The sequence below is a fragment of the Nylanderia fulva genome, unplaced genomic scaffold, assembly GCF_048542155.1.
Source record: "Nylanderia fulva isolate GAGA-0341 unplaced genomic scaffold, ASM4854215v1 Scaffold78, whole genome shotgun sequence".
NCBI lineage: Eukaryota > Metazoa > Arthropoda > Insecta > Hymenoptera > Formicidae > Nylanderia > Nylanderia fulva.
Genome location: NW_028190894.1, coordinates 55,193 through 199,371, shown reverse-complemented (window position 1 = coordinate 199,371; position 144,179 = coordinate 55,193). Strand labels below are relative to the sequence as shown.

The 144,179-nt window shown below is 33.9% G+C and overlaps 7 protein-coding genes, 1 long non-coding RNA gene and 1 pseudogene across 18 annotated transcripts; 4 read left to right on the top strand and 5 right to left on the bottom strand.

The window, feature by feature from the left end:
* Positions 1–1,463: 1,463 nt before the first annotated feature.
* On the bottom strand, positions 1,464–7,473 carry tra2 (transformer 2). Of its 2 annotated transcripts, none has more exons than XM_085489045.1 (5): positions 7,311–7,473; positions 4,899–5,396; positions 3,802–4,016; positions 3,600–3,697; positions 1,464–2,750 (listed from the first exon to the last, which is right to left on the bottom strand). In XM_085489045.1, exons 1-5 carry the CDS (start codon positions 7,323–7,325, stop codon positions 2,740–2,742), a joined length of 837 nt encoding a protein of 278 aa, XP_085345171.1. In that variant the 5' UTR covers positions 7,326–7,473; the 3' UTR covers positions 1,464–2,739. The 2 variants fall into 2 exon arrangements, with proteins under 2 accessions (XP_085345171.1, XP_029159713.2); XM_029303880.2 differs by having other exon boundaries at positions 1,464–2,137.
* Positions 7,474–9,636: 2,163 nt separating this feature from the next.
* LOC146720096 (uncharacterized) lies at positions 9,637–11,811 on the top strand. The gene is made up of 3 exons (XM_085489067.1): positions 9,637–9,849; positions 10,220–10,501; positions 10,956–11,811. The coding sequence occupies exons 2-3, from the start codon at positions 10,303–10,305 to the stop codon at positions 11,090–11,092; spliced, it is 336 nt and encodes a 111-aa protein (XP_085345193.1). The 5' UTR covers positions 9,637–9,849; positions 10,220–10,302; the 3' UTR covers positions 11,093–11,811.
* Positions 9,697–11,199, bottom strand: LOC114931720 (uncharacterized). Of its 2 annotated transcripts, XR_003819734.2 has the most exons (4): positions 10,853–11,199; positions 10,259–10,707; positions 10,057–10,177; positions 9,697–9,893 (listed from the first exon to the last, which is right to left on the bottom strand). It is a non-coding gene; the product is annotated as an uncharacterized LOC114931720 (long non-coding RNA). The 2 variants fall into 2 exon arrangements; XR_003819733.2 differs by having other exon boundaries at positions 10,057–10,707.
* Taf3 (TBP-associated factor 3) lies at positions 11,614–35,588 on the top strand. Of its 8 annotated transcripts, none has more exons than XM_085489066.1 (11): positions 11,614–11,810; positions 12,437–12,609; positions 12,789–13,031; positions 13,311–14,512; positions 20,352–20,975; positions 22,355–22,552; positions 22,675–22,775; positions 23,132–23,379; positions 30,640–30,734; positions 31,747–31,847; positions 33,195–35,588. In XM_085489066.1, exons 2-11 carry the CDS (start codon positions 12,444–12,446, stop codon positions 33,328–33,330), a joined length of 3,114 nt encoding a protein of 1,037 aa, XP_085345192.1. In that variant the 5' UTR covers positions 11,614–11,810; positions 12,437–12,443; the 3' UTR covers positions 33,331–35,588. The 8 variants fall into 8 exon arrangements, with proteins under 8 accessions (XP_085345192.1, XP_085345189.1, XP_085345190.1 ...); XM_085489063.1 differs by having other exon boundaries at positions 13,305–14,512; positions 22,648–22,775; positions 23,132–23,244; XM_085489064.1 differs by lacking the exon at positions 30,640–30,734 and having other exon boundaries at positions 13,305–14,512; positions 20,352–20,759; positions 22,648–22,775; positions 23,132–23,462.
* Positions 35,589–35,688: 100 nt separating this feature from the next.
* Not11 (CCR4-NOT transcription complex subunit 11) lies at positions 35,689–37,955 on the bottom strand. Of its 2 annotated transcripts, none has more exons than XM_029303847.2 (2): positions 37,682–37,955; positions 35,689–37,347 (listed from the first exon to the last, which is right to left on the bottom strand). In XM_029303847.2, exons 1-2 carry the CDS (start codon positions 37,703–37,705, stop codon positions 35,983–35,985), a joined length of 1,389 nt encoding a protein of 462 aa, XP_029159680.1. In that variant the 5' UTR covers positions 37,706–37,955; the 3' UTR covers positions 35,689–35,982. The 2 variants fall into 2 exon arrangements, with proteins under 2 accessions (XP_029159680.1, XP_029159681.1); XM_029303848.2 differs by having other exon boundaries at positions 35,690–37,352; positions 37,682–37,954.
* A 1,766-nt stretch (positions 37,956–39,721) lies between these two features.
* Positions 39,722–44,259, top strand: LOC146720095 (uncharacterized). Its single transcript, XM_085489050.1, is given in 4 exon segments — positions 39,722–39,943; positions 40,157–41,072; positions 41,202–41,815; positions 44,239–44,259. Coding segments are annotated over 4 exon segments (1,773 nt in total).
* Positions 44,260–68,528: 24,269 nt separating this feature from the next.
* LOC114931733 (uncharacterized) lies at positions 68,529–73,673 on the bottom strand. The gene has a single exon (XM_029303887.2). The coding sequence runs from the start codon at positions 73,671–73,673 to the stop codon at positions 68,529–68,531; it is 5,145 nt and encodes a 1,714-aa protein (XP_029159720.2).
* A 5,631-nt stretch (positions 73,674–79,304) lies between these two features.
* Positions 79,305–119,937, top strand: LOC146720093 (uncharacterized). Its single transcript, XM_085489055.1, has 3 exons — positions 79,305–79,451; positions 118,428–118,739; positions 119,304–119,937. The coding sequence occupies exons 2-3, from the start codon at positions 118,442–118,444 to the stop codon at positions 119,453–119,455; spliced, it is 450 nt and encodes a 149-aa protein (XP_085345181.1). The 5' UTR covers positions 79,305–79,451; positions 118,428–118,441; the 3' UTR covers positions 119,456–119,937.
* Positions 105,855–111,709, bottom strand: LOC146720094 (uncharacterized; annotated as a pseudogene).
* Positions 119,938–144,179: the final 24,242 nt, after the last annotated feature.

The window sequence follows — 144,179 nt, the reverse complement described above, 5'->3', positions numbered from 1 at the left end:
ATTCCCGGCCGATAGGCGTCTCTACCATGTCGCCTGTCGACCCTTAAGTCTTAAAACTCTCATTGTAGACCCAAGCTAAAGCCCATCTACATCTATCGTAAAGTCTGTTCTACAATTGCGTAAACGTAGTTGTAAGTGGTTGTACGGTGTCGTTAAGAGCAGTTTCAAACTGTTAGACGCTCAACGCTCATTTTTAACGTCAAATCTGGTCACGAGGTAGATTGACTTTCACTGGATTGACTGAAATGAGCGTCGAATGTCAAAGCTAAACATAGTTTAGCTTTTATCTCTCGACGCGGGAATTTAAAAATCTACCATGTGACCAGATTTGACGCTAAAAATGAGCGTCGAGCGTCTGCATGAAATTGTACCTTTATTATATTTATATCAAACAGCAATCATTGCGAAGCTTAATAGTTTGACAGTTGTTCAAAATAATATATATGAAATCAAAGTACATAAAATCAATGGCGCGCGCTTGTTTTGTCTAGTAATTATAAAAGAACGATATAGTTAACTATAGTAATGCTAATAGTAAAATTATTTAACGAAAATTTGATTATACTTAAAAAAATATACTTATTTTTCTCGCTTTAAATTAAATTAAAATTTTATGGAATGATTTATAACACATTGGGATCTACGAATTCGAGGATTTTTGTTTTTATTGAAAGCTGGTTTTATTATTATATATTTTAGATCAGGTTGATATATATATATATATATATATATATATATATATACACACACGGATTTCTAGATATTTTATATATATCATACTTCTACATAAGATTAAAATCTATAAATTTGTAAAGAGACGATAATGCAGAATTATTGAAATAGATTAATCTAGAACTAGAATTCCTTTTACCATAAATGTAAAAATGATTATAGTGTCCCATAAGAAAATTGCTAAAACTATATAATCAGTGTCATTTTTTAATGCATGCAGTAGAGAAAACAAAATTGTGTTGAAAAGAGGAAATTGCAGTTTTTAATGAATATAAATAAAATGTTTGTATACCAGTTTATTTTACTAATAAAAAGTAATGAAAAAAGTGCTAATAATCACATAATCTAATGATAAATATTTTTAACAGTGCCAGATTTAATAGTAGTTATTTAAAAAATAAAAAATGCCGTTAGAAAAAGTTTTTACGAATTTTCGTAAAAGAACAGAAGTTTGTACAAATTCAAATGGTGCACACTGAAAATATTTATCATTAGCTTATATATGTGATTATTAGCACTTTGTTTCAATAAAATAAACTGGTATACAAACATTTTTATATCCATTAAAAACTGCACTTTCCTCTTTTGAACACAATTTCGTTTCCTCAATAACTGCATGCATTAAAAAATAATAAAATTTAGTTAGGATTCTTGACAATGTGAGCAATTTCCTATTGGACAACTTGTATCACACAGATCATAATGTAATAAAAAGAAAAGGGATTAGTCGGTCATGGTAGAAAAACATTTATTGATGAAATATGATAGTCTGATTATTATTGGATAGTTATTGGATAGATAAAATTCATAATAGAACGATGTTTTCCTGGAGAGGTCTTAGGATGGTGGAGGGAGGACATGGTAGAGGCACACAATTTTTTATTTTTATTTTCAATATATATATATATATATATATACACACACACATATACATATATATATTTCTTTGATGCGAATAAAATGGCGTATAGCAACCAAACCAACTGATAAAGAATATGATCGGTATAAAGGTTTGGGAGCACCTTACGTTCATCCCTATATGAAATATATATTTCGATGCTTCTTGAATATTTTCGGAAACACGTTCTCGGCCCTGTTTCACCCCCAACCAAACGATTTCGTTTCCGTCCCGGTCGGGGGCTCTGACGATCAACTCGACTTGTCTTCGGACTTGCATTACTGAGCGCTTGAAGTTCTCTTCTAAGCTTGAGACTTCTCAGCCGGAAATGAATTGCAGATCATATTCTTTGTCACAAGCAACCGAGAAAACCTTCAGATTCTTGACAATGTGAGCAAGATAAACGTGTCTTCGGATATCTTGTCTTCAATTTTTCAAAACTCATTTTTTCAGAGCGAGAGAAACTTCAAACTTCCCTCTATCATCCAATACCTCTTGATTCAAAACCTTATAAACAAACAAACAGGTTAGAGAACTTATTTTTATTTGAGGTTCATTATTATTTTTTTTTGTTTTTTTTCGTTTCGTTTTCTTGCTTTTTTTGGTGGAAAGAATATCGCCATACTTTTTATCAAATTCAGCTCAACAGCTGGAATACAACTGTAAGCTAGCAATCGAGAAAACATCGAGCACTCAATCATATTCCAGCGTTCTCATTATAGCCATTATTTTTACATAATTTAAACCTTATCTTCATATAATACTATTCGGAAGAAATATCAACTTATGAAAATAAGGTTTCGTGTATCTATTCCAACCTTACTGATTTTTATGCAGATAATATGCTATGTTTTTTTCATTTTACTATTTATATTTTGCACTTTGTCAACGTGAAATGTCAAAATTGATGTTTATATAATTATTGCAATTTAAATGTTGCATAACTGAATTTATCTAGGATGCAGAAATTTGGTAAGGTAAGAATAGCAATTATTAACATATTTTTTTAATATAAATTCTTTTTTGACCCGTTGTTAGAAGAGAAATATTTGGGTCAAAGTCAAGGGCTCTCCCAAAACACCTGGCCTCTCGCATCACACTCGTGTCACTTAATACCGACCTGAAATTCATTAAGCAACAAAAAACCATGATTTTGTTACGCAAGTTGCGGATTGCTGCTTAATTACTACCGTACGATTTATTGAATGCATTTCTCTGACACGCATCCGTCTGCCATTTTTTCTCGCTAACTTCAAGATTGACTTTGCAATCCAATTAATGTTATCGGGTCGAATTAGAAATATAAGCAGTCTGCAAAAATATGAATCCAAACGTAACATTGCAGCATGAGTATTTTTTATTCTGCAATTCTTAATTTAATAAAAACGCTCATCAAAAAGGATTATCAATATCTTCTGTTTTGAGAATTATAAAATATGCCGATACATTTAATACTATCAGTTTGAACTACCTCCTTTGTGTTTTGCATAATAAATATTTTAAGTTTGCATAAGTCTGTAAAATTACATGATTTTTGTTCCTTAAAATTACATGATTTTTCGCCGAGTTCCGGCGATTTAAAAATAGCATAATTTTTAGGATGAAAAGTTTCCTATATTTTTTTAAATAGTGTATAAATATTATAAAATATAATTATGAAAATATTTATTGTTATGGAATTATTTATTATAAAATTTTCATCAGCACAAAATGTATGTAAAATTATGTGTATATAACATAAAGCATAAATAAAATCAATTTAATAATTAATTAAATATTTAGCTAAGAATAAATATATGTTACATGATAGTGCTAGTGCCAGATATCAATTTTTTTAAATTTTATATAAAAGTTCTATATTCTAAAATATGGTGTTGCATATGTTTTAACATATATTTCAATATTATAATGAAACGTATCAATGCAGACTGCTTATATTACAATACTAACTAAAGGAAATTGTACTTACGTGGTGAATAAGAACGTGATCTGGAACGATCGTAGCGAGAACGTCGGCGGCTGTAATATGGGCTGGGAGAGCGACGGTAGCTTCCTCTATAACTGATTCTAGTTTCCAATGCGAGCAAAGAAAGAAAAGAACAATATGTGAGAATTTATAATTATTTCTTTAAATCGTAAAAAAATTTGAATTATTGGTTACTCTCGCTTACTCTCTACGTCTAGGTCCATCCCATCCTCTATCGTGCAGATGCGTAGGTTTTCCCATGTATATTCCTGGTGTCGGGGTGTGAGCACGCTGTGTGATAGAGAAATCTACCCTTATTCTTCTTCCATCAATTTCCATGCCTGTACATTGGTCCTTAGCCACTTTGGCGTCCTCTGACGATTCGAAATATACAAAACAAAATCCTCGACTTCTTCCAGTCTGTAGAACAAATGTGATTTAAACGCAATTATATTATTGTTAAACTCTTAATATATTATTGTTATCATTAACTTTCACCAAGTTGTAATAATTTTTAATTTATATGTACAGGGTGTCCCACAGGAAATTGCTGAAACTAATCAGCTGTCATTTTTTAATGCATTCATTATTGAGAAAACAAAAATTGTGTTGGAAAGATGAATGTCTACAGTTTTTCATAAATATAAATAAAATGATTGCATATCAATTTATTTTATTGAAAAAAAGTAATGAAAAAAGTGCTAATACAAAAGATTTCAAGAGAGAAAAAAGTTGATAATCTTGAATTTTAACTATTGTAAGATAATTTTTCAAGGTCATTTAAAAATTAATCTAATTTTTTTTATAAATATAACAGGATATTTCAAGAGGAATGTCAGTGTTCTAGGACATGATTGTACACATTTTAAACAAAGTTTACATAAACATGTGTTCTATTTTTGACAATATATACAGGGTATCTGAAACCACCCACACATGTCAAATATTTTGAAAACTAAGCACGACAGATAAAAATGTTTTAAACAAAAGTTGTAGGGTTTTAACAATAATATAAGAAATGGTGATACATATTTGACCTTAACAGCAGTTATGAAAGAAGTCTCAAGATCAACTATTTAAAAAAATAATTTTCATTTCAAAAACATGTTAAAGTGAATGGAGGTATTTTCAGAAAAAATATTTCAGACAAAAATTATTCCAATTAATTGGTAGAAGATGATATAATAAAAATGCATGTTTCCATTTAAGATTTTAAAGTTAACCTTGAGACTTCTTTCAGAACTGCTGTCAAAGTCAAATATGTATGTATTGTGGATATAAATAAATAATTGTATACTTTACCTTAGCATCAATAACGACCTGTACTCGTTCGACGGGGCCGTATTTCGAAAATATATGATGAATTTGTTGCTCAGTAGTGAAAATCGACAGTCCGAAAACGCCTAAGCACCGAGAAGGGCAGGGATTGTCACGATTGCCGACGTGACGTCGCCTGGAGGACATCGGGCTCCTGGAGTGCGATCGATATACATGCCGGTCACGAGAGTACCGCGACCGTGAATACGAGCGCGATCTGCTGCGAGAATAGCGGCTGCTACGATACGGCGAGCGACTCCGGCTGCGGCTGCTTCCGCGATGACCGACATTTGTGTACTTGCTACCGCGGTAGGATTTGCGACCGCGCGACACCGAGCGACTACGCGATCTCGAGTACTTGACCTCTCTATGCGACTCCTTCCGTTCTCGTGATTTGCGCGATCGCGAGTGCGATCGCGAATCCCTCAAGCCGCCGTCCGCGGTTCGCGGCCTTCGTGGACTCGCGCTGCGACTGCCGCTTCTCTGTAAAAATTACAAACTATTGTTATTGTCTTTTTTTATTACGTATTTATAGGGTTAAGTTAATGATTTTTTTAACTAATTGTAAGTTAAGTTAAAGTTAGTTGCTTATAAAATCAACAAAAAATTAACTCGGTTAAAGCACTGACGTGATTAAAGTTAAGAATAAATTAACTAAAGTTAAATCAAAATTTGATTTTTAAAAAATATTTATATTAAATTAGAAATGTTTAATTCTTTTAAAATTTATAATAACAAATAACAAAGAAATTTTAATTATTGTCGTTTTTTTATTACGTATTTACAGGGTTGGGTAAATTAATGATTTTTTTAAAACTAATTGTAAGTTAAAATTAGTTGCTTATAAAATTAATAAAAAATATTTATATTAAAAATTAAGATAAAAAATTTCAATGGTAAAATTTATTAGAAAAAAAGTGTAAAGACTGAATAGAAAAAATTCTAAAAAATTAAAGTAAAATTATAAGTATAAATAAGAGAAAATTAATAAATTTCTACATTTAAAATATAAATCTAAGAACTTAAAAAATTAGTTTACTTATTTAAAAATAAATTAGTTAAGTAAAATTAATTGAGTTTATATCTAATAAGATAAAGTTATAAATATAAACTTATATAACTTAAATTATTAAATTTTATATAAATTAGTTATAAGTCAAAATTAAAATATATAGATTAAAAAATAATAATTATTAGGAAAGAAATATTTGATAGAATTTTATTTCATATAGAAAATGATTATAAAATTAAAATGAATATATACAAGTAGAAAAATTTTTAAGAATGATATATATAAATTGAAAATTATTATTGACGATGATAGTGAGATAATAAAAGTAAAGATTTTAAATTCTTCTAAAATAATATAAAGTAATGTAAATTTCTCATTTCTGTTTTAAAGAAAATGTTGCATCATCTATTTGGAACAAAAAATTCACAGAAATATGTAATTTTCAAAATTGTTTGGAGCACTAATAAGTGTCATTATTAATAATTTATTGTGTATAAGTCCCTATTATTGTAGTATTGTATGTATATTTTATATAATAATAATTAAGATAGTTATACATTACACTTTATATATATCATATATTGTCTGAAAAGTACACGCAAGATGTAAAATTTTCAAAGATAATATTAATAATCACATATGATATAATAGATAATTTAGGACACCAGATTGAATGTAAACAGCAGATTGATGATGTTCTTTTATATTGCGAGATAACATGAAAACTTTCTTATTGTTAGATTGGCTGTGTTCAGCACAAAAAGCAGTTTTGCAACTGTTATAAAACTTTTTCTGCAGAAACAAAAGTGCTTTTTCTGCTGAACGCAACCATTAATTTTTTAATTTTGAAAAAATGCATACTCTGTTATTTTCAACATATGTATATATAAATATATATATGTGTGTATATGTGTGTGCTTGTATGTGTATAAATATTTAGTTTAAATGCTTTTAAAGTTATCATGTCAGAATTTTTTTCATATTACAATTTTATCAACAATAACAATGACATTGTATTCTACATAATTTCTTAAACATCAGAGTGACATAAATTAATCGGTTAATTGCTGGAAATGCTTCAATATCAATATTTATAACCTTATAACATTTTCTCTTAATATTTTATTATTACATATTATTGTCATGTGGCGCATTGGAAATTCGATATATTGGAATTATATTTACTGCAAAACGTCTTGGAATTAATTTGGAAGACAAAAAAAGGAGTTACATTGATTATTACGCATTCGCGTGAAATTGATAATGGCTATAAAACCACATTGCTGGATCGATATAATGGCTGCATCGAAATTGTTCGTGCCGTCATTTGTCACCATTCGTGCAACAAAAATTTCCCGTAAGTTCACAAAAAATATTGCACTCACCTCGATGTCGCTCATCGTTTATCTTCTCTGTGTCCCTTAAATCAAAGAAAGACGGAGTGAAAGACTCTCGAGCAAGCAACACTCCGTGTCGTCGATTCACGATAAATATGGCGTATCTCTCGACAGGAAACGCCGGGCTTCCAGATGTACACAAATGAACGCACCAACATCCGGCAGCGTTGCCATGGATATAGAAATGGCGATTTACGATTCCTTAAGGTCATGCGCACAATGAAAATAGTATATTGTGTATCAAGTGCGGAAAGTTGACAATTGGTCACGAGTGCGGGGGATGGACGCACGAGCCGAAGGCGAGTGCAACCATCCTACACAAGTGAACAATTGTCAATCCGCACGTGATGCACATACTATTTTGTATTACAAGTGCAGGCAAAGTGGCTTTGTGCGCGTTTTCTGTGCACGAGGTGGCCGATCGCACGCCATCATCTTGCGGCTAAAGCCGTGGGTAATGTTTTGCCCACGGCTTTAGCCGTGGACAATGACTTTGAACACGGCTATTCCCGCACCGTGTCGCCGTTAGATGGCGTCGTGGGAAATCGGCCGCTTTCCGCACAGAAAACACGCACACAAAGTGCCACTTTGCCTGCACGTGTAATACAAAAAATATTAGAAATAAATACTGAAAATATTAAGAATCTAAAAAAATACAATTCAGATTTTTATTATATTTTACTACATTATATATTATATTATTTTTTATAATATATTAATTTTATATTTTATATACTTTCATTTTTATATATTTTTAATATAATTTTTTATATTTTATATTTTTATATATATTATTACCATCAATTGTAATTACAAATATGTTTTTAAATAAAAATCAAAATTTCCTTGTTAATTGTTATTATAACTTGTATTTTCATTGTTATTATAAATTTTAAAAGAATTAACAAACAAAATACTAATTTAATGTAAATTTTATTTTTAAAAATTAATTTTTGATTTAACTTCAGTTAATTTAAATCTTAACTTTAACTGAGTTAAGCCCGTATCAGACTATGGATTAGAATTGAGATTGAATTGAAATATAACTAATCAGAATCAAGAAAACTAATCTCAAGCTTGTAAACTTTGCTCTAATTGGTGAAATTTCAATCATCCCAATCCTAATTCGTAGTGATACGGGCTTTAGACCGAATCTACAATAGGTGTAGTAAGTTCGAAAGTCGGTTCTATAATACATCGTATGTCGGAACGTAAGCGATTGTCCAATAAGAAAATTTCTTTTTCAAAAACAAAATTTCCTTATTGGACAATCGCTTACGTTCTGACATCCAACTGCAACATACGACTTATTATAGACTAGGCCTAAGCCTTAAGAGCCTTCTACAATGGAGTATCGTAGGTGGTAGTCGTAAGAAATTGACCTATCACAATCGATTATTTTTGAAATAATCGACTGTGGTTTGTCAATTTCTTACGACTACAGCCTACGACAAACCATTGTAGAAGGCCCTTAAACCTACGTTTACATCTGCGATTTACGACTGCGACTTATGTCACTGTTACGTCGTATTGTGCTAAGACCCTAAATCATTTTTTTGTATTCTATATATCTTTGAATAACGCGCTTTTATACTATCAAAAACATGGCGGATAGTTACGTGACTGAGGGACACGAACATCAAAGGTTCGTCCAAAATAAGTCGCAGTCGTAAATCGCAGATGTAAACGTAGGTTTAAGGGCCTTCTACAATGAAGTGTCGTAGGCTGTAGTCGTAAGAAATTGACCTATCACAATCGATTATTTTTTGGTCTGGGTACTTATTACGGTTCTTTGGGTGAGTTTGCTCACGAGGTAAAAATCACAAAAGTGAGAGATTCACTAGGTTGTCTACGCTTCTATTGGTCAAAATCTAGTGAATCTCTCATTTTTGTGATTTTTATCTCGTGAGCAAACTCACCCAAATAACCGTAATAGGTACCCTAGGGGTCGATTGTGTAATTTTTTCTAAAGTAAAAATGTGAAAAGTGAAAAATTTCTTCCAATCACACATCGATTTTATCTTAAAATCAATGCGTGATTGGTGGAAATTTTTCACTTTTCACGTTTTTACTTTAGAAAAAGTTACACAATCGACCCCCTGAGAATCGATTGTCTACTTGTGTCGATTTTTCTCATTTTTCGCACATTCATTTCACGTGAAGAAATACACGCGATTGGCTATGAGCAAGGTGAAAATACGATATCCCTAGATTCACGGGAGCACAAACCATAGTGAATATTCCGTAAAGCGTATATGCATATATGTTTTCTACTTCATAAAAATTACGCACTCAATGCACCAATGAGTACGATTTTACGTAAAGCAATAAAAATTGAGAAAATTTAACTAAATATAATATAAAGCATTTGGTATTTGTTGAGCATTGATTGTCCAGTTTATATAAAGTAGAAAACACTATAAGAACATTTTAATAAAATAGGAAAGATGAAGGAAAATATTTGATAAATTAACAACTTGTAAATGTGGTGGAATTGCTGTCTTTCTCTTTTTAATTGGCATAAAAGGTATCAATTCTTCTAGTAGCTCCATAGTTGCAGCTTTATTTAACCTAAAATATATAAAAATTACATTAAAGATATATAAAATTATATCATAACAAGTAAAGAGATTATAATTTAAAATATAGATAAATATTTAATGTATATATATATATGCAAATTATAATTTAACATATACTGCAAATGAAATTTATAATACAAATTTATTTATACCTGTATAGTTTGACAAATGTAGTCTCTGGTGTATCAAACGGATCTAAAGAATCTCTTAATTGCCTCCTTATAATATTTTGATATTTTATTTGTTGTCTTTTATTATCATTATCGTCGTTTTCTATTATCATAGCAATAAAATAATTCACGTAACTTTCTCGAGGTATGTGTGATATAGAGGATATTAAACAACACTACGCACGATTTTGACGTTATTCGACACAGAATTTCTTGCCGAACAGTTTCATGCGAGTTAGTTCGTATTTTCACTATGATGAAAGTTACCCAATCAAGCAAGAGCTCACTTTTGTCATTTTCAATATAAGGGTGCATTCGTTTATGCAGCGATTAGCGCATCCACTGCGTCTATTATCTGCGAGTCACGTGACATCATTATCGAACGATCACCTGCGTGAATTGACTGCTCAGATTGTAATTGGAGTGCGTAAGTAAAGAAATTTTAAATAAATATGAATTATTATTTGAATAAATATAATAAAATTTTTAAATAGGTTGAAGGTTCTGACATATGACGTGTGCACATAACATTTTCAGATAGTGATGACGGTAGGATTGAAATGTTGCTGAATGTAGACTTCTCAGATTTTTCCAAACTAACTGGGGACGAAGTAGCTTGATAGCTAGGAATGACTGTAACAGAATTGCATCTTTATACAAAGCACATTTTTTTTAAACAGATTACTTTAAATTTATATTCTTGATAAAAGTGCATTTTTAAGTTAATTGGATCGTAAATATAAATTAACAAACTTCATAATTTTATTGTATTACTTACCTTGCATTACTTTTAGTTTTGTAGGATCTATTTGGAGGAGTTATTCTCCACCTTCTTTGTTCTGAACTTTCATAACATAACTCATAATTGAAATAATTTTCAGGCAACGTTTCCAAGTTCAATTGGCTTAACAATGGAGAAGACTACATTCGTTTACGCAGTAGTCCGCAGTACTGCGAGCAAAGCATCCTGAGCAGGACCTCCGAGATGGCTGCGCAGATAGGCAGCAGCTCTGCTTAAACGAACAACAAACTGCGCTGCAGTCGGTTGCGCAGGTGGAGTAAACGAACGACATCTGCGGCATTCTGCGGCAGTCACTGCATAAACGAATGCACCCTAAGGTTTGTTCGCGTCGCATGCTCCAACTTGCTCCTTTTTATTTCAATGCGCTCGTATTGGTCTAATTCGAGGAGCGCACCAATACGAGCGCATTGGAGTAAGAAGGAGCATGTTGGGGCATGCGACGCGAACAAACCTATACTAATATACAATCGATCTCCTGAGTATCGATTCTGTAACTTTTTTTAAAGTAAAAATGTGAAAAGTGAAAAATTCTCGCCAATCACGCATTGATTTTAAAATGAAATTGATGTGCGATTGGCGGAAATTTTTCACTTTCACGTTTTCACTTTAGAAAAAGTTATAGAATCGATACCCTGTATGTAAGACCGTGATTTCGACGCTACTGTCGTAACTAGTTATACCTAAACTGTGGCTTGTGTCGCCTGCTGACCCTTAACACCATCTACATTTTTGCATCAACCGTGATATAGAAATGGCGGCATGCGAGCTGTAAAGTTTGCGTTGCATCGTTGGGATTTGGTGTGCGTAAGAAAAAATGGAAATCTTCGTACTATATTTAGCCCCGACTGAAGTTACATCGATCGCATTAACAATGTGAAATTAAATTTTGGTTAAAGATTGAAAAAATATTCTTTCGCTGTCGTATCGTATCCAGGTGAGTCAACACTGTCTATCGCCTTCTGATACTTTTTTTCGATCTTGTTGCAAAATAAATGGATTTCCAGCTTGATTTTGTCAGTTTTTGGCCGAATAAATACAATTTAGACAGTTAAAATTCTGTAAGAATATATTGGTTATTCTATTATGTGAGAAATTTCACAATTTTATGAAAAATTTATGTAATATTGTAATTCAATATTGTATATATATATATCTATATATATATATATTATAAAATGAATATATATATATATATATTTGTATGCATGTATGTATGGATGTATGTACATATATATATATAATGAAATACACAAATGAAATCCATATTATCCATATAACATAATTAAGCAAAAACTTTATTTAACATAATATTCAATTCAATATATTAATATCAATATTAAATTTATATACAATATATTTATTGTATGTATGGATATATACATATATGTATATAAACTTTTAAATACAATTATGTGTATATTTTTTGTTATTGTTTGCTTTATATATTTGTTATCATTTATATAATTAATATACTAACATATAGTTTATAAAATAATATATTGTTATAAAAAAAAACTACAAAAATAATTCAATTATTAATATTTTTAATAATTTTTGTAGGAAGAAAATGTCAGCTGAATACAGTCGGAGCATTTTAAAAATTGTTGTTGCTCAGATCTGTCAGATGATAGGGTGGCATTCTATTAATTCTACGCCACTAGAATTTATGGTAGATCTTATGCAAGAATATATGTTACGTGTTTCAAAGCTGACACATCAATATGCAGAAGTTTGTGAGTTGTGATGATTTTGACAATATGTTTTTGTATACCAATGTTTTTGTATAGTACTAAAAAGTTTTTTTTACTTATATACAGTATTCTTAAAATTTTATTAATATCAAACATTTTTAATAAATTAATTTTTTTATATTTGTACAGATATTTTGAACTTTTATTTTTTTACTTTATAGTAGGAAGGACAGAGCCAAATCTTGATGACTTAGGATTAACATTTCAACATATGAATATCGATATACAGGAATTAGTTGAATATGTTAAGAATGTAGATTCTGTATCGTGTCCTATACAGATACCACAATTTCCAGTTCGGCGTGAAAGTCATTTGAATTTTTTAAAACCAGGCAGTCGTGAAGTTGTCACTAGATCAGTGCATATACATGAACATTTACCAGCTATGTATCCAGATACTGAGGGTACGATAATAAATTATATTTTCTACATTGACACTGTGTTTAATATAATTACATTAATTATATAAGATGTTTTCAAAATATTACAAAAAAATGAATAGTTAGAAATTATAATAAAACAATTTATGTTAACTATAATTAAATAATCATAAATAAGCACTTATCTGATAAGAAATTCTACTAAATCTATGTTCAAGTATTTTGGAAACCCTGTATATTAATAGTACATAACAATTATAATAAATATTTATATTACAATAACATAATAAAAAAAAGTTACAGAGGAATATATACCGGAGAAGAATGAAAGTCTAATAAATGGTACAGCAACGGAGCTGACATCTAGCAGTGCCACATCATCAAATAATTCGAATAACACGTCGCCACACAGAATGTCTCCACAAGTAATTTTCAAACGGCCCGGTGATCCGGTGTCTTTCGACAGCTCCATAGCGAAGCGGGCGAAAATTTTGGAGGAGGGCAGACCTTTGCGCGAGATAAGCAGCGTTATGATGACTACTTCCGGTTATTTATCACCTGCGCGAGAAGGGAAGCTACCTGAAGCGAGAACGCCTCATCAGGTGCGATCGGAGTCGCCGCAACCGAGCTCTTATCCAATGGTACCACCTGAATTGAAGTGCGAGAAGAAGCCGAAAAAGATCGTGAAGAAAGGCCCGGAGAACCGTAAACTCGATAAGGAGAACAAGAAGAAAAAAGGCGTGAAGGAATTGTTCAATCCGGATAAAACGGATGAGAGTAAGATAAAGAAGCTGGTCGGTATGAAGGAGCTAGCTAAGTTGAAACCGTTGAAGCCGGGCGGTGGCAAAGCGCAATCCACTATGCTGCAAGAGATCAGCAGACCATCTACGCCGAAGATCGCGTCGCCAAAATCAGCCATCGCTGGCAGTTCGAAGCCGGTGAAAACCACTCAGCCGAAGGCCAAGAGTGATAAAGTGATAGATTTAATAGACAATTCTCCCGCTGCCGAGAAGAAAGAGGATACCATTGACAAATTGCCGTCGGAGCCGGATAAACAGAAGCTGAACATATTCAAAAAGATAACAAAGCCGCGCGAGGAGAAGGACAAAGATAAGGAGACGTCGGAGCCGCATAAGTATAAGGATACCCTCGATTCGCGCGAAAACTCGCCGGAGTTGATAATAGACGTCGAGAATACAGAGAAGCATACGACGCATCGTAACGACGCGGACGCGAAGGGAGGACGCGAGGAGAAGAGAACGTCGCACACGCCAGATGTGCACGTGCAACCGGACGCCGATATGGCGGACGTGCAGAGTTCGGAGTCGGACGTTTATATATTCGACGATGCCGACATTTCGCCGCCAGGTACGCCCAGCACGCCGAAAACTCCGGAATTGAGTGTGCCCACTGTACCGGAACAAAAGCGAAAGAAGAAAGAGAAGAGTGGCAAAAAGAAGGAATCCAAATTGAAGAGTCCGAAACAGTGCGTCAGCCCAAAGAAGGTAGGATATATGTATCTTGCGTTCATCATTTTTACCCGCTTAAAGGGATCCTTCAGTAAACGGTGAACTCTGATAAAATGGCATCCATATTTTGAAATTAACCTTGAATGGTCACTTGAAGGTCACTTTCAATTTCTTTATTATGAACCCCTATTTTTTATTATATATTCTTGTAGCTTATCTCAAGAGCTTTCCAAAACACTATAAAGTTTGAAAATAATTTTTTGACACAAAATGTAAACTGTCTTATAAAATATTCAGTTTTTGATAATCTTACTTTAATATTTTTATGCATTGAATAATAAGATCAATCAATTGATATTTAAAAAAACAAAAGTTCAAAAGAAAATTAATTTGCAACATGCAGCTGCATACTTTTTCTTAAAAGCAACTATGTGTTTTCTTTACATCAATTGATTGGTCTCATTATTCCATGCATAAAAGTATTAACGAATAATTAACGAAAACTATATACAGTGAGAATCAGAAATAAGTAGTCAGTATTAAAATGTCATAAATTAAACATTTATTTAATAATATGACACTAGTAATAATGTATAACGCATATATTTTAAAGATACCATAAAATAGATAAAATATTTTAACATTAATTAATAAAATACTTTAACATTAATTAATAAAATACTTTAAATTAACAAAAATATTACATTTTATCTTACTGCAGTTTATTTCTATAATTTTATCACTTTTCATAAATAAGTAGTCAAATGATGAAAAGAGTCAAAAGTTCTATAACATAAATACAAAAGGTTTATAACATAATTAATTTATAATTAATACGTTAATAACGTGTTGGACCTCCCTTTGCTTTTATCACAGCCTCTAAACGTACGCGGCATAGAATCAAGTAATGTTTCTAAAATATTTTTCTTGATCTTACTTCATTCTTCAAAGCTGCTCTGTATTCTTCAAAGTTGTTAATTCATCCCATAAATGCTCTATGGGATTGAGATCTGGACTTTGAGGAGGCCATTCAAGAACATTAATATTGTCCTCATCGAGAAATCGTTTAACGATACATGAGGTGTGCTTTTCGGACCAGTGTCAAGTTGAAATATAAATTCATTTTCAAGGCCCATATTTTGAGCAGAAATTCTAAGATTTTTTTGTAAGATATTGCGACAATAAAACCCATTCATCTTACCACTGATTTTCAAATTACCGAATCTTGCAAACAAAAAGCATCCCCACAACATTACGTATTTTGAGTGCTTCACTGTTCTAATAGTCATTTGCATTAAAAGCTGTATTTTTTCGTCTTCATATTTTCTGCTGTCTTTTGGAGCCGTAAAGTTCAAATTTGGATTCATCTTTCCAAATTATACAAGCCCAGAATTCAGGTGGTATAACAGATTATTAAATAATATATTTATAATATATAATATTAATAACAGAGAGAAAGAAATAGAGAAAAAGAGAGAGAAGAGAAAGAGAGGAAACATAAAAATTATAGACATCAAAGAATTGGAAAAAAGGAGATTAAGAAAGAGGAAATGAGAAAGGGAGGTGAAGCTTTATATAATAGCTGTAATTTTTCCAAATTTTAGGGCCCAATGTACGAATCATTATGTTAGATAATAACACGTTATTTTGCAATATATTTTATTATCAAACTGAGGACCATTTCAAAAACGTATTCTCATATTCTAAAGCCCGCGCTTTCATTTTTTAATTAGTTTTAGTCATTTAATGTGATAATTAGTTTTTCCAAATTTTAGGACACAATGTACGATTCATCATGTTAGGTATTGACACGTCATATTTCAATATTTTTTTTTATTAATCTAAACACCATTTTAAGGACGTATTCCCATATATTGAAGCCCTTTCTTTCATTTTTTAATTTTTTTTCGGTCATTTAAAGCGATATTTAATTTTAGGATTCAATGTACGCGCGAATCATTATGTTAGGTATTGACATTTCATTTTGCATATTTTTTATTATTAAACTGAAACTTTATTATTAAACTGACATTGAAACAACGTATTCTCCTATTTTGAAGCCCGCTCTTTCATTTTTTAATTAATTTTAGTCATATAAAACGATGATTAATTTTTCCAAATTAGAACCCAGTATATGAATTATGTTAGGTATTGATACAACATATTTAAATATTTTATATTATGAATTTGAGGACCATTTAAAGAACGTATAACCATATTTTACTGTCCCTTTTTTCATTTTTTAATTAGTTTTCATTCAGTTAATTCATTTAAAGCGATAATTAAGATTAAAATAATAATTTAAAAAAATTGAAATGATAATTAAAATTAAATTACGTATTCCCAGAGAATTACTGCAGTGACTTCTCTTTTTTTAAATAATAAAATATTAAATACTAATATTAGGAAAAATAAATCTAATCTGTGGAGAAATAATATTAATATTACGAAAAATAATACTGATTTTAGGAAAAACATAACAAATGATATAAAAAATAAAATTAATATCAGAAAAAATAATACTAATTTTAGGAAAAATGTATTTTTGGCAAGTTTTAAAGTATTAAAAGCTAATATAAAACTAAGAAATTGGCGCACACCTAGCGCGCGCTTTTATTTTAAATTTAAACGCAATTTTAATTTTTCAAAAACTATTTATTGTTACTCTAAGTCCATAAATTTTAATATATTGGAATACTTTTTTTTATATGAATAGACTATTAGAAGATTGGTTTTGAATTTGGCGATATTTGATGAAAAGGTTCATTTTTAATAAAATTTTGAGTATCTTGACAAAAGTCTGTAGTTGTTTTAATTTTTGTAAATTCCAAGATATCAATATAAATATTTTTATATAATTATATAGATTATCGAGGAAAGCGCGCGCTGCGTACTAGTCTCCTTTTGTAAAAAAGCATGTTAAATCGATTCTCGCATGTATTGTTGCCGCTTTTCCGCGTTGCTAATTGGTTGTCTCAATTCGCATCGTGTGTTATATTCATATCAAACAGCTGTTATTGTGAAAGTTAATAGTTTGACAGTTGTTCAAAATAATATATATCAAATCAAAGCACATAAAATCATTGTCGCGCGCGAAGCGCGCGCTTGTGTTGTCTAGTGCACTAAAAAATTGGGATTTATAATAAAGAAATTGAAAATGACCTTTACGTGACCTTCAAATGACTATTCAAAGTCAAATCAATGGCACCTTATGTCTTCCTTCGATCCAAACAACTTTTGTTTGAAACGTTTTTTCGTATCCTTCATATTTGTCGAGATATTTGAGTGTCGAAGTTAAAATGGGACACCCTGTATATTTAAGAACAATTTTAATCTAGATTTAGAGAATAACAGTAGGGGTTTTTTTCTTCAATTCCAGGAACCTTGTTTTTATGATGAGTTGATAGTTCGTTTGCAATTTGAGATGCCATATTGAGATCAAAATAGATGAGGAAAACTATAATTTTTCTTTATAATTATTTCTTGTTTTTCATATGAAATCGGAGTTTCCTAAAATCATCGATGTATGTATTGCAATCGTAGAAAAGCATTTTTAACTCTGTCAAATTAAGGCTCTTGGCTCCTCGCCGACCATGTTGGAATTGTGATGTCAAAAGCGAGAAAATACTAAAAAGTCTTAGATGCTATTTCGACCTTGAAAACTATTATTTTCCCTTTATAATCAATTAACTGTAATATGAGGCCCAACCCCCTTTCTAAAAAAGGCATGTTATTGACATTGTTGTCGCTTTTTTGCAATGCTGATTGGCTGTCTCGATTTGCCGTTGCTATGCGTTAGATTCATAGCAGTTGTTGAGAGAGTTAACAGTTTGACAGTTGTCAAAATAAAATTTATATATTTTATATAAATATATTAAGGGGATCCCTCAGGAAATGACGAACACCGACAAAATAACCACACATATCCAAAACATATGCACGTATACACAACGCACGCACACATACGTATAAATCGTATTTCTAATTACAAATTTTTATTAGACTTCTAATCTAAGTTTAGAGGATAACAGTGCTTTCTTTCGTGTCCTCTAATCCTAGGGAATGTGCATTTTTCGTACAAAGAGCATGTTTTATATAAAGCACATTATGATGAGGTTGACAGTTCGTCTGCACGATCAAACAGTTTGATCTAAATAGTGAGTATATAAGGAGCTTGAAATCGGCACGATAACATAGTTATTTCGTTTTCATACTATCATGTTATTATATCATGTCATATTCTAAGATCGAATTTTTGTTTTTTAAAAAAGTTGTGATTTACTTTGTTTTAAGAACATAGGTATGTTTGCGTATTAACGTGTGAAAGTTTCTATATATTTTATTATTTTTATTTTTCTAATAATTATTAATATTAATAATTATAAATATTATATTATAGCACTTGATAAGGGCCGAAACCCACGGCCGAAACGTTGTGAATATTCAATAAAATTACTTATTTGCCAGAGTTGATCGATTGAATTATTATCATTTTTTAATTATCATTTGGTGACTTTATAGTTTTATATCGTTTAAAATTATGTAATACATAATAAAAATTCAGGAATTAAAATTATGTTTCTTTTTAAAAAGGGTATTCTCGCAAGTATTGTTGCCGCTTTTCTGCAGTGATGATTGTTTGTCTCGTGTCGCTTTGTTGTTAAATTGAAAGTATCAAGCAACTGTCATCGCGAAGATTAACAATTTGACAGTTAGAAAATAAAAAGAAAAACAATATCAATGGCGCGCGCAAAGTGCGTGCTTGTATTGTCTAGTCATTTAAAAACGGCATAAAAATTTTCAGCGTATGCTTTCTCACCTCTGACGACACAATTCAACATGGTCACGGCGAGCGAAAATAATAATTTTGTGCAACCGGCGCGCGAAAAGTCGCCCTTTACGCACATGATGGGATTTTAGAAAGGGCTCCCTTTCCACGCACCGGTCACACAAAATATCGTAGCCAACATGTGCGGGTCATAAATCGGCCGATCGTGCGGATTGTCACACTCGGCTTCACCTCGTGCGCCAAACTTTCGTACTCTCGGCCGATTTACGATCCCCCGCACTTGTTAGCTAATATACTATTGTTACGTGAATATAAAATATCAAATACTTCTACAGGGTGTCCTGTTTTGGAAAGTATATAAAATATGTTTTAAAAAAACAATGTTTTGAATAAAAATTATTTGGTTTTGAAACAAGTTGATAATCTTGAATTTTAATCTATAATATTTTAATTTAATAATTTTAACGTTATTTAAAGCTCAACCTAATTTTTATAAATCAAACTATCTTTTTTTTGGAAATTGATTCTTCGCAATATTTGGCACAAAAATTTCTAAATTGTAAGTCAAATTAAAGCACACATAAAATATCTCTAAACATTCTGGCTATTTTGTAATTTTTTTATGTCGAATATTATTAGGAATCAATTTATGTGAAAAATTTAGGATGACTTCAAAACTAAATTGACCTTTTCAAATGACCTTGATTAAAAATTAAAATTCAAGATTATCACGATTATCAACTTTTTTCCTTTTCAAACAATTTTTATTTAAAATAATGAGTTTGTTCTTTTCAGCTGAATTGGCTGTCCAAATTCAGAATTTATTTTTTTTACTCCACATTAGAAAGGGATAATAAATCTTAATTCTCATAACTTTTCCCGGACCTAATGGACAAATAATTGTTATTTTCTATTTCTAGAAGATCCCAAAAACAATTTTCAATTATTGATTTAGATTCCTTTCACTTTTGGGCTAAAAATGGTTTATTTTTAACATCCTCCTTTGATTGCGTGCTCATATCTTTTATTACACATCCCTAAGTTCCAATATTAATACATGTTTTGCTGGTGACCACCATTTTGCAGGCGAAGCTTCAGAACGATGCGGCGGAATTGGACATACCGGATCGGCCGAAGACACCGCAGGCACCTGAGCCATTGCTACACAGAGAACCGCCTGCTCTTCCTCCACTTCCGTATCCCTTCTTTCCGTTTCCCTCGGCGCCAGGCTTGATACCTCCGATGTTCGCGCGATTTCCGTTGCCGTTGGGTCGCGGCGGACCGGGTCATCCTCATCCGGCGATGCCCAATTTGCCGTTACCGCCGCGCTTTCTCAACCCACCCATAAAACCTCTGGAGGACTTTGCATTGCCGAAAATAAAATCGGCGAACGAGCGTGAAAAGTTACCGATACTTCCTCCGGTTGAGTTAACGTCCTCGTCGTCGTCGGTCGTGCAAGGCGAAAGTGAAAGGGCGGATAACAGCAAAGAAAAGGTGGATAACAAACTTGCGAAAATGTTTAAGCCAAACAAAGAACCGCTCTTTACGAAGGTGCCCGAGAGGGTGCCGCCCGTGGGCATTTCACCGCCTATAGCGCCTGCATCTGTCGCACCAATCACGCTTCCCACACCATCGGTACCCGTCGCGCAAATACCGCCGTCGAAAAATCCTAAAACTGAAAAATCCGAGAAGAACGATGTGGTTAATTCGGTACGAAATTATATTCGAGATATCCATATTTTGGTTTGCATTTTATCGTTTAATGACAGAGTGTATACTCACTGGAAAAACCTAGAAAACCTGGAATTCTCAGGAAAGAAGGATGTTCAAAAAAGTCGATTTTCCGACTATCGATGGAACCTAAAATTTGAGTTTTATGGGTATCTATGAACCATATAAGATGTAAAAATGATGGCCTTTTTTCCTAGAGACCTGGAGAAAGTATTGAAAATCTATCAAAACTATTGAAAATAGTGTTAATCGATCTATCTGAAGACAACTAAAATTGATGACATGGATGAATTTTCAATCAAATCAAGTTCTGGTTAAACACTTATCACATAGTTTTTGAGATCAATAATGTTTTAATATCGGGATCGCAAAATTCAAGATTGCGGATCCAATATGGTGGATCAGTATTGAGAAACACTAGATGCCAGGATGTAGTTACTTCCGAATAAACGATCTGATTTCACATTCCTGGCATCTAGTGTTCCTTAATACTGATCCACTATATTGAATCCGCAATCTTGAATTTTGCGATCTTAATATTAAAACATTATTGATCTGGAAAACTATTTGATAAGTGTTTAATCAGAAGTTGGTTTGATTGAAAATTTATCCATGTCATCGACTTTAGTTGTCTTCAGATCGATCGAATGACGCTATTTTCAATAGTTTTGATAGATTTTCAATACTTTCCCCAGGTCTCTAGGAAAAAAGGCCATCATTTTTACATCTTATATGGTTCATAGATTCTCATGGAACTCGAATTTTAGGTTCCATCGATAGTCGGGAAATCGACCTTTTTTAACATCCTCCTTTGTTCTACCTTGAACAATCCTGGAATTTTCATGGAATTTGATTTGAACTCAAGGAATTTTTTAAAAAAATTGCCTCATTGTGATTTTAAAATATAGTTTTAAAGAATAAAAAATTTATTTTACATAAAGTATATATTAAAATATTTTTTATTATAATATAATACAATATTACATTATTATATTAAAAAAATACTTCATTTATGTTAAAAAATTATGTATAACAGATAATTATTTCAAAATTGTATTCTAAATATTATTTAAAATACTTTAATTTTACCTGGAATTTTGAACAAAAGTGCTTAGAAAATCATGAAATCACCGGGGAATTTATTTCTAAGATTTGAGTATACACCCTGAATGATATTTTTTTTAAGGAAAAGTATTTCGAGAAAAAAGCAATTTTGCGTTTGTGTGAATGATAAAAATGCATCTCCCTTCATGTCTATCTGTCATGTATATTTATATTGTAGTTTTAAGTTGTACTCTGGTAGCTTTTGTTGTTTCATTATTTTTGCTTGTAGTAAATTTTATATATAAAATTTGCAGAAATCTAAAGAACACAAGAAAGAAAAGAAAGACAAATTGAAGAAGAAGAAAGATAAGAAAGAGAAACACAAAGATAAAGGCGAGAAAGTGAAAGAGAAGAAGGAAAAGGCTGAGAAACGCGAAAAGCTAGAAAAGATTAAGGAAAAGAAAGAGAAAAAAGAAAAGAAAAAGGAAAAGGATTCAAATAAGAAAAATATGGTATTTATCTCTTTTGACTAATAATAAAATAATAATAATAATATATAATGATAATAATACTAAATTACAATAATTTATTAATACATAATAAATAGCAACAATTTATTATGTATGTGTTACAGAGGGAGGATAAAAATCCAGAAGCTGTACCAAAAATAACATTAAAATTAGGTACAGCTTCTCCTAGACCAGCAACACCAGATAATGCCCCTATGAAGAAAATGTGAGGCATTAATTATATTTTTATTAACAATTTATGTTATAATTTCGACTTTTTTTGTAATTTTTATCTTTTTTATTATTTCTTTTTATTATATACAAAAGTTCGTCTATAAATATTTTTTATTTACTTATTGAAAACTTATAGAAGTTTCTGTGTCAAACAATTTTTGTATATTTTATAATTCAGCAAAATTTTGATAAAATTTTGTTTTTTATAATGGCTCCTGCGTCCTCGTCGCGGTCATGTTAGATTGTGACGTCAGAGGTGAGGTCAGAATTTCAACATGATTGCTGAGGAGTCAGGAACCTTAATTTTTTCCGATATATATTGATTATCTACTTTTGTATTTTGCACAGAACTATTAAACCACTTGTGAAAAAACCCGATGAAGAAGTGAAACGGGAACCAAGTCCGGAATTGGCGAAAATATCGGCACTGGTAACACGACCGCCAAAGCAGAAGTCAGCAAGTAAGAAAACAGAGGAGGGAATATTAGATGCAAGTCCTGCTCTTCCTACAGAGTCTTTCTCTGCCAATCTTACTAGCGTGTCACTTGCATCAATTCCTCGAGCAAAGAAATCTAATTTTCCAAGTCTATCTCAAAGTGAGCCAATACTTTCTCAGTTTGACAATCCTCCTAAAGTCCTGAAACCTCTAATATCGCCACAACAACCACCATATTATTTTGTAAGTATCATTTTGTCATGATATTTACACTAAGGGGAATCATTTAAATTATTTAAATTCGCATTATGACTCTAAAAAATTCTAGAACCTTGATATTCATAAATATTTTATGACAAAAATTATAAACAAATTGAATACGTCATCTAGGCAGGAAATGATTTGCACAGATTATTAATTATTGATTTGGAAGCACTATTCAATATCAAACAAAAAAAATATACATTCCTGCCCAATTTTAGAATTGCATACCAGAAAAACTACATTATTTTTTCTAATTTAAATTATATAATATATTAAAAATTTTTTAAAAATTTAAATAATTTAATATCTGACATAAAATAAACGTATGTTAAAAAAAATAGATCAACGTAAAATATGTACAGTAAAATCTTACAAATTAAATTTTTATGACATAAAATCAATCAATTTAGGGGGAATTTACCTTAAATTATATTGCAAATATTTTATTGATATATTTTATATACAATGAGAAACCCAGCCCATCAACATTGTTTCAAATGCAAGCCTGTCCAAAATTTCCTATTTATTTTATTTTATGCTATCTACGCATTTAGGATTTGTGGTGACGGTCTCATGTCTCCTCTTTTTTTCTTTAAGCTACGCTTTTAGTATATGTTGTTATGTTGTAAACTATAAATGTAGTACACATTCTCTCTTACAACTATACTTAGATTTATTACTATATATTTTTTACAATTATTTTGCAATTATTTTAATCGATTTTTTAAATGTTAATATTCGTATTTCTATATCTCTTTCTATATATACAAAGTATCCTATTTTATTTTTGAAATCAAATCAAGGTCAAATATATCTCGATGTCCTGTAATTTTAGAAAAATTATTTCAGACAAAAATTATATGATTTCTAGAGGAACATAAAGATTTGATCTTGAATAGTCATTTGAAGGTCACGTAAAGGTTACCTTCAATTTTTTAAATAAACCTCTTATTTTTCATTGTGGCGGTAACTTTCAAGTTTATAACTTGAAAAATATTTAATGAAAATATAATTATAGTGTTTCGGAAAGCTCTCAAGATAAGTTACAAGAATATGTAATAAAAAATGGAGGTTTATAATAAAGAAATTGTGGAAGTGACCTTCATATAACTTTCAAACGACTATCCAAGGTCAAATCTTTGCCATTATCTTATGTTCCCTTAATTCCCAAATTCGTACAACTTTTGTCGGAAACATTCTTTTCTAAAATTACCTAATAACAAGATATTTGTCTGTCAAAAATAAAATGAAACACTGTGTATACCAATCTTGAGTCTTAAATATTCTTTATTTTTACACAAATTGAGTCTTAAGTATTTGTTTTAGCATTTATTTAGTTTTTCTTTTCTTTCCTGCAAAATTTATAACATACAAAAAGGTTTTCAGAAAAGATTTTAAATAATTAGTTTTAATAATTTATTAGTTAAATAATAAAAAAAAATTATGTAATATTAAATTTGTTTCAAGCGGAAAAAAATTATATATTTCTTTTATAAGAATAAATTCCTTGATAAAATTTTAAGAACACATATACACAAGATGTTCCATTTTGAGGGTCCTAGGTTTTCGCCGCGACCATGTTAGATTGTGACGTCAGAGGCAAGAGTGAAATTTGTCAATTTAAAAAAAATTTTTTAATCTGCTTTTTCCCGGATGATTCAGACTCGTTTGTAGTTGTTTGTATCGATAATAATAGCTACAAAAAACTATAAATCAGTCTTAACCACCAGGAAAAATCAGATTTGAAAAATTTTTTCAATAAAGTTCACTTTTTAACCATTATTTAAATCTTTGTAATTTACAAACCGTGTAACTACAAACAAAACGAAAAACACTATAAACAACTGCAAGCAATTCTAAAAGAGACTGAAGAAATTATTATTACTACAAACAATTATACATGAAATGTTATCATTTTCTGTATTAAAAAATTAATTTTTTAAAAGTCAAGTGCTAGATTAACATAACTGAAAATATGACATATGATATAGAAAAAACCATATATTACTGAAAATTCTTAGATGCAATTTTTAAATAAAAAGATATTTTGATGAAACACTTTCAGATGACTTTAGCACACTTTTAAAATACCTCGAAAAACTATTCTTTTTTAGCATACGTTTTCTCGCCTATGACGTCACAATTACAACATAATAGGAGAAGCTATAGGAGCCTTGATAGAAGAAACAACACTGTATATCTTAAATTTGATAAAGTATAAAAAATATTTCTTATCAGATAAAAGTTTTAAGATTTAAGGGGATCCTAAACATCCTTGAGAAGTCAGTTGTTTTTTCCTTTCTTATCGACAAAATATGAGGTTAGATAAACTATAATCTAAATTAGAATTTATAATTCTGTAATCAAGATATATGAGACTATACAGATTGATAAATCTTTTTCCTGTACAAATTAAAGTATTAATATTAACAAAGGAGGAAGCGTTCTAATTTCAGGTAAAAAACAATCTGTATAACTAATAAAAAGATTTATAGTTTATCTAACCTCACATTTTGTCGATAAAAAAGGAAAAAACAACAGACTTCTCAAAGACGTTTAGGATCCCCTTAAGGAACAATAAAGGATATGCTGATTTTCATTTATTATACATATAGCTTTTGAAAGTTTGAAGGTCATTAATTTCTTAAATATAAATATTTTTTATTACACAAAATCTTTTTATCTCTTAATCTCAAAAAATTTTGTTTAAAATTGTTTTTATTTAGTCAATATTTTTCTACATTTCAACTTACAAAAAATAATGAATTGTATTTTGGACTACGTCCTTTTGACGTAGATGACGTCATTAGACGTCAAAGTGACGTCATTTTGACATCTGATGACATCAGTTTGCTACTTGGGATGATATAGATTGGGTGCGTTCCGTTATGCACTGCAAGTACTGGCACTATGACGTCATGCAAGTGTACTGTTGACAGCGTTCCTTTTTAATTTTGTGCACTTTGAAGCTACTGCAAAATAGTAAAACGGAACGCACTACAGTACGCTTTCAGCAGACTTTTAACTAACCTTTTTCGCTAATAATCATCGAGTGAAAAATTGGTGAAATGGATAATACCATTATTGCATTAATTACATATAATTTAATCGAGAATATATATGATTCGAGTGAGTCATCAAGTGAAAGCGATTTGGAAATGGAATTAATAAATGAAATGAGACGACAAATTAAAATACCTAGAATAAAATGTAAAAATTACGTTAAAAATATTGTATCATTATATTCAGATATGGAATTTAAAAGTTAGTTCCATCGTACACATGGAGGTAGCCATCTTGATTACTGCGAGTGCTTTACCTCGCCGGTTGCAGTAATCGCAACAGGAAATAACGTCAAAATTAATGACGTCATATACTCATGATAGTACTTTCGCAGTGCACTGCTATCTATATCGGAACGCTATTGGTAGTACTGTCAGTACTTGCAGTGCATAACGGAACGCACCCATTGTATGTTGAAGATATATGATTTCTAAAAAAAAAATAAATAACTAAGTGACCTTTTTAAATAACCAAGTGACCTTTTTAAATAACCTTCAAAAGGTAATAAAAAATGAATATAGCATCTTTTTTTCTTCTTTAAAATCTGAAACTTTAATCTTTCTTATATGAAATGAAAAAGAGATATACAACTGTTTCCATTAAAATAAAACAACTTGTATATACACTACTGAAAAAAGTAGATAACAATTTTCCTATTCTAAAAATTAAGTTATTTTTAAAACGCTGAAACTCGACAAAGACTATCATTATAGACTAAAAATTAAAAATACATTTTGTTATCAATCAATCAAAATTACACTCAATCAATTACAATCAAAAATAAAAAGTTTTTGGGGTAGTCGATTAAAATTGAATATCCTGTGCACATAGGTACATATATACAGGATGTCCAAATTTATGATTATACTTTTTTGGACATCCTGTATATATATATATATATATATATATAAAATCTCTTCTGAAGAGCATCCAAATTTTTTGAATTTGCTATTTATATAATTGCTGCACATATGCAAATGTAAACATTTCCTCATTTGCAATTATCTTTCTTAAACATATAAACAATTCTTCATTGAATATGTAATATTTGAAAGAGAAAATTAATTTAATCATATGCATTTTAAGAAAGCATCATTAATCCTCGTCATTTTATCATCATTTATTTATTACATTAATATTTAAACTGTATGGCTTATATGCAACATACTATACGTTTTATACTTGTCTCTTCTTATTATTACAAATTTAAATAATTAATATATACACTGGTCAAAAAAAATTATCGCAACACGTAATTAATATCAAAATTTTGCGTAAATTGAAATAAGCGTATCTCCATGAAAAATTATAGTATGTGAAAAAATGTTTTTTTGTTTTAAAGGGTGAAGTCTCTATTTAAGAAACTTTCGTTTGATTTTGATTTTATCCTTTCCCCTTCTCTCCATTTCTTTAAAAAGTAAGGTGTTTTTTTTTTCAAAAAATTGCAAAATTTGACGAACTCTACGGAGTGAAATAAATATTTTTCGCAAATCTTCAATGTTTTTCCAAATTTTCGTAAAATATGGGTTTTTTCCTACAAATTAAAAAAAAAACAAAGTTTATACGATTTTTTTTCGTAGAGTTACAACATATCAAAATTGCCCATACATTTTTTTCATTTACCACCAGCATTAGCGATACCCAACGCGCACCAACGCTGATCGTGCGACAAATTGTTAATGAAGATCTTCCTCACAAAATCAAACAACTAGAAGACATTTACGTGAATGTGGTTTAACATCGCGAGTTCGACATTTTTCTCTCCAAATGTATGGATCATACATTTTGTTCATACATTAGAAGAGAAAAATGTCGAACTCGCGATCTTAAACCACGTTTACATAAACGTCTTCTAATTGTTTGATCACTGATTAGCGAAGATTCTGTGAGGCAGATCATTAGCAATTTGTCGCGTAATCATCGTTGGTGCGTGTCGGGTATCGCTAATGCTGGTGATAATTGTACAAAAATGCATAGATGACTTTGATATACCATAATTCTGCTAAAAAAATCGTACGAACTTTGCTTTTTTTTTAATTTGTAGGAAAAAGTGCATATTTTACGAAAATTTAGATAAGATTTGTGAAAAAAATTTATTTTACCTTCGTAGAGTTCGTCAAATTGTGCAATTTTTTGAAAAAAAACACCTTACTAAAGAGGGAAGAGAGGGGGATAGGATAAAATCAAAATCGAATAAAAGTTTCTTAAAGTAGAGACTTCACCTTTTAAAACAAAGAAAAGTTTCCTAATACAACAATTTTTTGCTTATTTAAATTTACGCGAAATTTTGATATTAATTGTGTGTTGCGATAATTTTTTTGACCAGTGTATAATAAAATATAATAAATAAGAAACAAATATTCTAACGAATTTAATGAACAAGTATTTACTTCTGTTATAAATTAAAGTTATAAAGTTTATGGAAATAATATTACTATAAATATATGTATATCATAATTGATATCATATATTGAATATTTTATATTTTATATATCATTTGACTTTTAATATAAAAGACATATGTGTAAAATTGTTACGGTTAAATTTTACACCACTTATTTAGTACATTAATATTACAATTTTCCACGTTTTCTTATAGTAATAATATATTAATTCACTATATATATATATATATATATATATATATATATATATATATATGATATAGTTTACTAATTAATAACATATATATAGTTTAGTTTTAATATTTTTGTATATGCCACAAAAAGGAAGTAATTTTTTAATAATAGATTTGTATTATGTTAATTAATATGTGTCTCAGGCTTCTCATTAGTTTCTCTTCTCTATTTAGCAGGTGTAGTTTTGCATTAGTTGCATACGTATATATTTCTTTACAAATATTTATAAGAAATTATTAGGATGTATGTGCTATCTTTGAATTCACTATTTGTCTATTGATTACTAGTAGTATTAGAAAATATGCATATTAATTATAAATATAACTAATACCGTTTTTATGAATATGTATCTTTTATCTTCAAAATTTACTATGAAAAATTGCTTACGAGGTAATGATAATGAAAATAACACTAGTTTACAAAAGAACTTTTTTTATTATTTTAAACTAGACAAGGTATTTTTTATAGATTTTTGGATGCTAAATAAAAACGATGTCACAAGCCAATTTTTATTAGCACGTCAAGTTTTCGAAATAATTGAAATTTAATATCCAAAAATAACTCCTCGAGTAGCAAACTGACGTCATTTTGACGTCGAATGACGGGCCTTTTATCTGGGCCTTTTTGCGATATTTGAGATTTTCTTATGAAAAAACGTTATTTGGAAATTCTGATCAGACTTTCCAGATAACATTAATTTTTTTTATAAAAAAATCTTGAATATCGCTAAAAGCCATTTTTTACACATTAAACCTCAATTATTTTGAAAATCTGACGTGCTAGTAAAATTTAGTTTGCAGCCTCGTTTTCAGTATTCGAAAATTTATAAAAAATACTAGTTTAAAATAATTTTTGTCTATAAAAAAACTAGTGTTTTTTTTAATTAGAAATATATTTACGATATACAATATACAGGATGTATGAAAAGTTTCGGAGCAACAAAGTATCTAAAAAAAACTTTCATAAAAAATGTTTCTCTAACAAAAGTTGTGAAGTTTAAAAAGATCTATTTACGGACCTTGAGGAAGACCATCAAGGTCAGGACAAGGTTACCTTGAATTTTTTCAATAGAATTTCCTATTTTTTATTGCACATTCTTACAGTTTTTTTTAGACCTTTTCAAACATTACATTAAGTAATAAGCACCATTTAAAAAATTCAAGATAATCTTGTTCTGACCTTGATGGTCTTCCTCAAGGTCAATAAATGAATCTTTTTAAGTCCTGTCAACTTCAGTCTGAAATCTTTTTTTATTAAACTTTTTAAGATGTTTCGCCATTCCGGAATTTTTTATAATCTTCTATACATATACATATATAGTTAATTAGTGACATTGATAAAGGCAGCAGAAATTATAAAGTTCGGTTCATTGCATGAGATTTGCACGGTTCTTAAAAGAAATTAAGCATGAGAGACCCGTTAGGAATATAACTGAGACAGTTTTAACGGTACAGAGGTGAAAGCAGACCCAATAACTAAAAAGGACGATGCCAAAGAAGACAAAGAAAATGGCAGGAACGTGTTGCCTACAACACCAGCCACTACTGTGGTGAGTACGCTTTATACCCCCTTTTGAAGAATGTTGCAAGGCATTTTCTGTTTTCGCCGAAGCTATGAACAATTAGTTTTTTACATACTTTTATAATACGCTTACATTGTAAAATGACGTATACATACATATATCATATATCCCAAGTAGCAAACTGACGTCATTAAACATCAAAATGACGTCATTTGACGTCAAACTGATATCATTAAACGTCAAAATGACGTCGTTGATGTCAAACCCAGTCAGAAATGATCGGTCGAAAAGACGTCGAATCGATATCGATTCGACCAATTCGGCATCAATTCGATATCGATTCGACATCGATTTAATTCATTTCTAGCTGGGAAATGACGTCATGGATGTCAAAATGATGGATGGACGTCATTATACGTCAAAATGAGGTCAGTCTGCTACCTGGATGATATACGACATAGTGCAAAATCCATGAATATTGAAATAATTTGTTCTTGTGTTAGCTGTTTTACATAGGACTGATTTTTCACACGTAAAAAAGCTAGAATATGTATTTAAATAATATATACACACATATGCGATATCGAATAATGTAAAAAAAAGAAGAGACAAGTTTTCATTTCCGATCACTCATGTGCCATCATAAATCATTATTTCATCAAAATGAGTTCTCATGTATTATTTAAGACTCAAGAAATTTTGGAAAAACCTATTTTAAGATATATCAATATATATCTCATTGTTATATATTAAAAACATTTCTTTTTTTAACGAATGAGATTAATTCATAGATAGCATAACGAAATTGGTATATTGACTGAATTTCCCTGCAAAGTCACTAATTGTAAGAAACTTTGACACTAATTTATCAAAACAAATCCATACCAACATCAGAGAATGTTGATTAATAAATATTTGAACACAATTTTGTACTGTCTAGAAGAAATCTCTAGAATAAATTCATCAAAGAGATGGGTTGGGTTTAGATGAGACGCTCGCCCGGGTTCTTGTTCTGTTTATTTTGAGATGAGTGTTACAGGATCGAGGTGGTCGTCAAGTGTGGATATGCCCCGCATGCGGCAACCAGGATGATGGGTCGCCAATGATTGGCTGCGACGATTGTGACGCATGGTACCATTGGTAAATAAACTCCTTATCAGTGTTGTGCTTAAATGATTTAAAAATTAGCTAGATAAAGATTAGATAAAAATAATGTAAATTTATCTTAGATAAGATAAAGATGATCTTGTTTAAAATTCCTATTTTTTATTATATATATTGAAAAAATACTTTATTATAGTGTTTTGAAAAGTTCTTGAGATGAGTTACAAGAATATGTAATAAGAAATAAGAATTTTAATTTAAAATTTTTATATTGACTTTTAAATGACCTTCAAATTTGATCCCAAGGTCAAGATCAAGGTCACCATTGGTAAATAAATTCCTTATCAGTGTTGTACTTAGATGATTTTAAAATTAGCCAGATATAAAGATGAGACAAAAATATGTAAATTTATCTTAGACAAGATGAAGATGATCTTGTTTTAAAATTTCTATTTCTCGTTACATATATTGAAAAAATACTTTATTATAGTGTTTTGGAAAGCTCTTGAGATTAGTTACAAGAATATATAATAAAAAATAGGAATTTTAATTTAAAATTTTTATATTGACTTTCAAATGACCTTGAAATTTGACCCCAAGGTCAAGATCAAAGTCAAGCCAAAAACTGGTAGTGAAAATTTAACGATGTAATAATAGAATTGGCTGATAAATCTTTTTTCAAGAGTAGCTTGATAAACTTCTATTTGAACTTGCATTGAAACGTCTGTGATTAGCCAGTTGTAAAAATAATAGACCACGGCGAATGTTAGATTGTGACGTCAGAAGCGAGAGAGCACACGCTGAAAATTCTTAAAGCAAAGTGTGCTAAAACGATCTAAAATCAGTGTTTTATCAAAATTTTTCGAAATGGTATCTAAGAATTTTTAGCGTGTTTTCTCGCCTTTGACGTCACAATTCCAATAACATGATTGTGCAAACATAATTAATAAAGGGCGATAGTTATTTAGTAATGTTAATAGTAAAATTATCTAACAAAAATTTGACATTTAAAAAGAAAGCGTAGATCTTAAACAGTGTTGTGCTTACAATTAGATGATTTTAAAATTAGCTAGCTAAAGATGAGATAAAAATATGTATATTTATCTTAAATAAAATGAAGATGATTTTGTTTTAAATATACGTAGATAAAAGATAAAATTATATTGCGATTTATCTAGATAATTTCCAGATCATATTATTTTTAAGATGCTTATGTAAACAGTTATAAAAAATGTAAATTATAAAAGGGATATAAAAATTAATATTTTTATTTATAAATTTTTATCGCTTACTGCGTGTTCTTCTACTTAAGTATTTTTATATATTATAACTCTAATATTCTCACAATATTCTCATAATATCACAATATTCTCTGTATTGCAGGGTATGCGTTGGCATGCAGGTTCCACCAGCTGACGATGAAGATTGGTACTGTCGATTTTGTATAGCGAAAAAGCAAGAGCTTCTTCATGATAAGAAGAAAAAGAAGCGGAAGAAGAAGGTGAAAGTAACGGCCTAGTATAAGCCAACCGGGTCCAATTTCGTGAGACCCGGTGTGACAATACCATTCGCTACCAAAGTTACTAAAGCGAAGGACAGCAAAATTGGCGTTAAGAGCGTAAAACTGAAGGTGTCCAAGAGCAGCGATGTTAAGATGCAGATGAAAAGAAAAGCGATAATGACTAAAGGAAAGACTGCGAAGAGCATGGTAAAAGTAAAAACTATGAAAAAGAAATAAAACAAATTGTTACGTTATACAGTGCAATTTTAAAATAGGAATGTATTATTTTTCTGAACTATAAAATGATTCTATTCTATATTAGCTCTGTCTGTACTGCATTAATAATATATATTTTTGTCTTGATATAAAAAGATAAGATGTTAATACACAGATGTCATTAACAGAGTATAACTTTACAGTTTTTGTAGACATCTTCAGTTTTCTACTTTGTATACATATTTATGCATTTTGTCACACATACTATGTAGTTTATTATACATAGTGTGGTAAAAAATTTGTAGTATATTTTCCTAGCTCTATTTAAATCACATCAATTTCTCTCTCTCTCTCTCTCTCTCTCTCTCTCTCTCACGTTATGCTTCTGTCAGACTTAACAGAGAGGATGCTTTAAAAAAAAGGCAAAAATTATTCTTCTTTTTAATGCATATATGTTATATAAATCAATTATGTGTAAAAAAATCACATTATCGTGTGTGTGTGTGTGACACACATACACACACGATAATGTGATTTTTTTACACATAATTGATTGTGACACACACACACACACAGGGTGTTTCATAATTCGCAAACCATCTTTCATGGCAAATAGAGCGTGTTAAACTGAATAGAAGTCCTGTATCATTTTGCGATATTCGCAATAATTATTGAGTTATTAACTAAAATATCTAAACGAATGAGCGGGTAGAAAGCGATAGGCCGGACTCGGTGGGCATGTCGGATATCTTATTTGTTATATGCCGCTTAGTATCAAAAGTATCATCTTACTTTTCGGCGTCGCTACATTGCTCGCCGCTCACTGCATGACGCCGCCTCTTGATCAGATAATGTTTTCTACCCGCTTATTTGCTTAGATATTTTAATAAATAACTCAATAATTATTGTGAATATCGCAAAATGATACAGGACTTTTCTATTCAGTTTAACACGCTCTATCTGCCCATGAAACGTGGTTCGCGAATTATGGGACACCCTGTATATATACTTTTTTGGATGTAAATAAATATTAATAATGATTATGGTAAGAAATGATATACATCAATTTGCAGATTGAAATAAATAATGAAGTACTTTGATAGCGATTTATTGTATAATGCTATGTCACTTATTTACTTTTAATTTATACATTAATATAATTATATGTGAGTGTATGTTTATTACCACGATTATAGCACAATCATACTGTATTATATATATATATATATATATATATATATATATATATATATATATATATATATATATATATACTATAATTGTGTTGCATGTATAAGGTATAAAATATAGTTTAATTCTAAAACGGGATATTTCCGAAGTTTCATTCATTTTACTTTTGAAAGATGTATAAAATATGTGATATAGATATATAAAAGACGTATAAAATACGTGAAAAATCGGAGATCGAATTTTGGAAAATGTAAATCTATGAAAAAAATATGATGGTACATGATATGTGTATATAACATTTTATAAGTGTCCCTTGTTTGAGAGATGGCTTTGGATAAGAAATAAATTATTAGTTAAATTAATATAACAATAAAAGAAGCCTCTATCATAATCAATTTATATAAATTTGCATGAAAAGATTGATTTCATTTGAAACAATTAAGATTACACACACACACGAACACACAAATATGTATATTAATTATATTGAATTGAGACATTAAATTATAACATTAAAAATACTTAATTACAATTTGTTACAATTTTGTACGTATTTGCCATGTATTTGAGCATGTGTGTACATGACAAAAATTATTTATTCAATATATATCTTTTCTTACAATGCAAACTGTAAACATATATTGAAATAAAAGCTTGTCTATTGCGAAACCAATCAATATAATGAAATGTACATATATTAATAAATAGGATATTTATAGAATACACATGCAAGACAAAATTATATCAATTGTAATATTTATTATCAATTGTAATCTCCTATTTTGTACTTGTAAAATTTAAGATATGATAAAATATGATACAAATATGTAACATTTTTTAAAATTAAATAAATTAGCATTATTTACATATGCACAATACATTTATTTATTACACGATTGAACGTACGTTATGAAACACAGACACATAATATTAAATTAAAGACATTCAAATTTCACAAATATGTCAATCCTAATGTTTCATATGCATATATAATTTTTTTTTAATAGATAATTTTTTTTACATTTGAAACATTTGATATGTACCTTATCAAACATGATTTTTTATACATAAGTTTACATAAATTAACAAAAATATTTATTACTTGAGTGTCTTAATAAAATTAATATTATCATGCTATATAAAAGTATTACAATACATAAATACAATATGATATATAACTAAATAATTAACTAATAATTTGTTGACAATACACATGCTTCAAAATCTGTGCTCTGGTAATTAATAAAAATGATAATTTTTGTATTAATACATATCTATTTTGTTTTTTGTAGATGAAACATTAAGTCCACCGGTATCACCAGATTCAAGTTGTTTCAGAAGTCGGAATAACGCGGCGGCTTCTCTGATTCGACTAAATTCAATACAAAACGCTTGGACTTCGATAAACAATTCTTGCACATTTATAATCTTATTCCTTATCAGGGATTGCAGAAACACGCAGACCAATCGTACCAGTCTGCTTTGCATATAACGATCCTTAATGGTTTCGCAAGTGGATATACAATTGCTCACATACAAATGTACAAATTCCGTCGGCAGATCCACTGTAGTAGTTAATCTGTTCACGACTTCCATTGAATGGAGGGACATCTCCATGTTCACTAAAACGCTGAAGTATTCCGTGATTTGGCTAGACTGCATCAGCTTCAATAGAACCTCAATGGCGATCAGAGGATTGTTCTCAACCAGATCCGGCAATTTGCAGGGTGTAAGTCCTATATGGTAAACGAGCTTTGGGTCGTCCTCCAGCTCATTGACCAGATGCTGCTGCTGGGGCAGCGTCAGCACACCCTTGAAGGCCTTGCCCATAAGTTTACGAGCCTCAGCACCGGCGCAATTGGACACACACATGCTGCCATCATATTCGATCGTGAATTGTGTCGGTTCTGTGACATTTAACCAGGCTATCTCATTGGCGGATTGAAAGAGAGGCGGCGCCAGTCTCAAAAATTCAGGATGAAAGCTCTGTCTGCATAACGGTAGATCCCCATCAGTGAGATCCTCCATTATACTTCTTATGGTAGTGTCATCAAACTCTGTTTCTTTGGACTGATCCATATCAGGTAGAATAATAGGAATCCCACATTTGCTGATGGATGGCAACTCGGATTGATGCTCCGCCAACTGCAATTGTAAGTTAGTCAGATCAATGGACAGTACAGAGACGAAAGAGGATTCATCCACAATCTGACGTGGCGTTTTCTTTATAATGTCCTTGTGACTGTATCCCAATAGATTGACCAACAAATTCCTTTCGCAATGAGACAGATATGGTATATGACCTGTGTGATGATTGGGCAGCTTTGAAGCACCATTATTATTGTCTTCCTGTTTCAGAGTCTGCACAAACACATTAGCAAAGGGTGTGGAAGCCAACGGTTCCCCTTTGTAGAGGTCAAACAGCAGGGTCCATGCTATAACACGCTGAACATTTTTTTGCAACAAGTCAACATGCTGCAATTGCATTAGTAATACTGTTCCCACCTCCAAATGGTCCTTCTTGGGGAAGCTCTGGTGAAGCTGATTGCAGAGACTCTCCAGGCTGGTATCCAGGTTCTCTTCCTTGAGGAGGTCCAGCAGTTTATTCAATGCCATCACAGCAAACATCTTTGCTAAACGGGAAATAAACATTTGTTTGAATGTTTCCCTTGACACAGTTTAAACAACTGCCCAAGTAGCAAACTGACATCATTTTCTAATGACAACGTTATTTTAACGTAAAATGACGCCATTAAACGTAAAAAATGACATCATTAAACGTCAAACTGACATTAAATGTCAAAATGTCATTAAACGTCAAATGACGTTATTAATAGTCAAAAATGACATTATTAAACGTCAAAATAACATTAATGTCAAAATGACCTCATTAAACGTCAAAATAACGTACATTTGTCATTAGACGTAAAAAATGACGTCATTAATAGTCCAAATGACGTACCTTGCTACCTGGGTGGTTTATCATTTGATGAGACACTTATGCATCATTTCATGATGTCGTAAACGTGGAAAAACTTGCAACCGCCTCTTATGCATAAATATCTCAAGAGTGTTTACGAATAGAGAATATGCAAGTGGATGTTGTAAGATTCAAATTTGTTATGTATATGAAAGTATGTTTGATATTTTTTTTTGACTGATAAATCCACATGACCGATTCGATAACGTTTTTCAACTCTATATAGAGTTTTTAGGCCGGATCTACAACAGGGTACCTATTACGGTTCTTTGAGTGAGTTTGCTCACGAAGTAAAAATCACAAAAGTGAGAGATTTACTAGATTGTCTACGCTCCTATTGGTCGAAATCTAGTGAATCTCTCACTTTTGTGATTTTTACTTCGTGAGCAAACTCACCCAAAGAACCGTAATAGGTATCCAGGTGTAGCAAGCTCTAAGCTTTAAGAAATTCACCAATTACAGTCAAGAATGTGTGACGTCCCGCCATTGGTCGAAACCCAAAATTTTTCGCTTTTACATCATTTCTTGCGAGAACCTATATAATTAACTATTTTGAGAATGATTTAACTTAAGGTAATATTTCATGAGCAGTGAAAAGCAGCAGCAGTTTAGTAACTAATTAGTATTGTTTGGTGAATTCACAGAATTGCTGCGCTGCCCATGAAATAGGTTTCCTGCTGTTCAACAGGATGAACTTCAAACAGCAAAAACTTGCGCCGGAAGTACGTCACCGAATCTAGTTACTTTCCAGAATGCTGCTGCTTTTCACTGCTCATGAAATATTACCTTTAGAATTAGACATTTTTATTATTTATCGTTAGTAATACCGGCATAGGGAATCTTCTAGTTGTAACTAGTCTAGGGACTAGCAACGCGACCAATCCAACACAACAAGCGTATATCTATAAATTACTAGACGTCGCCATCTCTTACAATCCTAACGGTATGAACGATAAATGCGAAATATAATCAATGTGTGCAACTCTATTAATCAATGTGTGAATCCTATAATCAACATGTTTGAAATTGTATAATCTTACTTATGGAATAATTAGAATGATAAATCGTCTGAATAAATATTTTAATCACACAATGGTGAATGAATTATAAAAATTGATAAATTCTAATGACCGACTATTTGTCATAAAATATTCCATAAAATCTTTTCTTTAATTTATAAGATCACGATGCGCCTCAATTGTAATTATATTTATGGAATCTTACTATTATCAATGATTGAAACTACTCGGATTCTTGCAACTTAGTATCAGAGATGTTATTCTCCTTTTTTCAATATATTTACATAAATAAGGATTCCATGAATATAACAACATTTCATCGTAACTATATAAGAATATACCACGTTTTGAAATCATAACTATATAATTTAGCAATCATAACTTCATTTCATTATATTAAAATTGTAACAACTAGAATATAGCAGAGAATTATATAGAGAACGATTTCAGAAACGTATAGAAGCTAGTGTAAGAGAAACAGGAAACAACGCTGAAAAGGACAAGACGTCCTATCACGCGTACACAACGTGTCTCATCCTTAGGAGAAGGGAAGGAGAACAAGGATTTAGCATGGGCGAGCACGAAATTCGGGGCAGTTGCCGATAGCAAGCGATTCTGGGCGTTTTCGAGTAATATATATGAACGGAGCGATCAAGACATAGAAATATATCGGACTTAGATTTGTTCACGCTGATATACGGCAAGGCCTATATACACGCGTCGCGGATAAGCTGTGATTAATATCTCTTAATTTACATTATATAATAAACCTATTATTATTTGCACAAATAGTCAAACATTAAAACAATCCTGTTTTCACCTTTCCGCCGTCTTCCACGTTGCGCTGCTGGGCATCACATCCAGATATATATTTTAAAAATATCCTACAGATTAAAATCAGAAGTGGGATTACGGGCGGCGAATTAATTTGATCGGTGAGATCGATTGTGAGTGGTGTGTCGATCACAGTTTAAGTCGTGTGAAAACAGAAGATTACTCCAAAATGGATCGCGCTAAGCTGGAGCAACTGACATTGAAGGAACTCAAGACAGAAGCGGGCAGATATCGTCTCCCTGTTTGTGAATCGCGCGAGGAGCTAATAAATGTAATTCTGCAGCATGTCGAGTTGCATGGTACGAGCGATCTGACTCAGAGTACCGACGGATCGCACAAAAGTCGCAGAGGAAGCGAAGAAGCGAATGTTCCGATGTCAGCGACGGCAATGGTACAGCTTTTTGCGGAATTCGCGAATCACATGCGATCGCAGTAGAAGCAGCTTATGGAGCAGCAGTCACGCGCGCAGGAACAGATGATGGCGCAGCAGAAACAATTTTTGCAGCAGCTTTCTCCACTGATAGCCAACGGAAGCAGCGGAGCAGCCACAGGGTCACAAGGGTCATCTTCAGGAGGAGGATCAGCGGATTGACAACGGATGCAGGATGTGCAGCAAGGAACGGCGAGACAAACCGCAATGAATGGTTTGACGCCGGGAAACGCGGTCACATTGCTGTCCACACAGATCCCGAAATTCGCAGGCACGGAAGAAGAAAATGTGCGACTGTGGATTCAGAGGATTGACAAGGTGGCGCGGGTGCACGGTGTAGGTGAGGAGATTACGCTGTTGGCAGCCTCCACCAAGCTGGTGAAAGAGGCGAAAAAATGGTATGAGACCCGCATGGGCGAAGAGTTGGAGTCCTGGGCAGACATGAAAGATGCCTTGATCAGGATGTTCGACCGGAAAGTCCCGTATTACACGATAATGCAGAGGATCAAAGCGAGAAAGTGGAACTTTACCAAAGAATCGTTCCATCAATATGCTATCGACAAATTAGCATTGATGTATACGCTAGACTTGTCCGAGAGCGATAAAATCAATCTGCTGATCGGGGGAATCGGCAAGAGTTCGTTGCGAGCGACAGCATCAACGATCTTGGCGCCGACGGTAGACCAGTTCTTGGACAGGATGAACATGGTCACGGCAGCGTCCAACGATTGGGAGAGGAAAAGTAAGGTTTCCGCAAAACCGGAGAAAATCAAGCCAGCCACGGTGACGTGCAAGGGGTGCGGTAAAATAGGCCACACGCAGCAGGAGTGCAGAATTGGGCAGATGACCTGTTTCTTCTGCAAAGAAAAAGGGCATCGTCAAGCGAATTGTCCCAGGAAGAAGAAGAGCAGCGAGACGACAACCACGGCACCCAAGCCGGCTAAGGCAGTATCGTCGGTCGAGATGACGGAGACAGAGGAGCAGACGACCCGGAGGAACGCGTCCGAGGAGACAACGGTAGGAGCGGTCGCACTGGTTCCTCGAATTCTAGAGATAAGTACCGACACAGTTATTTTGAATGAGATTAACGGTAATAATTGTAGATTAACAGTGTTAGTAGATACCGGTAGCCCAATTTCATTTATTCAGCCTAGATTGTTTGAAGAATATTTTCATATACAGGAAGAAAATAAATTCGCGTCGATATATCGATATACAGGGTTAAATAATTTACCGATTAAAATACGAGGCGCGGTAAATACTCATGTTAAATTAGAATTATTGCCAGATATTACGTGCATGATCAAATTGCACATATTAGAAACCGCTGGTTCGACCAGAGACATTGTACTAGGTCAGGATTTTCTAGACGATAACGAAATAACGTTAGTCTATCGGCCTCAACAGAAGGCGCGTAAAAACGATTTAGAATTCGGGCTAGAATCTTTCCCGACGGCTTTATTACGAATCGAAACTTGCGCACTCACGGATGATAGGAGTGTCGTGCCGAGAGAATTTCTCACAGATTTCGGTCAAGAAGCAGAGGAAAAATTACGAGAAATAATCGGAAAAGTAAAAAACACGAGCGTTTGATTAATCGATGACGATTACACAGTAAAAGTAAATTTAAAAGATACATCCGAATACGCGTACGCACCTAGACGATTCGCACACGTGGAAAAAATTCAAATACGCGAAATTATAGACGATTTGTTAAAGCGTGATATAATTACGAGCAGTACGTCGCCGTATTGCGCGAGAATTGTGCCAGCAAGGAAAAAAAACGGCTCAATGCGACTGTGCGTCGATCTTCGGCCGTTAAATAGTCGAATTGTAAAACAAAAGTTTTCATTTCCAATAATAGAGGATTGCCTATCGAGACTCGGAGAAAAGCGTGTATTCACTCTGTTAGATTTAAAAGATGGGTTTCACCAGATAAAAGTTCAGGAGGACTGTCGAAAGTATTTCTCATTTGCTACTCCGGACGGGCAGTATGAATATAAAAGACTTCCATTCGGGTATAGCGAATCACCCGCCGAATTTCAGGAACGGTTAATTAATATTTTTCAGCCGTTAATTCGCGAAGATAAACTTATAATATATATTGACGATATAATGATTCCGTCGGATACGGTAGAAAAGAATTTGGAAATTCTCGAAGAAGTCCTATTTACACTCAAACGGTACGGTTTCGAGCTCAATTATAAAAAAAGTAAATTCCTGCAGAGAAGCGTAGAGTATCTTGGATATGTGGTATCGGGCGAGGGAATTACGCTTAGCGACCGGCATACCAAGGCGGTCCGTAATTTCCCGGAACCGCGTAACGCGCACGAGGTACAAAGATTTCTCGGGCTAACTAATTATTTTAGAAAATTTATAAAAAATTATGCGTCAATCGCGAAACCGTTATATAACCAATTAAAGAAAACGACTAAATTCAATTTCGACAAAGAATGTGTAACGGCGGTTACACTGAAAAAAATATTAACATCCTATCCTGTCTTGCGACTTTATAATCCAGCCGCAGAGACGGAATTACATACGGATGCGAGCGCACAAGGATTAGCAGCTATTTTGCTACAAAAACAAGAGAAAGGAGTTTGGGCTCCTGTAGCGTATTTTAGTCAGCTAACTAATCAAGCCGAAGCGAAATATCACTCATTTGAATTAGAAATGTTAGCGATAGTTCGAGCAATTGAACGTTACCATGTATATTTATACGGTATAAATTTTACCGTAGTTACCGACTGTAACGCGCTGGTATATGCGGTAAACAAGGCACACATTAATCCGCGGATAGCGAGATGGACTTTAGCGCTTCAAAATTATCATTTTAAAGTAGAGCATAGACCTGGGCGTCGAATGGCACATGTCGATGCATTAAGTAGACGGGTGGCTTATGTAAACGCTTTACCGATAGAACGAGAATTAGAATTTCGGCAATTACAAGATAAACGAATTCAAGAAATAGCAACCGAACTCAAATTCGCAAATAACGATAAATTCGAATTAATTGAAGGCCTTGTGTATAAGAAAGCCTCAGATAGGTCGCGATTTGTCGTGCCGGAAACAATGATCAATAATATTTTCAGAATATATCACGATAACATGGGACATTGTGGACTTGAAAAAACGTATCAAGGTGTATATGCCTCGTACTGATTTCTTTCTATGCGAAAGAAAATAAAGGATCATATCGACAATTGTATTACTTGCCTTATGGCAAATACCGCTTCACAAACACGAGAAGGACAAATACAAGAGTCGAAAATATCGACGAAACCGTGCGAGACAATACATGTTGAACATTTTGGTCCTTTGCCGGAATCGACCAAGGGGAATAAACATGTTTTGATTATTGTTGACGCGTTCACGCGATTTACTTGGTTGTTTCCAACAAAGTCAACTACAGCGAAAGAAGCGTGCGAACATTTGTCGTCCCTGTTTAATATTTTCGGGGCATCGAAAGAAATAGTTTCTGATAGGGGTACGGCTTTCACAGCAAAAGAATTTGAAAATTTAATGGAAGAATTCGGGGTTTATCACCGTAAAGTAGCAGTAGCATCGCCATGGGCAAACGGGCCTGTGGAACGAGTTAACCGATTTTTGAAAAATACATTTCAACGAGTTTTGACCGAACCAAATACATGGCAAGATCAAATAAAAACAGTTCAATACGTGATAAACAATACAAATCATTCTGCCCTTAAAAAATCGCCTTCAAAACTTTTGCTGGGATATGATCAGCAAAATCATGTAGACCGTGACCTAGCCGACTTTGTAAATAATTTGATAGAAACAGATAACGATATCGAACAAGAGCGTCTTACCAATCGAGATATAGCAATAGAAGCGACACAGAAATTGCGTACATACAATAAAGAGTATTATGATAAACGACATAAAAAACCGTCTCAATATAAAAAAGGAGAGTATATATTAGTTCGCGATTTGCAAACCAAACCAGGCGAAGCCAAGAAATTTAAAGCCAATTATAAAGGTCCGTATATGATAGCGGAAGTACTCAAAAAATAATCGTTATGTAATAAAAGATATATCGGGCTTTAATATTACAGCGAAACCGCTTAACACGATAATGTCATCGGATAAACTAAAACCATGGGTTAAACCAATTGTAAATGCGAATCAAGATAGTTGTTAATAGAATTAGTTATAAGAAATGTAAATAACATTAATGTATACCATAAGCGAAATTCAAGGAGATGATTCTCAGAATTTTATTATTGATGTTTCAGATGCAGAAAAATCCATCGTAACAAAAAGAAAAAAAAAAAAGCAACATCCGAGACGTATGTATATCAGGCTGGCCGAGCTGTAAGAGAAACAGGAAACAACGCTGAAAAGGACAAGACGTCCTATCACGCGTACACAACGTGTCTCATCCTTAGGAGAAGGGAAGGAGAACAAGGATTTAGCATGGGCACGAAATTCGGGGCAGTTGCCGATAGCAAGCGATTCTGGGCGTTTTCGAGTAATATATATGAACGGAGCGATCAAGACATAGAAATATATCGGACTTAGATTTGTTCACGCTGATATACAGCAAGGCCTATATACACGCGTTGCGGATAAGCTGTGATTAATATCTCTTAATTTACATTATATAATAAACCTATTATTATTTGCACAAATAGTCAAACATTAAAACAATCCTGTTTTCACCTTTCCGCCGTCTTCCACGTTGCGCCGCTGGGCATCACATCCAGATATATATTTTAAAAATATCCTACACTAGCAAGCGAACAATAGAACCCCAACGTGCGGCTACCGCTTGAACTTTCTTTGTCGCCCGGACCACCCCCGATCTTGACACGATAAGCAACCCCGCGCCTTTCGGGATACTAATATCTGCACGTCGTGAACCTCGAGAATCAACAAATCATAGACTTTTACGACTTATTCTCTTTTGGATTTTCTCGTCGCCTATCACTTTATATGGTCATGAGAGCTTCTCTTGACCATATTTGGTCATAAGAAGAGCTCACTCGTTGTCTTCTCAGGACCCCCAAACCACCCCTTCTTTTATAAGAAAATTTATTATGATATCTTCCTGGAAAAGCGTTTTTGTGGGAATCCTTCCACCCAAAAATTCGCACTTGACACCAAGATTTTTCGGTTTCGAGGGGTATATTAACCCTAGAAAATCTGGCCGGACGACGGCATTTTATCAGAAAAGTTACATCCTAAATTGTCACTAGCCGAGGAGTGCAGCAACAATTTCGTACCATCCTAAAATCACCATAACGATTTATAACGCGAATCTCGGAATATATATAACTTTGTCAACGACACTTAACTGCTGTAGCCCTGGGTAGATTTGTAACTTAGTACATTGTTCAAGTCACGGGTTAGCCGTCGAACTCGCTGACTTCTTAATTCTTAATCGCGCATAATTTGTAACTGGCTTAAAGACGAATAAAGAACTTCAGAGCATCGTACAACCGAGCGTTTGATTTCGCCATAAGCACCCCACGACCGAGGTCCTTGTGAGGGAGCGAAGCTGGCCAGGCACACCACAGGTCTACGAAGAGTTCGTCGTCTTAAAGGTAGGAGTCTGTTAATCACACAGATCATCCAACACTCCAGCATACATAAAAATTCGAACGAGTTTCGAAGGTCGCGCAGATTTCCTTCAATCATTATCCAATCTTCTTCCAATCATCCTATACATCAATATTAGATATTAGATTCTAACTTAGAAACAGATCTCCTGTTATTATTCTAATAATTCTTTTTATTCTCATTCTCATATTTCTATCGCCCCGAGTTCGGAATAACGCACCAAAGATCTTTTTCCCACCAACTTTCCTTCACCTCTAAGAGCGCTATTGTCTATGTCGTGCACCTCGCTGCACTGTATTATAGACATTTCCTTCACCTCTAAGAGCGCTATTGTCTATGTCGTGCACCTCGCTGCACTGTATTGTAGACATTTCCCTCACCTCTAAGAGCGCTATTGTCTATGTCGTGCACCTCGCTGCACTGTATTGTAGACATTTCCCTCACCTCTAAGAGCGCTATTGTCTAGCGCTATGTCGTGCATCTCGCTGCACTGTATTGTAGACATTTCCTTCACCTCTAAGAACGCTATTGTCTATGTCGTGCACCTCGCTGCACTGTATTGTAGACATTTCCCCTTAGAACATATATTACTGGAAGGGGAATTGCTATTGTTCTCCATGTAAAAATCTGTGTCCAAGTTGGGTGCGAGAGAGAAAGATAGCTTTTAACCTATGCTCGCAATGCGCAAACGTAGATGACGTCACGGTGACGTCACGCTCACTGCGCCATTTGAAACTGGAAATGTAATTGGTGTTTTCGCTAATTCGCGTTTGCGCATTGCAAACGGAGGTAACAATCTACCCTTCTCTTTCCTTAAAAACGTGGTTCTCTCTCGCATCCAACTTGGACACAGGCTCGATCCTTTATTCCCCTTCCTGTAATATATGTTCTAAGCATTTCCCTCACCTCTAAAAGCGCTATTGTCTATGTCGTGCACCTTGCTGCATTGTATTGTAGACGTTTCTTTCACCTCTCCCCTTCCTAATAAAATGATACTAAGAGATCAATAATTTAACAAACATTATTTTAATAAATTCCTTAGTTAATTGGAATTGGTTCAATAAATGCAATCTCTCTCAATACATCCTTCTCAATTGTACCCTTATATTAAATTGATAACCACTTTCCTACTATTCCATAACGTATTATAAATAAAAACATTAAAACAGAAGATCGCACGTCGGAATAAAAGAAAACACAGAGCAGGAAAAAAGATTCGTGCTAAACGTGCAGCATCTACTCTACGTTGTGTCAGGCGACGGTCAACAGATAATAAACCTCGCGTCAAATCCTGTGAAAAAGTTACCTTTTCTCCGGAGACTATAAAAAGATTGAAGACTTCATCTATTCAGCTAAATCTTGACAATAAGCTCGTAGCGAACAAAGGAACTCCCCCTCATACTGAGACCGAACCCTCGACCAACCAACCCCTTAATTCCTTTGAATTCTCGACTCCAGAACTACTAAGTTCAATTGATTCTTTAATAGAAGAATCACTTAATTATTTTGATCTCAGAACTAATTTCCCAGAGTTATCACCAATCTCAGACAAAGGAATTCCCCCTGACTCCGGAATAGAATCCTTTCCAAAAGAACCATCTAATACAATTAGTTCAGAACCCGATTCTTCAGAACAGTTACTAATCACGGAATTACACGAATTAGTATCGCAAGTAGAAAAAAATAATTTACCGGAACAATTTTATCCTACGAACGAAGTACAACCAATAAAAGACCAATTCTCAGAACAATTACTAATCGCAGAACTGTGTGATTTAGTGTTATAAATAGAAGAGGATACTTCTCAGAAACAAACTCACCGTAAGGATTTGATACAATCATTAAAGGATCAGTGTCCAGACAAATTACTTGAAATCGATCAATATGCTAATTATCTAGAGATTTAAATCACTCTTCAAATGTCATCAGAATTTACTATTGAAGAAAATAGGAAATTAATTAACGAAGAAATTCATACAATAATAAGTATAATTATCGCCCTACTAACAGACGTTTTAGAGGGAAATATCGATTTAGACCAACTTCTTGTCTGTTTAGATAACCTTCCCAGATCCATTGCACACGATAAACGCGAGACTTCGCGAAAACCGATAATTCGTATAATTTAAATAATCATTTAATAATAGGACCCCATGAGGGATTCTCAAGACCTTAGATTTGAGAGTTATATTATATTTTCGCTATTGAATTTATTAATTAACAATTATTTAAACGGGGAAATTACGGTCAAACAATTGATAAATTTATTAGATAGATCAAATATAGTAGGCCAACTGAACGAGCAAATAAATAAGATGTAAAAATTTTTATTAATAGTTAAATAATTAAATTAACATTCCGTTACAGAAACGATATAAATTGTAAACGTTTCGACTGCACTACAGTCTTTATCAATACATAAAAGTTAAATATTAAAATACAAAGTTAAATGTTAAAAATACAAAGTTAGTTAAATATTAAAATATAAAATTAAAACGATTCTTCGCTGTTGACCAATAGATGTGCAAGGCGATTGGTCTGAGATGCCAAGTTATGCGACATTTAAACATGCTGCGGATATAATACGCGAATTAAATCAATGTCAGAGAAAATTAAAAAATCTTTCAACTTACATTATCGTTTTAACAAGTCCTTTTTCCCGATATTTCAAGTGTGTGTTGCGAAGTCTGAATAACAAATGTCGAAATAGAGAGCGTGATGTATTTATTTATTACCAATGTTTTTTCTAAACTATGATTCAGCAAATTTTTTAAGTATGTCAAAATAACTACTGTCTAACAATTCGGTGTCTTTATTTAAATTAATTCCATTTTTCTGTTCTTTAATGTGGATCATTTCAGATATTAGCCTTTTATGGTAATTCTTTTCATGATCCATAATTTTAATATTGTCCCAGTCAAATGTATGTTGTTCGTTTAGAATGTGTTCCGTGACAACCGAGTGTTTAGCAGAGTCTAATTTAATATTATTTTTATGTTCTTTAAGTCTCGTTCCTAACTGTCTTTTTGTCTGTCCGACATATGTGGCGTCACAATCGTTGCAATTCAATTTATAAATAACATTAGAATTCGTGGAGCAATTATTTCTGTCCTTTTGAACTTTTATGAAGTCATTCAATTTTTTAATGCAACGATATCCTACCACTACGTCAGGTCTTCTTATTGCTGAAGCAACTTTCTCAGATATTGATTCTATATATGGTATGACAAAATATTTAATGTTAGTATTAGTATTATTAGTATCTGTTATATTGTTATTATTAGGCTTGTTAAATTTCTTAGTTGAGAGATTTTTTAATCTGCGTTTTATTTCTGTGAAAATTAGATCAAGAGGATAACCGTTGGATAGCAAAATGTTAATAGCTTTCTCTATATTTTTTTTGTGAAATTGCGGATGTGATAGTAATAAAGCTCTATCTACCAAGTTATAAATTGTTCCTATTTTATGACAAGTCGGATGATTTGAAAAAAATGAAAGTAATCTACCTGAGAATGTCTTTTTGTGATACCAATCTAAATAAATTTTATTATCTATTACTTTGATCATTATGTCCAAAAAGCTTATACACCGATTATCCTCTTTTTCCAATGTAAATTGTAGTCTATCGTTATAATTGTTGAATTCGTTCAAAACATATGTAATATTGTCAGCGGAAGTGCATAAAATAATGTCGTCTACATAACGGAAATAAAAAGTCATTTCGCAATTTAAATTACTAATTACCAATGTTTCCAAGTCCTGCATGACTATATCGGCAATGATCGGAGAAAGTGGGGAACCCATAGGAGTCCCATAAATTTGTTTGTAAGTTATGTTATTGAACGTGAAAAATGTAGAAGTTAATATAAATTTTATCATACCTATGAATTCATTTTTGGGAATCTTTGTGTGTGACTCTATAAAATGCCATCTATTATTGATACCGTTTAATGCAAGATTTACGGAAACATTAGTAAATAATGAAACAACGTCCAATGAAATTATTATGTCGGAATCTTGTAGTGTTTTCCCTGATAGAATGTTGCATATATCGAAACTGTTATTCACAAAACTGTCAGCTCTAGGAAGGCTATCTTTTAAAATTTTATGAAAGAAGGAAGCAATATTATATAGAGAAGTATTTATTGAGGAAACTATTCATCTAAAAGGAATATTTTCCTTGTGGATCTTGGGGAGCCCATAGGCTTTAGAAAGAAGGGAGTCGCTTGAAAATAAATAATAATATTCTTTTTTGTTGATGAAATCTTTTTTCAACCATTTTTTTAGACAATTATTGAGGTCTTTTTCTATTTTTGTTGATGGATTGTTTTTAACTATGGTATACGTAGAATCGTCTTCTAGGAGACTCTCAACTTTTTTTATATAAAATTCTTTTTCTAATGCGACTGTAATGCTGCCTTTATCTGCTCTAGTAAATAAAATATTAGGATTTTGATTGCAGAATTTAATTGTGTCTTTATGCATGTGAAGTAATTTTTCTTGTATGTCCGTTTTTTTGTCATTCTTGTTTAAAAATAATGAAAATTGTGGAATGGCAGCATTACGAATCGAAGTACGATTTCTGATCCCGTTAGAATATAAAATAGTTAGAAATATAAAATTAAACCGATAAAATATAAAATTAGACCAATCGCCTTGCACATCTATTGGTCAACAGCGAAGAATCGTTTTAATTTTATATTTTAATATTTAACTAACTTTGTATTTTTAACATTTAACTTTGTATTTTAATATTTAACTTTTATATATTGATAAAGACTGTAGTGCAGTCGAAACGTTTACAATTTATATCGTTTCTGTAACGGAATGTTAATTTAATTATTTAACTATTAATAAAAATTTTTACATCTTATTTATTTGCTCGTTCAGTTGGCCTACTATATTTAATTTGTTTAATTTTGTTAATTTATACGAGCCTTTCATTAATTAATTTTAATAAACGCTGGCCTTATAATGCGTGGGACTAATTACCCGTTCAAATACCATCGGTTTAATTCTAGTTTTATTTATAACTGTTTTGGTCTAGAAACGTTAAAACATTTTAAATCTTGGCTAAATTTTAATTATGCGATAATTAGAGCAATGTCGAAGTTGAAATTTTTAAGGGAATGTAAGAGATATTGTCTGTTTCCCAACCATTTGCGTAATTTCTGTAACAATAAATTTTTTTTCTACCACTATAAATCAAAAAATAGGATGCGTGGTTTGTTGCATAATATCAGAACTGAAATTCTTAATAAATTGTAAACAAAGAAGGGCTATAAGAGCTATTAAACATAACAAGTTTTCAGTTGATATTAAAAAATATAAAAAAACTTCATTTGAACGTAGCGAGAAATAAATAAGAAGTGATCATTTATTCGCATTTTAACGAAATAATATATACATAAGAAATACACATTAGAGCGAACGTTTCGGCTGACATTTCGAGCCTTCCTCAGCGCAATACAAATATTATATAAATTGAAATGTAATATTGAACATTAAAGACGGCAATTAACGATGTCAAGATAATAAAAAGTCAGTTTTTTGTCTCATTACATATGTTTCTAAATAAGTCATCGCGTGTGACAAGTGCAAATTTTTGATACATACTGAGATCGAGCGACAGTGCCATGTAATCACTGTGTATAGGCCTCCTGATTTATTAGTCAAGGGAGATATCTTGATTGAATCGTCATATTGAAATGTTGTTAGACATTAAATGGAGATCTAAATAAACAATATCCACCCACACAACACATGTACGTCCTTTGGACGTCCAATATATGTCCTCACATGTCCCCCATTCGTGGGACGTCCAAAGTACGTTATTCGGACGTCCGATATATGTCCTCACATGTCCCCATTTGTGGGACGTCCAAAGTACGTTAGTCGGACGTCCTGTTAAAATTTCAACTGCGATGGACAGTTGTAGGACTTTAAAAAGACATATTCCGGACATCTTACAATATATCGAGTATATGTATACCCTGTAGTTGAAAACTTAATTTTTATCAATAACATTCGTTTAATACATATAAATTTTGGTTGTGTCTTTTTATATCCAAAATAAGACGTTTATTTTATGTCCTGTAGACATCCTCCGTTTAGTTCTGTGAAGACGTCTGAGCTGAAGATTCTAATTCTATTATTATTATTAATTATAATTTTCTTACAATAATTTTTATTTTTTACAATTTTTTTTAGAGTGACTTTTAATCCTGATAATTTTAGGCGCTAGTGCGCAATGCGCTGCGCATGTCCTGGTCGGCCGGGTTTTCACGTGTCACAACATGTTTCGTGCTCGTGCTCTCGTGTGCCGCTCGTATCTCTCATACCTCGTGTTATTGAACAAAGAGATATTTATTGCAGAGAATATATAGAAAAGTCTTAGTGAAAATATCAATAATACCGGATTCTGTGTAAGTCAGTGACGCACCGCCAAAATACTACTGAATGACAACAATCATAACCTCAGATTTTACAGTTTGTGTTGATTAAAAACTTTCTATGATAAAATTTTCATAGATGTAAAAATTGAACTATATAACGTACTCTAGAATTCTGAAAACAGTAATGCATGGGTTATTTTCATATTTTACTACTCTAGAAACGATAAAGGAATTTAAATTGACAAAAAACACTGAAAGTTTATAAAAATTTACACATAATTGTATACGTTAACTTTGAACACTTTAATTGGAGTTTTTATTTTAATTTTTTTTATACTAAGTAAACTGCGTAAACATATAAAAAATAGCACGTCAGTAATATATTATTTTGTTTTTGTTACACTAACATAAATTTTATAAATAAACATATTGATAATTTTGATGAGCTACTGGTTATAATGCTGAAAGTAGTATACTTAAGATAATATTGCAAAAATTATATACATGTATTTTATTGATTTAAATAAATTCTAACTATCTAAATATATAATATGGTCTTAATAGTTTTCAATGAGCATTATTGAAACATTTGTTGCGTTCAGCAGAAAAAGCAGCTCATGCGGCGACTGTTGATTCTTTAATGTGATTATTTCCTTTAGTTCTTCGTTGGATCTAAACATAGAAACTAATCACATTAAAGAATTAATAAGCACTCATTGGCCGGTATTCATAGTCAGATCTTATATTTAAGATCGTCTTAAGATCTCGTTTAACCAATCAAATAGCCGTATAACGTCATTTGATTGGTTGAACGAGATCTTAAGACGATCTTAAATATAAGATCTGACTATGAATACTGGCCATTGTGCTCTTTTTCTGTTGAATGCAGTCATTATATCCACATAATTACATACTTTGGATGTCCGTAGTAAGCACTAAGAATATCCGCTGGACGTCCCATTTATAGCCTATGGATGTTGTTAGGCGGAACATAGGACATCCTTAATACATCCACAGGATGTACACGGGACGTCCATCGGATGTCCTTGGTGCTCGCTTCGGACATCCAAATTATGTTGTAATTACGTCCATGTGTTGTGTGGGCAATTATTCACTATACTTTTGAAAAATAACATGCACTGTACACTCACTCAAATAAAATTGGCGATTATTTTATAGAAGTTACGAGATCTTATAGACACAGTTTTTTCAAAAACAAAAGTTTACTAAAGACAGAACGTCTTTACCGTCTCAACTCCCAATCCCAAATGAGGCAGTAACTCGGTGTTTCACCTTTATTATACATATCAAGGTCTGTTTACAAACCCTGGCAACTTTGGTAAAGAATCTATAATATTATTGTATATATCAGGCAAAAATTCAGTGTCGTTTTGTAGATTTAATCCATTAGTTTGTCTTTTTATATATAACATTTCTGATATAAGTCTTTTATTGTAATATGGTTCTTTATCTAAAATTATTACCTCATCCCAATCAAATTCATGAGAGAACTCTAATCTATGATCAGTAACAACTGATTTATTGGAACACTTTCTATTAATGTGTTTTTTATGTTCAGTTATCCTAGTATTCAGTTTTCTGCTAGTTTGACCCACATATGAGGCATCACAGTTTTTACAGTTAATTTTATAAACTACATTCGTATTCGCTCCTTTAGGTATTTTGTCTTTATGTGTTTTTATAAATTTACCTAATTTATTCATACTCATGTAGGAGAGTCTAGTATCGACTTTTTTTGTCATACCTATCAATTGTTCAGTGGCCTTCGGTAAGTAAGGCACAGTAAAAAACAAATGAGAATCCTTCGACTGATTTAGACTGTTGTTGTTAACTTTACTTCTAGTATAAAAAAGAGTTTTGAGTCTGTCGTTAATAGTGTCAAAAATGAATTTTACCGGGTAATTATTATTTATTAAGATGTTAATAATCAATTCTATATTATCCTGGTGAAATGAAGGATGAGATAATAAAATTACCCTATCAATCAGACCGATGATCGTTCCTCTTTTTTTTGACACATAGGGTGTTGTGAAAGAAAATTCAAGTATCTTCCCGAAAACGTCGGCTTTCTAAACCAATCACATGTAATTTTATTGTCTTTTGATATTAACTTGATGTCCAAAAAACTCAAACTATGGTTTTTTTCTTTTTTCATTGTGAATTGAATACGCGGGTGTAGTGAATTAAAAGTGTTTAACGTATGTTCAATATATTTATTAGGTACTGACAAAATAAGGTCGTCGACATATCTATGGAAAAAAACCGGTTTATAGTTAAGTAGGTTTAGAGCTTTAGATTCCAAATCTTGTAATACTCTGTCAGCGACTATGGGAGAAAGAGGGGAGCCCATCGGAGTTCCATAGGTTTGTTTATAATTAAAATTGTTATGAAATTCTTAACATAGAGATATTTGATTTATATAGAACATTAAACTCACTGAATAAAAAACGGTCAAGGCAATTCCAAATTCTCCAAAATCTTTTACCATCTTATATCTGGCAAGAGATTTTAAATCACCATTGCAACTCCTTTTCTTTGTTCAACCAAAAATTATATCTCATACATAAGAAAAAATTCCTATGGCTACGTAAATCGCATGAAACAGAGTACATTAAAAATATTGATCCTATTGAATTGAAAACAACGGTATCATCGACAAATATTGTTGATAATACTGTTTCTGCCAACAGTTTTCGTTGTGCTACACATAATCCTTTACAACAAACTAACCAGAAATGGTTTATTAATTTAACTGATAAAAATATTCCTCCCAATGTAACCAATCTATTACAATTGGGAGGTGAATTTAGTCTCCCAGTTAACTTAAATAAAAAAGTAGCCATACACGAATTTATCAAAGATATAGAGAGCAATTCTAACGGGATCAGAAATCGTACTTCGATTCGTAATGCTGCCATTCCACAATTTTCATTATTTTTAAACAAGAATGACAAAAAAACGGACATACAAGAAAAATTACTTCACATGCATAAAGACACAATTAAATTCTGCAATCAAAATCCTAATATTTTATTTACTAGAGCAGATAAAGGCAGCATTACAGTCGCATTAGAAAAAGAATTTTATATAAAAAAAGTTGAGAGTCTCCTAGAAGACGATTCTACGTATACCATAGTTAAAAACAATCCATCAACAAAAATAGAAAAAGACCTCAATAATTGTCTAAAAAAATGGTTGAAAAAAGATTTCATCAACAAAAAAGAATATTATTATTTATTTTCAAGCGACTCCCTTCTTTCTAAAGCCTATGGGCTCCCCAAGATCCACAAGGAAAATATTCCTTTTAGATTAATAGTTTCCTCAATAAATACTTCTCTATATAATATTGCTTCCTTCTTTCATAAAATTTTAAAAGATAGCCTTCCTAGAGCTGACAGTTTTGTGAATAACAGTTTCGATATATGCAACATTCTATCAGGGAAAACACTACAAGATTCCGACATAATAGTTTCATTGGACGTTGTTTCATTATTTACTAATGTTTCCGTACATCTTGCATTAAACGGTATCAATAATAGATGGCATTTTATAGAGTCACACACAAAGATTCCCAAAAATGAATTCATAGGTATGATAAAATTTATATTAACTTCTACATTTTTCACGTTCAATAACATAACTTACAAACAAATTTATGGGACTCCTATGGGTTCCCCACTTTCTCCGATCATTGCCGATATAGTCATGCAGGACTTGGAAACATTGGTAATTAGTAATTTAAATTGCGAAATGACTTTTTATTTCCGTTATGTAGACGACATTATTTTATGCACTTCCGCTGACAATATTACATATGTTTTGAACGAATTCAACAATTATAACGATAGACTACAATTTACATTGGAAAAAGAGGATAATCGGTGTATAAGCTTTTTGGACATAATGATCAAAGTAATAGATAATAAAATTTATTTAGATTGGTATCACAAAAAGACATTCTCAGGTAGATTACTTTCATTTTTTTCAAATCATCCGACTTGTCATAAAATAGGAACAATTTATAACTTGGTAGATAGAGCTTTATTACTATCACATCCGCAATTTCACAAAAAAAATATAGAGAAAGCTATTAACATTTTGCTATCCAACGGTTATCCTCTTGATCTAATTTTCACAGAAATAAAACGCAGATTAAAAAATCTCTCAACTAAGAAATTTAACAAGCCTAATAATAACAATATAACAGATACTAATAATACTAATACTAACATTAAATATTTTGTCATACCATATATAGAATCAATATCTGAGAAAGTTGCTTCAGCAATAAGAAGACCTGACGTAGTGGTAGGATATCGTTGCATTAAAAAATTGAATGACTTCATAAAAGTTCAAAAGGACAGAAATAATTGCTCCACGAATTCTAATGTTATTTATAAATTGAATTGCAACGATTGTGACGCCACATATGTCGGACAGACAAAAAGACAGTTAGGAACGAGACTTAAAGAACATAAAAATAATATTAAATTAGACTCTGCTAAACACTCGGTTGTCACGGAACACATTCTAAACGAACAACATACATTTGACTGGGACAATATTAAAATTATGGATCATGAAAAGAATTACCATAAAAGGCTAATATCTGAAATGATCCACATTAAAGAACAGAAAAATGGAATTAATTTAAATAAAGACACCGAATTGTTAGACAGTAGTTATTTTGACATACTTAAAAAATTTGCTGAATCATAGTTTAGAAAAAACATTGGTAATAAATAAATACATCACGCTCTCTATTTCGACATTTGTTATTCAGACTTCGCAACACACACTTGAAATATCGGGAAAAAGGACTTGTTAAAACGATAATGTAAGTTGAAAGATTTTTTAATTTTCTCTGACATTGATTTAATTCGCGTATTATATCCGCAGCATGTTTAAATGTCGCATAACTTGGCATCTCAGACCAATCGCCTTGCACATCTATTGGTCAACAGCGAAGAATCGTTTTAATTTTATATTTTAATATTTAACTAACTTTGTATTTTTAACATTTAACTTTGTATTTTAATATTTAACTTTTATGTATTGATAAAGACTGTAGTGCAGTCGAAACGTTTACAATTTATATCGTTTCTGTAACGGAATGTTAATTTAATTATTTAACTATTAATAAAAATTTTTACATCTTATTTATTTGCTCGTTCAGTTGGCCTACTATATTTGATTTGTTTAATTTTGTTAATTTATACGAGCCTTTCATTAATTAATTTTATTAGATAGTTTAGAAAGAATTGCTAGTAGAAATCCTTTTTTCACTAGTAACTAGAATTCCCCATTCCCAACGTCCCAATACTCGGTCCCTAGTTCCACAGTATAGTCCGTGCTCTCGGCGTCCCTGAGGTATAGCTGGTGTAAGCAGCTTGCCTCATAAAAAATAGAGAGCGCCCCATTCTTTCTAGCCTAGGAATAGAGAGAGAGAGTAGGAAGGTCACTAGGACGTAACAAATGAGAGGAATAATCGACTGTGATTGATCAATTTATTGAGGTTTAGGCCGGTATTCACAGTTATTGGCTCTTATATTTAAGATCATCTTAAGGCCTCGTTCAACCAATCAAATAGCCGCATAGTGTTTCTTGATTGGTAGAACGAGATCTTAAGACGATCTTAAATATGAGAACGGATTATGAATACCGCCTTTAGAGCTTACTACATCTATTGTAGACTTGGCCTTAAAGGAGTTCTGTGAAGTTAGCCTACCAAAATTAGATTTTCGAAGTTTCAATAATTGGAATCAATAGTTGGTCTTTTATTGATCAATGTTAATCATATTTTAGCTTTCGTTGGTTATTAGTTTGATTGTTATTAAAAAAATAAATATGAATGTGAAGTTAGCCTACCTAAATATACAATTTTAATAGATTTTAATTAATTATACGTCAAATCGATAGGAAATTGATTGTTGGTTCTAATTATGTCTTTAGAAATGATTGTTGGTCGACTATTTAATAATTATAACAAAATAATTATTTTTTAATTGCTCACATATACCGCGCATGCGCATATATACTACGCATGCTGTTTCCAACCATTAAGTTAGCTCTCTACAAATATATTATTCCGCGATTATATAGTTAAATATATGTACAATAAGAAATATTAATATAACAATTTAATTGTTTTTTATTTAGCAATAATAATTTTTTTTAATTTTTTACCTGTAATAACCATAAATTTTCTAATAACTGATTTTCTCAACACAAAGTTTATATTGTTAGTACAATTACTTAAAATCCTAGTAAATATACTAAGACTAATTAGAAATGTGTCAATTTAAACGTATTTGTATAAAATACTTGTTTCATCTAATTGTACATTTCTCTGATCGCGGAATAATATATTTGTAGAGAGCTAACTTAACGGTTGGAAACAGCATGCGCAGTATATATGCGCATGCGCAGTATATGTGAGCAACTAAAAAATAATTATTTTGTTATAATTAGTAAATAATCGACCAACAATCATTTCTAAAGACATAATTAGAACCAACAATCGATTTCCTATCGATTTGATGTATAATTAATTAATATCTATTAAAATTGTATATTTAGGTAGGCTAACTTTAGATTGATATTAATTTTTTTAATAACAATCAAACTAATAACCAACAAAAGATAAAATATGATCAACAATGACCAATAAAAGACCAATTATTGATTCTAATTATTGAAACTTCGAAAATCTAATTTTAATAGGCTAACTTCACAGAATTCCTTAAAGGGCCTTCTACAATGGGGTCTACTACACGGCACCCTTAATCGGGTTTAATAACATTCGTAGTTGTAAGACTGGCCAATCACAGCCGTTCCCCTGAAGAATGGAATATTATTCTTTAGGGGAACGGCTGTGATTGGCCAGTCTTACAACTACGGATGTTATTAAACCCGATTAAGGATGCCGTGTAAAGAGCCTTAATGGAGTATCGTAGGCCGTAGTCGTAAGAAATTGACAAACCACAGTCGATTATTTCAAAAATAATTAATTGTGATAGGTCAATTTCTTACGACTACCACCTACGATATTCCATTGTAAAACGGCCTTAAGCGGGGTCTACAATGGCAGCAGGAGTACAGAGTACAAGAGTAAGCAGTAAGCAGTACGAAATGGGATTGGTTCATTCCGTTACTCTCGACGAAATGAGCGAATCCTATTTCGTACTGCTTACTGCTTACTCTTGTACTCTGTACTCCTGCTGTCATTGTAGACCCCGCTTTAAGGGTCGGTAGGAGATCCGGCCAAACTCCAAATTGATGTTGGAGGCAGCTCCATTAACTTAGCCGGTCAACTTCGACTTTTTAAATTTTTTTTAAATTGTTTGTTGGTCGTTTATTGGTGATTGTTGGCTTAATTGCAACGTTTGTTGGTTTATATTTTTTTTAAATTAAAAAAGAAAAATTAGCATTAAGTTAGCCGGAAAAATCTCATTTTTAATTAAAAACCGGTCTAATCGATGCGTAATCGTTTGTTGATGATTGTTGGTCTAATTTTATCGTTTGTTGGTTTATTATTAGTCTTAAAAACAAAAAATTATCACATTGAAGCCACATCTACAAAAATCGAATATTATGATTTTTGTTTATTGCTTACGATTTAAGGCTTATTTCTATAAATATAAGGCTAACAGGCTATAAGGCCAATTACACGGCACCCTTAATCGGGTTTAATAACATCCGTAGTTGTAAGAAAATAAATATTTTCAATTTCCTGCCGATGTTAAGGCCCTTATTCATAAAGGCCAATTACACGGCACCCTTAATCGGGTTTAATAACATCCGTAGTTGTAAGACTGGCCAATCACAGCCGTTCTATTCTTCCCCTTACAACTACGGATGTTATTAAACCCGATTAAGGGTGCCGTGTAATTGGTTTTTATGAATACGGGCCTTAACATCGACAGGAAATTGAAAATATTTATTTTCTTTTCTAATAGTAAGTTGAAATGATAAATTGCAAAATGTGAGATATATTTATGTGAGATATTATAGACAAAGAATAAACTTGTATTTATATCTTTTTGTAATCTTAAAGTTTTTAGATCTATGTATTATATATCATCAATTCAATATGCTAGTCAAAATATAAATTCAACATTGTGGGGGTTTTCAGAACATGAATAATTAAAAATAAAATATTATAAAGAGTTCGTCAGGATGTATTTGATATATGGATACAGTTTCTATAAGCACTTACTATACTCGATATTAACCCGAGGCAGGTAGGTCAACTCAGAAATAATAATACATGTGTCTCGGTCGATGTTTCTAATACGACTCTCTCGAATAATATACATGCTGTCGCGAAACGGAATCATTCGATGATCATGCGCAAAGTGATCTCACGCATCACGGTTAGGACACGTGTCCAAAATAATACGAAACATATATAATCGCCTACAGTTCGGCCAGCCTGACATTATGGCCGTCCCGGCCATATATATAAATAATAATAATCTCGATAACCGATCACTAAAACTCTTATCAATACAATACAAAAGTACATTATCGAAATATGTCAAAATAAACACGAAGAATACATATAATATTGTAGCTCAAGGTCTACTCGTCAACATACATTTTCATATGATCCGCACTAACTGTTCTTGTATATGGCATCTGTGTTATTTGGAAACCCTCGATATCCGAGACAATATACCGGTCATGATCAAGAACAGCTTTCACAATATACGGATCTTTGTATTTCGGAATTAATTTCTTATTTACGCCCGAAGTCACATCAGTGTTATAAATCATAACATAATCACCTTTCTTATAGGTAGTCGCTCGCTTTCGTCTATTGTTATAATAACTTTCATTTGTACGCTGATTATTTTCAATAATATTTGCCGCTCGATCTCTAATCGCTATCAAATCCCTGTCGTTATCGGAATATGAGTCGAGAAGAACACGAATTTCGTCATTAATTTCGGCGAATAAATAGAAAGAACCGGTTGCGATGACAACATTTTTTTTAATAACTCGAACACGCGATTCTCTTCCGGACCGAATCGAAAGATTGCGTTTTTCTTCACCAAATCGTAAAGTGGCTTTGCAATAATTGAAAAATTTTTAATAAATCGTCGAAAGTAACTAGCAAGGCACACAAATCTGTGAGCTTCCTTTGTATTACGCGGTATTGGAAAATTTACGACAGATTCCACATTCGCGACACTAGGTCGAATGCCACTCTCATCAATCAAATATCCAAGATAAACAATTTCGCGATACAAAAACGAACATTTATCCAAACGAAATTGCAACCCATATCGCCGAGCTAGATTGAAAACGTCACTAAGAATTTCCAAATGCTCACCAATACTTTCGGTTGCAATTAATATGTCGTCGAGATATATTAATATTTTATTTGTGCGGGTCAAATCACGAAAAATGTCGCTCACGTACCGCTGAAAAACCCGTGGAGCATTTGTTAATCCAAAGGGCATCTTCAAAAATTCAAACTGACCTAAAGGTGTCACAAAAGAAGTATATCTTACGGACCCGTCGGCGATTTTTACATGATGAAATCCATTACGCAAATCAAGACTCGAGAAATAAGATTTTCCTCGCAAACAATCCAAATGATCGTCAATTAGAGGAGTCGGAAAATTATCTCTTATAGTTATTTTATTTAATTCGCGATAATCAATACATAACCGCGAATCGCCATCCTTTTTACTTACAAGTACAATTGGGAAAGCGTAAGGTGAATTACTCGGTCTTATTATCCGCTCCTGCAACAATCCATCCAATATTTGTCTCAGCTTTTCCTTATCGGCAAATGAGAGTCTCCTCGGTCTAAAACTAATAGGTCTATCGTGTGTCAAATTAATTTCCATTTCGATTTCCTTCGGAGGACTCACAATTTCTTTATCTGTAACATATTCGCTTTTGTACAATTGCTTGACATGCTTAATCGTATTAAAATCAAGGTGCGGATCAATATTCAATGCCTCGGCGACAGACGACGGACGATCGACATACGAGATATGGAAAATCTGTTTCGAAAAATCAGTATTATCAATAATTTTCGGGTCTACTCTCGAAACACCAAATTTCTCTCCCAACGATATTCTTATCAACGGTGACGACGTAAAATCTCTACCGAGTAAAGCAGCACAAGTTATCGCATGATCCGGTACCACGAAAAATTTAATTTTTAATTCGATATTATTAATTTCGACATTCTTTTCGAAATTCCCGAGAATCTCCAACTTAGTTCCATTAATACCGTAAAAAGATTGATTTTCAGTTATTGCAACTCGAACATGCTCTGGAACAAAATTACTTCTTATTAAACTTATCGGAGATCCCGAATCGATCATCGCCACGAGAGAATATTTACACTTATTATTCGACCCATCTGTGATCTCGTAATCGAGAGATACTAAATACGGGGCGCTCGGTGATACCGCCTGGACTACGCTCGTTGTGTTTTCTACCCCTGGCTTCGACTTGGGGCAGTCCTTGATGCGATGCTCCGCGCTGCCGCATCGGAAGCACGAACCCTTCTCACGCTTCCGCTCCCGTCGGCATTCCTTAGCGAGATGTCCAACCGCTCCGCAATTATAACAGCGGATGGACCCACTCCGCGTCGTAGGAGTTCCTTCCCCACGCGGCGATTTTGATGACATCACGGGTCGTTGTCCCTTAAAAACTCGTTCTGCACCGCTACGCAGCTCGCTGTCCAACGACAGCTTTTTGAAGGCGTCCAATAAATCCGTCGCTGACGTGAAACGCAGCATCCGCGCCTGGCTCCGCATTCGATTATCCGGCACTCCATCAATTAAACAATCGATCAACTCTTCCTCCTCAACAGATGCCTTATTCGCGAGAACCATTTTCTCGTAATAATATTCCGAAAACGTCTCACTACTTCGCCACTTCCGTTTTTCAAAATCTCTTCTCAATGTCAATCTGCTAGGGCGATTATCAAAAATACGAGACATCTCGGCAAGCAACTCAACTGCACTCGATTGCAAATGTTCCGGCTTTGAGTGAAACCAACTCAATGCTTTGTCCTTCAGACGCAAGCTAATCAATATCTTGGTTGAATTCTCGTCAAGTCGAGTTGTCGCGCGTAAAAGTTCGACCTGTCTTTTCCATGTATCGAAATTATCACCTTCGCCACGGAATTCACTTAATAAATCACTTATTGTTCGAATATTAAGTCTCGAATCGACGTGATCGCCAGCACTGCCCTGAACGCTAGGCGATACACTTGCCTCCCGTCGGACAAGATTCAATTCCCGTTCCAGAAGAGCCTTCTCACGTCGCAGGACTTCTATCTCTCTTGCCATCAATTCCGGCGGCAATGAAAAATCATCCGGGGCCGCAACTTCCCCGACATGCAATGCCATCGCACCACCTGGTCGCGATCGTGGTGTCGAGGCACTTGCACCCAAATCCAGAGACGATTGATTCTGCGTTGTATTGCTTCTCGTGACACTCTCAAACGCACTTCTCCATCCGTCCTCACCGACGGACAGTATTCGTGACACCAATTCGACCTTCTTCCCGCTCGTGGACAATCCAATCCGTCTCGCGATCTCCTTCAAAGTCACGATGGTTTGATCGTTCAAGACGTCCTCAGGTATCCGTTCCATAGGGACGAAACAATGACGTCAGCACAAAACAATAGCCACGTAGGACACAAAGTCACCACTCGTTCGCAGGCAATAGCGAAAAAAATATTTAGTATTACTCGTTACAAGGTCACAATTTCCCGAAAAGTACAAAAAAATATTTCGTCTCAATATCACAATCACGAAGAGCACAAAGCTCAAGACGAAATCAATTCGGCGACCGCTAACAATTTCGAATAATTTAACTCGCAACGATTTTTCTTCACGAGAGAGCCGCGAAGTTCCCAAATAAGACCGACACACGAGAAAATCAGTCCGCTCACCGTCGTCAACAAGTATTGCAATTACACGCGTCAAAATTCTCAATAAAGCGCGGACCGGAGTTTCTCTACCTGCAGGCCGAGAAGATTTATCGATCGAAATTATAGATTCACTGTTGTATCCCACTTCTGAATTTTGTGGGGGTTTTCAGAACATGAATAATTAAAAATAAAATATTATAAAGAGTTCGTCAGGATGTATTTGATATATGGATACAGTTTCTATAAGCAGTTACTATACTCGATATTAACCCGAGGCAGGTAGGTCAACTTAGAAATAATAATACATGTGTCTCGGTCGATGTTTCTAATACGACTCTCTCGAATAATATACATGCTGTCGCGAAACGGAATCATTCGATGATCATGCGCAAAGTGATCTCACGCATCACGGTTAGGACACGTGTCCAAAATAATACGAAACATATATAATCGCCTACAACATGAATAATTATAAGAAAAATATCTGAGTACAAAGATTGTCGTAGTCATTTCCGACAGGTCGTAATAAACGTAAAGCGGAGAGCACACACTCTTGCATAAGCGCATAAGCATATATATATAAAATTCGATTGGTTGAATTTCTTATGCATACGTTTATAGACCAATTAAAGCGGGGAGCACACACTCTTTCATAAGCGCATAAACATATGCATAAGAAATTTGATTGGTTGAATTTTTTAAGCATACGTTCATAGACCAATCAAGATTCTTATGCTTACGCTTATGCGCCATGCAAAAGTGTGTGCTCCCCGTTTGAAAATTCTTTCTACCTTTCCGTAGCAGAAGGCAGTAATATGTAGCAAGACTAATAAGCACTCACTTTTTGTAAATTTTATATATGATTATGCACATATGTGTGTATATATATGCAAATAATATCAAAAATTACATATTATATATGTTTCCAATTGTACAATGATACATAATAATAATAAAATAATAATGCAAAGAGTAAACTAATGTACAGAATGTAAGACACGGGCGTTTTTATTAGACTTGGCAATTGATTGCTTTTTTTACTTTATACTTTTTTATCGACTTTACATATCATCGGCATGATAGAGAGACAAGGAGAGAACAATAATAACTATCAATTTTAGAGTCTGTTATAGAACATGTTAATTTATAGACTAATAAATATGTATATTATTTAATTACTTTTTAATTATATTGATATTAATAATTACTGCTATATAAATCAGTATGAAAGAAATGTACATAATGGCTGAGTGCAAAAGTGTTCAGTCTGTCAGAAAGCATTTTCAGGCCGTATCTCGCGACCTTCATCTATTTAGCAGACAAATTTGATATTTCCCTATTATCAGTTATACCAATCGCTTGGGAATCGTTTGGGCACATTTAGGAATAGATTCTCGTAGGCCAATATTCACAGTTGGTTCTTATATTTAAAATTGTCTTAAGACCTTGTTCAACTAATCAAATGGCCGCATAGCATCTCTTGATTGGTTGAACGAGGTTTTAAGACGATTTTAAATATAAGAACGGACTATGAATATCGCCCGTAGTTTAGGAAATAATAGTTTATTTATTATTAATTAAAATAGATTGAGCGTATAGTTAGCAGACAATAATTCGAAAAAACATTTCTTTTTTTTAATTAACGTAAAATTATTTGGGAAACACGTCCGTATAATAGTTTTAACGTTTAGGAAATAATTATTTCACTTGGAAATCAAGTTTAAAGTACGCTTAGTGGACATCAGATGGACAAATTTTATATTTTTTATTATTTATTTTTATTTTTTATTACTGTTATTGTTTGGGAATTATTTGGGCAAATTTAGGATCATGTTTGCATAATTTAGAAACTCATAGTTTATTTATAATTAGAGAAAATTAATTGAGAGCGAATATAGTTAGCAGACATAACTTTTAAAAAATATTTTTTTTTTACTTTAATTATTGATATGAAATTATTTGGAAAATGCGTTTATATATAATCTTTTCAACATCTGAGAAATAATTTAATTTTGATTTTGTCGCGAAAGCAGCCAAGAAATATTTTATAAGGACAAAAGATTTACACAAATTAATTTTATATAAGATGGTTTCATATAGAAGATTATAAAATCAATTAAAATATATCCTTATATTATATTAAACTTTCCGCTCGAGGTCAAAAAATTGAACTTTTTGGACATCTTTTTTTAAAAAAAAATTAAATAAATATCTTAACGTCATTAATAAACGGTATTCTGGAAGAGTTAAAGATTTTTCGAAACTGTTTTAAGTATAAAAAAAATTTATTTTAAGATCATTATATGTATATTATACTATATCTCTCTGATATCTCTCTCGCCCTTTTTCTTATTATTTTCGTATAACGAAAAAAGAGATAATCTGCAACATTTTAAGTTCTTTAACAAAAATCGCATCTATCTCTTTTCATATAAATTAATAGGACAAATAGGACAAATCCATTATCAATGTTTATATCTCCAAGTTTGTTTTTCTTTCTTTGATATAAATAAAATTCTCATTAATTGAAAAACTAATAAACATGAGAATAAAAATCTTGCTCTAGAATAAAAAATTTTCTTATACTATATATTTAATTAACACAATTTCTAAATTTATATTGTTTAATTTTATAAGCTAAAAAAATATAAATATTTTTCGTTATGTGTGTTATGACTGCATAATATACAATTCTTATATATTGTATTTATATTTTATATTTTCTTTTTCATTATACATGTATATATATATATATATATATATATATATATATATATACACATGTAATTATATATATATACATAATTATATAATTATATCCCAGCAAACATAGAGATGTAGTATATATATCTCAAAGTTATAACATTATATATCACAAATAACATAGTTACATTATAAGTAAAGTACATGTATGTTATATGTACTACTAAATGTCAGCAACAAAAGTACTTCTCTGATATATCAGAGATATATATCACTGTACTTTAAATGTTATATATATGTTACATAATGTTGCCACTATACTACATAACAAATATATATTTCAGATATAGAATTTCAGACATTAGATAACATTTACATTTCAAATACATAACTACATAAATTTGTAACATATATTTTATTCATATGGAACAATAATATATTAAATTATTCTTCTAATATTTAATAATTATTCCTAATATTTTTCTATTGTTCGTCTTACATATAAGCAAAATATATATTAAACGCATTTACACTTTGTTATATATGCATTTGAAAAATATGTTATGCTAATGTATATCCACATTGTATGTTTATTAAAAATTCATAGGTATAATATTTGGAGGATTATTCTCTTATGTTGTTATTTAATATTTTTAAGTTATTTTATATTTATTTTTTCAGATATTACACATATAACAGAAATTAGAAATATATAAACATTTATTAAAATCTTATATTAATGTTATAGTAATTAGTATAAATTTATTTTTTATAAATATTTAACATATACTTGAGAAAAGGAGAATAAAATAAAATTTCAAAGATAAATGATAATTACACAATGTTATGTTTATATCAATATACACGTACAATGTGCACAACGGATAGCGGGAAAGGACGGTCGGAAGCGAGACGATAGATAGGCACTACACTCGACACACGCGTATCGTTAACAAAAAATATATTTCAACTATTAACAAAATTTACAATTGTTTTACCGCACAGAAATTACCAAAAGATAGCCGAGTCGAATGTATAAGAAATGAATGCAATAAACGAGAGAAAAGCCGGGTCGAAAATAAATTACTGACTGTTCCGCAAGCAACGGTAATTAGACGAGAAAACCGAAAAAGACAAGCGATCTTTTTCGGAAAGTAGAAGCACACTCTATTCGCGACGAGCAATCGGAAAGAGCCCCGCGGTCACGAGAGAGGAGGTTTATATAGGCCCGGATTTCGAGAACCTTCGCGAACATTTTCCCTTGTTCGATCGAGATGTTAAGGGCGAAAGTACGTTTACGATAATTATTTACCTTTTAGCAAGTCATATTTTGTTGTTATTGGCACTTGATTTTCTCTCCTCTCGCGCGACCGCGGTGTTTACGATTAAAGTGAAAGTTAACGCAAGCGCTTCTTTTTTCGCAGGCGCGAGGTATATGTATACTTGTGCGGCCGAGCGCGATTTAAATAATATTAAAATCTGCCTGTTACAATTTAAGGTTTTATATACGTAATGCTAGTTATGTGCATGCTGCATGCTTATATTGCATGAATTTGAATGTAATACATTAATGCCCTTCCTTTCAGCTTTCTTTATCCGTTCGATTTCGAACATTCCGCCCGCCTTGCAGTACACCTGCAATATAAGAACCGTAGCGCGAAAGTAAGGGCGCGCGCCTATTCACGCGCTAGCGAGTGACTGGCACGTGGAGCGCACGTGCTCCGACGGAATTTGTCAATAGAATGCTGAGCCGATCAGCAGTTTGTGTCGGGCGTCAGTATAGACGCGTGTCGGTTAAGCGTCGCGAAAATTCGGAACAATCTTTAGTGTTCTACCTGTAACAAAGTATGGTGATAACATGAGTGCAACGATATGACGGTGATGTGCAAATGAATGTGAATATCTAATAGCGGAAAGTGTGAAGTTTTAAAATAGGTTAATCGCTTACGACGTGTGATTTCGATTCGAGTGAAACTTCGGCGCCGTCGGTCAAAAATACTAACTTGCTTACGGGTCGCGTCAAATTGGTATTTGCGGTACGTAGTTCGACCACGCGCACGTGGCCGTCGGATCCCGGGTGCAAGCGCGTGATGCGCGCGAGCGGCCACCTCGTTGGTGGAGTATGCTCGCTTCGAATCAAACACAGCCGACCGATGCAAGCCTCCTGGTTGACTCGGGACCATTTTGGCCGATGGGCCAGCGTATGTAAGTACTCGCTGGACCACCGGGACCAAAAATGGTCCCTCATCTGTTGCAGGAGCTGCCAGCGCGATAATCGGGCCGAAGGTTCTCTCTCGAGCGACGGTTCCGGTACGGTGGAGAGAGCGGAACCGATTAGGAAGTGTCCCGGGGTGAGAGCCGCTACGTCCTCAGGATCATCGGACAGGGGCTGCAACGGTCGAGAATTGAGGCAAGCCTCAATCTGTGAGAGCAGCGTCGCCATCTCCTCATAGGTGAGCCGGGCGTCACCTATTACTCGTCGCAGATGGTGTTTCATGGACTTCACAGCGGCTTCCCACAAACCGCCGAAGTTAGGTGCCGCCGGTGGATTAAAATGCCACCGGATTTTCTCCTGTGCGGCGAAGGCGGCGATGCGGCGTCCGTCGGCACTGGCAGCAGAGAAGAGAGCGCCTAGCTGCCTGTCAGCACCCACGAAATTGGTTCCGCAGTCGCTGTACAATGAGATGCAGACCCCACGCCTGGAGATCAGCCGGCGCAAGGCAGCGATGAAGGCGTCGGCGGAGTAATCCGAGGCTACGTCGAGGTGAACGGCTCTAGAGGCTAAACAGATAAAAACGACAATAAAACCTTTCGTTGCCTTGTGTCCGCGACCCTTAGAGGTTCTCATCCAAACCGGTCCGGCGTAGTCGATGCCGGTGTAAAGGAACGGCCTGCTTGGTTTGACCCTTGGCTCCGGGAGGTCGCCCATGAGAGGCTGTGGGATGGCGGCTCGCCATCTTATGCACCTGACGCATCGGCTCTTCACCAGCGAGCGACCTCGAGGAACCCAATATTCCTGACGTAAAGAGCACAAGGTCAGCTGCGTCCCGCCGTGTAGAGTCCGCTGGTGGTGGTCATCGATGACGAGGTTAGTGAAGGTAGACTCGCTGGGCAGTATTAGCGGATGAGTGGCATCATACGGCAGGTCAGCGTTGCTGAGGCGCCCGCCGACGCGTAGGAGTCCCTCGCTGTCCAGAAATGGATTTAGTTTCAGCAGGGCGCTTCGCGACGGCAGCGGCGTTCCATTTCGCAACCGTCTAATCTCTTCTTTTAACTTTTCAGCCTGGATCAATCTAACCCAGGAGAGGCGGGCTTCCGTCAGGTCGTCGGCGCTGATTTCGTTAGACTGGCTTTGAGGGTGACGAAGCTGGCGGTGGATCAGCCACCAGCGACGGCACCATGCAGTGATCCGCAGCAGTCTGGTCAGAGAAGAATAGCGCAGCAGCAATTCTGACTCGGGTTCCAGCTCGGCAACGGCGGCGGCGTGGGCCCGGACTCGTCTCTCTGGGAGGTCCTCCGTTGGAATCTCCTCTCCATTGTTTATCCACGGGCTGCTCTCCGTTGCTAACCATTCCGGACCTTGCCACCAGAGCGGGTGGTCAACCAGCTCACCAGGATATAGTCCCCGAGAAGCGCAGTCCGCTGGATTTTCTCGTCCTGGTACGTGATGCCAGTGGGCATCAGGGATCAGCGTTTGTATCTCGCTGACCCTGTTGGCCACATAGGTGGCCCACGTCGATGGATGTCCTCGGATCCAGCCGAGCGTGATTGTGGAATCCGACCACATGTGAAGAGGTGCTCTTTCAGCTCCGATGATCGGCAAGGTGTGGGCGACGAGACGAGCCAGAAGAGTCGCTGCAGATAGCTCCAGTCGAGGTAATGATACCTGCTTCAATGGCGCGACCTTGGTTTTGGCAGCTAAGAGAGTCACCTTAGTAATGCCCTTTGTTTTGCTCTTCAGGTAGATCACTGCGGAGTAGGCACGCTCGGAGGCATCGGCGAATCCGTGGATTTCCAACATTGATTCAGTCACACCTCCCAGCCATCGAGGTACGATTACTTTTTCCAGAGCCGGCAGCTCGCTCTGGAATCGTAACCATCTTCTCGCTTCGTCGCAAGGTAGCGGAGCGTCCCAATCCAGACCTAGCAACCAGGTAGACTGGATGAAGATTTTTGCCAATATCGTTGTTGGTGCCAGCCAGCCAAGAGGGTCGAACATCTTCGCTGTCAACGAAAGTACCGACCGTTTGCTGAAGGTCGATAGTGTGATCGCTTTGGTAGCGAATGCGAAGAGATCGTCACGTGGTTGCCATCTTAGACCGAGCGTAGAGTGACTCTCGCCGGGCAGCCACCATCTAGACTCTTGTCGAAGCCGGTCGTCGGGCTCCACTTGGTTCAGTAACAGCGAATGGTTTGCCGACCATTTCTTAAGCGAGAAGCCGCCCGCCCTGCAGATCTCCATCAGCTGTTGGATCATGACCTCGGCTTCCTCCATGGTCTCCGCGCCTGCCAGGATGTCGTCCATGTAAACGTCGCTCAGCAGGATGAGAGCTCCCTTCGGGTAGCGATGTCCCTCATCCTCGGCAAGTTGGCGCAAAGTACGGATCGCCAGATAAGGAGCACAGGAAAGCCCGTAAGTAACGGTACTTAGCCAGTACTCCTTGACTTCGTCGTTGCTGCTCTCTCTCCATAATATCCTTTGCAGACATTGGTCGTCGGGGTGCACAAGGATCTGTCTGTACATCTTCTCGATGTCAGTCGCGAAGACGTAGCGATGGCGTCGCCAACTCAGTAGGATGTCGGCCAGAGAAGGTAGTAGATTCGGTCCCGTTGCTAGATATCTGTTGAGAGAGTCTCCGTTTGGCAAGGAGCTCGAGCCGTTGAAGACTACCCTCAGTTTTGTGGAGGTGCTGTCAGGACGCAGGACCCCGTGATGCGGTAGATAGCAAGCTCCAGGACGCGTGGTAGTCGAAGGCGGAGCAGGCATCATGTGGCGCAGGTCTAAGTACTGTTGCATGAATTTGACATACATACCTCTGAACTCGCTCTCTCGATCAAATTTCTTCTCTGTATGTTGCAGAGCCCGGCGGGCGGCGCGGATTGTTCCAGAGAGATCCGGCAGAGATTCCGTCGTGGGCAGGCGCACGACGTACCGGCCATCGGCGTTGCGTGTGTGGTACTGACGATAGTGCTCTTCGCACTCCCGCTCGACCTTGGTGAAGAGCTGAGACGGCTGTCGAACCTCTTCCTGCTCCCAAAAGCGACGTACCAAACAGGTGAGGTCTTCCTCCACTTGGCAATGGTGGGAGGACATACGTTGGCAGCGTGTATTCTCGTTGATGGCTCCTGAGAGTATCCAGCCTAGCGAAGTTTGCTGTGCCACCGGTTCCTGAGGACCTCCCTTTTTCAGACCCTGGCGGATGATTAATCCGTAGACGTCGGCGCCCAGCAGAAGGTCTACTGGATCAGCGGAATGGAATTCTGGATCGGCGAGCTCCAGGTCCCTGAGATGTGTCCAGGATTGCAGGCTTCGGCGGCATCCTCCGGAGAATAGAGTCAGCTTCGGCAAAATCAAGGCGGAGACGGAGTTGGACGTCTCACCGTTGAGCGCTCGAAAGGTGAGCTTGACCTTGCCCTTGGCGATTCCCGTTCTTTGCTCGCCGAGTCCATAGACGCTGACGGCGGCAGACGTGCGAGGCAGTCGCAGTCGTTGAACCAACCGCTCCGAAACTATGGTCGTCTCTAAGCCCTGGTCGATCAGAGCTCGGGCGGGATGCCATGATCCGTGACGATCGAGGACGCGGACTCGAGCAGTGGCGAGCAGCACAGTGACAGAGGCGAAGGGCTGTCCTTGAGCCACGTGTGATGTCGTAGCGGTCTCGGCGTTGCGGAAGGCGTCGTGCAGAGAAGAGTGGTGCCGACTGCCGCACGTCATACAGGTCTTTTTTGACGCGCACTCAGTCAGCTGGTGGCGCCCCAGGCAGTTAGAACAGAGGTTCTGTTCGCGTACAAACTGCCTGCGCGCTGTAGCCGTCTTCTCTTTATAGCTGCTGCAAAACATTATGAAGTGGTCCCCCTGGTAACCGGCGCACCGACTTCTGGACCTGTCTTTCGGCTCAGTTTTCTTTACGTGATGGCTTCGAGTTGCTTTGGTGTCGCTGCTGCTGCGGCTGTCGTTCTTCACAGGAAACAGAGCCTCTAAGGTATGCAGCCGTCGCTCTATGAATCCTTCCAATTCGGCGTAGGTAGGCGGGTTGGTGGTGTGGCTGATGACGCTCTCCCATTCGCGACGCGAACGATTATCGAGCAGCTCAACTACAAGGTGAACAAAGAAGTCCTCCGTGCGGTCGATGGGACGATCGATGCTCTTCAGCGAACTTACGGTTGTTTTTACGCCGTGGAAGAGTCGCCCTAGCTCAGCTGCGGATTCGCTCTTCATTTTAGTAAGAGCCAGAAAGTTGTTGAGGTAGTTACGAGTTAACAACCTCTTGTTCTCGTAGAAATCGCTCAACGTCTTCCAGGCGATCTCGTAATTTTCATCCGTCGTACTCAAATTGCGTATTAGCAGTTCCGCATCACCCTTTACACAGAGCTTGAGGTAATGCAGTTTTTCAACAGGTCTGGCTGCCTGGTTCCTGCCGATAATGAATTGAAAGAGGTCTCGGAAGGACGGCCAGTCTTCGTACTTCCCGGCGAAGGTCGGTGGCTGGATTTTTGGCAGCGCTGTCCGAGAAGCGGAGGTTGTTGGCGCGGCCGAGGTAGAGCTGGCTGCCTGCAGCCGCCGCTGGAGAGCGCTCTTTAGGTCGAGCATGAGGCCCTTATTCTGCAGGTAAGCTTCCTCACCTAATGACGGGATGTCTTGCTTGGCGTAGACATCATGTTTTATTTCTTCCACACGATCGGCTAGCGTATCGTTAATTGCGTCGAACTTTTCCCACAGCTTCTCGAGGTTTTGAAGCCGGGCCTCTACTGCGCCGAGGGTGATGTTGGCCTCGCCGAGCTTCCGCAAGTTGTCGTACGCGCGCGAAATCTTGCCGTATAATACCGTGGCGGTGGCAATGATCGCCTTTGTTTCTGCCATCTCTCACACTGTCTCTCTTTTCCAGAAGCACTGGTCACCGACACTTAATCACGATCGCTTCCGTGGCACCGGATTAACAGGAGGTTCCGGATAAAGATCCGGCTCGAAGGACCAAAAAATGTGCACAACGGATAGCGGGAAAGGACGGTCGGAAGCGAGACGATAGATAGGCACTACACTCGACACACGCGTATCGTTAACAAAAAATATATTTCAACTATTAACAAAATTTACAATTGTTTTACCGCACAGAAATTACCAAAAGATAGCCGAGTCGAATGTATAAGAAATGAATGCAATAAACGAGAGAAAAGCCGGGTCGAAAATAAATTACTGACTGTTCCGCAAGCAACGGTAATTAGACGAGAAAACCGAAAAAGACAAGCGATCTTTTTCGGAAAGTAGAAGCACACTCTATTCGCGACGAGCAATCGGAAAGAGCCCCGCGGTCACGAGAGAGGAGGTTTATATAGGCCCGGATTTCGAGAACCTTCGCGAACATTTTCCCTTGTTTGATCGAGATGTTAAGGGCGAAAGTACGTTTACGATAATTATTTACCTTTTAGCAAGTCATATTTTGTTGTTATTGGCACTTGATTTTCTCTCCTCTCGCGCGACCGCGGTGTTTACGATTAAAGTGAAAGTTAACGCAAGCGCTTCTTTTTTCGCAGGCGCGAGGTATATGTATACTTGTGCGGCCGAGCGCGATTTAAATAATATTAAAATCTGCCTGTTACAATTTAAGGTTTTATATACGTAATGCTAGTTATGTGCATGCTTATATTGCATGAATTTGAATGTAATACATTAATGCCCTTCCTTTCAGCTTTCTTTATCCGTTCGATTTCGAACATACAATATAAAATATAGTATGGAGTAAAACTTATTAACTTTATCATTTGTACGCACTGCACTTTTTAACATTATACATTTTTAAGAGCCTTATTGTTACTAAATACTATAATATAATTATGTTAAGAAAAGTATTTAAAAATTAATTTTTATTATTTTAAATTTTCTTTGTCATTACCTGTGTCTTATTAAAAGCTTTAAATTACTGAGATGGAACTATTATTCACTTTATTTTCTTTGTCATCACCTGCGTCTGCTTCATGTCTATTTTTTCTCTTAAAAGAAATTAATTTACTGAGACAGAACCATTCACTCGCTACCTTTTGAAAATGCATTTCTTGAAAATTGTAATGGGTTGACAATACTTCATCTGAAAATATTTGTACAAGGGAAAAAATAACATTTACATATGTTTCGGCTGATAATCGTTTTCTGAACGATCGGTGGGCAAGGAATGATTGGATGTAATAACGAAGTCTTCGTCGATGTCGAATGCTTTTTTTAATTGTTGTTCGTCCTTCTCTCAACAAGATCGGATTCTACGCCGTCGTGCGGAGATATACAATTTGTGCGGGAAAAGATTGACGCGCTTTCCGAAGAATACAAAGCGATGGATTTTCAATATAATTTGCCTGGCCTGTTATCGTTTAGACGGCAGAGCGCTGACTCATCTCGGAAACGGGCATTGGATCGCTCAAACCTGCCGGTCTCCGAGAAAAGTGGGAGAATTTCCGAAAATAAGAGCGCAGACAATAACATGTTTTGTAATATTTTTCATCGATGAGCTGTGTACTCGCGCGCGCAAACAATACGAAAGTCGAGGCGAGCAATAATCGCAGAATCGATTCCGAAACAACATAAATAAAATATATTTGAAATCGATTAAGTAAGCAAATGTAAGTATTATTAACAATACTATTTGTTAATTTATTTGTATATATTGTGCACTTAATCTCTTCATTTGTGAGGTTAATAATACGTCTATGCTGCTGGCAAGCTGATAAATCGCAAAAATCTTTTCTTTTCGATTTTTCTACGAACTTTAAGACTATTTTATTATTAATGTAGTACATAAGTTATATAAAATTTATATCTTATCTCAGATATATTTAGTAATCATATGTGTGGATACTTGCGAATAACTTTTACTGCCATGACACTCCTGATGACACTGCGACTGCGCAAACGCACAGTTGTTCGTTTTATCACGTCCAATTTAGGGTGCGTTCCGTTATGCACTGCAAGTACTGACAGTACTACCAATAGCGTTCCGATATAGATAGCAGTGCACTGCGAAAGTACTATCATGAGTATATGACGTCATTAATTTTGACGTTATTTCCTGTTGCGATTACTTCAACCGGCGAGGTAAAGCACTCGCAGTAATCAAGATGGCTACCTCCATGTGTACGATGGAACTAACTTTTAAATTCCATATCTGAATATAATGATACAATATTTTTAACGTAATTTTTACATTTTATTCTAGGTATTTTAATTTGTCGTCTCATTTCATTTATTAATTCCATTTCCAAATCGCTTTCACTTGATGACTCACTCGAATCATATATATTCTCGATTAAATTATATGTAATTAATGCAATAATGGTATTATCCATTTCACCAATTTTTCACTTGATGATTATTAGCGAAAAAGGTTAGTTAAAAGTCTGCTGAAAGCGTACTGTAGTGCGTTCCGTTTTACTATTTTGCAGTAGCTTCAAAGTGCACAAAATTAAAAAGGAACGCTGTCAACAGTACACTTGCATGACGTCATAGTGCCAGTACTTGCAGTGCATAACGGAACGCACCCTTAGATATTACATATATACAGGGTGTTCCCGGGTTAAATGGCCAAACTTAAAATATGAATTTGGTACCTCAAAACAAACAAATATTTTATCTGGAAGTTTGCTCGCAAAAGCTTCGTTCAAAAGATATCGACTTAGTAAGTTACAAAATCATAGGAATGAATAATGTCAAAATATTTGTTTTGTCTTTGTTTTGAAGATTGAGGGTCATTCATAGGCTTCTGTTATTTACAAACAGAATCGATTTAGCGCAGTGTACCAAATAATTGTTAGTTCATTGAATAATTTCGTGGAGTAAAGTAGTACAATATGCCTCGTACATATTCTAATAGTGAATATGCTGATATGGTATATTTATATGGGTTTTGTGATGGAAATACTATCGCTGCTCGCCGTGAATACGCCACGCGATTTCCGAACAGAAGATTGCCGAATAAGCGTGTATTCTCTTTAACATTTCAACGACTGAAGGAAACTGGATCATTTACAATGGTGCCCAGAGCTGATGGAGTTTTTGCATCGCTGCAGAATGAAAGAAGAACAGCCATCATATTGCAGCATTTCGACCAAAATCCATCAACAAGTGTCCGAAGATCTGGTTCTGAATTAGAAATTTTACCTACAGTTATATGGAAAACACTCTCAGCTGATGGACGTCATCCATTCCATATTCAACATGTCCAACATTTATTACCGGCTGATATACCACGCAGGAGAGCATTTTGCGATTGGTTTTTAAACCAAACAAATAATGATCCACAATTTTGGCAAACGATTTTGTGGACAGATGAGGCTACATTTACCAGACAAGGTATTCTCAATCAAAGAAATAGTCATATTTGGTCACATGAAAATCCTCGAGCAATCTGTGAACAAAATTTCCAACACAATTTTCAGTGTAATGTGTGGTTAGGAATAATTAATAATACTTTAATTGGACCCCATTTTCTACCAGTTCGTTTGAATGCAAACAATTTTCTCGAATTATTAAATACTCAAATGGATGATTTTTTGAAAATATTCCTTTGAATTTGAGAAGAAACTTCTGGTTTCAATTGGATGGATGTCCTGCTCATTATGGTAGAGATCCTCGACAATGGCTTAATGTTCATTTTCCTGGAAAATGGATCGGTCGTGCTGGACCTGTAGCTTGGCCTCCGCGTTCACCGGATTTAACGCCTTTAGATTTTTTTGTATGGGGTACTCTCAAGCAAAAAGTATATGAAGTGCCTGTTAACAATCTTCAATCATTACAACGGAGGATAGTACAAGCGTGCGAAGAAATTACAGATGTACAATGTCAGTCATCCATTCATTCTGTGATCGAAAGGTGCAATGCTTGTCTCCGAGATGGAGGCTATCATTTTGAACAAAATATGTAATCATTAACAAAATATTTTATAAATTTTGGTTACTGTAAAGCAATAAAAAAAGCAATCAGAGATAAACCTAGATTATTTTGACATTATTCATTCCTATAATTTTGTAACTTACTAAGTCGATATCTTTTGAACGAAGCTTTTGCGAGCAAACTTCCAGATAAAATATTTGTTTGTTTTGAGGTACCAAATTCATATTTTAAGTTTGGCCATTTGACCCGAGAACACCCTGTATATATCAGCTACAAATACGTTACATATCATTTCACAGATAATGATACATATCAGATAGTAGTATAATTATATATCTTTTACATATATGAAATGTATTAAATAGAAGCACATTTATGTATCATATACATAAATTAATTACATATCAATAATACTTTTCAGATACTTTCTGGTTATAACACGAAGTATCAGTTACATGTGTGTTTACTGGGATGTAATTATAATTATACATACAATTATATATATACATGTAAAAAAATAAAATATTAAGAATACACATTTTTTTTATAGAGATTAACCCATACAGCACCGATAGATTGCAAAAACATTACAACAATCTTTCACCGCAATATTGCAATATTGCAAATTCACTGTAAAATGTTGCTACATCATTGCTGTTGAATTGCAGCAATGTTAAAATGTCCGCTTTTTGAAAGATTGCAACAAAATATTACAACAATATTGCAATATGTTATGAGTTTGCAATAATGCATTGTTATTGCAACCATAAACTAATGTTGCATATACAGGTATATAAATGTAAATAAATCATTAATGAAAATACGTTGTAGTTAATTTATATATATGACAATATATAAATTATAGAATTTGGATTACATGCAATATTTCCGAAATATTAATGTCATGTTGCTACAAGTGTGCTGGAATTTTGTGCACCTATATCTCTGCAATGTCTTTATAATGTTGCATTGCAACTTACAACATTGCAACGTTGCTGCAATATAATTGCAATAATCTGTGCTGTATGGGAATAAATATAACGTATATATATATATACGTTACATTTATTAATTTCTATAAAAAAAATTTGTATTCTTAATATTTTATTTTTTTCTATTTCTAATATTTTCTCTATATTGTGCGTCTAATTTTACCGCAAAATGCCTAATCGCCTCAGCATGCGAGCTGTAAAATGGGAGCACCTTTGAAAGGAGAACGCACGTGTCATCCCTTTTATCATTGAGATTTAACACATCTGATCGTGAGTTAGTTTTGTCTCGTGTATTTCACCGATATACAGGGTGTCACTTAATTGGCGCCCAATATTTATATAGCGATATTCCTCGTGGAAAACTGAGTCGAAAAATCCTGTACTATTTTTTTCTGTAAGGCATAATAAAGTAGTAATTATTCAGTAACGTTAATAATACGTTACTGAATAATCACTATTTTATTATGCCTTACAGAAAAAAATAGTACAGGATTTTTCGACTCAGTTTTCCACGAGGAATATCGCTATATAATTAATTTTTTTCTAATTTGGGCGCCAATTAAGTGACCCTGTATATAACCCGCACGCGTGACTACTGTAATATACTTTGACGTTACAGATTGAATAATATGGCGACTGTGCCCGGCGTGGTTAGTCGATTTGCGACCATCGGCGCGTGCAGATCGATGACAGAGAGCGAGAGAGAAAGAGAGAGAGAGAGAGAAAGACGACGGCATTGAGTGACAGTTTTCTTACGCTACGTTCTTTACGTGTAGGTATATCAGCATGAGTTTTTTCACGATTGCCTCTTTAATTGTATACGGCTTAAATTTCTATCAAGATGAGAATTTACACGCATCCTTCGACATATGGGGCGCTTTTTAATTTTGTTATTATCGGAAGTTAATACGTGTGATTTTGTATATTGATTGAATTGGAGATCGAGTGTTTGTTATTAATATGCAGTATTTTTACAAGTGAGTTTTATGAAAAAATGCAATAAGAGAGAAAAATAGAAAAAAACATTCAATATATATAATTTTTCATAAGAGATGATTCTACAATGATTCTGACAATTAAAAAAATTTTCGAAAGAGTGTTGGCAAATTTCGCCTATTTTTGGGACCTCGAATTTCAAACCTCTTTTTATGGCAAATAGTACTATTAGATGAAACATTAATCCCAGTAAAATTTCAAGATAACCATAAGCACGGTTCCGGAGATACAAGGGAGTGAAAATGATAATTTTTATAGTCAGGGATGAGAAACTATCACTTTCACTTCTTTATATTTCCGGAACTGTGCTTATGCTCATCTTGAAATTTCTCTGGGATTAATATCCCATATAGTATTATTTGACATAAAAAAGTTTGAAATTTGAGGTCCTAAATTTCGACTTTATAAAATGGGCGAAAAGACAAGTCTTCTTTGCCATCATTCTTTGCAACAAGTTTAAAAATTTGAAAGTGATATTTTTATTAGAAGATTATTGTGATTTTTTTCTCTCTATTGTATAAAAGTGATTGTCAAAATTCAACATATGTGTGATGCAAGAATGTTGAAGGTCGTGCAAGGTCAGAAATAAAATAACAAATATAGATTTTATAAAATATATTTTATATTATATATTATATATATGCATGCAATATATACAAATAGCAGTTCGAAATTAAATATCACATTAAAATGTTGATGAGACGTTTTAAAAACGTTATGAGAAAATTAAAAAGTATAAAATCATATATATGTATTGTATATATATGTATGTATAATATACATTATGATCTTTTATATTTATATTCACTGAAGCGTCAGTCACTGAAAGCGAAAGCGTCGCATATTTTTTCTTTCGTCACAAATAGTTGAAACATAACTTATTTTGTTCTTTACATATTTCTATAAAAAGATCTTATAACAAATAACTCCAAAAATGCTATCAAACATTAAAATTTCTAGGTAAAAATTAAAAATTTTCACAATTTGAAGTACTCATTGTCAGGCATAAAGTGCATAAAAAACATTATGACATTTGTTTCAAAATTTTTTTGTCTTTTTGTTTTGATGATATTCCCTTGGAAAGAAAAATTACATTTTTTTTTCACAAGAGTAAATCACCCCCTAAACCTTCGGCACCTTGGGCACGAATAAAAAAAGACGTATACCTTAAAATTGTATACTTTACAACATATTACAAGGAAAATCAAATCGGTGTCGGATACTTGGGATGGTTCCTTGTAAGTTATTTTAAGTATTATATTAATTAATATTATAAGAAAAAGAAAATTTTTCTTTAATATTATAATACTTAAAAAATGCTGAATCTTAAGCTACAGTGTAAATTCATAAACATTCTTTTATTAAAAATATTTTTAGGTTTTTTAGTAATCTCTTAATGAAATATATAATAAAATACTTTTCCGTGCAATTCTTTTAAATAAATAATGCAAAAATAGTTTTTACATTAATTTGCAACTTAATAAAAATAAATAAATACTAAATGAATGGTAAATAAATGGCAAAAATTTACAATTTAAAAAATATATAGGAAATTAAACTTTAAATTAAAGAATTTTAATAGATTTCATAAAAATTACATAATACAAAAATAATCTTATTCATAGATACAAACATTAAAAAGATAAAAAATATTTGCTATTGTGTTCGTACATTTTATTATATAGATTTCTGATCATGTCAATCGTTATTTGCATACTCGTATGTTCTGTTTTATATTTAAAAATAGTAATATATCTAATTATTTTCACATGCAGAGTATCAATATCTATAAATTCGCGCATACCTGTAAAATATAATATAATTTATATTAGTTGATAAAAGAGAATGGATTCTAGAAAAAGCGAGTTCTATCAAAAAATTAAAAGAATCGCGTGTATCGATTCATCTTTCTTTAATGTGCTGACTAAGAAAGTACGTGCAAACACACATACTGAAGTCATTGAACTTTGCAGTCAACACGTGTACGATGAGTGTCTTTTTGCGCAAAAAGATAAAGTATCGTACATTTTCGGAAAAAAAGAAAAAGGGAGAAAAATATTCATTGATGTTAATTCTTTTATTTTTAATTTTCAACTGAAAAATTTAAATAAAGAAATCTAATTCATAGAAATTTGTAAAATGCGAATTGAATTTAATCCGAATTTTTTTCGATTGCAAAACACTTCCATTTGAAGTTCGATATAATTTTTATAATTATTTAATTTACCGCAAACTTGATTCAAATTTAATTCGAAATTTATTTTAATGGAAATTTTTATTTTTCTTAAATTTAAATTTGGTATTGCAAAATTCGAACATTTTGCATTTAGACAGATTTAACAATTAATTAATTTATTTTACATAAAATTTGATCGTCTCGTTTTCTGCTTTTGATTAATATTATAAAGAAATAAATAAATATTATGCTGAGAAAATAAAAGTAATAATATAAACATATAAGTAATATAATATAATAAATAAATAATATATATTTTTAATGTGTTCTGTTTATTACACAAATCAGTTCAGTTAATTTTTTATTTAGGTATATTAGATTTTATTTGTTATTAAAATATAATTGTATTTTGTTATAATATATGTTGTAATATATTATTAATATTATAACAAAAAATAAAAAAGTGTATAAAGTGAAAAGATAATTGAAGATTCCCCAAGCAAGTTGAATTTTTAACAATAAAATTTATAATAAATCTCGAAAGAAAATTCAAAGTAAAATGACGATAAATGATTAATGTTGATAATGACAAATAATGAGGAAAATAAGTCACAGTCAAGCAACAATACATGTGGTGTGTAACTTACGAGGTGTGTTCAAAAAGTATCGCGAATTTTGAATTTCCGCGGGTTACGTATATTCGATTTTCGATTTTTTTGTGGCGTTATGTTGGTACTCATGTTTCTCATTTATGCCGACAAGTACGGCCATTTTGAATGTTCAGTTAATTTTTGACAGCTGCTTTGCTTGCACGTGTTTTGGCTCGTCTTCGATTTTTGCCTATTCCAAAAAATGGATCAAAGAATCTGTATCAAATTTTGTGTGAAAAACAAAATTAAGTGCGCGGACGCATTCCGAATGTTGACTGTGGCATATGGTGAAGCTACCTTGGACCGAAGCAACGTTTATCGGTGGTACAAAATGTTTTCCGAGGGCCGAGAAGATGTGAACGACGAAGAGCGTGCCGGACGCCCGAGCACGTCAACAACAGACGAAAACATTGATAAAGTGAAGAAAATAGTATTGGTCAATCGTCGAATCACCGTTAGAGAAGTTGCTGAGGACCTAAACATATCGATTGGCTCGTGCCATTCGATTTTTACCAATGATTTGGGCATGACACGGGTCGCCTGCTCACACATCGTTGCTTGTGCGCGAATTTTTGGCCAAAAACAACACACTAATAATGCCGCAGCCACCGTATTCCCCAGATCTGGCCCCCTGTGACTTTTTCTTGTTCCCGAAACTGAAGAGGCCCATGAAAGGATGACGCTACGCTACGATTGAGGAGATAAAGACGGCATCGAAGGAGGAGCTGAACAAGATCACAAAAAATGATTTTTTGAAGTGCTTCGAGGATTGGAAAAAACGTTGGCACAAGTGTATAATATCTGGTGGGGATTACTTTGAAGGGAACAAAATAGATATTCATGAATAAATAGATAATTTTTGAAAAAACACAAAATTCGCGATACTTTTTGAACACACCTCGTATACATATAGTCGCATATATAGTAAACATCGTGAAAAATAACGCAAAATGATAAGATAAATAATATAGGCAAGTTTAAGGAATTTGTAAGATTTATCGTAAAGATAAATTGTAAAATAAATTGTAAAATAAGAGTTATAGAATGGAACTAAAAAAAGTTATAAACAGAAAAAGATTTTAAAAAATATTAAGTAAATAATAATTATTAAAATTTTGATCCCGTTCGGTTTTTTAATTGCAAAAAATGATTGATAAATAACTAATTAACAATAATCTATACTACATATAATATATAAGTACCGTCCGTCTGTCTGTATCTCTGTATGAACGCTAACTACATTTGTAGACTGATTTTCGTGAAACAGGTAACAAAATGTTGCAAATTTTTCGGAGAAGACTGCTATGTGGTTTTTTAAATTAAAAAAGAATTGATGTAGAGGAGGCTGTTTTCGGAAAAAAAATTTTCCACATTTCTACGCCAATGTATTCAGAATGTTCCAAATATTAAAAAAAGTGATTTTTTTAAGTTTTACATCTCCACTCATCCACCCACCCACGCACTTCCTTATTAATGGATCGATTTCCTCGAAATTGGTACCAAAATTTTGAAAATTTTTCGGGGATAGCTAATATGTGATTTTTTTCAAGTTTTATATCGCCACCCACGCATTCACCCGCGCACTCATACATTTATTGACCAATTTTATCGAAATTAATAACACAGATGTTAATATATACCACATAGGTTTCTAATTTATTTACATGGCGCTATAACATAAAAAACCTGTTTGATTTATTAGTTTATATCACATTCATTGTATGTATCGTGGTTTACCATCAACTTATATATAACGAATTCTTGATTATAAATTTTTAATTTATATTAGTTTATTGAAGAAGACTAAGTATAGTTCGAAACGTTTGACAATTTAAAACTTTATATTTTTGTTTAAATTAATCGAAGACATTGTAATTAGATTGTTTTAATTAATTAAAGTATTTTTAAGACCTTATATATATACCATATATAATATATATATATATATATATATATATATATATATACAGGGTGTCCGGTAAGAGTTGCCTCAACCGTCGTGTGCAGGTAGAGTAAATTAAACCGAATAGAAAAGTCCTCTACCGTTTTGCGATTTTCGCAATAATTATTGAGTTATTAAATAAAAAAGATCGGCCAATTCACGCGAATAGAAGCGCGCGACGAGAAGAGACGTCTTACTGTAACACGATACACGAAGATTTCTCGAATACAATTCGTAGACAGTCATCGTTCGCTCCTCCTTCCGCTTTGCGGCGCGCCGTGTATTCACGTGAATTGGCCGATCTTTTTTATTTAATAACTCAATAATTATTGCGAAAATCGCAAAACGGTAGAGGACTTTCCTATTCGGTTTAACTTACTCTACCTGCACACGACGGTTGAGGCAACTCTTACCGGACACCCTGTATATATATACAATATATACACACATGGTTTTTTAATTTGTTTTATTTGGCTTGGTTTATGCAATTTGAAATTTTATTAGATTTTATTTCATCAATATTTATTTTACAAAAAATTTTTCTTTTCTACAGTTATACTAACTGAATATCTTTATATTTACTTGCAGAAAAAATTGATCCCAACTTGTTATAAAAAATCTTTAAAAATAATATTTTGTAATTGTAAGACCTCTTATTGTTTATCTATAGAAATATAAAAAAAAGAACTTTTAGAAATGTAAAAAAAGAGATACAACTAAAAATGACTGCTTAATATATTCTAATTCATGCGTACAATGATGGACATTTTGATTGATTGGCTTTCTTTAATAAGCAATGAGAAAATTCACGGGGAAATTATAGAAATGATGAAATTTAAAATGAGAGATAGTCGGTTTGATAAATTTTCTATGTCAACATATAGAGGAGATGATGATAATGTGGCCTTGTTTGTTTTTGTGTAAAAAAAAGAGACATTTTTTGGGATTAATTAATACACGTCATAGGCTTTTTATTTCATTGATTAGCGATACTATATTTTGGCTTAAATAAAACATTAAGAGATAATGTCACTCTAGTCATTCAAAAAAACAGCCTAATTTTGACAATTTTTTATGGGAATATAGTGAATGGAATATAAAATCTATTTAAAAGTTCTTATTGTACATATTTTGAAGTGTTTACAATTAAAAAAATTTTTTTTTGTACAAAATGGCAGTGCGAGAATTCAACAAAAGAAGCCTCTTCTCACGAACAGTGTTCCGCGACCTGAAAGATTTTTCCTGCAATTTTTGATCAAAAACAAAAAACTAAAAATATTTAAGTTTTATATATAATTATCTAGAGAAGTACATACGGAAATTAAAAAATATCATTTTTTGTAAAAATAGCACACGTGCGAAAACAAAGTTTCATTTTTAGATAAAAAATTACGTGAAAAATTGTTTATAACAAAAAAGTTTACAACAAAATTTAAAATCCGTATGTACTTCCCTAGATAATCTTATATAAAACTTAAAACTTTGGTTCTTTATTTTAGGTCAAAAATTGCAGGAGAAATCTCTCCGGACGCGGAACACTATTCGTGAGAAGAGGCTTCTTTTGCTGAATTTTCGGGTCGCCATTTTGTGCAAAAAAATTGAAAAAATTTGTGAACACACTTCAAAATCTGTACAATAAGAACTTTAAAATAGATTTTATATTCCATTCACTATAGTCTTTAAAAATGTTGTTGTCCGACAATTTGTTTGTCATTATAGTTAAGACTTGTCGATACACGCAACAAGTACAATTTTTAATGTGTCAAAAGTTTTCTTTATAAATTGACACTTTAAAAATTGTCAAAATTAGGCTGTTTTTTTTGAGGGCTAGAGAGTGGCATTACCTCTTAAAAAATTTGAAAAAAATATACTTTTCAGCAGAGTTAGGTAAATTAATGATTTTTTAAAACTAAGTTAAGTTAAAGTTAGTTGTTTATAAAATTAAGTTAGTTAAGTTATGAATAAAAAATTATAAAAGTTGCATGAATAAAAAATTAATTCAGTTAAAGTTAAGTTAATATTGAATCAACTGAAGTTAAATCAAAAGTTAATTTTTGAAAACATTATTTATATTAATTAGAATTTTGTTTGTTAATTTTTTAAATTTATAACAAATAAAAAAATTTTGATTTTTATATAGAAATATATTTTTTGGTAATTACAATTGATGATAAATAAATATAAAAATTAATGATACTTTAATTTAAAAATAATATATTTATAATTTATAAAAAAACAATAATGATATTCAGATATAAAAAAATTTAACTTAGGAAAAAAGTTAATAAGTAATTTAAGATATAAAAAAGTATAACTTAGGAAAAGTTAATAAGTTTAAGGTCAAAAATAACTAGTTGAAGTTAAAAATTAATATATTTTAAATTAACTAAACTAAGTTAAAGTCATTAACTTTTTAACTTTTTTTAATCTTTAATTAATTAACTAGTTTTTTTACCCTGCTTTTCAGACACACTCCAATATGGCTAAATGAGATAATGTGTGGGTAATATGGCACTTTGGTGGCCATAAATATATTGAAGCAAAAATTATACTTGAATTCGGTACAAAATCAACATTTAGCGACTAAAGAATTAGAAAACAAATTAAATTTCTAATATAAACTCAAAAAATCAACATAACAAAAATTTTTTATAAAAAATAAATTAGCGGCAGAAATCGCAAACTCTTCTTCTGCTCGCATGCATTATTATGAAATAAATAACTAATTATTAAACACTAATTGTTAAATTAATAAAATAAAAATACCTATCCCGGGGAGAGGGCCGTGTTGAAAACATGTTTGCAAAAAAGCAATAAAACAAAAATATCGCAATTTTTACCTTCAATTTACTGAAGACGGGATATTGTTCTGTAATCAAGAGACACGGTAGTGTCTCGCGACCAGTTAAGGGCGTAGCGGAGACACCGTGTATCTTAACGCGAGTCGGACATTTGAGTCTTTATAATATTTCGAATCCTCAATAATGGCTGAAGCAATCGAGTTTATACTAGACTTAATCGATAGATTGAGTTCGAATTATATAATAAAAGTGTCTTTATTTCTGCTCTACGTGATTTGTAAGCAGAGATATATAAATGCAAAGTCGAAATATGAAAAATTTCTATTAAGAAACGTCCCCGTCATCATTATCATCATTATCATCATTATCATCATCATTATCATCATCGACCACGCATACATAGTAGTATCGTGCTACACGTATTCACACGTATACAACACATGCGCACACATATATCACACGTACACAACACATGCAAGATGCATGTAGTGGTAATTTTGTCCATCTCGCACGTTTTACAACAGATGGCGATAGTGGCGCTCCGCCATATCGGCAGCGTGCGGGGTTATGTTGGCTAACTCTCTCTCTCTCTCTCTCTCTCTCTCTCTCTCTCTCTCTCTTTCTCACACACACACACACACTCTCTCATTCTCACTCACTCACTCACTGTTCGTCTTGTGTACTTATTTAGTACATTCATGATCGGCAGCGTGCGGGGTTATGTTGGCTAACTCTCTCTCTCTCTCTCTCTCTCTCTCTCTCTCTCTCTCTTTCTCACACACACACGCACACACACACACTCTCTCTCATTCTCACTCACTCACTCACTGTTCGTCTTGTGTACTTATTTAGTACATTCATGATTAAACATCTATATGCATTAATGTGAAATTTACTTACAATTAGTTTACTTGAAATATTCAATCTCTAAAGTGTTTATCTTATAAGATAGACAAAAAAATCTGAGTAAATAATAAGAAAAAAAAACAAGGATTATTATTGTCATAATTTTTTATCAATTAAGTACTCTCAACTATCCAATAATTAAATAAATACGTACAAATGTGCGCGCGTGTACACACATACACCTATTGATATTAAAGAGATTGAAGGAGAGGAAGGAGAAGATAAAAATTTAAATATTCACATATATTTTCAAATATTATATATGAATTTATAGTTTACATATCTAATTAATAATGAATTTCTAATTATATTAAACATATCAAAATAAAGACATACATGTATTTATCAAATGAATAAAATTATTGAATACAGACTTAAAAAATTTATTAAACATAGACTTAAAAAATTAATTAATTAAACATATTCCAAATTTAGAAAAAATAAACTTTATTTATATATGCAACAGCTTTTTAAACTAAATTTTTAAATTCTATTTTATATTAGACAATTATCTCAATCAACATCTACGTCCACATTAGCTGCACTGCAGACTACCTCTACAGCCACATTATCTGCTCCGCGGATATAGCGTTATGCCAATACGATACATTACATGTACTTACTTACTTGCCTTTACTGTACCAACTCTTGTTCTTTCCACGTAATCATGTTTTTACAGTTATCGTTTGCTGTATATCTTCCAGCAAACTTTATTTCGTGTGAAGTGTATTTAATTAATTAAATCTCTGCGAAAGATTGAGAAGATGAAGGGATAATTCAAACTATGAAGACATGGTTACATGGAAAAGACAAGAGTTGATACAATAATAAAGACATACATGTATTTGTATCCTGCTGGCATAAGGTTATAGAAGTTGATTGAAATTGAAAAATAATAATGAAAATAATAAAAAAAATAAAGACACATGTATTTGTATCGTGCTGGCATAAAGTTATAAAAGTTGATTGAGATTGAAAAATAATAATAAAAATAATTAAAAAAAGGAAATATTCAATCATCATTTAAAAGCATATTTGAAATCTGTAGAATAAACAGTTTTTGCAAAAAATGTGGAGCATTTGAGCTCTAGTAAGTCTAAAAATAAATGTAAACATCAATTAATAATAACTGATGTTATATATATATTATATATATAAACCAATTTGTTGCAATATTCACTATAAAAGGTTGTAAGGGTAAGATGGCTAAAAGTGAATAATTTAAAAGATAGTTAACATAATTTTACATAAACTGAAATATTTCATAAAATAAAATATTTGTAATATTTCGAAGTTTATGTAAGATTATGTAAAAATTATACCTTTACAACTTTTTATAGTAAATATTGCGAGGAATCGATTTATATGAAAAAAATTAAAGTAATTCTATTTTGAAAATATAAGTGACCTTTAAATAACCTTGAAAATCGCCGTTTAGGAAAAAGTCTGTGTCAACTTTTTTTTTTCGAAATCCTGCAACTTTTATCTAAATTTAATAGAAAATGTATAAAAAATGCTCGACATTAGTACACACACACACACACACACACACACACATATGGGTAAATTTATATAAATAGGGTGCTTTAGGAGGAATGATCAGGATTCTAGGATATGATTGTACACATCATTTTAAGCAAAGAAGTTTAGATAAACATGTTTAATAATTGTTCTATTCCGGTCATAAAAATATACAAAAATGAATGATATAATCTCTAAAAACTCACCTTTAAAAAAAGGTAAAAAAAGGCGACCAGTTAAGGGCACGCCATTAACAAAAATTATCCATTGCAAACCCATGTAGAATCCTATCCTATTGCAAACCCATGTAGAATCCTATGAAAAATTAATCATTGCAAACCCATGTAGAATCCTAGGCAAAATTAACCATTGCAAACCCATGTAGAATCGTACCCATTGCAAACCTATGTAGAATCCTATGAAAAATTAACCATTGCAAACTCATGTAGAATCCTATGAAAAATTAACCATTGCAAACCCATGTAGAATTGTATTAAAAATTATCCATTGCAAACTTATGTAGAATCCTACATTGCAAACCCATGTACAATAGAATTGTATGAAAAATTATCGATTATAAACCCATGTACAATCGTAACAAAAGTAATGAAATAAAAAAAACATTGCGCCAAGTGAAAGTAGAAACTTGTACCAGTGGAAAATTAAAGTTGCAGACATATATAGAGTCGTATAATGAATCAGTAAAAATTTAAATTTGCAAATGTAGAATCGTACCATAAAAAAACTTATCTTTTAAAAAAAAAGATAAACAAGATGCCAAGTCCATGCGCCATGTGAAAAAGAAATAAAAAAATTTTAGTTAAAAAAACTGGGCGCGCTGCTAAGTTTCAAAATTACAATGCACCTTAAAGTAACATTAATTAATTTAAACACAAAACATATTTTAACTGTAATGAGTTTAAAAGTAACAATTTAATTTTAATATTGTTAGAATATTATTTAGCAGCGCTCCCAGTTTTTTTAACTAAAATTTTTTTATTTCTTTTTCACATGGCGCATGGACTTGGCATCTTGTTTATCTTTTTTTTTAAAAGATAAGTTTTTTTATGGTACGATTCTACATTTGCAAATTTAAATTTTTACTGATTCATTATACGACTCTATATATGTCTGCAACTTTAATTTTCCACTGGTACAAGTTTCTACTTTCACTTGGCGCAATTTTTTTTTTATTTCATTACTTTTGTTACGATTGTACATGGGTTTATAATCGATAATTTTTCATACAATTCTATTGTACATGGGTTTGCAATGTAGGATTCTACATAAGTTTGCAATGGATAATTTTTAATACAATTCTACATGGGTTTGCAATGGTTAATTTTTCATAGGATTCTACATGAGTTTGCAATGGTTAATTTTTCATAGGATTCTACATAGGTTTGCAATGGGTACGATTCTACATGGGTTTGCAATGGTTAATTTTGCCTAGGATTCTACATGGGTTTGCAATGATTAATTTTTCATAGGATTCTACATGGGTTTGCAATAGGATAGGATTCTACATGGGTTTGCAATGGATAATTTTTGTTAATGGCGTGCCCTTAACTGGTCGCCTTTTTTTACCTTTTTTTAAAGGTGAGTTTTTAGAGATTATTTTTAACACCTCACAGTCACCTAGAACCTAGAACTCGATTTTTCAAGTAGTTTATAAAGAAAACTTTTGACACATTAAAAATTGTACTTGTTGCGTGTATCGACAAGTCTTAACTATAATGACAAACAAATTGTCGGACAACAACATTTAAGAGTGTTTAATTGCTACTGTTCTAAGTTTTGCGTAATACACGCTTTAGTAGTTCCCAAGTAGCAAACTGAAGTTATTAAACATCAAAATAACGTGCCATTTTGACGTCTAATGATGTCATTCGACGTCAAAATGACGTATGTATGTATGCTACCTAGGTTATTAGTTAATTTGATAGCGAGGGAGTCAATATATCAGCAGAGGCGCCATACGTTACCATACGTTTTCCTTTATTGTTCTATCAGGCTTATTTCAGGTTCTGCTATTCAAGAGTTCACCAGATTTAATTTATAGAATTTCTTACGACAGTAAAATAAAGAATTGACAAGGCAATTACTACACAGCATATCTTCGATCATTAACATATTCCGCGGCATTAAAATGACGATGCCAATGTGCGCATACATGTTCCTATATCTATATAGGTTGGCGCGATGTACGAAGACACATTCGTTCGCATCTCTAATAGAGTAAAATGACGTAAGACGACCTTCCACGTGCCCGCCCTCGTCGCGTGTGTTTAGCTATATAACCTTAACGCTTTATAATCGAGTTTTTTTTATGTGAATACCAGAATTATCGCATGTACTCCATATGATCGTCATACAGTTCTGATTTTTAGCACGCTCAGCAAAATGATGACTTTAATGTTTAGCTGGCATGCATTAATTATCAACACGTGCTAAAGAAAGAGAAGCTATATTTATGCTGACAAATCGGTTTTTTCTTCTAAAAAAATCGTTAAAAGGGATTACTTGTGCTAGTTAGAGGGAGTTGTAATTATATAAGTTATAATAAATGTTATAATAAATAAAATAATAAAATATACAAAAAATATTTTTGTTACAACAACTATATGGAGTTTAATAAATGACAATTTTATAGTTTTATAAAATGTAATACAAATATTAAAAGATTTAAAATAAAATTTTAAAGATAAATGCTTTTGTAATGAAGATTTTATACCCTTATAGAAATTTATCACTAGTAACGCTAATTTATCACTTATTTCGAGTACTTAAATTACTGTATATCAGTATTTTAAGTACTCGAAATAAGTGATTAATTACCGTTACTAGTGATAAATTTCTACAAGGGTAATGCATAAAAAAGAATTAAAATTTTAATCTATAATAATCAAGATGTATCCAAATATTAATGTTAATTTCATCGCATTTTTATTTTTCGAATTAATTTTTCAATACCTTTTATCAATGAATTGTGAAAATAAAAACTGATTCTGTTCTTTAGAATATTACCAAAAATGTAAATTTTAATGTCAATAAATATAATGACAATAATGTACGTTATATAATGTATATATACAAGATGATTCATTTTAATCACCCCAGGCAAATATTTCGAAAATTATGAGATACAAAAAACATTTTTTTGACTTGAGGAGGACATAAGATGGTGTCATTGAATTGACTTTGTATAATCATTTAAAGGTCACATGAAGGTCACCTTCAATTTCTTAAATGGAACCTACTATTTTTCATTACATATTCTTGTAGTTTATCTCGAGAGCTTTCCAAAACACTATAATAAAGTATTTTTCTCTTAAGTGCTCTTTGAATTATTAAAGATTTGAAGTTAACAATTTTTTAACATAAAATGTAAAATATCTTGTAAAATATTCAGATTTCGGCAATCATACCGTAATACTTTTATGTACGGAATAATGAGACCAATTAATTAATGTAAAGAAAAGTTGCTTTAAAAAAAGTATGCAGTTGCATTGTTGCAAATTACATACTTTATTTTAATAATTATTTGGTCTCATTATTCCGTATATAAAATTATTAAGGCAAGATTATCGAAAACTGAATATTTTACAAAATATTTTACATTTTATGTCAAAAAATAGTTAATTTCAAATCTTAATAACTCCAAAATATTTTTAATATAATAAAGTTTCCTGAGCATATTTATATAAAGGACAAATAAATAAAAGAATATATATAGGTTAGTACAAACAATTTGTACAAGGTTGTAGAAAGCTTTAAGAATTAGTAAATAAAGTAAAGCGCGGCGTGAATAACTAAGAGTTAAATGCACACGTGCCATGAGATGCGGATGCTCGTTACCCGTTCAGGTTTCCACACATTAACATGTCAAGGACAATCGTATTTATTTATCACATATCATATGGTTGCGCGTCACGCCTCGCACGTGGTAGAAGACTCGAGGTCAAAACAATTTCAAATATACGTGCCGCCCCACGGATGGGAATGAGGCTTTGGCATTATTTCGGTACAGGCACGTGCAGTGACGTTAACCGTAATCAGGTCATTGTCTACATCGATCGTGTCGCCACACGCGTGGAAGACGGAAGGATATCCACGTGCAGGAGACATACATCGTCAAAACGAATGTTACTTCAAAGTCAATATAATGGGATATTAAAAAATATGCCAATTTGTTAATGACATAATCTCGATACGCATTTTGTGAAACTTTAAGTTACAACGACGACAAAAATTTCCATTGTTTTCCATACTGTAAATTTTTAAGCAGTGAGATAATACTAATTATATACTAATACTAATTATATATAATTATATCATAATTATATGTAATTACGCAACTTACAGATAACTAACAGATTTAAGACTAATGTATTATTTCTAAATTTTGATCTCACAAACAACTTATTGATTATTAGATATAGGAGAGGCTGCAATGGGGTAAACTAGTCACTCCCCTTACGAAAAAAAACTACAAAAATATGAAAAATTATTACTCAAATAGCACACCATATTTATGATAAAGATTCATAAATATTTATGAATATATAATTTTTTCAAATATTATATGAATATTTTGAAAATGTTTTATAAAAACCTTTATTTATCATATTATTAAAACATAGATTAAATATTTTATATAATATTTATGGTATGTAAAGATAAATATTTATAGTAATTATTTTATAAATATTTTTTAATTAAATTGTTAATTCTTTCACTTACCGCTATGTGATCTATCTTTCTCGTATTTAATTTTCGTTGTGAGAATTATATAAGGCTGGCAAAAACGAAAATTAATAAAATTAAAAATGTCAAAATTATTTCTATCTTTGAGCTACATTCTGCAACAGAATGTCTTTTAACAAATAAATTTACGTACATATCTATGTGTACGTAAATTTGTTAAACTACTCTGTTGCTTAAATATATTTAGTGTATATTATAATTTTATAATCTCGACGGCAATCGGAGCCTATGCGGATGACATGCACAAAATTAATAAATTAAAATGAGATCTCAAGTCAAACTCATTTATTAAATTCTAAACGTTTTGACCCACTTCGGGTCTTCTTCAGTAGCTGCAAAATACAAAGAAACAAAAATAGAAGATAATCAGTACAATCAGAAAATTATAAAACTCGTATACATACAATCCGCAAATAAATTAAATATCATTCTCCTCCCTATTCAAACCGTCCGGCCATCGGAGTGTCTCCCTAACGGTGACCATCGTCAGGAAGGAAGCAGAGCAGTGACTCCCTTACCAACACTAATCAACATGGTATAAATTAAACGTAGAACAATTCACAAGAATTAAAAATTAAAAACCGGGAAGAACACTCACCCCGACAGCAAAAACAGAGAGAAGACGATGCTACACGTGACACATCACTCTAACGACTGTGCGGTATTCTACCTCGACACAGTCGATACATATATACGCAAAAAACAAATATAAAAATAAAATATGAAAATAAAAATAAAAACAACTAAACTAATCGGCACTCATGTCAAAAGTCTAACAAAAAAACCCGGCTATGTAAAATCACAAAGCTAGATTTTGGTAAATTTTTCTATTAACAGATCAAGATTCTCGTTTAATTTATCAGTGTCGCTATGTAAATTTAAACTATTCCTCTGACGTTTTATGTGGATCATTTCGGATATCAAACGTTTACCTAAAAAAGGCTCCTCGTCTAAGACTTTTACATCCTCCCAATTAAATTCATGGTTCAATAATCTATGTTCCGATATGACTGATAATTGTGACGCGTTTCTTTTTATATTGTTGCGATGTTCTTTCATCCTAGTTTTCAACAATCTACCCGTCTGCCCTACGTACGACGCATCACAATCCATACAATCAATTTTATAAACTACGTTATTATGGAGTTCCCTTGGTAACTTATCCTTGTGTACTTTAATGAATTTACGGAGACTGTTAATTGCTGTATATGATGGAATGACATCCAAATCACGTGTAATGTTCTCGATTCTCTTCGATACATTATTAATATACGGAATATTAAAGTACGAAACTTTTTTCTGCGTTAGCGGAAGAACAACTTTTTTAACCGCGCTTGCAATGTATGAAATATCAAATTGAGAGGATAATTATTAGACAAAAGAACTCCAATCATAGATCCAATCATAAAAAAGGCACCATTATCAGCCTCATAGATAGAGTTTTTTGGCTATCTCATCCGAAATTCCATAAAGGTAACTTTGAGTCTATGATTGGAGTTCTTTTGTCTAATAATTATCCTCTCAATTTGATATTTCATACATTGCAAGCGCGGTTAAAAAAGTTGTTCTTCCGCTATAATAATAAGTTGCATAACAATAGAGCAAATATATGCAATGACAAGATTCTAACGCAGAAAAAAGTTTCGTATTTTAATATTCCGTATATTAATAATGTATCGAAGAGAATCGAGGACATTACACGTGATTTGGATGTCATTCCATCATATACAGCAATTAACAGTCTCCGTAAATTCATTAAAGTACACAAGGATAAGTTACCAAGGGAACTCCATAATAACGTAGTTTATAAAATTGATTGTATGGATTGTGATGCGTCGTACGTAGGGCAGACGGGTAGATTGTTGAAAACTAGGATGAAAGAACATCGCAACAATATAAAAAGAAACGCGTCACAATTATCAGTCATATCGGAACATAGATTATTGAACCATGAATTTAATTGGGAGGATGTAAAAGTCTTAGACGAGGAGCCTTTTTTAGGTAAACGTTTAATATCCGAAATGATCCACATAAAACGTCAGAGGAATAGTTTAAATTTACATAGCGACACTGATAAATTAAACGAGAATCTTGATCTGTTAATAGAAAAATTTATCAAAATCTAACTTTGTGATTTTACATAGCCGGGTTTTTTTGTTAGACTTTTGACATGAGTGCCGATTAGTTTAGTTGTTTTTATTTTTATTTTCATATTTTATTTTTATATTTGTTTTTTGCGTATATATGTATCGACTGTGTCGAGGTAGAATACCGCACAGTCGTTAGAGTGATGTGTCACGTGTAGCATCGTCTTCTCTCTGTTTTTGCTGTCGGGGTGAGTGTTCTTCCCGGTTTTTAATTTTTAATTCTTGTGAATTGTTCTACGTTTAATTTATACCATGTTGATTAGTGTTGGTAAGGGAGTCACTGCTCTGCTTCCTTCCTGACGATGGTCACCGTTAGGGAGACACTCCGATGGCCGGACGGTTTGAATAGGGAGGAGAATGATATTTAATTTATTTGCGGATTGTATGTATACGAGTTTTATAATTTTCTGATTGTACTGATTATCTTCTATTTTTGTTTCTTTGTATTTTGCAGCTACTGAAGAAGACCCGAAGTGGGTCAAAACGTTTAGAATTTAATAAATGAGTTTGACTTGAGATCTCATTTTAATTTATTAATTTTGTGCATGTCATCCGCATAGGCTCCGATTGCCGTCGAGATTTTATTTTTATTGTAACACAATAATTCGAGCCGAGATTAACAGTTTTTTTTATATTATAATTTTATATTCTATTTTAAAATAAATGTTTAATAAGTTACTTATAAACATTTTTTACACATTTTTAACTTTTTATAAATGGTTAATAGAATTTGGAAAACACAAAAACATCTAATTGACCAAATTTTAGATTAGACTATCAATCGATCGTTTTGATTAAGAAATCGTTGATTATGTCTTTTTAATTCATGATTTCTTACTGAGTGTTTATTAAAGAAAATATAAATTAAAAAAAATCTGTATTATAATGATTCAATAAATATATTTATAATATTTACCATAATATTTGACGTAAATATTTTCTGATATTTATGATAAATTTTTATGATCTAATGAATCTGAGACTCCAAAAACATTTATAAAATATTTATGATAAATATTTATAAATATTAAAATAATTATTATAAATATTCTATAAATATATTATAAATATTCTGTGCTGTCTGAGTAGTATACTAATAATATATTATTGAAGAAAACTAGATTTTAGATTAGATTAGATTTAGATATATTTATTGCCGCCCCAATTGGGGATTACAAGGCGCTTTTTTCTCTTTTTAAAGGAGCGTTCCCAAACCTTTATTCCTTCCTTTACACTTTTTCTTTAACCTAAACTTATACCTATAACTTAACCTAATTACATATTATCCAATTTTCGCCACGCCTCTTCTCTTCGCCGCCTTTTTCATCTTTTCTCGCCTTTCTCGCATTTCTGCCCTACCTACACACACACACGTCCGCCTTTCCCTAACCTTTCTTATCCTAACTTAACTTAATTTAACCTACGCAATCTTATATTCTACTTAGCCTATGTTGGACCTCCGCTTCTGGTTACCGTTATTCTTCCACTCCTTTCCTCTCTCTCCCTCTTTCTCTCTCTCTCACACTCACTCTCATACTCACTCTCTCCCCTCATCTCCTACCCTCTCTCATCCCCCTGTCCTCCTTTTTTTTCCTTTTCCTTCTCCCCCTTCTCTTCCCCTCTTGCTTTCTCTAACCTTTTTAACCAAATTTCCCCTTTTCCCTCCTCTCCTAATATCTCCTTTACCATTTCCTGCCAGCTCTCTTCCCTTCCCCAATCCATACATTCCTCCCACACATGCTCCCACGTCTCTAACCCTCTCCCACATATCCTGCACTTCCTATCCTCCTCCTTTTCCCAATACCTATTTCTCTTCATTTCATTCCCCAGTCTATACCTTGCCATCCTCCTCCATCTACCTTCCGCCCACCCTTTCTTCAAATAGCCCGGAATCCCCTCCCCTTTAATCTGTTTGTACCACTTATTGTATTCCGATTTTATCATTTTTCTTACCCTCTCTTCCCTTTGCTCCTTTCCTTCCCATTCCTCAACTTCTTCCCATCTGAACTCCCCCTTTTCTCTTCTTTCCTCTATCTCCCTTAATACCATCCCCTTACCCTCAAAGAATTCCCTCCTTTCTCTCTCCCACTCTGACAATTCCCCTCCTTTCTTTGCCCTTTCTTTAATCTCCCCCAAACATATTCTCGCCAACCATCCTCCCTTACCCTCCTCTAGCCTTCTCTCATATCCCCATGCTCTTCTTCCCATCCTTGTCCTTATCTTTTCCCTTTGCAATTCCTCCCTTACCATATATCCAGGCGTTCCCCAATCCACTCCTAACATCCATCTCAGATACCTTTCTTGAATACTTTCCAATCCCTCTCTCTCTTCCCATCCCCATATCTCCACCCCGTATCCTAAAACCGTCCATACTAACGCATCGAAGAGCCACAACCTCCTCCCCCAATTATTCCCAAATCTCCTCTTACCTATTCCCCATACCTGTCCCATAATTGCTGCCCCTCTCTTTATTCTGTCCCTTACCTGTCCCTCTTGCCCCCCATTCCTTTGAATCACATATCCTAAGTACTTGTACTCCTTCACCTCCTCTAATTTTTTTCCTTCCAAAACCAACTAGCCTTTTTTAACCTCCTTCCCCCTTTCCTGCATCTCATCACCTTCGACTTCTTCTCATTCAATTCCAGTCCCTTCCCCTCCAGATATCTCCCTAACCTCTCCATCATGCACCTCTCCCCCTCATCTTCTGCCAACAGCACCACGTCATCCGCGTACGCTAACGTATAAACCTTGCCCTCTCCTAACCTCACACCCCTCCATCTACCTTTCTTCATTTCCTCCTCCAAGTCCGCTATCAACATGTTAAACAGAAGTGGGCTCAGTGGGCATCCCTGTCTCACCCCCCTCCCCGTCCAAAACTTCTCCCCCACCTCCTCCCCTATTCTAACCCTGAACCCTATCTCTCCTAACACTTCCTCGTACCTCCTCACCGTCTCTTCCTTCACCCCCCTCTCTCTTAACGCCGCCATCAACTTCACTCTGTCCACCGAATCAAACGCTGCTCTTAGGTCCACAAACAGTAGTACCATTTGCTTTCCTTTCCTACTTATTTGTCTGTTTATTAAATAATTTAGTACATAGATATTATCCACCGTTCCCATCCCTTTCCTGAACCCCGTTTGATTCGGTGGTAACATCCCTTTTTCCTCTATCTCTCCCTTCAATCTCTCTGCCAACACCGTCGCATATACTTTGTATAACGACGGTGTCAGAGTTACCCCCCTGTACTCCGAAACCTCCTTTCCCTCACCCCTCTTCAAAATTGGCACTACCAGCCCCTTACTCCACTCCCTTATCCACCCCTCCCCCTTCCATATCCTATTGCATATCTCCCATACCCACTTCTCTATTCCCTCTCCTCCAAATTTCCACACTTCTCCCGGAATCCCATCCACCCCCACCGCCTTTTTTTCCTTTATCCTACCTATCGCTCTCCTAATTTCTCCCTTTTCTATCTGATCTTCTCCTCTCTCCTTCTCCATCCTACTTCCTCCCATTATCACTCTTGATTCTACCCCTCCTAATAGATCTCTAAAATATCTGTTCCATTCTTCCATCTCAATCCCCTCTCCCATTCCTCCTTTTCCTTTTCCCCTTTCCCTCCTAACCACCTCCCAAACCTGCCCCTCCGTCCTCGCTTCCATTGCTTTCTTCGTCCACTCCTCATTCTCCTCCTCCTTCTTCTTTCTACATAATCTCTCATACTCCTTTTTTCTTTTCCTGTATTCTTCTCCTTTCCCCCCTATCCTCCTCCACCTTTTTAACACCTTTGCCACCTCCCCCTTCTCTCTTCTACACTCTCTATCAAACCACCCTCTCCTTTTTTCTTTCCTCTCCTTTCCTTCTCTCTCATTCCCCTTATCTAACACTTCCTGTATCTTCTCTTTCTTCTCCTCCCACTCCCCCTCTACACCCTCCTCTTCTTGCTCATTCCTCTGCTTCCCCCATATTTTCCCTATCTTCTCCCTAAATTCCTCCTTCCCCTCTTCCGTCCAGTTCCATCTCCTCCTCTTTTTTCCTTTTCTTTCCCCTCTTCCTCCTTTCCCTTCGAACCACACTATTAACGGCATGTGATCCGAGTCCACCCTTTCACCTATCTCTAACTTCCTGATTTCCTCTCTTACCTCCTCATTACCTATTATATAATCTATTACCGATTTCCCATTCGGCCCCATATACGTCCACCCCCCTTCCTCATCCCCTGCTATTCCTCCATTCATTATCGCCCACCCCTTTTCCTCCAACTTCTTCACCAACCTTCTCCCTTCCCCATTTACTTTTGTATCTCTTGATTTTCTCCCCTTCCCTTCTCCTCCTTCCTCCTCTCCTATCTCCACTCTTCCTCCTAAATTTCCCGTTCTTGCATTAAAATCCCCCCCTATTATCGTTTTTACTCTGTCTCTCTCCTCCTCCATCCACTCATTCATCTCCCCTAGTTTCTTCTCCATCTCCCCATTTATGTACACTCCCACCAACCTCCATCTCTCCCCTCCTTTTCCTATCATCACCTCCACCATTCCCTCTTTGTCCGCCTTACACTTTCCTTCTATTCCTACCCCTTTTTTCACCCTCACTATAATTCCATATATGTATGTATGTATGTATGTATGCGTATGTATGCGTAGAAAATGTTTATAAAGATATATATATATATATATATATATATATATATATAAATATATCTTTATAAACATTTTCTACGCATACATACGCATACATACATACATACATACATACATACATGCATGCATATAAAGAAATATACTAACCTTTTCATCCAGCCTTTCTTGAAGGAAATTCTATGTTGACAAAGAGGCAGACGTTTTGCGTTATATTATTCTATGTATGAGAGAGACAAAGATAATATGACTGTCTGTCCTTGTCTAACTGCACGATTGCAGCTCCATCTATCGCGACATCGCGTAACTAATTTTCTGCTCTGTATTATTTCTAAATGTCATTTCGCACATACACATGTGAATGAAATATTCCACAATCGAGATCTTTTTTATTAGACTTCTAAACTTATTTCTGCAAAGTCACTCAAAGGTACTCAAAAATTTAAACGATCTAATAATAAATTATCACGAAAAGTAACTGATATGTTATTCAAGGTGCCAGTTCAAAGTGAACATACGTAAAGTGTATATTATCTAAATTTAGTAATAATATATTATCATGAAAAGTAACTGTAATATTTTATTCAAGGTGCAAGTTCACATTGAATATACATACATATAAGTAAAACTGATTACAATTTGATTCTAGAAAATATTCCTTTATGCAATCTTTTGGAGGAAACGGTTTTATTTTGTACGTATAAATTGTGAAACTTTTATACAAGCAAATATTGTTATAACGTGACGCAAGAAGCCAAAAAAAACTCGTATTTAAAAATTTTTTGTCTTTTTATCACAAATTCAGGCCGCTCCCTCCTTTATTATTGCATTAATTTTAATCGTGAAAAAGCATTTGTTATTCTATTAACGCAATAAAAACTTCTCAATAGTGGCAAAATATAATCGGTTCGGTCGGTAAAAGTAGAGCTCCGGCATCCCCTTAATATATCTTATACTTTTTTACAAATCTTATAAATTAATCACGACACACGTCAATCGCGTCATGGGGGCCGCCATATTCTTGCGATCGATCAGTTTGCGCGTCTCTTACTTGAGGGTCTCTAGTTTAAAGATAAATCCAGTATAAGAAACACGATCGTCAATGTTTGTGTACCCTTTAAGTATCTCAAGACACGTTTAGCAGCGCTCCAGTGCACTTTTCCAGAATTTGTGTTAAACTGACTTAGGATATTAATTGAACGATCAAACGAACTTACCTGTAAGTGAAGTTCGATCGTAATTATACAAAGAGCCTCGTTCGAGGAGATTACACATGTAGTTCTTTTCCACTAGATGCCACAACTTTGAGAGTGAGAAAGAGAGCAGCCCCTCTACCTAGCCGCTCTCTCACCTTCCGGTCGCCATTATTTTTTAGAGCAAATTATTTTGAAATTGCTTTTTTGAGTAGGGTTTGGGTTAAAAATTTTTAAGTTTTTAAGCGGGATGTAATCTTCTCGAACGAGGTTCTTCGTATAATTACAATCGAACTTCACTTACAGGTAAGTTCGTTTGATCGTCCAATTATACTTTAGCCTTGTTCTCAAGATTACACATGTAGTTATTTAGATGGAATGGCAATTTCAAAACACATTTCTTAATATTTAATTATATATCTTTATTAATAGTCATGTCTTACTAATAATAAGATCTATATCTTTGGTATCATCATTGTACTTTTATAATTTGGCATTATGACAACAAAATATAAATAATATCTTTTGAAAGAATATACATAAGGAACACATATAATAATTTACTCTTCGTGAGTACGTAAAAAATTAAAAGAAAACAAAACAAACTCAAAACAAAATTCTTCATATGTCTAAAGTAGTATTCGCAAAAGAAACATCATCAGTTGTAATTGGACGGTTATAGAATTTCGCAAAGACCTGGGAGTTTTCAGACTAACCTGCTGTTTTTCTAATTAGTGCTAAATTTAGTCCTCTACTGAACGCTTTTGAAGTAGAAGCATGTCGAGTTGAATGGGCTGAGAAGGTAGATGTATCTATCTTACTGTCCTTTAGTACTGATTTTATCCAGTGACTGAAAGTTTGTGTATTTATTGCTTTGTATGGTTTTCTTGTTGTGATAAATAACTGTGTATTTCCTCTAATTTTCTGTGTAATTTCTAAGTATCTTGTTAGAGATCTGACTAAACATAATTCCGGTCTATCAATAAAGCTTGATAGAACAATTAAGGGCTGAAATCTCCCAGGTCCCGACGTCTTTATTATTTCTGGAATTCTAATCTCCAATCTTTCTGTCGACTTAATAATAATATTATTAATTTTTATACTGGTCAAAGTCTGAGCTTTATGAGCTGTGCATAAAGCTAATAACATTGTTGTCTTTTTACTTAAAGTGTTAAGGCTTAAACTTTCTAAGGGAAACTTTCTAAATATTTGAGAACTAAAGAAACATCCCACGTAAATGCATACTTTGGTCGTGTGGGTTTCAACCTAAAGACGCCTTTTAAAAATCGAGAAATTAACTTATCCTCTCCAATCTTATTTCTGGAAACTAAAGATATTGCTGATCTGTGGGAGTTTAGTGTCCCATACAAGGCGCCTTCTTTAAAACATTTTGTCAAAAATTGTATCACAGTTTCATAAGACGGATTAAAGAAGTCTAGTTTGTTTTTATCACAGTATGCATTCCATTGTCTGAAGGACGATCCGTACTGTTTAATCGTAGAATTTGATAGCGAAGCTAACATTATCTCTAATGAGTCTTGTAGGTACACCCTTTCTCAGGAAGGCTTCGCTGACAGCCTTTCTGCAATTAAACCTAGATGTTTCGTTCTGGGGTGTTGGACTGACCTATTTGGTGACAAAAGTAAATTAGAATCTGGTTTAAAAATAATTGGTTTAAATATCACTAATTTTGTAAACAATGGATACCATGGTTGATTCGGCCAGTTAGGAACAACGACAATATTACACGCTTCTTCTCTTTTTATTTTAACTAAAGTCTTTAAAATTAAAATAAATGGGGAAAGGCGTAAAAATTTAGTTTGGACCAAGAGAGCGTGAATGCATCAATTTGGTTCTGGGAACCACGAAACAAATCTATCGCATTTGCTATTCGGACTTGTAGTAAATAGATCGATTTCTGGATTGCCTAAGGCCCTAATTAACCTATTAAATGCAAAAGGAGCTAGTTCCCATTTGCCATCTTCGTTTTTTAGTCTCGATAAAATATCTGCTTCAATATTATTCTTAGAAAGAATGTATGATGCGAATAGAAATATGTTTCTTTCTTCGACCCATTTCCAGATTCTTCTAGCTAAGTAATGATATTTCAAATATTTAACGCCTCCCATTTTATCAATGTACGATATATGTAGTATTGTCTATTCTTAAAAGTATCTGACAATTTTTTAAGCCTGATGCTAATTTCTTTAGAGCTAATTCTACTGTTAGTAATTTTAAATAGTATATATGTTTTTTCCTTAACGATTCATCCCGGAATCCATATGCTCTGTCGTTATCTCTTACTGCGTTCCAGCCGGTTGTGGATGCGTCAGTGTAAATTGTTGTTTCATAATTTCCTGATTTAATCTGGTTGACTGTATTTGTCAATTTACAGCGCCACCAATTCAACTCTGGAATTACGTATCCGGGAATAATCATTGTTTTATTATAGTTGTAATTGTTAATAATAAGTGCGAATAACTTTTCTCTTTCCAACAATTTTGTATATAAAAACTCGTATTTTATTGTTGGGCATGCTGCGACCAATTTGCCAATTAGTTGTGCAAATTCGTTGATTGAACAAGTTTTCTTAGAATAAAATTTATTCAACATATTAATTATACAACATATTATATTAAATTTTCTCTTTTCTTTGATGTTAATTTTATACATTATTTATCTGAATCAATAATGAAACCTAGAAATTTACATCTTGTCGAAGGTTCACGATTGCTTTTTCTTTTATTTATTAAAAAACCTAAAGAAAGTAATAATTCCTTTGTTTTAAATACGTTGACTTTACATCTTTCTATACTATCTTCTATGCATAATATATCATCTAGGTATATAGTTAATGAAAACCCTTTAGTTCTAAGGAATTTTGCAACTGGCTTTAATAACTTGGTAAAGACATATGGACTCGTACACAAACCGAAAGGTAAGCAGAAAAATTCATATATCTTGTCCAAGAATTGAAATCTCAAATATTTCCTACTTTCTTCATGCATTGGGACTACATAGTACGCGTCCTCAAGATCAATTGAAGCCATGAAATAATTTGGAAAAATCAGTTTTATTGCCGTACGTAGATCTTCTAATTTAAAATGATTAGTATCGATAAACTCATTTAGCTTCTTTAAGTTCAAGATAAATCTGTGAGAACCGTCAGGTTGTTTTATTAGAAAGTATGAAGACAGAAACTGATTTTTTCTGGGTGTACAGATTTGTATTGCTCCTTTCTCTAACAACCGCTCAATAACTTGTCTATAGGCTTTAATCTCATTCTTGGTATTAAATCTAATAACCGGACATTGATTTTGAACCACCTCTGAATGGAATTTTATTCTGTATCCTTTTATGCAATTTAGTACGAATCCGTTATTTGTTATTTTTTGCCATTCAGAGAGGAAATATTTTAATCGGCCAGCGTTACCTACATCTACTTGTCCCTGCACCTCGATGATCTGGAGCTCCGATGTGTGTGTGCCCTTGAGTTCAGAGGTTTCTTCGTCTTGAATGTCAAGCGAGGACGATTTTGGCCCTGGGTGTTTGTGTAGTTTGCCTGGTTGGTGAGTGGCCTCCTTGCCTGCGGGTCCTTCCAGTTTAAATATTTTGAACCTTGGTATTGATTGTGAGTTGTAGGTTTTGGCAGTGTTTAATTTTTTACATTTTGAGAAAGCTTTTCTATATTCTTCGAATTTTTAATTTTATCTGCCAGATTATTTCCAAACAGAAAACTATCTGGTTTTGTTTCCTTAAGCATGTTTTAGAACTGTTTTTTGACTCCCGGATAAATAAACGCCTTTCGAGATTCTGATTGATTATGGTGAATTTCTATGATCAATTTTGCTGCTTCATTCAGCCTTTGTACAAAAATCAGTTTGTCACACTCCTCTTCTGCCATAATCATCGTTAAGGCTGATCCGATTGCAGTTAATGCTGATCCGGCTAACTTCTGATTTTCAAGCATAAACTTATCTTTTTTCAAATATAATCTCTATAATATAAATATAAATTTAAAGATATAAGACAGGCAATAAGAGCCAACTCGCGGATGACAGTGCGTTATCCTAACGAACCTAAATTTTTCGTTAGGATTAAGTATCTGTGCACAAGGCACCAAATTTTCCTTGGTCACGGCCAAGATTTTAAAATATGAAATAATCTCATATTTGAGATTTAATTTCAATAACCCTTTCACCCCCCTGCGAAAATAAGTAAATGCAAGAGAAAAATATAGATCCGAAAGTCGCTGAATCGGGAATCGAACCCGAGACCTTTCGCTTGCCGGGCGACTGCTCTTCCAACTGAGCTATTCAGATCCTTCCGATTCCATACTTTTCTCTGCTATATGTAATAATGTTAATAAACAAGCGCGTTTTAAGCCAGCGTGTATAAATTAAGAGTTTAACAAGGCTCTGTAATATTGTTAACTATAATAAATAATATAAATAATTTATGTCATTTTTTGGTCAATGTTTAGTCAATATGATGTTAAATTGACATAATTTTGACCTTCTGTTCTCCTTGGGGAATGACCTTTATATACAACAGTAACAATAGTTAGTAACTTACTAAATGGTAATCGCAAAGTCGCAAGCAAATCGACCAATTATTACATTTAAGAATTTTTTAAAATACTTGACTGTGATTGGTCGATCTTAATTATGTGTTGTTCGAAAATCGAACGTTCAAAACCTGCAAGTAAAAGCATTAGAAAATTCATGCAAAATTCATGCATCATTATCATGTCACATGCATCATGCGACTATATATAAAAATTTATATTATAATCAAATAGCGCTCGGCCGCATGGGCATACGGTTACCCCGTGCCTTCAAGAAATAAGCGCTTGCGTTATCTCATATTAAATTGTAAACACCGCGGTCGCGCGAGAGGAGATAAAAAATAGCTATATTCATAACAAAAATGAGATGTTGTTCGAGTAATAAACAATTACAAAAATGTTCTTTCGCCCTCAATCTATCGATAGAATATTAGAAATGTTTGCGAATATTCTCGAACATAGGGCCTATATAAACCTCCTCTCAAGCGGCCGCGGTGCTCTTTCCGATTGCTAGTCGTCGCGAACAGAGTGCGTTTTTCCGATAAAGATTGCTTGTCTTTTTTCGTGCTAATTACCGTTGCTTGCGGACAGAAATAATTATATTCTCGATTCGGCTTTTCTCTCGGTTTATTGTACATTGATTATACGTTCGACTCGGCAGTTCTTTGTGGTTAATTCTATGCGGTTTTGACAATTGTGTTTTTTGTGTTAGTTAAATATATATTCAGTGTTAACTTTACGCGGGTGTTGAGTTCAGTGAGTTTCTACCGTCCTGCTTCCGACTTCCCTATCCTGCATTCCGTCGTGCACATGTGTTATATTATTTTATGTACACTAAATATATATGAGAATTGTAGGTAAAAGATTAAATCATATAAAGATCCATATGTTACTGTTATCAGAATTTAATAACATTATAACGGCTATCATACTTAAACGATACTTTTAGCGCATGTTTCCAAAAAAGTAACTCATAAAGTAACTGTTAAAATAGTTACTAGTTACTAAAAAAATGTAACTAAGTTACAGTTACAGTTACAGATGGAGAAAAGTAACGAAGTTTGTAGCATTCATCATCCACACCTTTCATTTACACTCTACACTTTTATTACACCTTACACTTTTCACTGCACTTTTACACTTTTTACATCTTTATACATTTGTAATAACTTCAATTCATTAATATACATAATGTTTTTAAGAAAAATCAATATTTCCATAACAACACATTCATTCATTTATTTGTTACATATTAATTCTTTTTTTTCTTTCGCTTTATACTTTCAATGAATAAACATTACTTTTTCAAAGATCTGGTGAATTTATTTATAAGTCGCTACAAGTTAAGTTATAGTTACCGAAAAAAGTAACTGTAACTGTAACTTCGTTACAAGTAACTCGTTACTTCCCAACCCTGGGTTATATATATATATATATATATATATATATATATATATATAATATATATTACATATATATATTATATATATATTACACACACACACATATATATATATATATATATACCATATATATATATTACATGAATTGGTCTCTGGATCCAGAACCCGTGTTGCCATCTATTATGGCGGGAACAACAGTGATCTCCTAAAAAGAAACGATAATTGCTTTATTCTGACCGCTTTATCTAGTCCTTTTGTAAAAAAGGCATGCAAAGTCGATCCTCGCATGTATTGTTGCCGCGTTTCCGCGTTGCTGATTGGTTGTCTCGATTCGCATTGTGTATTGTATTCATATCAAACAACTGTCATTGCAAAGGTTAATAGTTTGTGCGAAAGTTAATAGTTTGACAGTTGTTCTAAATAATATTAAATCAAAGCATATAAAATCAATGGCGCGCGCGAAGCTAATATAGTCCATTTCTAAAAAAGGCATGTAAAATCGATAATCGCATCTCTTGAAGTTTATTATTGTCGCTTTTCCGCGATGCTAATTGGCTGTCTCGATTCGCGTTATATTCGTAGCATTGAGCAGCTGTCATCGCGAAGGTTAATAGTTTGACAGTTGTTCAAAATAATATTATATCAAAGCACATAAAATCAATAGAGCGCGCAAAGCGCGCGCTTGTGTTATCTAGTCCTTTTTGTACAAAAAGGCATGCAAAGCCAATTCTTGCGTGTATTATTGCTCTTTTTCCGCTAAATTTAATGAGATTCATGAAGTATTTTGGCTAATATCTGGAAATTAAGAATTTGTAATTCCCGGCCAGGCGACAGGAGTCTCCACCAAGCTTCCTGCCGACCCTTAATAGTTTGACAGTTGTTCAAAATAATATAATAAATTAAAAGCATATAAAATCAATTTAAATTATTTGCGCGAAGCGCGCGCTTGTGTTGTCTAGTCTACTCCATTTCTAAAAAAGGCATGTTATTTATTCTCGAATGTATCGAAGAATTGTTGCCTTTAATCCGCGATGCCGATTGGTTCCGTCATAGCGTTTACTTCGTGAGTGGCTGTTATTGCATATTTTGACAGTTGTATGTATCGAGAGGTTAGTGTAGTGATAGTGATAATAATGTATATTGAAGGATTTGGTATCTAATAGTTAAAATCTGATAAATAAGTTTTTATTAATTATGTGATTGAATAGTTTTGACTACAGTTTCTCACAATCAGTTAGAAAGGGAAATAGAAATTCGGTGAATTAAAATTATGTATATATAGAAATGTAGTTAATTTAGATTATGTACATAATGGAAATTCAAGAATTAAAATTATGTACATAATAGAAATTCAGCGAATTAAAATTATACCCAGATAGCCACAGTAATTATTATGACATCATTTTGATGTCAAAATGCATCATTTTGATGGCAAATGCATTTTGACATCAAAATGATGTCATAATAATTACTGTGGCTCTATCTGGGTAAGATAATAAATATAAAGAATTAATTTTATGTACAAAATAAAAATTCGTTGAATTTGCGTAATGTACATAATTTTAATGCTTGAATTTACAATATGTACATAATTTTGATTCCCCGAATTTCTATTATGTACTTAATTTTGATTCGCCGAATTTATATTATGCACATAATTTTAATTTTTGAATTTTCATTATATATGTATTTAATTTTGATTCGCCGAATTTTAATTTCCCTTATGTGCATAATTATTATTCTTGAATTTTTACTATATGTACCATATGTAATTTTAATTCTTTGCCAAAAATAAAAGCCCTTCTTTTATTTTTTTATGTTTCAGTCATTGAAAGGGATAATTAAATTATAAAATTTTAGGATACAATGTACGAATCATTATGTTAGGTATTGACACGTCATATTACAATATTTTTTCTATCAATCTGAGGACCACTTCGATGAAGTATTCCAATATTTTGAAACCCAATCTTTCCTTTTTTAATTAGTTTCAGTCATTTAGATCTATAATTAATTTTTTCCAAATTTTAGGACTCAATGTACGAATCAATATGTGTTAGATATTGACACGTCATATTTCTATATATTTTATTATCAATCTGACGACCATTTCAAGGATGTAGTCCCATACTTTGAAATCTTATCTTTCATTTTTTAATTAGTTTCAGTCATTTAAAGCGATAATTAATTTTTCTAAATATTAGGACCTTTTATAAGAATCATTATGTTGGATATTGACACGTCATATTTTAATATTTTTTATTATCGAACTGAGGCTTATTTAAAAAACGTATTCCCACATTTTGAGGCCCTCTTTCATTTATTAATTAGTTTCAGTCATTTAAAACAATAATTAATTTTTTCCAACTTTTATGACTCAATGTGTACGAATTAATATGTCAGGTATATTGACACGTCATTTCTCAATATTTTTTATTATTAAAGTGAGGACAATTTCAAGGACGTATTCCCATATTTTGAAGCCCGCTCTTTCATTTTTTAATTAATTTTAGTCATTTAAAGCAATGATTAAATTTTCCTAATTTTAGGACCCAATATAATGTACGTATGTTTGGCATTGACATGTCATATTTCAATATTGTTTCTATCTGAGGACCACTTCGATGACGTATTCCAATATTTTGAAACTCGATCTTTCATTTTTTAATTAGTATAAGTCATTTAAATCTATAATTAATTTTTTCCAACTTTTATGACTCAATGTGTACGAATCAATATGTCAGGTATATTGACACATCATTTCTCAACATTTTTTATTATCAAAGTGAGGACAATTTCAAGGACGTATTCTCATATTTTGAAGCCCGGTCTTTCTTTTTTTAATTAATTTTAGTCATTTAAAGCGATGATTAATTTTTCCAAATTATAAGACCCAGTATATGAATCATTATTGCGTGTGCGCGGGTGCGCGCGCGCGCGTGTGTGCACACCGACCGGCAGGAATGATGTTCGGCGTCAGATTTTAGATGTGTGTATACGTGTATAATAGCCGAAAATCATATGCACACATACGTAGCGCGACATTGTATGTGTCGCTTGAAGCGCGGCGGAGATCAAGGAGTGAAGGAGAAAGTAGTAGGGGGTATTCCGATATTGCATCTTTCTCAAACATTGTATGATCGAGAGAGAAAGCAATACAAGACGTGGTATCATTTAGTGGTGTCCAATAGCTGTCTCACTCACTCGACTATGAATTGAAGGAGTGCGAGTGAGACAGCTATACGGACATGCAGACACCGCGGGTCGCGCTTGTCTATCGGTGTCTCGTTCCCTCCGTCGTACATTTCTGACATTGGACACCATTCCTGCCGGTCAGTGTATACATATGTATATATAAACACAGGATGTCTCAAGTCTGAAAACAATCAAATATTTCATAAACTTAATATATACATGTTATATAAAAATCTTTCAAAAATGACTTGTAGGGCTTTAAGGGAATGCTGACTATGTCTGTTTTACCGACTTTGAATTCAAGGGCTTTTATTTTTGGCTAGGTTAAAAAATCTTTCTCCACAATTAATGTACTGATAATAATGAACGGGGACTCTCAATAGAGATGTCGTAAAAGAATAATACAGAAGTAATAAAAATGAGATTCAAAGTCTGTATCAAATAAGATTTGTAATTGAATTAATTATGTATGTATATTTGCATGCGGAATCGATGGCATAAAACAGCAAAAATTGGTTGCAGGACAGCGCTCCCCATTCATTATTATTAGTACTTTATTGTGAAAAATTTTTCAATTTGTATATTCAATAAAAAGCGAACCTAACCTAACTTAAAGTCGGTGAAACAAAACTACGGCAGCATCCCTCAGATAGAAATGCCTGATGATCAGATTTCATCATGTCATGGGGTGCGTTCCGTTATGCACTGCAAGTACTGGCACTATGACGTCATGCAAGTGTACTGTTGACAGCGTTCCTTTTTAATTTTGTGCACTTTGAAGCTACTGCAAAATAGTAAAACGGAACGCACTACAGTACGCTTTCAGCAGACTTTTAACTAACCTTTTTCGCTAATAATCATCGAGTGAAAAATTGGTGAAATGGATAATACCATTATTGCATTAATTACATATAATTTAATCGAGAATATATATGATTCGAGTGAGTCATCAAGTGAAAGCGATTTGGAAATGGAATTAATAAATGAAATGGGACGACAAATTAAAATACCTAGAATAAAATGTAAAAATTACGTTAAAAATATTGTATCATTATATTCAGATATGGAATTTAAAAGTTAGTTCCATCGTACACATGGAGGTAGCCATCTTGATTACTGCGAGTGCTTTACCTCGCCGGTTGCAGTAATCGCAACAGGAAATAACGTCAAAATTAATGACGTCATATACTCATGATAGTACTTTCGCAGTGCACTGCTATCTATATCGGAACGCTATTGGTAGTACTGTCAGTACTTGCAGTGCATAACGGAACGCACCCTTTATCTTCTGATTTTTTATGATTGAAATGTATTGTATGTCTTGTAATCATATTATGATGATAGGTATTATAAGCGCAAGTTACATACATATGATGAAAAATGTAAGTTATATATTATAATTTGAGCATATTCATGTATACTCATAACATTTTCTGCAATACATTTTTAAGATATCATAATATGTCCGTGTTTTGAGTAGCATATGAGCCTGCATCTGTGTCTATTTTTGTCATCATATTTTAAGAAATATGAGTACAATATGAGTACAGAATGCATATATTTTGCTATCTGGGGCCCTTAAATGGTACACTATATAACAATATTAATGTAATTTTGAATAGCACCAATCAAGATCACAAAAAAATTATACTTTGAATTTTTTAAATGGAAATTCTTTGTTTTTATTTGCATACTCCTTCAAAGGACGAAGTGATTAATACAGAAGGGAGAAGATTGATAAATTTTCTGGAGGAGAAAGGGTGGAGTACAATGAGAGAGGTATGAACGTAATCGCTGAAAGGTGACAATTTAATGACATTTCGTAACACATCGTGAATGGGGTTAATGAATAGGACAAATGTTAAGAAATGAGAGGTAATATATATGTAATATACATATAATAATATACACATATAAAATATGATATATATAAAATGCACATATATATAATAATATTCAATAATATATAATATATATAATATTAATAACAGAGAGAAAGAGAGGGGGGGGGGAGAGAGAGGGGGGGAGGGAAGGAGAGAGAGAAGAGAGGAAACCTAAAAAAATATAGACATCGAAGAATTGGAAAAAAGGAGAGAAAGAGGAAATGAGAAAAGGAGATAAAGCTTTGTATATTAGTTGTAATTTTTACAAATTTTAGGACCCAATGTACGAATCATTATATTAGATATTAACACGTTATTTTGTAATATATTTTATTATCAAACTGAGGACTATTTTAAAAACGTATTCTCATATTTTGAAGCCCGCGCTTTAATTTTTTAAAATTAATTTCAGTCATTTAATGTGATAATTAATTTTTCCAAATTTTAAAACACAATGTACGAATCATTATGTTAGGTATTGACACGTCATATTTTTTTTTATCAATCTGAGGACCACTTCGGTCACGTATTCCAATATTTTGAAACCCAATCTTTCATTTTTTAATTAGTTTCAGTCATTTAAAGCGATAATTAATTTTTCTAAATTTTAGGACCCTTTATAAAAATCATTATATTGGGTATTGACACGTCATATTTTAATATTTTTTATTATCGAACTGAGGCCTATTTAAAGAACGTTTTCCCATATTTTGAGGCCCGTTTTTTTATTTAGTAAATAGTTTTAGTCATTTAAAACGATAATTAATTTTTTCCAACTTTTATAACTTAATGTGACAATTTCAAGGATGTATTCCCATATTTTGAACCACGCTCTTTTATTTTTTAATTATTTTTTTGCATTTAAAGCGATGATTAATTTTTCCAAATTATAGGACCCAGTATATGAATCATTATGTTAGGTGTTGATACGACATATTTAAATATTTTATATTATCAATCTGAGGACCATTTAAAAGACGTATTCCCATATTTTAAAGCCTGCTATTTCATTTTTTAATTAGTTTCATTCATTTAAAGCGATAAGTAAGATTAAAATGATAATTAAAAGAAAATTGAAATAATAATTAAAATTAAATTACGTATTCCCAGAGAATTATTGCAGTGACTTCTCTTTTTTTAATTAATTAATATTAAATAATAGATTTTTATTCTTCGCCAGAGAGAATTTAAAAAATAATAAGAAAATTAATGATTAGTTCAACCGTACTGGCTCTTATTAATATTATTCTTCTTTATTAGATATGAAGTACACTACCTTAAATTTAGGTCCTTTTCAAGTGCTAAAATTATAAAAAATCAATAGTTAGCGACGCAAAACTAAAACTAAATACAAGTCAATTCGTGCAAGGAGAGACAACAATGTACTTACTTAAAACAATTCTAATAAGCCACATTAAGATATAGAGATATAAATTATGATATGTTAAGCGCTGTCAACTTTAACATGTTGCTAAGACATTCTGTCAATTACTGATACAAGACGCTAAATTATTTTAATGACCTTATCATAAACAGAGTTGAGATTTTTGTGTCAGTTTGAAGATTGATTGTGTTTGTTTGCTTTTTAATATATAACATTTCAGCAATCTCTCTCTTACGTCTATGTTTTTCAGTATGTAAAATACAAGGGTCAAACCACCGGAAATCGTGATTGTATTCTATTCTATGTTTACTAACAACCGACAGATTCGATTCATGCTTTTTAATGTTATTCTGATGTTTCTTTATGCGAGTATTTAGATGTCTCTTTGTTTGTCCTATGTAAGAAACATTGCAATTAATGCATTCCAATCTATAAACGACATTTGTTTTATTTAATTTAAAAGTGGAATTCTTACCTCTTTTGATAAGGCTACTTAGTTTTTTCTGTAATTTATATACCACTTCTCCAGTATGTAAGTTTCGAGATTAATTTATATATGGAACTTAGTGATCTCAAACCAAGAGATACAGTTCCGAATAATTAATTTTTTGTGCTTTGGCCGATTTAAAAAATATCATATTTATATTCTTAATATTGAGAGCCGATAAAAATATTTCTTTCTGATTATATACCACTCTTAGTCCTTTTTTTCTAAGCGATTTAGAGATGTTGTCGCTGAAATTTTCCATGTATGGTAACACAATGTATGTACGATCATTTAAGTTATTAATATTACTATTTTTACTGCTATTGTTATTGGTATTTTTATTTTTTAAAAATTGTAGTCTTTTGATATATTTATTAATGGTAAGTAATGGAAATTTATTATTAGTTAAAATCTGTTTTACTATATTAATATTATCATTATGAAATTTTTTATTTGACAATAAGATGGCTCTGTCCACTAAATTGTTTATGCAGTTAATTTTATTTTTAAACGGATGGGCAGAAAGGAAGTTAATGTATCTCCCTAAGAAAGTGGACTTCCTAAACTAATTAGTGATTAACTTTCCTTCACTACACCTAATAATTGTTGTGTCTAAAAAATTGATGGAATTATTACATTCTATTTCATAGGTAAATTTTAACCGTTGGTGGTAAGCATTAAAAACCGATAACATCTCATCTAATTTATTGCGTGATATAACAGTAAAAATGTCATCGACATATCTGAAATAAATCGGAACTGCGAACTGCAATGAATGTAAGCAATGAGACTCTAGATCATCCATCACCATATCTGCCAGGATGGGTAACAGAGGAGACCCCATTGGGCTGCCAAAGACTTGTTCGTAAAATAGACCGTTAAAGCTAAAGGTAGTGGAATCCAAGACAACATTAACAGCATGTATAAGTTGCTCAAGATTGAGATTGGTGTTAGATGCGATCGTGTTCCATCTCTTTTTTATAGCTTCTTACTAAGTCTTTCGGTATGTTAGTATATAATGATGTGACGTCTAACAAAGGCCAACATTTCCTCACAATTAATGCTAATATTCTTAATTTTTTCCGCGAACGACCAACCGTCTTTAATATGTGATTTCGGTTTATTGATGGATTTATTTAAAATATTATGTATTGTGCTATATTATATACCGGACTGTCCAGCGCGGATACAATAATTCGTAGCAGAAAGCCCGTTTTATGTATCTTTGGAAGTCCGTAACATTGTGGGAGACTCCCATTTGTGCAATTCAACCATTTAAACATTGATTCATCTATGATTTTTTTATCCCGCCAAACTTTAATAACAGCATTTATGTTATTAGTGATGAAATGTAATTAGATAAACAAGATTGAAGTGTAAGATATTAGATAAAAAAGATTACATTTCAAAAATGAATGCAATGTTGGAAGACCACACCACCTATAGAAAATTAAACAGAGATCCCATAAAAAGAATCACTAATAACATTAATGTGCTCAATTCAAAGTTCAACAAACTGCTCAGTTCAGTTCAGTTGACGTTTTACCATCTTGTCGAAAGGTCGTATTGACACAATTAATTTATATGTGCTTTAATATAGTTTAAATTTTAAAAAAAGGTTAAATGTTATTTTATTTTAATTTATAGACTTGAGAAGGACCCAAAACAAGGGTCGAAACGTCGTCCTTAATTTTATTTGATGTCTAACCAACAATAAAAATATTTTTTTATGCCAGTTGGGTTGTTAAAAATTATTTGATTTATTTTATTAATCACTGGCGGAAAAAAGGAATTACTACTTATTAAAAAAAAATTTGTGTGCTAAGGACCACACGGTAGAAGTGAAACTTATACAAAAATATATACAATTATTTCTTGTATTTTGTGCTAAAATATAAAATAAGAAAAAAGTAGGACATCTCGACTGTAGAGTGACATATTAATCTGTTTCCATTTATTGTGACTCTAAGAACGAAACAATGGGTTTGTGATAACTGAAATATGAAATGAAAATTTTAGACTCAAAGTTGTTTAGAAATCTTGTGAATACTGCATCTAAAGTTGTCCCAGATCTTGTCATTGCTTCTTTTGGATCGTTTGTCATCTTTAGTTGTAATTTTTCTCGTAAAAATTCGATCAATGGCTGTGATTCCTCTGAGGCGAAGTTAGCGTTGAAGTCACCGCTGAGGATCATAGGTATTTTGTCCCAATCGGAGTCAAGTAGCGCAGCACCCTGGACCGTGTATGCCAGTAAAGATTGATGAATGAATTTTATATCTTCAATTTTCTGATTAGGTGAAATATAAATAACGATCATCATAATAGATATTTTATCCTCCATAATGCAACGAGCATTATTATTTTTTTATTAGATTATTACGCGAGGGAAGTTAAAAGAATCCTCCATTCTTCTCTTGCTGCCACTAACTTATTGCTTGCATTTTTTGTAACGGTCGGCCGTAACGTAACGCTTTCGCGCCAAATCGCGCCCAAAGAAGTTTCATTTCAAAAAATGCGCTGACTCTTACAATCTCTCTTTCCTTACCCCTTATTCCATACCCTTACCCCCTTTTTTCTATTATCAACTTCCCTTTTCCTCCCCCTCCCCTTCCTCCTTTACTCTTTCTCTGCCCTCCACCCTCTTTTTGCTCCCACTAACTTGCTTTACTTTACGTGACGGTCGGCCGTAACGTAATGTAACACTCTCGCGCCAAATCGTGCCCAAAGAAGTTTCACTTCAAAAATATATATATACCTATATTTTATTTCATATATAATAAAATAAGACCGATAATAAAATAAGGCCGTGACCAAGTAAAATTTGGTGCCTTGTGCACAGGTATTTAATTCTAACGAAAAAATTTTAGTTTTGTTGGAATAACGCACTGTCATCCGCGATTTGGCTCTTATTGCCTATTTATACACTTTAGATTTATATATAATAAAATATTTAATAAGTTAAACATATATTTAATGATATTAAAAAATTCTCTTTTATATCCGTTTTTATATTTATTTATATTTTTTATTAAATAATTTATAAATAAGCTTTTTCTCAATGAAAATAGAAATATTTCGCAATTTATGTTTCAGAATTTTGCAACCAAATGGCGCCGACTGTTTGTGTAGCAGAATTTCCGATGGTCGGAAATACCGTTAGTACATATGTTCGCCGACGAAAATCTCAAAACGGAATAAACATCATTAAACAGCAGACATTTGCGCTGGAGGAGATGATACAGCGAATTGAAACCATCATCGAAGAATCCCTAGTATCTCGTGAAAATTGTTTACGGAAATTAGAATATACAAATACGATATCAAACTGTGTTGTTCCAAATAAAAGTACGAAATATCCAGCAAATACGAATGAGTATTATAGAAAGCTCGTCGCACAAAGAAAAGGTACGATGTTAATTGTGAAATTTTAAATTTATTTTAAGAAATATTTTGAAGTAAAGAAATATCATGAACTTTATAATAAATACCAGAATATATGTTTTCGAATTAAATTGAGATAAATAATTTCCGTTAAAGAAAAAAAATTTTAATTAAGGATCCTCATATGGTCATGTTAGATTGTGACATCGGAGGTGAGAAAGTATACGCTGAAAATTCTTAGATGTAATTTTTAAATGAAAGGATATTTTGAGGAAACACACACACACACACATTGTTTTAAAAGGCTTTAGTACACTTTTAAAATACCTTACAAACTATACTTTTATCCATATATCTTTTTATTTTGAAATGGCATCTTAAAAATTTTTAGCGTGTTCTCTTCTGACATTACAATTCCAACATGATCGGCAAAGAGCTAGAAACCATATTAAATTTTAAAATTGAAATAAAATTTATTACAAAATTTTTTGACGGTGTAATTTTAGTTTATTTTGTTGAAGAGTAATTTTATTTTTTACGTTCTTGTTGTTGAGACATTCTGATACCTTAAATCATTAATTCTCGCAGATCTTTCGAGTATTATCGTACGCACGATAATTCTCGTACAGCGCAATCGCATCCTTCAGAGACGACTAAACGCATTACGAGCGGAGACTAGGAGATTTCTCTGTTCTGTATTAAATAATCCGGAAAATCAGTGTCAAGAACGAAGATTGTAAATGTCGATGTATTTCCGATGGATGGAATTGTCTCGTCGAAAAAAGTTTCATCTCTACTCGGCTTCAATTTGAGCGAAAACTTGTTTCACAAAGCTATCTTCACTTGCAATAATTATAATTATATGATGATAAGCCAAATTTTTGGTAATCTTCAGATTCAAGCAGACACAAATGTTAATTTCTTAGGATCTGAGGCTAATAATTTCTCATATATATTAACTAAACAAAAAGTTGTTTAAAAGAAAATAGCCTCGTATAAATATAGAAAATTTTAGCTATATTCTATTTTGATGGTTCTATATAAGATAGTTTTCTATTCTCAATAACATACAATATTAAGAAATTGACAAATATTTCTGAACAAGGGTATTTTGAAATGTCTAAACTTTATAGTAAAAGTATCAATTCATTTTTTCCCTTAAGGCATGTTCAGAATTGACGAAAAATAATTATAATTTACATTTTTTGTGAAATTTGGAATCTTTTTTGCTCGAAAAATTATAACTATTTAATTTCTTTTGTTGATGTATTAAGGCTTGTAGATGTGAGACCATATATTTTTGCAGAGATTCAATTTATTTGCTTATATCACTATGTTTAATGTTTAATTATTAATTTTATCTATAATTTTAATTATATCTAAAATTCGTGATTCTGACGGTTTTAATAGTTATATAGGAATATGCGTGATAATATGTTTGTAAATTAGGTTTTAAAAGCTATAAATGATGAGATTAATATTTAATAATAATTTATAAATGAGTTTAATATTTTCAATTTAGTCTTCAAGTATTAATGTTCCATGCGTATTAATATTTTTAATTAATAATTTTTTATGAAAGTAATTTTAAAGTTCGCTTTTAGAATCAGATTTTAATATATATAATATAATATAATGGATCATAAATATCAATACTTTAAGACTCTGGCTATTAAATTATTATATGCCTATTATTGAATATGTATATAGATTTGTTTATAGAAGGAAATGAGACATTATGTCTATATTAGTGGTGTAACGAATATTCGTATTCGCATTTGCATTCGCAAATATTCGCTGATTTCAAAGTATTCGCATTCGCCTTCGTATTCGCAGAAAATATACTTTAGTAAAAGTTGGTTTCTTTAGAGGAAAAATATATAAAATGTTGTAAAAAAACTAGACAATTCAATAATTTTCCTTTATATTAAGTTGATCAGCCTTAAAGATTTATATAATAAATTTTACAATGTATTAATAATTTTGTTGACCAAAAACTAAAAACATGTGTATTTTACTTATAACTACACAAATTGACTAGATCTTATTTGGCTAGGATAGAAACTAAACAATTCAGCAGTCTTCTTGAATTTAAATTATTCAATGTTGGTTTTTATTCTCACAGTATTTCATATTTATCTCTGAATAACAAATAAATAAAGTATTTAAACAATTTTCATAAAACTCCGTAATAAAATAAACAAAAACAAAATTATCTTATTTTTCCTACTCTGTGATTAAAATAATGAAATAAATGAGATACTTATATTTTTGTACTAATATTTAAGTCAGAAGAAAGAATGGGTGGAGTTCCGAATAGGTGAATCCTCCGATTTTTTTGAAACTACATTATTTTTTGTATTTTTGAACGCTGATTACGAATATAATGAAAATTTGCGACAACGTCATTTTCAAGGTCAAAACTCAAAAAAACTGAAAAAATATAACTTTTTAGACTTTATTTCAATAAATATTGATGTAACAAAAAAATATTTCAAATAAAAGTTGCAGTTCTTATAAAAATACATTATTTATGTTCTATACATTTTTTACGTAAAACTGATAGTTTTCGAGAAAATCGATATTAAAGACCAAAAACGGCGGGTGAAGTTCCGAAAAGTGCTCATCTCTGATTTTTTTGAAAATTGGCGCATTTCTCATTTTCATAGTGAAAATTATGAAAAACTCATAAAATTTATAGTTTTTAACGTTTATTTCAGTGAATACGAAAAATCATGATAAATATTTCAGACAAAAGTTTTAGATCTTACAGAGAAAAACATTTATGTCCTATTAATTTTTACCGTACGAGTGAGTTTTCAACAAAAACGATGGAATCTAAATTTTATATCTGTTCTCCCTTCTAAGCATGTACTTTGCAGTACATATACGATTCCACATGGGTTTACAACTTACCACGTAGAGCGAGGTTCCTCGCACACCTATTTTTCCAGTTTTTCGGTAGTGGAGCCCCCCGGAAGGGGGGCGGAACCCACTGTTTTCACGCATACACTTTTCCACGCGAAGCGAGGTTCCACATGGGTTTGCAACTTTCCACGCAGAGCGAGGTTCCACGCAAACCTATTTGTCTAGTTTGTCGGTAGTGGAGCCCCCCGCAGGGGGGCGGAACCCGCTGCTACCACGCATACACTTTTCCACTCGAAGCGAGGTTCCACACGGGTTTGCAACTAATCAGTTTTACACAAAAAATGTATAGAACATAAATGATGTATTTTTATAAGAACTGCAATTTTTATTTGAAACATTTTTTTGTTACATCAATATTTATTGAAATAAGGTCTAAAAAGTTATATTTTTTCAGTTTTTTTGAGTTTTGACCTTGAAAATGACGTTGTCGCAAATTTTCATTATTATATTCGTAATCAGCGTTCAAAAATACAAAAAATAGTGTAGTTTCAAAAAATCGGAGGGTTTCACCTATTCGGAACTTTATCCAAAAGAATAAACTGACGTTTCAATATTTAGCTCTTGATAAATAACTTAAAGATAAAGTATTTGATCATTTTACAGAACTTTGTAATAAAATTAACACACAAAAATAATAATTTTTGTACTGATATTCAAGTTAGAAGCACGTTTATATAGGTTAATTTTTGAAATTCACTTTTACTGACATTCCAATAAACTGTAATTAAAAAATTAATAATTAAATTCAAGTAAAGGCATATTAAATTTAAAAAAAGAAGTTTCTTTTCTATCTTACGCGCGAACCAATTGGCTACAACTAGCATCGACAGGTTCGTGCAAGTTAATATTCGCATTCGCGAATGTCGGCAACAAATATTCGTATTCGCATTTGCAATCGGGAATATTCAAAATCGCACATTCGTTACATCACTATAGTCTATATATATTTTATTTATTTATTTTTTATTTATGTCATTATTTGTTTTATTATTATGCTGAAGGAATTTAACAAAATTTTGATTATTGATATATTAAAAGTTCACATAATATTAAATATTTTTTCAGTATTGAAGGAAAGTGATTTTTAATTTCATAGAGAAAATAACATGTTATGTTCATTTTTTGTCAATTCTGGTACATCTAATATATCGGCCTTCAAATTCAAATTTGCAATATTATAATGATAGTATTGAATAGAAATAAATTGTGCGTTTTTAGTAACAAGTTCGATATAAAATTTTAGATTAAAGAAAAATGTTATATTGAAATATACATTTACAGTTAAAACTCGAAATCCGTGAAAAGCCAAATTTACTAATAAGTTATAACAAATTGTAAGCCGTTTTGATAATACACTTTCTGTCTAAAATAATTTAGTTAAAACTAGAATTGATTGTTTGCTGTTAGTGAACTTGCGGTTTGCGATCTAATTGTAAGTCAAAATGGAACAAAGACAAAAATGGAACAAAATGGAATATATAAAATATTTAATATTAAATCGGACACAGGCTCGTATTGAACTTTGCAAAAAGTTGCAAACCTATGTAATTATCGACTTCGTTAATAACTGCGAAAGCATTGTTCAAGTTGGGTAGACCATGTAAAAATGTGTTCTATTTGGACTGTGTCTGATTCGGATCAGATCATAAAATATCGAGGAAACATCATATCGTTCTTGTGATAGATTATTAGTACTGCCGATTAAAAGATGTGTTTTGCGTTTTGATTGTAAAAAACATGTTATATTGCAAACTTAAAGCAGTTGATCAATTCTAGGTTTAACTAAGATTTTTCAGTTAAAACGCATTACCAAACTGACTTCTAGTTACAACTAAAATATATTATAGAGATACAGTTAATTTATTTTGTGTCTCCTAAGGATTTACAAGGCGTTTTTTTCTGATCAGGAGACGCGGTAGTGTCTCCGGCCATGTTCAAACCCTAAAAGACCTTAAAAGACACTACAAGTCTCCTTATCCTGCACCATCAAAGTCCATTTTTTGGGGGTGTAGAACTACTAAAATATAAAAAAATTTTGAATTGCACGTAACATAACCTGAAAGGCGGCATCGCCACGAGTAATTTGAGCCAAGAAAAAATAAAATCGGTCAAGCCGTTCCGGAGATACAAGCGGTCAAAAAGTGACGTTTTTCATGAAAAATTAAGAAACGTCGTCTTCTTCTTCTTCTTCTCTGTCCGCGTCCGCTGACGTCATCAGGATTATATATATATATAAATCTCTTCTCACCTTTCACTCACACCTCCCTCAACTTCCACCCACCCCTTTCCCTCCCACATCCCGCCCCCACCCCCACCCCCACTCCCACCCCTCTTTTGCCCTAACTCACCCTCTTTCGTCCTATTTTTTCAGTCTTTTTGTTCTCTCTCACCCTCTGTTGTCCTCTTTCACCCTCTTTCACCCTCTTTCGTCCTCTTTCACCATCTTTCGCCTCTTTCACCCTCTTTCGTCCTCTTTCGTCCTTTTTCACCATCTGTCGCCTCTTTCACCCTCTTTCGTCCTCTCTCACCCTCTTTCATTCTCTCTCACTCTTTCATCCTCTTTCACTCTCTTTCGTCCTCTTTCACCCTCTTTCGCCCCCTTTCACCCTCTTTCGTCCTCTCACCCTCTTTCGTCCTCTTTCACCCTCTTTCGTCCTCTCTCACCCTCTTTCGTCCTCTTTCACCCTATTTCGCCCTCTTTCACCCTCTTTCGTCCTCTTTCGTCCTCTTTCACCCTCTTTCGTCCTCTTTCGCCCTCTTTCACCCAATTTCGTCCTCTTTCACTCTCTTTCGTCCTCTCTCACCCTCTTTCATTCTGTCTCACCCTTTTTCATTCTGTCTCACCCTCTTTCATTCCCTCTCACCCTCTTTCGCCCTCTTTCACCCTCTTTCGTCCTCTTTCACCCTCTTTCGTCATGGCGTAAATCTTCAAAAAATCATAAAAATGAAAAGGTCAAGCCATGTTCAAAAGAAGGTCCTCAAAAATTTAAACCTAGTCTGTACAATGAAAAATAATTACTCGTAATTCCAGAGTTCCAATTTGTTAATATCGAATAATGTATTTGTTTCAAGTAATGGCAGTAGAGTCAAATACATACCTACGTATATGCAGTTTTTGCTGTTAATTGTACTTGAACGAAAAAAATAATTAAATGATTTAAATATAGCACATTTTAAATCAAGAAACTTATATAATCGAACTCTGTTTAGGAAAAGGTAGAACATTTCATTTGCCTCTGACTTTACAAGAAACATTGGATAAGGTATGTCCTCCGGAAGATCCTATAAATTTGAATCACGAGTTGCACATTCTCGTTCGAGGTATACCCAAGAAATCTAAAGTGGTTTGGGAAAATTTAGTAGATATTAATAAAATGTATAAGGCTTTACAATGGTTGAAAGAAAATAATCCTCATTACTCAAAAATTCGTCTTCCAGCGTCATCTGATGATCTATTAAAGGATAAGTTGCAGGAAACAGAATATAGGATTGTCGATGAGGAAAGCGACAATGACGAAATAAATGAGGTGGTTGAGGAATTACCAGCATTGAATTTGTACAATGTACAGCAAAACAAAAATAATGATGATCAAACCGTTTTAAAACGTACGGCTTTTCTCACACAAATCACTGAACATTCGGATATTAACGATCAGTATACAATATACCCAATACACGCGAAAAGAATCGATAACGAATCTGATTGAAGCTTTAACAAATGGTGAAAATTGAAGATTTTCCAATGGATAATCGTTATAAATATCTGGATGTCATGTGTTTCCCTGATTTATATCCTGATGGTGTCAATGGACAACGAGAAGATAGAAACTTTGCATTGTCGGAATATTTATTTATTAGAACACGATTGATGTCGAAACATAGTAGATTCAGGTTGAATCTGCAGTATCTGTTCTTCCTTCTCAATGATGCTAACTACCGACAGTTGAAAAGTGGTATCTATTATACGATGATGGTTACTAACCCACGAGAGAGATACACTGCTGGTAGATACTTGAACGAATTGAAAGGTTACGAATTAGAATCGAATTTAATGAGTATTTTCGCAAAATTGAGAAATACGGATCAATTTTGGCGACAACCGTCCAATAATGTAAAATGCATGACTTTGCATTACGGTCCAGCGACGTGGTTTTTGACTTTGAGTCCTAGTGAATGGAAATGGTCCGATTTGGGTGAATATTTACGAGATATGAATCCCGATAAAGAGAAGTTAGGCATCAACGAACTAATCGCATACGATCCTGTAAGTACTTCTAGATTCATGTGCATAAAATTCAAAGCCATGATTGATTTTATTTGTTCGTCCGATAATCCTATAGGAAAGGTTATTCATTACTTCTGGCGACTGGAATATCAACGTAGAAGTATCCAGCACATGCATTGTATAATTTGGATAAAAGATGAAGAAGTTGCTACGTTTATTCAAAAGTACGTAACGTGTGAAATTCCAGATGAAAATGTTTCGCCAACGTTGTACGATACGGTAATAAGTGATCAGAATCATAAACATAACTCGTATTGCATGCGTACGAAAAAAACGGACACTAATATATACAGAAAGTGTCGGTTCGATTTTCCTCGGCCAGTTACTGAGAATTTCGTTTTAAGAGACGTTATCACTTCGATAGTCGGTAGAAAAAATTTACGCAGTAAGAGCAAATTGTACGATCTTCCTCGCAAGGAGTCGGAAAGGTTTATAAATGATTATAATCCGTCTATCAAATTAGCCTGGAAGGGAAATATGGACATACAATTTATTAGAGAAAAATCAGAGTTTTTAAACTCATATTTAACAAAATACACGACAAAGTCGGAAAAATGCAATACAGACTTTGAAGTGATAGATTCGAATAAGTCCTTGGCATCGAAACTGTGGAATTTTGCGTTCATTAAATAACAGAGAATGCGGTGCTTTAGAAGCTGCGGATACACTATTAGGGAATCCCTTGTACGGTACGGATAATGATACCATGGTCAAATGGATCGATGTTAATGAGGTGAGAAATAGAAAAGTTAAAACATTTAATGAAATTTAAGCTCTTGATGAAAATTCTACGAATATTTACTGTTCGTCACTCATCGATGATTACTATCCAAATAGACCTCAGGAATTAGAATCATTGAATTTGTACGATTTTGCCAGATTCTGGGAAATTACGAAACAGATGTCAAATAATGACGAAGTCAAGTGTTACAAACTGGCATCGGGTTTATTTAAAAAAAAACGAAAAAAGGGTTATTTAATTAACCATTATCGATTTAATATAAAAACTGAGCCCGAAAAATACTTTTACTCGCTGCTTCTTCTGTTCAAACCATGGAGAGATTTGAGTAAACTCAAAGGTACATTCGAGACTTACACGGATGCCTTTAAGAATTCAGAGTCTGTTTTACCGAAAGTAATGAAATATCACGAAAGGCTCGAAGAAATACAGAAAGCTTTTGAGAACGTTGCTGAATTAATCGAGAAGCGCGAAAATGATCTGAAAACAGCAGACAGAGACAAATCCGACGTTGAACTGGATTGTAATCCGATAGAAGCTGACGACGCGATGAAAGATCTGGAAGATTTTGGTAAGATTGACGACCCGATTGATTTATCGCAAATGATGTCGCAATTGAACAAAGACCAGAAAAGAGTCTTTGATGGAGTATGCCAAGTTTTACAAGATAAGAATCAGATTCTGCGACTGTACGTAAGTGGCGAGGGTGGTACAGGGAAAAGTTTTCTAATTGAAACGATTAAACATTGGATCAGAATAAATTTGGAAAAAACGACTGCCATATCTGCTCCCACGGGTATCGCAGCATTCAATATCGATGGCTTGACAATCCATAGAATGTTTCAACTACCGGTTAGTCATGAATCTACACCAAAATATACGCAATTGTCAGACATGGTCTTGAAAACTTTGAGAGACAAATTAAAGAATGTCGAATTATTTATAATCGAAGGAATTACATGTAACAATGCAATGATGGATTTAGGAACGACTGTATTCAATGATGGTCAAGCCTATGTAGGTTTGTCACGAGTAAGTAAATTGGAAGGCCTACATTTGATAAATTTCAATCCAGCATCAGTTAAAGCAAACTCGAGAGCCATTGTAGAATATAATCGACTGAGATCTATATTCAAATCTGAACTGCCACAAATCAATCCGTCCAAGAAAAAGGTTGTGAAAATGTACGATCGTCGATGGGCTATCCCTAATATCATTGATGATGTGCAGAATTATGATTGTGAGGAACCAGAAAGTATAGTTACGTGGAAAATATATGGCCTTTGCAATAACGATGCTGTTTCGTGTTACGCTAATGTAATATTACAATGTGCGTTTCATTGCGTACGTATTAGGCAACAAATACTGAAAAATAAAGCATCGAATGCATTGATTGATGCTATCTGCGCGTATGGTGAACGTAAATATTGCAACATTCAAGCGGTTAGAAGATCTGTCGGAAAACGCTTCGAAGAACGAACACAACAAGATGTTTCGGAAATTTTTACGGCTCTAATGTCGACGTATTCCGACATCATTGATGTATTAAAACTCGAATTAAAGCACGTAACATGTTGCTCGAATGTCAAATGTAATTACAATGTAACTAAGCTGGAAAGCAGTAGTTTGTTAATATTACCTATACATTCGATATTAAAAAGGAAAAAAGGTGTCACTCTACAAAGTTTGATTAATGTAGAATTTTCTAAATGGGAAACGATAAACGGCAATTGTAACGAATGTAAGGGCACCGTGTTGAAAAAGAAAATCGTAATCGAATCAACTTTATTCGTCGTAGTAATACAGCTCAATTTATATACTTTTGTAAACGGTGCTTCTAAAAAAATTATCAACAATTGGATTAACGCCGTGCCGATGAATAATATCACGATTAATAAAAAAAAGTACAAGCTAATAAGCGCTATATTTCACGAAGGTGAAGAAATGAATCGTGGTCACTACACGTGTATGTTGAGAGCTGACATAAAATCGGAATGGTATTACTCTAATGATATGGAAGTGTTCAAGAAAAAATGGCCCAAAGAAGCACAAGGGGCATACATATTGTTCTTAGAACAGATTAAATAACGGCGCTGTATATAGGCTGCCGTAAACGCTACATTAAAACATCAACTGTTCTAGCGCTGTATAAAAGTTGCCGTAAGCGCCAAAATAAAATATCGGCTGCTCTGGCGCTTTATAAAAGTTGCTGTAAGCGCTGCATTAAAACGAGTGCAATAAGTTTCTAATTTGACCTAGGCTTCATGACATTTCAAAAAGTATCATCAAGAAAAAAATTATCAGACAGAAATATGTATGTCGTATTAAAATCGGAGAGACGAAGAAAAATATATGGTTGCGTTCTCACGAGAATATGCGATGGAGGGGCCTATTCTTTATTTTTCAATATTCATACAAGAATATAAATTCATTCTGTTGCAATTGAAATAAATGTGCAATGTATCGTTAAAAGTTATTACAATTATACAAACATTTACATATATGATTAAATAAAATATATATGTATACAATATAATCATATATTTTATATTATATATTTTATATATTTATATATTTTATATTTTATATATGTACATATATTTTATATATTTTATATATGTACATATATACCATATATTTCAACTATTTTGAACTGTATTGCATAAATTGTTACTTATACAAAGTTATGTGATAAGAATCGAGAATACATATATTTGTAATACTTGAATTACTAAAAAGCTGCTTTATATATCTGTACTTTAAAAAGTAAGTGATATCCTAAAAAAATCATAAAAATGAAAAGGTCAGGCCATGTTCAAAAGATGGTACTCAAAAATTTAAACGATCTAATAATAAATTATCACGAAAAGTAACTGATATGTTATTCAAGGTGCCAGTTCAAAGTGAACATACGTAAAGTGTATATTATCTAAATTTAGTAATAATATATTACCATGAAAAGTAACTGTGATATTTTATTCAAGGTGCAAGTTCACATTGAATATACATACATATAAGTAAAACTGATTACAATTTGATTCTAGAAAATAAGTGCGATATGTTATTCTTAGTGCACAAAATATAATAGTCGTTTATAGAGATTTGATTTGAAATTCATACTAGCCCGTACAATGAAAAATAATTGCTCGTAATTCCAGAGTACCAATTTGTTAATGACTCAGAAAAATAACATGGCGGCCTGCTCTCAAAAAACTTTCGATGGGTAGAATAAATAATTGAAATAAGAGTTGTGAAAATTGTATAAATTAAAAACCTCCAATCTTTCTTTAGTAAAATTTCGAATTTTCGTATCAACTTCCGATTTGTGTTATACCGTATTTTCAGGGAGTAAGTTATTGATCAGAAAACTTTGCCTTGTTGCTCGAAACGGGTGTATATTAAGTAAAATTTATAAATGTACAGTTCTCAGGTCAACTACAATAAAGCTATACGCTTAAAAAGTTTACTGATTATTTGTCGTAATATACAATAAAAAATTACATATTAATTAAGTGAATAATATCGAAAATTATAAGTCAAATGAAACCTTGCTATTTAAAACCTATTCTTCATGATCGCAAGACACTATTTTCTATTTAAAAGATTTTCTTCAGAAACACAGAAGAAAAAGGTATTTGTATATAGTTTTGTATATTCACTTCGTTGTGTGTGTAGAGCTTTTAAAAATACGTTGAATCCTTATTCTAATCTAATCTTCTTCTAATGTAATACTTTTCGTATTTCAAATGTTGTAGTAATTATTCTGTAAGAGCTTCGACATTATTTCTAAATGGACATCGAGAAACATCATAGTTTTTTGAGAGCAGGCCGCCATGTTATTTTTCTGAGTCATTAACAAATTGGTACTCTGGAATTACGAGCAATTATTTTTCATTGTACGGGCTAGTATGAATTTCAAATCAAATCTCTATAAACGACTATTATATTTTGTGCACTAAGAATAACATATCGCACTTATTTTCTAGAATCAAATTGTAATCAGTTTTACTTATATGTATGTATATTCAATGTGAACTTGCACCTTGAATAAAATATCACAGTTACTTTTCATGGTAATATATTATTACTAAATTTAGATAATATACACTTTACGTATGTTCACTTTGAACTGGCACCTTGAATAACATATCAGTTACTTTTCGTGATAATTTATTATTAGATCGTTTAAATTTTTGAGTACCATCTTTTGAACATGGCCTGACCTTTTCATTTTTATGATTTTTTTAGGATAGGAATATTTCCAAACCTTTACAATTTCTTATTAATTTAGAATATTATTAGAGTTTTCACGGATTTCGAGTTTTAAGTGTAACATATAGGATATTTGAATGGTCTGTATAAGCTTTGAGAATAAGTTCCAAAGATCTAAACGAACAGAAAATGTCCCATAAACATAAAGTCGTAAATACTTGCTTCTGAAGTTACAATGGTTCAAATAAGTTTTCCTGTAATGACTGAAGAGATTATGTTAAATCACATATAGGAAGGATTACCAACCGTATTTATTTATTTCCTTGGTTTTGTTATGGACATAACAGGACAGTACATTTGCTATAACAAATGCTTGATATGGCATCCATTAGATTTTAAAGAAATCTGCGCACGTCGTAGGTACCTGGTATTTTCTAACGAGTTATCGCCAGTCAGTACGTGTACTGTCCTGTCCTTAGAACTTATTCCCAAAGTTTGTATGTACAGATCATTTAGATACTCTGAATATATCAGGTTGTAAATTTCATTGAAGGTAAACACAACTTTGTTACGTATATTGCGAAATACTAATATAGTATAGTAATATCTAGTTTTCAATAATCGTAAAAAATTTCACATTTTTAATCATGGTGGAAGTATATAAGGTAAAGCATAAAATAAAATTATTTCAATAAAATTAAAACACAATTTTGCCAAATTAAAATAATTGTATTGATTCAACCGGTATTTGCAATTTTTCATAAAGCAGCTCGGACAGTTGCACAATCTGTGTCGTAATGAATTTTATGTTTGGGGCACTTCTGATTGGTTGACAGCTCCCCTCTACTTTTTGAAAGACTGCGCCGGAATGCTCATCTTGTATATTTCCACCATGTTTCCAATTATAAAAAACAAAAAAAATCTTCTAATATAAAATAATATACAGTAAAACCTCATAATAAAACACTTTGAAGTAGTGTGCAATCTCTTTTACATGTGCTACTAGGGTGCGTGAAATACTATGTGACTAGCGTAAATTTACGCTATCTTAAGATACCCAAATAGCAAACTGACGTCTATTCGATGTCAAAATGATGTATATTTGTTATTTGGGTAATGATTCACTAACCGCGCAACAACATATGCGTATACAGAGCGTAACTAAACAAAGATATATGAAGCACATCATCGGCTGTAGGACGACAAATTAAATCGAAAAGTCCTAAGCTATTTTTTTAATTTGAGCTTTATTTTTGACGCTATAAATTGTTAAGATTGGGTCAACAATAGATGTAAGCTGTAAGCCTTAAGAAATTGATCAATCACAGTCAATTATTCTCCTCATTCTTGACTGTGATTGATGAATTTCTGTTGTGAATGATATGGGTAAAATGATCAGAACAACTGTTTCATCTTTAGTCAAAAAAGATCATCAACTTGTATATATTTCTATCGACACATGTTTTATCTAAATCATTATGAACTGAGTACATAAAAATTGAACGGAACGGAAACTTATACATCTTCTTCTTCTTCTTATTTGGTTGGAGCTATAAAAGCTTATACACCATTTTTAGAGAAACTTATACAACTAGAACAGTCATCGAGTATATAAAAATAAAAGATGCATAGATTAAAGACTGAATAGTCCGCTTAGATGTCGCTGCAATTGCCTTAAACTTACAACACTCCCCCTCAATCAAAGAACATCTAACAAAAAAAATAAAAATAAAAATTATACATCTTAGTATTCAACACAGTTTATACATAAAATAACTATATAATATTATACTAAGACATTAATATTTAGCGATTACATTCCTACTGAAATATCTATCATTCCAATATCTTCTAGACATTTCTGATGTTTTAAGCGTCCAAGACCCTTAGTTAAAACATCTGCCATCATGTCTTGCATGCACATGTATTTTATAATAATATTTCTATCTTGAATTTGTTCTCTTACAAAATGGTATTTCGGTTTAATATGTTTTACTCTCTTGTGAAATACCGGATTATGAGCTAATTTTTGCGCACTTTGGTTGTCATTATAAATAGGAATGGTTAATTTTTCTTCTAGGATTTCCGAGAGAAAACCTTGTAGATGAACTGCTTCCTTGGCAGCTTCTGACATGGCTATGTATTCTGCTTCAGTTGACGACATGGAAATACATTTCTGTTTTTTGCTCTCCCAACAGATAGGGCCACCTCCGTATTTAAACACATATCCTGTGTATGATTTTCCATCTTCTTGATTGTTTGTGAAATTTGCATCTACGAATCCTGTTATGCTTTCTCCAGTAGACTTAAAACGTATACCTAAATTCTTGATTTTGTTTAGATAACGAAGTACTCTTTTTAGCATCTTCCATTTCATCCTGTGTGTTCAGTATTGTACTGACTGAGGAAACTCGTTATAAAAGCAAGATCTAGTCTGGTATTTACCGCTAAATACATGAGTGATCCGATGACATTTTGATACGGAACATTTGTAATTTTCTTGCTGATATCTTCAGTTCCTTTCATACCTAGATCAACAGGAGTTGCCACTAGTTTGCTATCAATCATTTTAAATTTTTCTAAGACTTTATTTATATATTGCTTCTGCTGGACAAATGTTTCTCTTGTCTTATTGCGTTCAATTAAAAGTCCTAAAAATTGCTTGACTTCACCTAAGTCTTTTATTTTGAACTTGTTCCTGAGCATCATTATCAGTTTTGATTTTTCCTTCAAATCGTTTGAAAAAATAAGAAAATCATCCACATAGAGCGCAACTATTACTTTCTTGTTTCCTGTTACTTTAAAGTATGTATATACATTCATGACTAGATTGTTTGTATCCTATTTCTTGTAGTACAGTATGAATCTTCTTATTCCAAGAACGTAAAGCCTGCTTTAGACCATAGATAGCTTTAGAAAGTAAGCAAACTTTATCCTCTTTTCCTGGAGTTTCGAAACCTTCTGGCTGTATCATATATATTTGCTCTTTAAGCTCTCCATTTAAAAAGGCTGTTTTAACATCTAAATGATCTATATCTAAATTATGCTTAACAGCCAATGCAATTAAGGAACGTATCGTGGAACTTCTTACAATCGGAGAAAAAGTTTCTTCGTAATCAATTCCCATGACTTGATTAAAACCTTTAGCCACTAAGCGTGCTTTATATTTGCATACTTGACCTTCTGCATTTCTTTTTATTTTATAGACCCATTTGCATGGAATTACTTTCTGGTCTCTTGATTTATCAACCAGAATCCATGTTTTGTTGTCTTTTAGCGACTGAAGTTCTTGTTCCATTGCTGTTTTCATTTATTTTTATCTATGCTATAATTACTTCTCCTATTGATTGCGGCTCTTCATTTACATTGCACATAATCTCATATACTATATGATCTACATACTCTTTCTTCTTTCGATCCCTTAATGGATACCTTCTTTGTTGTTCATCCGTATTGTCCTGTTGAATGAATTGTTCTTCTTCTTCACTACTCAATGAATGATAATTCTCGGCGTCTTCATCTTTCAAATCTGAGTCATATGGTATGGCTAATTCTGTAGAAGATGTGGGCAATACCTCATTTAAGAAGATCTTAGGAATTTTTAATTTGCTCATATTATCATTGCTATCAAATTTATCTTCTAAGAAAACAACATCTCTAGACTCAATCAGCTTCCTAGGATTATCCGGATCTCTTAGTTGATATGCCGTAGGATTTTGCGAATATCCCACAAATATCCACTCTTTACTTTTTGCATCTAATTTTTTTCTTTCTTGTTTAGGAATGTGAGCATAAGCTCGGCATCCAAAAACTCTTATGACTAAGATCAGGTCGCTCACCAGTCCACATTTCTTCAGGTGTTTTACTAATAATTGATTTATGAGGAGATCTATTCTTTAAGTAGATTGTTGTTTTACACGCATTTGACCAATAACCCTTGGATAATTTTGCTTCTTGAAGTAGGCATCTAGTCTTTTCAATAATAGAGCGATTTGTCCTCTCAGCTACTCCATTTTGCTGCGGTGAGTAAGGAACAGTCGTTTCGTGCTTGATACCTTGGTCTGCTAAATATTTCTGAAGACTTTCATTCACATATTCAGTGCCATTATCTGATCTCAGTATTTTAATTTTTTGTTCGGTTTGATTTTCAATGTACGCCTTAAATTCTATAAATTTCGCTAGAACTTCGGTTTTCGACTAAAAAAATAACCAAAAATCTTTCTTGAGTAGTCACCGTTATTATTTGACGCTTTTAGTACTACTTTACCAGATACATTACAATTTTCTTTGCAATATATTTGACATTCTTGTTCATTAAAAACAAAAACAAAACTCTTTTTAACAGTCTGACTTACTGATAACAAATTAGTATTTAAATTAGGAACATGTACGACATCAGTTATTCCAGAAATACCTTAAATATTTTTAATAGGATAGAAACCTATACCTTCGCTACACAGAGTTTCATTATTAGCTACTGTAATTTTAATACCGTTACACATGTCATTACCATTTCTTCTTTTGATGCCTTGGGTTGTACTTTTGTGAGAAAAGCCTTTTCTTTCTGACAAACATGAAGCAACTTCTGCAGATAAAGTCGACGTGGCCATCATCGTAAGAAGTGCGTAGTCCTTGTCCTTTTTAGTGGAAGTGTTTTCATTTTTTTTTGGACAATCAGAACTTTTGTGTCCTGGCTGCTGACACGTATAACAAACAATAGGCTTCTTTTTATAATTATTGCCTCTTTTCAAATTTGTTGACTTATTTTTATTTATATTTGACGTTAATTTTTTATTATTTAACTGAGTTTTTAACGCCACAACTGATTCTTTTGTAGCTGTGTCACCTTCCTTTTTAGTAGCTTCGTTAAGCAGTCTTGATTTTACATCTGTCACAGTAATCTGTCTATTGGAATTTTCTAGAGCCATTACTAGAAGGTCATATTTTGACGGAAGCTCTCCTAGTAATATTGCACCAACTTTTTCATCGTCTATTTCTTTTCGAATATCTGCTAACTGTTGCACAGTAGACATAACCTCTGCTATGTAAGCATCCATGGAATCAAAATCACTAAGTTGTAGACGATAAAGTCTTCGTTGCAAATTCAGACGTCTTCCGAGGCCATTATCTTCATATGCTTGTCTGAGGCAGTCTCACATACATTTGGCTGTAACACATGTTCTTATGTGTACTATAGCTGTATCATCTAGAGTCAAGGACAATGCAGCGAGAGCCATTCCATCTTTTTCAGTCTTAATTTCTTCTTTGATATTATCGCCCTCAGGATATCCTTGAATTGCACTCCATAACTTCACGTGTAATAAATACGCCTTTATTTTGAATTTCCACGTAGAATATCCTTCACGTTTGGAAAGAATTTTTATTGAAGCCGGTGGTAAGGCGCCTCGTGTCGTTACCGATGTAACAACCATTACGTGAATCTTCTTATATGTCTCACTAGCTGAATAATATTTTTTCTGTTATTACTTTTGTCCCTTAATGCACTATACACTGGGCCCATAACCTGTTGTGAATGATATGGGTAAAATGATTAGAACAACTGTTTCATTTTTAGTCAAAAAAGATACATTAACTCGTATATATTTCTATCGACACATGTTTTATCTAAATTATTATGAACTGAGTACATAAAAATTGAACAGAACGGAAACTTATACAACTAGAACAGTCATCGAATATATAAAAATAAAAGATGCATAGATTAAAGACTGAATAGTCCGCTTAGATGTCACTGCGATTGCCTTAAACTTACAACAATTTCTTAAAGCTTACAATTAGAGCTTATTACACCTGTTGTAGATCCGGTCTAAAGTTTGCCAATTTATAGCGTCAAAAATAAAGCTCATAAAAAATGGCTCAGGACTTTTCGATTTAGTTTGTCGTCCTGCACTAAATGGTTCATATACATTTGTTTAATTACATCCTGTATATCTGTCACCCGGCGTATACTGATAAATAATAATATGTATATCCAGAGATCGTGCAAATTTTCAGATAAAAACTCGTCCGTTTCGTGCAGCTGTTTGTCCACGAAACGCTTGTAAAGTCCCCTTCTCCCGTTATTGTGTTCAGAGTCTCGAATCATGCTATTAAGAGATTCTATTATACAGTGTTATTCTCTTCTCTCTTCTAGTGAAAAACTATACTTGTAAAGATTAATGTTAGTACCTATGTATAGGGTGGCAGAGTTTTTACGCATTTTTTTCAGCGGAAACCAACAATAAATTTTGCAGTTTGAGATTTTATGCTACTCAAATGAATAATGCCATACAATTAAGAGAAGTAGTAATAAAGTATTATTATAATATCTGTGCATGTTAGCTTAAACATTAAAAGTAAATTTTTAAAATTAAATTATAGATTACTATAAACATATGTAGATGTGTGATATGATTTTTTAAAAATGTAATTTCTCCTTGCTTAATCGCTTTTAAAGTACCTATGTACAGAGTGACAGAGTTTTTACGCATTTTTTTTAACGGAAACCAACAATAAATTTACGAGTATGAGTAGTTATGGAGAAAACATCATCTTTATAATTAATTCAATTTGTTAGAATTCTGGAAGTTAAGCTATTCGCATAAATTTTTCATCAATAATCGCATACTTAATCATTAGAAGATATAATGAATATTACAAAATCAATTTGTTCACTTCAATAATAAACTGACAGTAAAACAAAAGGACGAATAATGTGCCACACACACACGCGCGCGCGTGCGCGCGCACACACACACACACACACAACACACACACACATATATATATGTATATATATCTGAGAGCATTAATGTATAAATTATCAAAATGTCATAAATTAAAAAAATTGATAATGTATTATGCATTGAACAACGATTTATAACCACGAAATAGAAAAATTTTAATTGAATAATAAAATAATTTTATTAGATAAATTGAAATTATTGGTGAAATTGAGGTATCACAATAAAATTACACACATGCAATCTGTTTATCAAAAATAAAAAATATCGAATTTCTTATGTATATGCCAATTTTGTTGAATGTATACATATATAGTATGTCTAAATATTTTCCTATATAGTTATAATTTTTTAAATCTTAATAAAATCTAAACAGCTAGCAAGACTTATTCGTAATCGATAGCAGTAATGATTTATAATTCTTGTAATATTTGTAAATTCTGGTGACATTATTCGTACTGTATTATAATTTTTATAGCCCTCCTCTTCCTCCCCCAAACACACAGTAAAATGTTAAACAGTTGAAAAATCGATTTATGAAAAAAGATTTTCTTGAATTTGGAGCAATCTAATATATGTATAACATTTTATTTAGTAATTTAAATATTATTCGAATGTACCTTTTTTACTATCATGGCTGTGAAACCTGTATTTGCACTTATCTCTTTTGGAATATTACATCTTACATATAGTTATTTCATCAAACAAACTTTTTAGTTATTATATAAAAATATAAAATTTTTTGTGCTGTATGTAATTTGAGATATCATAATATTAGCTATATAACATATTTTTTGTTATAGAGGTAATTATATATATAATATATAATTAATTATTGAAGAATATAATATATATCGTTTTTATGAAAAATAGCGAATAAAAAATTTATATTTGTAATAGAAATTAACATCAGATTTCGACATTGTGGGAGATTATTATATTCGAATTAATTACTCCCTTGATCACGAACGGTATGTCAGGAAGGCCACGTGAAATAATATAACTCTGTGTCAGGTGCGAAAGGCTTTAATGCGGAATGGTCTATATTATACAGAACAAGTAGAGACTCGCGGTTATGTACAGTTATTATTTCGGCTGATCCCAAGCGACTAACTGGGTGCATTCGTTTATGCAGTGACTGCCGCATAATGCCGCAGATGTCGTTCGTTTACTCCACCTGCGCAACCGACTGCAGCGCAGTTTGTTGTTCGTTTAAGCAGAGCTGCTGCCTATCTGCGCAGCCATCTCGGAGGTCCTGCTCAGGATGCTTTGCTCGCAGTACTGCGGACTACTGCGTAAACGAATGTAGTCTTCTCCATTGTTAAGCCAATTGAACTTGGAAACGTTGCCTGAAAATTATTTCAATTATGAGTTATGTTATGAAAGTTTAGAACAAAGAAGGTGGAGAATAACTCCTCCAAATAGATCCTACAAAACTAAAAGTAATGCAAGGTAAGTAATACAATAAAATTATGAAGTTTGTTAATTTATATTTACGATCCAATTAACTTAAAAATGCACTTTTATCAAGAATATAAATTTAAAGTAATGTTTAAAAAAAATGTGCTTTGTATAAAGATGCAATTCTGTTACAGTCATTCCTAGCTATCAAGCTACTTCGTCCCCAGTTAGTTTGGAAAAATCTGAGAAGTCTACATTCAGCAACATTTCAATCCTACCGTCATCACTGTCTGAAAATGTTATGTGCACACGTCATATGTCAGAACCTTCAACCTATTTAAAAATTTTATTATCTTTATTCAAATAATAATTCATATTTATTTAAAATTTCTTTACTTACGCACTCCAATTACAATCTGAGCAGTCAATTCACGCAGGTGATCGTTCGATAAATGATGTCACGTGACTCGCAGATAATAGACGCAGTGGATGCGCTAATCGCTGCATAAACGAATGCACCCACTGTATCGAGCCGTTGCGCAAGGAGATCACTCCTTTTTTTTTTTTTTTTTTTGACGCAGTGGGAATCCTCATGGATACTACCGCTCTCCGGGAAGAGAGCGGATGGTTATGTGGGACTTCTTGTTCCCCTTGGCCGATCCACGAATGGATCGGTCAGGGGGCCCAAGACATACCTTACTAAACCCACTGCGGATACCTTCACGGGCGTTAATGGGGGACGGCCAGGATGCTGGTTTCCCATGCCGACTAGCCGCCCCCCCGCCTAATCCTTCCTTGGGAGAGTGCCGCTGAGGGCGACACTCTCCCCCCCGCGAATTGCATCGTGCGGGGGTCCTCGCTGTTGCGACGCAGGGCGATATCGACCCTACGTCGCGCCCTCCCAAAGAGTTTGGGGGGCGGGGTTGCGGCTCGAGTATCCCGCTCGAGCCGCCACCCCCCGCCTCCAAAGCGGTGCTCCCTCCCCCTCTCGAAGGGAATGGGGATTCGGCATTCGCCCCGGAGGTCCTCTCCAGAGGGTTCCTCTCAGAAGGAGAGGAATCCCCTCCGTGGACGGCGTTGCCCTCCCACCGGTGCCCTGTGGCTCCCGGTAAGAGGGCCCCGTGCGTCACGTCTCCGTCATAGAGGGGGGCCCAGGCGCCCCAAAAGACGCGTGGCCCCCCCTCGGTTCCCCCGATTACGGCTCTCTCCGCTCCCTTGGGAGTTAGGATTCGGCCGCAATCAGGGGGATTTCCCGTTCGGGGGCGCGGCCGCGCCCACCTCGCCTAGGCAAGGCGGCGCACCCACGCCCCCGATTCTCGAGAGGTCTCTGGGGGGGGAGTCCAGGGACTAGTTGTCCCCGACCCCCCCCCCAACGACCTCATCCCGCGTCGTATGGCGACGCGGGTGTAAAATTGGCGGACCCTCCCCGCCCCCCGCCACCACGGGAGAGTAATCTCCCCAATGGCGGGGAAAAAGAGTGCCCGCCCCCCCTCCGTGGCGGTCTCCTGCGCCACCGGGGACAAGCCCCCCCCGATTCCCGCTACCACAGACGAGCGAGCTCGCCGATGGCGGGAAGAGGGGAGGCCTATCCCCGCTCCCACTATCTCCTCCATTACCGGGGGCGCACCCCCCCCCCGATTCCCGCCACCACAAACGAGCGAGCTTGCCGATGGCGGGAAAAAGGGGGCCCATTCCCATTTCCACCGTCTCCGCTTCCACCGAGGGCGCGCCCCCCCCGATTCCCGCCACCACAAACGAGCAAGCTCGCCGGTGGCGGGAAAAGAGGGGGCCCGTCCCCTTCCTCCTCGTCTTCTTCCTCCTCCCCTTCGTCCGAGGGCTGGGAGTTGCCTCTCCCAGCCCTCTCCCTCTCTCTCTCCGCCTCCTCCTTCTGCGACATAACTTTCTCGCAGAAAGAGGAGAACGCCATCCAGACCTCTTCTCTCGCCACCATCTCCTTTACTAGAGATGGCAGCGAGAGATCTCCCCCCCCGATAGCTGCCTCCAACTCTCTCCTCTCCTCCGACCAGGCCACACACTCCTGGAGTGTGTGGCCGGCCGTGTCCCTCCTTTCGTTGCAATGGTGGCAACGTGTCGTGCGCTCCTTCTTAATACGACACAGATACTCACCGAAGCATCCGTGCCCGGTGAGTACCTGCGTCATCCGGTAAGAAACACCCCCCTTGGCCCTGCCTAGCCATTGTTCCAGGCAGGGCCGGATGACTCCGACGGTCCACTGCCCCGGCAGCTGCGGATTTTGCAGCATGCCGGACCAGCTTTCTATCAATTGCCGTCGGGTGTGGGTCCTCAATGTACGCCGGACACCTGCTGTGACGGCCGTTCCCTGCCTCTGTAGCCCGCGTGTACGCCTGTATACTTCGGCGTACATGCGGGCTAATAACTCTATAGGGGGTACTCCTGAGAGTACCCCCACGGCCGCCCAGCTTACCGTACGGAACCCCCGGCATATACGGTTGGCCACCCGCCTTTGCAGCTGATGCAACGCATCTCTGAGTTTGCGGGTGGCCTCTACCTTTTCTGCCCATACGGGGGCTCCGTACATCACCATAGAATGTATGGTTCCAGCGTAAAGTCGGTGAACCCTTCCGTCAGGTCCCCCGAGGTTTGGCAGCAGACGGCATAGTGCCATCGCTGCCTTGTTTACCCTCGGGGTCAGTTGGCGGAAGTGCTCGCCGAAGGCCCACTTGCCATCCAGGTGGAGACCCAGGTATTTAATTTGGGTCCCCACCTTTATTGGGGTGTTTTCCATCATTATCTGGGCTTTAGGAGGCGCCCCATGAGAGCCGTCATGGAAGAAAACGGCCTCTGTTTTTTGGGGCGCCACCTTTAGCCCAATTTCTCCTATAGTGCGCATGACACGCGCCACCGCAATATTCGCACGCGTCACTGCTTCCCCCCAAGTGTCCCCCCCGGCCATGATTAGCGTGTCATCTGCATAGCAGATGACGTCACAGCCAAAGGGAAGGGCAGTCCTCAGGGTCACGTCGTAGACGAGGTTCCACATGAGGGGGCCCAAAACTGACCCCTGCGGAACCCCGCACGACACCTCGACCCTGCGCTCCTCGGCGTTCTGGTCTACATAGACCAGACTTCTGTCCCGGAAGTAGTCCGACACGACTGACATCAAGTAGGGGGGTACCCTGTGATATTTCAGGGCATCCCCCACCCGGTGCCAAGGCAAGGTGTTGAAGGCATTTGAAATGTCTAACGAGACTGCCAGCAACACCCCGCCTACCCTCACGACGGCCTCCGAGACCGAGCGGACACGCAAGATTGCGTCAACGGTTGACCGCCCGGCCCGAAAGCCGTACTGTCTGTCGTCTAGGTTCGGACCATCCCGGGACAGGTGATGGACGAGGCGGGCAGCGATGATTCTTTCCAGAATCTTTCCCGCCTCGTCCAACAGGCATATCGGCCTGTACGCCGAGGGCGAATCCCTAGGTTTTCCTTCCTTAGGGATTAGGACTATGGATGCCCTTTTCCACTCGCGGGGGAAGGAGCCCTCCCTGAGGCACCCGTTGTACAGGCGCCTCATGGGCTCGACCAGTTCCTTGGAGGCGAGGGCCCAGATTTTTCCGTGGATGCCGTCAGGTCCAGGGGCTTTCCCCTTCTTGATCCTCTTGACGGCATCCCGGATTTCCCCTCCCGTGACCCCCATCTTTGTTTCGTCCCAGTCCTGCTCCCCGGCCTGTATCGGGCTTTGTGTGCCCGACGCCCGGGGGAACAGGACCTCTATGATATTTTTTACGAGATGGGGGTCCAACGACTCCGTTAGTGGTGCCGTCCCTCCTCTCAATTTATTGAGAACTATTTTATAGGGACGGCCCCACGGGTCGTCGTCTAGGGAGGAGATCAGTTCCTCCCAGGCCCTCGCCTTCGCCTGTTGGATGGAAGCGCGTAGGTCGTCTCTTCTATGTTTATAGGCGTCCCACGCGTCCTCCAATCCTTCTAGGTCCAGTAGCGCGTGCTTCTTCCTCCTTTTTATCTCCCTCCTTGCGTGGTCGGTGGACCGCCTTAGCTCGGCGATGTCCTCCGACCACCAGTACGCATGCTTCGGGGACCGGGCTTTGACCTTGGGCATGGCTACGTCGCATGCTTGGGTTACGACGCTTGTTAGCCATGCCCTATGCTCTTCTAAATCCCCGGTCCCCTCTTCCCTTCCTATCATGGCGGCATTAATTGCCGCCATAAACATGTCCGTGTCCAGCTTCCTGAGAGCCCATCTTTTGGAGACCGCCTCTCTTTGTAGGCGACGCTCTGCGACCTCTTTTGTGGTGATGGCGACGGAGATCTCTATGTATCTGTGGTCAGATAGAGTTTCGATCTCCGTTGCCACCCTCCACTTCTTAACCATCCTTGCCGCAGGGCGGGTCATCTATGTGAGATCCACAATTGACCCGCCCTGTCGGCGCACACATGTCTTTTCGCTCCTTAAATTGAGGAGCGTCAGGTCGCATTGCGCCGCCCACTCTTCAACTTTACCACCCCGCCAGTCGGTCCGCGGGGAACCCCATGCCGTTGATTTGGCATTGAAATCCCCCGCGACCATTATCGGTTTGGGGTGATGACAGGCAATCTCCCTCTCTAGGGTCCTCAACCTCCCGCCGAATTCGTTATTTTTTAAGCTCGGCGGGAGGTATATCCCTATAACGATGATGGGACCCCAGGAAGCCGCCACGTATCCCTCGCCCGCCCCTATGAGATCCAGGGGGGGGGAGTCGGGCGTATTCCTCCTTACTATTGCGGCGGAGCCGTCGGTACTTTTTACCCAGTTTTTATTGGGTACTTTGTACGGCTCCGCCATAATGCCTAAGCCGCAGGATCTCTCCGCCATAGTATGGACGAAGAGATCCTGGGCGTTCCTCGCATGGTTGAGGTTGGCTTGGAGTATTCTATCGGCCATCCTCAACCATTTTCGTTCTGGTTCCTCCTTCCGACGCTATTTCCATAGCGTCCGCGTTCTTCCCCCCCAGTTCTTCCTTGAGGCGCTGTCTTTTTCCAACGCCTTGGTTGCTGGAGGGGGTTTCTCCTTCCTCAGCTATTTTTCTTCCTCCCTTAGCTCTGGGGGGCCTTTGTTCTTTGGGTCTCTCCTGGGTGTTTTGCGTGGGAGAGACACTTTCCAAAGGCTCTACCTCCAT

Excerpts from the sequence above, each read along its gene's own strand:
- tra2 (XM_029303880.2), bottom strand. Across the intron at positions 3,698-3,801 it reads GATGGACCTAGACGTAGAGA|AATCAGTTATAGAGGAAGCT; the intron begins GTAAGCGAGAGT and ends ATTGGAAACTAG. Across the intron at positions 2,138-3,599 it reads ATCACGTTCTTATTCACCAC|GTTTTGAATCAAGAGGTATT; the intron begins GTAAGTACAATT and ends TTTGTTTATAAG.
- LOC114931733 (XM_029303887.2), bottom strand. The coding sequence starts at position 73,673 with ATGGCAGAAACAAAGGCGATCATTGCCACCGCCACGGTATTATACGGC.
- LOC146720093 (XM_085489055.1), top strand. The coding sequence starts at position 118,442 with ATGGCGCCGACTGTTTGTGTAGCAGAATTTCCGATGGTCGGAAATACC. Across the intron at positions 118,740-119,303 it reads GCTCGTCGCACAAAGAAAAG|ATCTTTCGAGTATTATCGTA; the intron begins GTACGATGTTAA and ends TAATTCTCGCAG.
- Taf3 (XM_085489060.1), top strand. The coding sequence starts at position 12,444 with ATGTCAGCTGAATACAGTCGGAGCATTTTAAAAATTGTTGTTGCTCAG. Across the intron at positions 12,610-12,788 it reads ACATCAATATGCAGAAGTTT|TAGGAAGGACAGAGCCAAAT; the intron begins GTGAGTTGTGAT and ends TTTACTTTATAG. Across the intron at positions 22,776-23,131 it reads AATGCCCCTATGAAGAAAAT|AACTATTAAACCACTTGTGA; the intron begins GTGAGGCATTAA and ends TATTTTGCACAG.
- Not11 (XM_029303847.2), bottom strand. The coding sequence starts at position 37,705 with ATGATAAACCACCCAGGTAGCAAG. Across the intron at positions 37,348-37,681 it reads TAAACCACCCAGGTAGCAAG|ATGTTTGCTGTGATGGCATT; the intron begins GTACGTCATTTG and ends CGTTTAGCAAAG.
- LOC146720096 (XM_085489067.1), top strand. The coding sequence starts at position 10,303 with ATGCGAGTTAGTTCGTATTTTCACTATGATGAAAGTTACCCAATCAAG. Across the intron at positions 10,502-10,955 it reads TCAGATTGTAATTGGAGTGC|GCAACGTTTCCAAGTTCAAT; the intron begins GTAAGTAAAGAA and ends AATAATTTTCAG.